General features: G+C 38.4%; 2 protein-coding genes and 1 long non-coding RNA gene across 7 annotated transcripts; 2 read left to right on the top strand and 1 right to left on the bottom strand.

Annotated features, from left to right (window-relative positions):
* The first annotated feature begins 11,536 nt into the window (after positions 1–11,536).
* Positions 11,537–69,345, top strand: USP47 (ubiquitin specific peptidase 47). Of its 4 annotated transcripts, none has more exons than XM_087744729.1 (29): positions 11,537–11,808; positions 26,474–26,533; positions 29,649–29,852; positions 30,825–30,941; positions 32,083–32,221; positions 33,875–33,971; positions 34,506–34,651; positions 35,505–35,584; positions 36,436–36,585; positions 42,767–42,862; positions 42,953–43,105; positions 44,523–44,690; positions 46,588–46,719; positions 47,415–47,491; positions 47,811–47,866; positions 51,066–51,178; positions 52,099–52,203; positions 53,213–53,420; positions 53,846–53,961; positions 54,988–55,107; positions 56,401–57,178; positions 58,977–59,152; positions 59,338–59,418; positions 60,689–60,804; positions 62,194–62,312; positions 64,449–64,579; positions 66,659–66,706; positions 66,799–66,929; positions 67,937–69,345. In XM_087744729.1, the coding sequence occupies exons 1-29, from the start codon at positions 11,770–11,772 to the stop codon at positions 68,109–68,111; spliced, it is 4,131 nt and encodes a 1,376-aa protein (XP_087600855.1). In that variant the 5' UTR covers positions 11,537–11,769; the 3' UTR covers positions 68,112–69,345. The 4 variants fall into 4 exon arrangements, with proteins under 4 accessions (XP_087600855.1, XP_087600832.1, XP_087600841.1 ...); XM_087744706.1 differs by having other exon boundaries at positions 11,634–11,808; positions 30,828–30,941; XM_087744715.1 differs by having other exon boundaries at positions 11,634–11,808; positions 44,526–44,690.
* A 2,943-nt stretch (positions 69,346–72,288) lies between these two features.
* Positions 72,289–99,994, bottom strand: DKK3 (dickkopf Wnt signaling pathway inhibitor 3). Its single transcript, XM_087744784.1, has 7 exons — positions 99,776–99,994; positions 97,577–97,714; positions 96,988–97,071; positions 79,742–79,834; positions 77,523–77,667; positions 74,860–75,016; positions 72,289–72,651 (listed from the first exon to the last, which is right to left on the bottom strand). The coding sequence occupies exons 1-7, from the start codon at positions 99,977–99,979 to the stop codon at positions 72,411–72,413; spliced, it is 1,062 nt and encodes a 353-aa protein (XP_087600910.1). The 5' UTR covers positions 99,980–99,994; the 3' UTR covers positions 72,289–72,410.
* On the top strand, positions 99,249–113,037 carry LOC148057064 (uncharacterized). Of its 2 annotated transcripts, none has more exons than XR_015701519.1 (4): positions 99,249–99,440; positions 100,389–100,783; positions 105,977–106,158; positions 110,370–113,037. It is a non-coding gene; the product is annotated as an uncharacterized LOC148057064 (long non-coding RNA). The 2 variants fall into 2 exon arrangements; XR_015701520.1 differs by having other exon boundaries at positions 99,249–99,677.
* The last annotated feature ends 313 nt before the right edge of the window (positions 113,038–113,350 follow it).

Here is a 113,350-nt window from a genome sequence, read left to right as displayed (position 1 = left end):
AGTTTTGTTTACAGAGCAATACTGGCAAAAACACCTCCCAGCTTTAAAAAGCTCTTGTCTATGATCAAAACTACTGCATATTGCTTCAGTTTTGAAAGTCATACAACAAGCTTTGTTATCCCTTAGGCTTCCTTCACTGAATTCAAGGCCTGAGCTTCAAGTTTTCATCTCCAGTGCTGCTAGACTGGCTGACAAAAGAGACACTGTACTGCCCATACAGCTGTTTATTCCAGTGGCATTGGCTCCTAGCAAGCAAGCAACACAGAGGTCCTTATGCAACTTCCCATTCTCCTCAAACCTCGCACTGATTCCGCCACCAAAACAGCTCACAGCAGAACCACAGGCCTCCTGTTTGCAAGGTGTCCGACACCTACAGCTGCCTCTGCGATTCAGTACATTAGGTTCAGTTTTCTCAGCAACAAAAGACTGTTGTGATAAAGAAAGGAGGCAGAGATGGGTTTTGCTCAATATAATGTTCTAGCATTTTTATGATATAGTAGATTTTCTTATCAAAAGCTTTCTTAATTATCACTATCTACTACAGTACCAGGAAGTAGCTTTGTTGCTTTTGCCTTCTTTCCTATAAAGGCCCAGGGAGAAGTGTTTTGGTTCTTCCCAGAATCTCTTTGGATACAGAAACAAACAAACAAAAAGGCAGCTGGACTGTGTCATGCTTGTTCTTTTAAAGATGTTTAATCCTTTTATGATCAGTGTCACAGCTATCCATGCATTCAGGTTCTCTTTTATTTTAGAGAGATTAAATTTTCTTTTCTCCTCCCTTTGTCTCCCATTATTTTCCAAACTTTTTGGATTTGCCTTTCACTTTCCATATCCTTTTCTGAAGGGCCCTCTATCATCAAGCTAAGCTTCAAATTTACACAAAATAAGCAAGTTTAGTTCCTTCTTACAGGTATAACAGAGAGCTTAGAAAAAGAGAAAAGTCTTGAAATTAATGTAAAAAACCCTAGGATATACAGTAACTTCCAAAGTTTTAAGTGTCATGAATTACATCATGCAGAGTGAAATCTAATGTTCACATGCAGCTATGTCATGCTGTTCCCATACCTGAAATTTCCATATTGTTTTCACATGCTTTCTGATGATATAATGTACACTAAACATAAGGAAGCACTGTTAATATGATGTTAAAGCATACTATTACAATAAAAATAGTCTCTCTGCATACCCAAAGAGATGTTAATCAACTCACATTGAGCTTCTTAAGATAGTGATAGAGGAAGGTCTAATTGTGCTTTCAAGAAAATCTTAAGTTGTTTGGTTTTTTTTTGTTTTGTTTTGTTTTTTAAATGAGATTAAGACATGTTATAAATTCAAAGAAACAAAAGGACATTGTGCTGCAGTTAACATTTCACAACAGGATTCTAACATCTAGCTTCTTTTAATGCATAGATACATCTAGTTTACAGTAGAAAAGATAGCCTGAGTTACTCTCAGTTTTAAAAACCAATGATTTCCTTCTCTGAGTTCAAAATAGCAGCCCTCAACCATACTTTAATTATCTCAGGATTGGCATACTTGATACAAACCTCTAAATTTAGATATTTCAGCTCTGACAGAATATGTTTGCTAACTAGTACTAGGTAACGTTAATAAATAAAAAGTAGCACATAATAAGTAAAAGCACTCCCCCCTTAAAAATGTAAGAAAATGCAAAATAGCTAATGAAACGTAAGTGGATAGTTCAAAACCATAAATCTCAGCTATTTCCAAGATTTAAGGCTGCAGCAACACTCAGATACATTAAACATCTTATGTATTTAACAGTAACAGCCACAGGCTCCTGAAACTTACATAAGCAAATAGTCATGGGAACAACATGACTAAACATAACCATGTATTCGAAGTCATACTTCTCACATCTCAAGACTTTGTACAGATGAAGTGAGTACTGCATAAGAAACACTGGCTTGTTTTTTACTTCATATCTAGCTCTTTAGTTCTGCCTGTGAATGTCCCACAGGTATTCGGGTTTTAACAAGATTTCTTCATACTGCATATTAGTACCAAACTAACTCTGTGGTTGAAACAACATCTTACCTATCTATGTTTTACAACATAACATTGCCTAGAAAAAAGTAATTAAGCAATCCAAGTGCATTGAGTGGCATCACTCTCAGTCACATGATGGATTTGAAATAGCGAGTGCAGCACAAGTGACTAGTAGTTACTCTGAGATTTCCCAAAATATTCACTTCCATTGGAGATTAAAAAAAAAATAGCCTGTCCACTTTAATTTTTACTGCTTTCACTTTTTCCCCTTCCTCAAATAAAAAAAAAATTATTTAGCTAGTTACTTCATCCTAAGGTAAAGCTATGGTTTAAGCAGACAAAGAACCAGAATTCAACTAGCAGTGAGGCTTTGAGAATTGTTTATTATGCCATGAATTTCTCATTTCCAAAAATTACATCACAAAAACATCTTCAAAACACCTTTTCATGAACATTATTTTATTCATTCTAACATAGGAATTCTTGGTGTGATTAACTGCTTACTAAAAGTTGTCCTTTCAATTTTCAAAAGAGGCACCATAAAATTGCTATTACTGCTGAGGAACATACAAAAGTACCCTAAAGATTCTGTTAAATCTAGTTTGGCTGTATAGAAATGTGGCAATCAAAAAGGATAATAGTCATTGTATGTGACTGCAGGCAATAACTACCATCCCAAGGCTGCCAAGAACATGAATGTTTTTATGAGGTAGTTAAAGCTTCATTAACCTCTTCATGCCTGAAACGTGTATAGTACATTAGTGCCATCCTGAATAAATTCAAAGACATGAAAATAAATAACATGGAACACAAAGAGCAGATTAACAAAAGGCCAGCATAGTTTCAGCCTGTCTTTGAAAAAATCTGGGACCAGCAAGAACAGAAAGAGGCTGAAGGAGTAGCAATAAAATAGGGAAGACCAGACTGAAGGATGGTCAGGGTATTAGCAAATATTTTGCAGTTAGAAAAGTATGTTATAGTCAAGCTTTTGTTTTTCCTGGAATTCAGTGGTCGGAACAGACAAAAAACCTAAAGACAAATACGACTGACTTTATCTTTGTTTATAACTTCGTGGGCAGTTTTGGTGATAACCCTCTGATGATCTGAGGCTTGCACTTTCCCCATTTCAGAAACCCTCCTAAGACTTATAAAAAAATCTGCAATATAACCCAGACCTTGGATGCAGAAAAGGATGGGGGCTTTACTGTGTATGCAAGTTTTGCTGTACATAGAAGTAAACCTAGAACACCAAAAAGTTCATGGATGCTTTTGGCTCACTCTTATCCTGGTAGACAGCATTCCCATCAGCGAGTCTGGAATTTAGTTTCCAGTATTTCCATTACTGGTGGTACCAAAAGCACAGTTTTATATGCCTGTTAGTATTTAAAATTGGTTTGGCCTGCTTGATGTAAATCTTTTGTTACCATAAGGAACGCAAAACCAGCATATATGCAAAGGCATAGGGCACGAAAGGCACACATTTCCTGTGCTAGGGAGGGCATACATTACTTCCATATGTAAAACACTGTGGTAAATACTACAGTACCCAGCCTATTATTATACCTATGAGCCTGGCATTTGGACCCTTCTAATTCATGCACCCCTGCATTCCATGGATGCACCCTACATCACTAACCAGCCAAACAAAAAACCCTCATGAGCCCTCTTCCTTTAACATCACCACATAAAAGAACCCTCTCCTGAAGAGCTAGATCTCATGAATGGATTTGAATCCAATCCAAACAATCTGGAATTTGTCTCTACCTCTCTGGGCATCTCTGCTAGACATGCTTACATTAACAGGCCCAATTAACAAGCCTGGTTTAAATCACAGGTGATAGGCAAATGGGTATGCATCTAACTTATAACAGCTGGCACAATTCATTGCAAAGAAGTAACAGTATGAAAATAAATTTACTTCCCCACACTAACAGCAAATAGGAGATTCAAATTAGCATAAAGGTGCACACATAAAGTTCTGCAGCTAAGCCTTCTAAACAAAATGTTGAGGAAACACACTTGCTCTCCAAAGGCATCTTCTCACAAAGGCGATGATGACAAACAAGGACAGTAGTTATGATTTTTTAAATTATTTTTCCCATGTTAATTCAGACCAACCAACAGATGTATTCCAAACATTTAAAAGAAAAAGTTAATTTAAAAAACATTAAAACTGACACACATGAACAAAGTGAGATTGTTTCTAGAAACTAAATTCTTTCTTAAGACTCTCACTAAGTAGCACTTTGCCTTAATCCTTCACCCAAAAGAGAGACTACCAGTTCTGCAGGATTACTTTATCAGCGTAGACCCCACACTCTGACAGGCTACTTACAGTCAGGTCTGACTACAAAACACAACAGTCAAAAGACAGCAGCATTTCCTTATGTATCACCCAAGCAACACAGGAGACAACTCGCTGGGAGATTTCAAAGGGCATTTTACCAACGTCAGGATACTCTGTACACAAGTCCCTGCCCAGCCTGACTCACGCTGTGTCCACACTGACATTCCCCGCATTTGCCCTGTGACAGCATTCCCCCTGCCAGCGCTCCAGTGCTGGCAGCTGCTCTAGACTGGCAGCTGACATTTTAAATGCTATGTAAGACCTCTGGCAGCTCCCTTTGCTGCTGCCAAAGGTAAAGCTACATTAATTCATGCAAGAAAGAGCTTAGTAACCCCCACAGTAGACTAGCCCTTAAAGCCCAAGAAAGCTGCAGATGTTCAGGCGACAGCCTATTGCAAAACGAGGACAAGGTTGAGCTTGGAGAACCACAAAGCCAGCAGCAGGTTTTAGACCAAGCCTCACAATTGCTATGCACATACTACCTAAAAGCTACTTTAGAGAGATCTCACTGCGGGACACTCTGAGCCCCTACCATTGTGGGGACACAGTGTTTGCTATGCAGACTGCATACGCATGAAGCTACTGGGCTGCAGACACATGGCCGTCCTGTGATTGACAGGAGGGAGCCCTGGCATGAGGAATGACCACAGAGATCCCCTCCCACCAGAGACCCTAAACAGTTATGAAATAACCCAGCCCACCCTAATACTCCTCAAAATACAAAATTCCTCCCATCACCAGTGGAAGAAAATTATTAGCGGGGCAGAGAGCAAAGCAGAAAGAGTGGTGTCAAGCACTGTCAGTAAGCAGCATTCATGGAGAAATGGGAAGAGAGGCGACAGCCCCCTCCTGATTTCTGCCCCCGCCCCAGTAGAGAAGGCTGGCAGGTCTCTATTCCCATGCAGTGCAGAGAGGTCAAAGGCAAACCACACCACAAGGCAGCCCAGGGCATAGATCCTGCTGCAGGTACTGCCCTTGCACTCAAAGCCATGAGACAGCACATTCAAAAAAAGCCAAGTGCTGCACTTCCTTCCCTCCCCTCAGTGAGGGGATGGGGCAAGACCCAGGCAGCTGCGAGCTACTGCTTTACACTGATAATCATGACACCTTACACAGAAAATGTGAGGAAAACATGTTTCATCTAGGGGAAGGCCACCTAGGATCTTACATCTAGGATGAAGGAATGTTCCCTATGTGCTAGGGCTTGCTGAGGATGGGAAACCACTTCCTGCTTGCCCGAAGAGCTGTAAGCAGTATAATTAGCACTTGCTCGTAATATTAAACGTCACCGGATTTAATCTGAAGGGTCGCTGGTAACCCCTAATGCAAACCTAAACTATTTAACTCCCCTGGACCCAAGGGCAGCTATAAATACTTTGAGTGTCCATACTGAGAGCAGTCCCATGTGAAGCTAAGCTGCTCTGTTATTTTTGCACATTACATAGTCTTATTTAGTGCTGCCTTTTCACTCTGATGATGACTCTCCAAGAGCAATCCTCGTGTGATAAGTGTTAATTCAATGTTTTTAAATATACTGGCTATGTCACTGTGAGCTTTTTTTGAACCTCTGAAATAACTGAACCACTTTGGTGACTGACATTACCATCACGGTATGCATTCAAGGCAACTCTCCTTTCTTCTTGCTTTCCCACACATAAGCCTTTGCTATGTTGCTGTACATAGAGATGCCTTCCCCCCTGCCACCCCCCAGCCTTAGAGGAGGTGGTTAGATAACATACTAGCCCATATTCCAGAAAGAATGTATGCAGTACACTCTACTAGTCTGCACATTTAAAAAAAACAGCAGATTTCCAAGCTAGTGCACACATTTTAGGTAGAAGAGTTACAGTCTGGCCGTGAGCCTAAGCCAGTAAACTCCGCGTGAGATTTGCTTGTATCTCACAAACTCTACATGATACCAGCCCACATCTGTTTCCAAACTCTCACCACACAAAGTGGAAGTTGGCCTGCTAGTGCATGCATTTTGCTCCCAATGACACCAGGAAGGTTTTGACAAGTGCATGAAGAGCTCAAACTGTGTTTTGTTTAGACTACTAATGCTGGAAACTGCTCTGTAATTTTAAGTGCACAACGTTGAAAATCTTAAGTCAAGCTGATACAAGAATTCAGTGTTAATAAAGGAATCCATCATCCTGCAAAATTCTCTGCAGGGTTTCTATTTCTCTTTACAACTGTAATTTCAGCTTCAAACCCATTTGGGAATTTATACATAAGATTAATGCTACCATGGAAAAGAAAACTAACTTCTTAAGCTAATATCTGAACACTCAGTGTCTTGAAACCAGAGTAAGAAGATAATCTTTAACAAAAATGTCAATGAATCTTGGCTGCTGATTAGAATTAATTAAAAGAATCTCCTACTCGTTTTGATTAAAAAGGTCTTGGCATGAATTGCAGTGTCAGAGGACAGAAAAGCACTTGCATGCTCATAAAGATTATAGCAGAAAACACTATTTAAGAACAGCAGAACACAGCGTTTAGCACTGAACTTAAAACTGAGGGTTTTTTTCTTAATATTATGAAGTTTAACTTCAGAGGGCTGCTTACCTACCTACTAGACCTACAAAACTATTTACTACAACGGTCTTTCTAAAGAGGAAGAATACTTCTTCCATAGTAAATCTCCCATTTAAAGCTTTAATTTCCCACAGCATTCTCAACTCTTAGAAACCGATTTTATTTCCTGAAATTCTGCATACACTTCTTTAGACATGGAAGACTATAATCTCTCTTTTTTTTTTTTTAAAAGATACAGATCATAGAAAATTATTTAATGATTCCTTATCTTTAATACTTTGATTCCAGCACTTAACACATTCAAGAAACAGTCCAAAATGCTAAAATATATAAGCCCCTTTCTAACAACAGTTACAGAAGAATTAAAAACAATCAGTGTTTCCTTTTCAAAGATCTTAATTTGCTCTTTAGCCTTTTATTGGCCTGCTTCCTATTTAGAGAGCTAAGATCAAAGAAATGGAAATCCAGCAAAAAGCACCTTTAAAGATGCAAAATTCTATAACTGTCCCTTCTTTACCTTGCACTAATTCTACTTGTTCTCCCTAATAATTCTCCCATTCTCCCCTCACCTTACCTTCACTCCACCCACATAAGGGCCAATTTTACTGGCATTTTTTTACCCCCTATTGCAAGGACTGGATGGTGCAGTCAGGCTGCAGATTTTCAGAGAAATGCTTCAAAACTTGCTGTGCAATTCTGGAAAAGTTATTGAGGCTCAAACAGCAAAGCAACCTGCTGTGCAACAAACTGCCGGATTGCGATATCCTGAACTTTCACACATCTCTCCTCCTATCAGTAGACATGGACTTGCCAAAGACTGAAAAGGGGAGAGGCCTTCAGCTGGTTTTCCTTAAAGTGCTGACAATGCAGAAGAGCTCTAAAAACACTGCATCAGCATTGGCTGCATTTCTACTGCTGGCAAATATGGAATGGCTATGTCATTTTGATATTCATTAGCAACTTGCCAAGGGTTGCAAACTTCAGGTGTGGAGGGTTTTTTGGGGTTTTGTTTTTGGTTGTGGTTTTGGGTTTTTTGTTTGTTTGGAGTTTTTTAACAGAACAATACAGAAGAAAACAAGCACCGCAATGCTGGCTCTACAAATAAGACCACCAACCACTGAAACAGGAAATGGATCTCCCACCAACAGCCTAACTGAAAAATCAAAACTGAAGTGTTTCAGAGAAGACATCCCAAATCAATGGTATTAGTCTACACAATCCTCTTTACATAGGCTTTCTATTTCAAACAGGTAGGATAATATTACTTTAGGGAAGACAACATCAGTTCGTATTCTGACATTTACCTGTTTTTCTAAAGATTTTGCACTCCTAAAATTCTTAGCATACAACTCTGCATACGAAAGAGCTACATGGCAGCCCTCCCTCCATTTAGTTTTTAAACTTTTTTCATTATTCATCAAATCTTGGATACGGGTGTTGGGACAGGAGTGGGTGAATTCTTACAGAGGAGGAGAAATGATTAAAGCATAAACTTTAAACAGGCTGTGGAGGGAAGGAGGTATCCCATTCCCACAGTCTAATTTAAAAGCTCATCATCTCTTATAATGAAGGCCTGCTATTTACTCTAGCATACCAATGTTGCACAACTACATTTCCATTAATACGATGCATACATTAGTGTGATACTGTATTGACTAAAACTAGCCAAGTGTCATTGACTGACTGACACACTTCAGCATTTTTGACACTCATTAACGCATCTCTGAGCAATAGTTTGATAATCAACAGCCTAAGAAATTTACCTGTAACTGCAAATCCAGCATAATTTTTAGTCTGAGATAGCAATTTTTCTTTTTCACACTAATAGAAAGTTAAACCTGTGGTATGTTAAATCAGTCTTTACATAAGGCTAGGATTCCCTTCATGAAACTTGAAATCTGAATATTCCTCTTTAAGAAGTCTCACATAAAGAGATTAAATACTGTAGCATCCACAAGTTAGCTCCTGGAGATTTAATTATTAACTAGAGATTACTACCCCATTAAAGATGTTTCACACACACATGCGACACTAGACATTTGCACAGTTTTAAAGGTTGACTGGAGGATCTAACAGAGTATTTCTTTAAAAAATAAACTCCTGATTCTTATCTAGTAGGCACATATTTGTGGTAGCTAGCTCTTTATCCCAATAGAACAATATATTTTAATTAAAGTCAGAGTCCCATAGCTTTGTCCCTTGTTAAGCACAAATGCAAAAAAAAAACCAAACAACTAACTTAAGAACATAACACTTTACAAAGTCAAAAGAACTTTCAAAAGTAACATCTCTGAAAGCTTCTTGCTCCTGAATTCTGGATTCCTTAAGAAACAGAGGAAGAATCCCCCAAGTTCCAGAGATTCTGGTTTGTGTGTCCCCAGAAAAAGAGGGGGTGAAAAACCAAAAAAGTAACACCAGGCCCATCAGTCACATACCACTGTTGGAGGCTCCCAGCCAGTGCTTTGATGATTGTATCACCTTCTCTTGCAAGCTTATGTCTCCGTTCTGGCTCTTCAACTCAAGTACTTGCTCTCTGACCTCATAGATCATTGGACACCACTGGACAACAGAAGATCACCAGGCAGCTGTGCTTCTTCAAATACCTACAAATGTTGATACCATTTTTCATTTCTGCAATTATACCTTTTTTCACATCAAGATGTTTACAAAAGTCCCCCTCAAAAAACCCTCAACTAAATCTCAAACCTTTTAATCAACAACACAGCTGATGAGCATTAATAAAAAAACCTCTTTTCTAAAAGACATGAGTTCATCAATTCCATACCGTCTTTCCATTAAAAAACCCCAACTATTCTATGTACTTTTCCCTGTTGTAGAGGGGTAGCTCTACACAACCCTGTGCTTAACAATCATTAAAAGCAAGGGACTCCCAGGTTCTTGCCTTGATGCTTGATTTCATCATATTAGAGCTCAAACATCTAAGGTGAGTGGCTTTCAGGTGCAACATATTTTACAACTAGAGGGCAAGAGCTCCTGTCTCAAAGATCCTCCTGACCTTTACTATATAAATAACTTGATCTCAAAGTTATGTAATGAAACAGGTCAGAAATATATTTAAAAACTGCTTTGAATAAGTTTTCAACAAGGTGATTTCTGTGCTTAGTTCAAGGAGCAGAACTGGAAAACAAACAAAAAAAACCCAAAAAACCTTAGCACCCACCATAGCACACTTGAAAGATGAAAATAAAACTACTGATGTTGTTATTCACAGAAATTACCGCTTTAAAGCCTTTTTTACTTATCTCACTTTTGAGAAAGCAGGGTGAGGGAAAGGAACCTGAAAAGTTACATACTTTAAACATGAAAAGGTAGTAGAGGCCATTTAATTTTACTAAATCTTCACAATAGATTTCCAATCAACTTCAGTACAATGGGTTTCAAAAACTACCCCAAAACACAAAGTTTCTTGGATACAAAACCAAAAAGTATCCTTAATTCTGCATTTTTCCACAAGAGGACACTAAAATAACAAGAAAAATAGTTGTACAAAAATGTACAACTAATATGTACCATTCTTCTTCATTAGCTAAGAAGATTTTTCACTTAAAAACTATTTTGCAGTCAAGTAGACATTAATGTGTAATTACTTTTCTTCTAATGTGCATTTTAGTCATTCTAGTGATTAGTATTTGGCTTTTACTGTGCCTCAGGTGACGTGAAAAAGAGATATATTTAAGCTTGTTGGAGACAAAAATCAACAATTAAGCAATGCCACAATCTTGTATTTCATTTGAAAATGCATTATTAACCCTAAATTTACAGGGAAGCAAGCACATGCTTAACTTCCCAGCATGACTTCAAAGAACAATTTCTGGGCACCAAGAAGAGCACCTGTGTGTTAGTGGGACCAGGCCACACTTACTCTTCCACCCCTTCCACTGGTCCCCTAACCCCACTGCCAAGCATCAGCAAGTTACATCCAGACGTGAGGAAAAAACATGAGTAAACCAAACCAAAATTGCCACCCACATCCCCCACGGCCCTTGGCTCTGGCAATGGCCCCTTACAGGGCAGCAAAGCTGCACAAAGGAAAGCAGACCTCCGTGGCGTGCGAGGTTGGCTCCCATGCCTTCCATCACCTCAGGACAGAGGCCCAGCACCTGAGCACACTAACAGCCCAGCTGGCGAGCCCTGCTCTTATGAGCGGGGAAGGCCTCCACGCCCACGGGAGGCCCTTATAAGCTCTCTCCCGCACCTGCAGGCCACGATCTCTGGACACGCTGCCTCCTCGCTTACCCAGTGCAACTCAAGTTTAATTACTTGCTACTCCCTCCCGCGCCCGCTGTAAGCCCGGGGGCCCCGCCCCGCCACGGACGGGGCGAGGACAGGACACAAAGGGGGCAACGGGGGCCTCCCCCGCGCCCAGCCCGCCCTGAGGCCCGACCCGGCCTCCCCGCGGACGGCATTTCCCGCCGCTGCTCTCAGGAGCAGGGTAACGTGAGGAGGGGCGGGTGGCGACAGCCAAGCGCCATTTACGGCCGCCGAGCGCCTGTCGGGAGGACAGGACGCGCGGCTCTGCCCCGGCCGCCTGCGGGGCTTATACGCCGCGTCTCCCACACCGCTCCTCGTAGTCGACAACCGCACCCCTCAGGCGCGGCCGCCGCGCACAGCCGGCAGCACTGCCGGGGCGAAGGCGAGCACGGCGGCAGGCGGGGCAGGCGCGGCTCTCGCGAGAGCGGCGCCGGCGGCCATTTTCCCCATTGAGCGGAGGGGCGGGGGCTGTGGCGCTGGCGCTGGCCTCGCCGGCTGGGGCGGCGGCGGAGGAGGATGAGCCGCTGGCGTCCCCCCGCCTCCCGCTGCTGACGACGACGCTCAGCTCAGCCTGCTGCGGGCCCAGCGCCGCGCCACCGGCCATGGTGCCCAGCGAGGAGAACCAGCTCGTCCCCAAAGAGGTGAGGCGGAGTGGGGTCGGGGCGGGAGAGCCTCGGGCCGGGCGCCGCAGGGGGAGGCGGTGGTGGTCCCTGCGGCGTGCGGGAGGCCCGGGGTGCCGAGGCCGGCCGACCGACCGAGGAGGGGGGCGGAGGAGGCCCGGCCTGGCTCGGCTGCGCTGTCTCGGTGCGAGGCCTGGCGGGAGGGAGGGCCCGTCTTTGTGAGGGGGCCGGGCAGCCCTTGGCCCGTGGGGGGCCGGGCCGGGGGTTCATGGTGCCGCGCGGGGGAAGGGGAGGCTTTTCCGTGTGGGCTGGCGTGGGGAGGAGGAGGCGGCCGGGGCCGAGCCTGGGCTGCGCAAGGCCCCGGCGGCGGCCGGAGAGCTGCACCTGTCTGTGTCGCGGCATGCGGGGAGGCCGGCCTGCGTGGCGGCCGGGCCGGCGGCGCCTGCGCTCGGCCGCGGCTCGGGCCGCTGCCCGTGTCAGAGGTCTGGTGCGGAGCCCCCCGGGAGGGCAGCCCGCCGCCGGGCGGGGGGGCAGCGGAGGCTCCGGGCGAGGGGCCTGAGCTGAGGGGGCAGAGGAGAGAGCAGGCCCCGGCGGCGAGGCGGGTCTCTGGGTGCCCGAGGGCGGCGTCGGTTGGGGGAAAGGGGCCGACGGGTGAAACAGCAGCCGGCGGGGCCACTGCCGGGTTTGTGGGGCGGCTCCGTGCCTCCCCGGCGCCGGTACGAAGCGCTGCAGAAAACGGGCGGTAGTGCCTGCGATGGGTGCCGGAGAAAACGTGGCCCGGCTCAGCAGTGCATTGAGTTTCCTTTACTGTGGGCCCCTCATCTCCTCTGTGCTGCAGGAGGAAGGGAGAAGGCTTGTTTTTGGCCAAAGGCTAAAGATAAGAGCCTGCGTGAAAGAGGAAGGCTAAGCCTCTGTCGTGTAGCGATAGGCAAATGACACGTGTCAAGTAAGAGCGAGACTGTTCAGGGAAAGGAGTCTTCGAGTGGTGGTGTGAAATGTTGGAAACAGCTATTTGTAGAGTAGTGTTAGCAGAAACTTTACTTCATGAGCAGGTACGCTTACATATTCAGCCAACGTTTGTGACAGTTTCACTATTCTGATAAATTATTCAAACCTTTCGTGTTGTTTTTCATCAAATGTTGGTGGTTTGTTACATCTGCCTGTTCCATCATGTATTCTTACAGGAAGCTTTGTGAGGCAAGGACTTAAGTTTTGTAGAGTTTAGCAAAAAGAGGTGATGATCCTTAAATGGTATCCTTGAGCAGAACTGTGAAACAAATACCAATACTGAATTTTAGAAACAAATTTTTGTGTGTACAATTGTACAGGTTAGTACAGGATGTATGTAGGACAGAGGTGAACTTTAGCTCTTGTTTGCTTTCTTAAAAACCTGAGGTTTAAAGGACTATGTGAAGTCTTTTTGCAGGAAAGAGAAATCTCCAGAAACTTTAAACAAGGGATGGAGTGTAGTAGCTAGTATGCATAAATATTTGCTTAAAAAAAAAAAAATCTCCAAAAACATAAGACCAGGGATAGAAGATAGTAGCTAGTATACGTAAATATTTCATTTTAAAAACAAACAAACATAGAGATAAAGGAGACTGGCAGGAGAAATCTTGTGGTGTTAGTTGTAGGTAACAGACAAGGTGATTAATAAAAGCAGCTCGCTGAGGCTGTTTCTTTAGTTATATGTATTAATAGTATCCTTGTTGGCTTTAAAGTTGTATTCGGAATATACGTATGATTCAGATGTGTATTTTTAACTGACTCATTGGACTAGGATTTTGAATGCACTTTTATCTGTGGGGAGGGGAAGTATGGGTAAAGGAAGATGAATGCATGTTATTATAGATATGGATATCTTAAACACACAGTGTGAAATCTATAAACTTTGTACATTGATAACCCTAGTGTGAGTTGCTTTTTCTCAGCAAGCTTTCTCAAGTTCTTTATTGTGCCTCCATGCATTTTGTAAGTAAAAGAAATGGAACCAGGGTATAAGAAAAATCAAATTGAGGAGGAAAACAGATTAACTATTTGTGTTAAGCCTATCTGGTTTTATATATATATATGCCATAATAGAAGTTTATCTTCAGCTTTTCTAGTGTTTTTAAGTATCTCTCCATTTTTATTTCCATGATAGGAAGTTTAACAAATCTTATGCTACAGCATTCACATTAAGTCCTTATGAGATTCATTAACAATCTCATTGCAGAGAACACTGAGTTCTGGGTAAACAAAATTCTCCAGTTTTCTGAGTTCTCAACAGCCTTCTCCTAAATATTCCTGTTATGCCATTATCAACATCTGGAGGCAAAGCAGATCGTTTGGAGTTTCAGTTCTGCCCTTTAGGGGTGGATAAAGGATTACAGTTCATGTTTTTTTGTCCCTTCCCAACAGGCTGGGTGGTATTGCTTGTGTAGTTTACTGTCTTGTGCTGTTTCAAAGATTAAACTGGGATGTGAACCAATGTCTGCTAAAGATGAGTACGCAACCATATTTTTCCTTTGCCTTCCAGCATAAAAGAGCAAGAAGAAATGTAATGTTGTTTGCTGTTTTAGGCTGATCTGGGGAATGACTAATCATCTAAAGGAGTGGATGGGAAAAGGATTTGGGTTCTTGTCTATAAGCTTATGTGATGCCATGGTAGATATGGTAGTAGGAGGTACCTATGACATTAACAGCCTCTGTTTTAAGGTAAAGGAAAGATAGGTATTAGGTTGTTTATAAGTCTTCAGTTTGTGTTTGTGTGTGTGTATATCTGTATATGCTAACAGGAGCTCAGATTGCTGTTTTTGAAGTATATTGCATGGATTTTTTTCATTAGCTTTTGTAAAGAGTAATGGCATGTTTTCATGGATACAAAATACTAGTAGTTCCAGTGCTGCACTTAGAATGTCTTTTATTAGTCTCTTATGAAAATTTTTCTTTTGGATGTTGCATAGGTTCCACTGCATCTCTAAAGTACAGGTAATTGGAGCCTTGTTATTTTCTCTTGCTTGTAACTTTGGCATAAAGTTCTTTTTCATTTGCAATGGATGTATTAAAGCAGTTTCTAGTAACCCAGTGTTGGGATTTTTTTTTATATTAAGATTTTTACCCAAGTTATACAGTCATTTAGTAAATTCATTCTTGTGTCCCTACCACTGCCTAACACTTTCACAGCTGTTCCTGTAATTGTGTGACCAGTAGTTCCTTATGGTGGGGGCAATGAGAATCCGTGTTCACTAGATCTGGGGTTCAGTGTGAACTGGTCCATGTTCCTTTTCCTTCCGATCCTCAATTCTTTCTCTTTTCGTCTGAAAGATAAGTCATTCAATTTAGTCTTCTTTTATATCCAATAAAACAGAAGGCATTGAGTAACATTGCTTTGCTATTAGGTGTCAATTTTTTCCCCGTTAGTCTAGTAAAACAGTAACCCTGGGGAGGGAGGGAGAACAGTATGAGTAAGATAATAATGGAAATAAGAAGAAAATGGTGCTATTAGAAGGGAAAACACTTCTATGGCTTCCAGTGTTTCTGAGAGGAAAAGTAGACCTGAAACTTCAGGCAAATCTGCCTCAAATAGAAAATAAGAAAATATTCTAATCAACACAGTTAATGAGAAAGTTAGATCCATGTGTTTCTTTACTGGTAATGTAAGTGAACTTCACTGACTTTTCTTGAAAATCAAGATGTATCAGAACTTAGTGAATATTGCCCAGAATTTGTCAGAATATAAAAAGAATCAGTCAGAATATAAGAAGTATGTTCTGCTATGAGGTTCTCGAAGTGTCTGTGCCGCTAATTAAATAAATGCTGTGCAGATACTTTCTCAACGTGTTCCAGCATGAACTATCCAAAGTACACCTGTCAGAATAAATTTATATATCTCCTTTGTACTTACTGCCATTAAATCAAAGAAGGTAGTGTGAGTTCTCTCTCAGCTAACTAACGTGAGTCTTTTCTCCCCTACACTAATGAATCCATTTTAATCTTCTGCATTGAACAAATAAAGTATGTTTCTTGATGGATATCGCTCTAACTTCCTCATTAGAAGAGCAGGAATCTGATTAAGATATTTTGCAACTTTGTTTAGTAAAGGGATTCTGTTCTTTTTAATGCTGATGACATCCTTGTTCTTTCATTCCTGCATATTAAGAGATTAAGTGGTTACAGCTTGTGTAATCTATCATTTTTCCTGCTTTCCTTCTTGTGTGCTTCCGTGTAAAACATAAGGGTGTAATTGTAACAAATAGAGAAACTGACTACTTCATTGACCGAGCAGATACTCTGGAAATCAAATTTGGGAAACAAACAAAAAATCCACACAAAATTCCACCAAGTCATTTATTCCTTGCAAACAGACGCTTTCTGAATGATACTCGGGTAGTAATTTAGTTTGGTGAATAAGGCATGAGAGTAGAATGCAAGATCTTTCCCTGCTCAGTTCAGCCACTGGGCTTCTCAGTCACAGTTTAGTTCCCCTTGCTGTATGCATCTGAGTATTTAATCTGTAGTATAAGAAAGATGATCAGGATAATTATCTAATAGCACCTCGATCATCTGATGAAAAGTTTTTGCATAACAGGTATCAACTACCTCTTAGGTAGTACTTGGTGCTGGAACCGCAGACTTTAAATGCTGCTAGCTAAAGTTATTACTCAGTAGAATAATCTGACAGCTAAATAACATATAACTTTTTTTTTTCTGCAGTGATACATTTTGAACATCACCACAAACAAGAAATGCAGTTTTCTCTAGTGTTTTGTGGGTCACTGGTGATTAAAGTTTCTAAATCAAACGAGTGCAGTAGTAGAAGTATAACGTGTAATTTTTTTGTGGTGCTAAACACTGTTTCTCAAACTAGTAATGAACCTTTTCCTCAACTATGAAGTAGTTCCTGGAGGCAGAGAATACTTTAAAGATCTGTCAGTTTTACATTCTGCACTGTCTTTCTTGAGCTCAGAATTTCAGTATACAACAAAGAAGTTTCTGGTGCTTTGTTTGTTGCCGTTTTTAAATAGGTAAAGTCCACTAATTCTATTTTCTGTTGTTTTTAAAACCTAAGTACCTGTGGATTTAGATCAATGTGGCCTTGTGTCATAGTTTTAAAATATGAATCATCCTACCACACAAATACGGATGAAAATAATTTTGTCCAACTTGCTTTTGCTGATAGAATGTATTGATATTAATACAAGATTTAAACATGTGGAGACTTACTGAAATAGGCCAGTACCTTGACTTTGTGTTACCTTTGAGTCGCATGTTTCAGTCCTGTCAGAATTAAACTTGGAGCTGGGGGGTGGGGTATTATTTTAAACCTTTTTCCCAGTACATTACAATTGATACAGTAATGTACTAAAATATGTACAGATGCTCATATATCCAGTCATAGCTCCACTCTTTCTGTTGTATTGGAAAATATATTGGGTTTTATGTAAGAAACCAAGTGTGAAGGTTATGTCTCTAGAAAATTGAGCGATTGAGTTACATATACATATTCAGCATTTTTATTCAATTTGAAAAAGTTTTTGATTCCTTTTGTGAACACTTAAAGCTGATATTTTACACTTCATGCCTTTGAGAATTAACATGGTATACCTTCAGGTGAGCTGCCTATTTAGTATTTTGTTGTTTTTTTTTTTTTGTCTTGAACAAAACATTCTCAAAACAATGCCACTAGTAACTAAAGAACTGATAATTGAAAAGACTAGTAAGTCTTTACATTTTTTTGTAAACTTTTGATAAAATGATAACCAACTTGATCACAGTTTCAGCCACTGTGAAGTGTGTAGTATTTTCTTTGTTTTTTGCAATGTTTGGCATGTAATCAGTTTGCACTGAACAAATAGTCTTGCACAGCATTGGCAGATGAAATAACTTCTGAAAAGGACATGTTGGCCGTGTTCTAAAAAATTAAGGGGTAAAATTGGTAAAAATCACTTGATTCAATTTAATCTTTGAGATTGTGACCACAAGGATACTTAGGTGCTTCTGAAAAATGACAACAGATTATTTTTAGATTGGCAGTTCTGTGGATGGCTTAGAACTGGTTATCGTGCTGCAGTTCAGGTATATCTTATCAATAATCAGATGTGATGAAAGCCTTTTAAGTAATGTACATTATGCATGAATTCCATAGGATTGCTGAATGCTCTAATTTTGAAGCTGTGTGAGAAATATACTTGACATACTATGAAAGGTTTCAATGTAAATAATGTCTGAAAACAGATGTAAATAACATTTTTTGAAGAAGTCTGGCAGAATACTGCAGGGGCTAAAGGAATGGAGGGTAGGTATGTTTACTGATTTATATAGGTGTTGTGTTGAGATCAGGAACAATGAAGGAAAAGAAAATACATTAACAACTTAAAGTAGTACCTTTTTTGTAAATAAAATACTTTCATCAGTTAATATATGGAAAAATCATTTAAGTCCTTCCTTATGTATACATTTTCATATCTGTACTTTGTATGGAGACATTGTGCTTCAGAGTTCCGTGTTCTCCCTGGAGCCCTTCGCGGTAGTGGTAGTAGATAGAGTTTATGCCCAGGCTTCATGGGTTCTTCACTGTTATCCTTCATTCTGTGCAATACTGCTAGAGAACTATGCAAAGAATCCCTGCTGATCCACCTTGCTATTCAGCTTCTCTTTATCCTTCCCCAGCAGCAGGTGGACAGTTTAAAATCAGAGAGTTATTAAAGAGTTAAAAATTACCCCTCTATTCACATCTTTTAATCTCTAAACTGTACAAAAAATTAATTCTTTAGCATATGTGTCTGTTGATGATGATGTAGTGAAGTAAACCAACATTTCAAAATTGCCCCAAAAGAGAAAACTCTTATTATTTTTGCTCAGACTCTAATTTGTTTTTATGCTAACATTGCATTTGGAACAATCCAGCAGAAAGTCCTTTAGAATATTAGCAGCATAGGAAAATGTTTCAATAAAGTTCATGGTAGTTCTGTACTTGAAGGAATGGAGGGCAAGTGTGAAAGCACATCCACTGCTTCTGTGACTCTCCATCACAAATGATGTGATTATAGGTTAATATATAAATATTAATATATGAAAGTGTAAAAAGTATCTCGTAACGTTCTTGCATCTCCTTTTTTCAGATTTTTTTTTTTAAGGAAAAACAAGGAGCATGATGATCAAGAAGGTGGAGACAAGATGCAAACAAAAGGAAGCCATATAAAGATGAGGCTGTTTCAGATCTGAATGTAAAGTTTGTACTGTAATGAATGTATAGAAGCTGGCAGATAGTTTGCAAATATATCGAACTTCATTTACATTTAATTCTCACAATTCTTTTAGTCTGGTTGCAAAACCTCTTGGAAATTAAACAATTCAGAGTTATAGGATGAAAGAAAATACCATCAGTTGAAGTTATAACCTTTAAGAATAAGAGAGTGAAATACTCAATGTACAGTGGTTAAGAGAAAACTATTTAGATTTTAAAACTCAATCTCTTACTACTATGGATGTATTCTTTGTTACCCTTTAATTTCCTTAATTTAATAACAGGAAACTTTGTTAGAGAACTTGTGTGATCTGTAAGCATGACCAGGAAATTTGTACTGCTTCGTTATTGACAGTCGCTATGTTTGATTATTTTTTTAAGGGAAGTAATTAACCTTGAATCACCTTAATTTACCATATTTAAAAGACCATTAGGAGATAAGCATAAGAAGACTGGTTCTTCAATACATTCTTAAGGCATATTTAAAGTCTTTTAAGATGCAGAACTTAGATGGAAAATAGCCTCTATAAAACTGAGAAGTAAATGTTTTGATCTCTACTTCAGCTGTCCCCAGACGTGCCCCTCTGACATATCCTTTTCTATAGTCTTTTGAACACCCTGGGTACATGTACTTATCTCTGGCCCCATACCAACTTTTTCTGGTTGTCATTTTTATTCTTTTGTAAATGCGTTATACAAATGACCCAGTAATCCACAACAGTAGGAACAAACTCTCAAAGGTAAATGCTAGCCTCATAACATACTCTATTTCTGAGGCATAGTGTTATTTTTGGGCGTGTTTAGAAAGTTGGAAGTATTAGACTTTGAAGAGTGTATGTATTATAAAAATAATTTGTCCATATGCATCTTACAAGAGTGACAGTTAACAGCTAGCATGCAACTCTGTTTCAGTGAGGTGGCAAACACTTTTGTTAATTTTTTTTAATTAAAATTTTGTTACTTGAGAAGCATTTCTGAGGAGGTGGTCTTTGAAAACAACAAATGAATCCATGATCTACATGAGGCAGAGAAGACAGTAAAACGTACCCCTTTTTCCAAAAGGAACAAGATCACATAAACCCTGCTACAGAATTTTATTTTGTACCTGTTCTCCTCCTTTCTGCATTGGGACATCCACCATAGGAAAGCATTCTTAGGGTTCCCTTAGCCAGGGCCATTAGTCTCAGTATGGCCCCAGCCTTTTTCCATGATCTCCAGCACTTATCCTCTATCTACAGCAGGCTGGAAAACAGGGTGAGCATGGGGGTGAAGGCAAAAGCAATCGGATTGCTGCAGTAATGACACTTTTTGCTCTTCTAGGCCATTCAGGATAGAAGGGGGAGTTACTCCTCTTGTTCTCTGAGCAGCACTGACATTTACAGAGACTCATATCTAAGGATGGAGGGTGTTTTAATTTTTCAGGATACCAAAGAAAATTGCAGTACATCCAGATGGTGTTGATATTTAGAAATTTAAGTACAACTACATATAATACATGCATTTAAAATATTACTACTATTCTGCTGGTACCATTATATCACTCGGTCCTTTTCTAGGAGAGTTGAGGATTCTGTTGAGAAGCTAGAGGTCTGACTCAGGTTAAAGCTAACCCACTGAAAAAAGAACCAGAAATGATTAATTTTAAGAAGGATTAGCTATCTGAGCCTGCTCAACATGTAGCTGCATGACCATTTGTACCACCACAAGGAAGGGGACAGTGTAGGGGTGGAAATAAGCAGGTGGGAGCAAGACTGCTGGTTCTGGTGGCAGTTGCAGCTATTCAAGCTTTAACTGCTTGTATAACTGAAGCATTGCTGTGTTCAAAGTTTTTAGGCTGCCGTGTATGTGTGAAGTGTTATTAGTGCACTGTAAATTCATCAGTCTTACATGTTGAGTTTCCAAAATAGATGGGTGTGTTCATATTATTGTATAAGGGTATTGTAATTATTTTTTAATTGCAGTGGTCTTAATGAGGTGTCTCATTCAGGCATCAATTTCATTCTTTTAAAGTATATCAAATACTATGAGAGGAAAGCATACCTAAATGCCATAGATTGAAGTAGAGAGAAACAGTATAACCAAGGACCTAATGCTGCAAATGTGGTTAAGTGAAGCAGTTTGTGTGAACTGAATTAGATGAGGATTCACAAGGTTGAAATTGGAGTTCAAGCTTTGTAATGGGGGATATAACTGGGCTAGCCTGTATGTGGGATTTTTTTTTTTAAGTCTCAAGATTTTTACTGACAATTTTCAAAAATATTTTGTCAATTTTTATTGACTCTCCTTTCCTTGCACTGTCTTTGAAGTCTCTCTAACTGTAATTGTGGGGATGGGAAAGCTGTTTGAAATCTTTGTGATCCAGCAGAGGTGAATGTGTATTAAAAATTGATAAGCAATGAGGATAAAACCACAAACAAAAAATAAAGCTGCATTTCAGTTATGCCAAATTAAAACAATAATGATATCACTTTCAAGATTATTTTTTAAAATCACCCTGTTGTGTCTTAGGCCTGGTAGACAGCTAAGGAACATCCAGCCACTCGGTCACTTCATGGAATTATAGAATACCAGGTTGGAAGGGACCTCAAGGATCATCTGGTCCAACCTTTCTAGGCAGGAACACAGTCTAGATGAGATGGCCCAGCACCCTGTCCAGCTGAGTCTTAAAAATGTCCTGTGTAGCGGAGTCAGCCAGTTCCCTGAGGAGATTATTCCAATGGTTGACTGTTCTCATTGTGAAAAATCTGGTGGAAAAAAAATGGGTAGACCAATACCCAGCCAATTCCCAAGCAAAGGTGGAGCCTAACTAAACCTGCTCTTTTCACTTTTGTTGCTGAGCATGGCATTATATGGCATGAAATATCTCTTTGGTTAGTTTGGGTCACCTGCCTGGTCGTGTCCCCTCCCAGCCTCTTGCACACTCCCCAATCTATTCACTGGGAGGGCAGAGTAAGAATTGGAGAAGGCCTTGATGCTGTGCGATCACTGTTCAGTGAGAGCTAAAACATTATTGGGTTATCAGCATTTTTTCAGTCACAAATCTAAACCACAAACCTTAGGGGCTTCTATGAAGAAAATTACCTTTACCCCAGCCTGGCCCAGTACATACCCTTTTGGTAGTTTTCCTTCCTATTTTCCACTCTTGTTCCTAGTCAAGAGGATAGACTGAAAGGGCTTCCCTAAGTCTTGTGAATCCTTGATATCCCATCCTGGGGAAAAAAAAAGGGAGGGGGCAAAGGTTCAATAATTATGAAAGCAGTCAGAGTGAAGATATATATTCTCGAATGTGGAAGGTATTTTAGGCTTGGTGTGACATATTTTTTTTCATCCCTAGTAGTGGGACAGAAAGCCTCTGTTTAGTTTCACTAGCTTCAAAGCACATTTGTTGGATTTTGCCTTAAGTCTCTTCAGGTATAGTGAAGAATTTGAAGTTGAGAATAAGGTATGTTATTCAAGTGCTCACAAATCTGATACCACAAAGTCAGTCAGTCAGATTCAAAATTAAATGTTTGTGTTTAAAGGTGGTTCAGAATTATTTTGCCTCAGGAAATGTTCCAACACAAGATATATCAAGTTAACAGCTAAAAATTATTCTGTTTATTGAGACCTCCTGGGATCAGTTTTTAAAAAAGCGTATTCAGTTTGCCACGAGTGTACTGTAAAATACTTCTTTGTAAGGTATGATAGCAATTTGTCATCGCTGAGAAAGAGTTGAAACAAACTTCTGTTCAGTTGAACTGTAATTAATGTCTGAATGTTTCTACGCAATGATAAGTACTTTTACTTTATAAGTAAAATGTGTAAGTACAGACTACTTTTTTGTGATTGAAATTACCAAATTTCACTTTATAGTTGTAATTGCGGGAAATGTGCACCCAATCAGTTACAGAGACTTGGAATGTACACCCCAAAGTTTGACTAGCAGTAATGTGATAGGCAGTAGTCACTTGTGTGCATTTCATATGGTAGTCTTAAGTTGCTGAAGCTACATGAAGTTTGAGAATCGCTATCCTAGGCTTAATCATCCAAGTCATTTTGTGAATGTAAGCATGATGTTTGCCATTGCCACTTGCTACTGATCTCTTTGTCTTTCCTCTGTATTGCAGTGATTTGTGAGAATTATTTATAGGGTGTGGACATGTAGAAACTTCTCTACTGGTGATCATTTTAAGTCTCAATAGGCCATTAACTTTACTTGGCAGTCAAACTTCACACATCTGCTATTTAAACTCTTGACCTGAAACTTGTGATTTTACTTACTGATTCATGCTGTCAGTATTTTTGCCTGTTGGAAATATTGGAATTTGGAAATGTTGAAGTTTGAGCTTAGCTTTAGGTTTCACTTTCAATCTCAGAATAATTTTATAAAAGAACTGAAGCAGGAGTTAAAATTTTGGGAGAATCTTCTGCCATTTGAAAAATAAAATCCATTTGTATTGGTTTGTCCTTATAAGGTTAGTAAAATGCTGCTGTAGAATTTTAATGAACTTAGTGGTTCAAAGCTGAAAAATAGCAAGCCACATCTAAATGCAGTGTTAAAATCACTACAGCTTAGCATTTGAATATTGTTTTGACAGATCTAGTAACGCTGCAATTTTTTTGTTCCTCTATTTTCAACAAATGCAGAACCTGTATGGTCAAAGCTAGTGTCTCAGTCTTGCAGATGGCACTAATAACAATGCTTCCTTTGTTAGTATATCGAGAATTACAGCTTGAATTACTTCAGGGCTACAATATGCTTTATGCTCTGCAACTTAGAGGCAGATCTTTCATGTAAAAAAGATGGAATATTTTTTAGAAAGGTACATGGAGTAAATGCTTATGTAGAATGGTGCTCTAGGATGTCCACCCATGTCAGACCTGTGTGTTGATTGCATGTTTATATTATAAAGAGTCTTTTGCAAGTCTGGTCTAATAGTCAGAAATTTTCTGCCTGCCTGTTTGGGAACATCATTGCCTTTCTAGAAATGGAAGAGTGTGAAAGATGGAATGACTTGGGATGAAAGTGTCAGTGTTCCAATATTTTTTTAAAGGTTAGCATTTGGAATTACAATTTCAAATATTTATTGACCAAAATATTAGCTTGACAACGCTTTTGTGGTAAAATAATCATAATACGGTTTCCTAAATTGTAGCCTTAAGTAATAGTCTGCGTTTGCCTTTTTAGATGCTTACACAGTTGAGGGTCTGCAACTTATTTTGCTAAGCTACTGGTGGTATGCGTACCATGTCACAGTATGGCAAAGTAGCAACATCTAGCTTTGAAAACTTTGCACAAGTACGGAATAGATGTGCTTGCTGCCTGAGTAGTTGCTCTTACCTCTTCTGAAGAAAAGGCGGTAGGATATTTTTGTATGTACCTGTGAATATCGTGTATGTTAGTTTGAAACCCTTGAACTATGTAGTTAATATTCTCATCTATTTTGTAAGGTGTAATAAATAATTGCTTTGGTGAATTCCAGAGTCATTTTTATCAGGGTAAAATTTAGGCAACTTTATGTATAGTACAATCTTTGTTCTCTTAATTGTACTTTAAAGCATAAATTTCCATGGTGAAAAGAGCTTTTCTGTAAAATGTAGAATTGAACTAGTGGTTATTATAAAGTGTATTCATAGAGTGGTGGAGTGAATGCTTTAATTGAGAAGTAGGGAATGCTGCATTTGGAAGATTGACACATCTGTGTGATTTTGTGATGTCTTGTCACAGCAGCTGAAGGCTCTTAGTTATCAAATTCCTGAACATCATATAAATAGTATAATTTGTAAATTTGATTTGTTTGATGTGTTATGTGGAATATTGAAAATGAACTTTTGCCGTTCAGAATTTTAGAGTGAAATAACTCTTGAAAATCTTCCAGCAGTCCTTTACTGAGAAATCAAGAACTGAGAACCCAGCATAAGAGCATTCTTATAAAAGAAGCAACCTGTAGATATTTCTGTCCAGTTCAAGTGATGCCTGGAGCCTGTCTTCCCCTTCTACCCTCCACTGCGTGCACCAAGTGAAATAGCACACTAGAAAATTACACGTGCTCCTGTGTATACTGGATTTAACTTACCTTTCTCTGGAGAGAAGGAACTCAGGCTAAAGTAAGGGCTCTTAGGAGACACTTGATTAGGAGGAAAATTGGAAGACAAATCTTTGGCACAGGGCAATATACTTCATGACTGTCATAATAGTATAAATCAGCACTTCCAAAACTATGATTCTGGGACTCTATTAGCCTTTAAGGCACCTCAGCAAAATGTATGTAACTTTCAGTTGAGAGCAGGTAAAACTAGTAAGGAACAAAACATTTAAATTGTGGTGGTGTTTGTTTTCTGTTTTTTGTTTTTGTTTTGTGGTTTCTTTTTTTTTTAATGTTAAAACCTCTGAGTCTGAAATTACAAACTGGTGTGTAAAGAAAACAGTTGCTAGATACAATTGCTAATCTTGGATCATTAAAACTTCAAAACTAGAACTTCAGTTCTCTGTATGCAAAGAAAGAAATCTTGCCGTATGTGTCATCCTGCTGAGAAGTTAAATGCAGTAGTCTAATTTGGGCTATTTTTGTAGGTCATTTGGTGGGGCAAATAGGGCACGTCAGTAAAGATTATGTCAGTTTTTATGTTTTGATAAACTTGACTGAGGGCGCAGTTGAAGAAATTTGGAAAAGAGCAGTGATGGTTTTAGCATCTTCATTCTCACTTCCTGTTTTTCCTTTCTGGAAAAATACAAAGTGCAATGCTTCAGATTCAGAAACTAGTTAATTGATGTTTGTCCGTAGTCTGAAACCAGTTTTGTACAGGTAATGTTTATTGTTGTGTTTTTGATGGTACAACAGAGATACTAAGGCAGGCTTTCTTTGAGTGTTAGGAATAAGAAAAATCAGTAACTTCATCTCTTTATTACCTTCAGCTGCATACTTCAAAATGGGTTCATATTAATAAAAAGTTTCCTACAGGAAAAAATTCAGGCATGAAGGAACAGTTTCATACAAAACTGGATAGCGTCATAATTTATAAATGCAATAATAAACTGAATTACAAGGTGATATGCTAATCTTGCACTTGAGCCATTTGAGGTAAAATGTTTACCTATGTCTGGAGGGCTTTTATAATATAATGAAGGAATTTGTTAGTATGAATTTATATCTTGAATTATTGTTTAAATTTTCTTATCTACTTGCTTCTTTTTTTACTTCATGAAATGTAGTCTGTTGGGTATTACAACTTAACTAACATTTTATGTAATACTGCTCCTATAGTTGAAGTGTTAAAATACTGTGTACTGAACTTCATGTTTATAGACATCTTCTTGTTACAATATTTGGAGGCTATTCCTTTTAAAATTATTCTATGAATGGTGGTTTGGAACTCAGGAATAATGTTTTACTTATACTGTAAAACTGACTATGCAAAAAAGTCAATTTACTATTTTAAAGGATTATGACTTACTAATTTTGTTTTTATATACTATAGGATATGTTTTGGAGTTGCAGACAAAGTATCTTTGCTGAAATGAAGAAGAAATTTTCACAGGTAGACAGATGAAATCAACTTTATAAAATGATAACCAAGATACATAGTAACAGCATGATGCTGTAGCTTTTATTTCTTAACGTGAGCATGAGCTATTGAATTTTTTGTGCATGTTCTTGAATACAAAGATTATGTACGTATTAAACGCAGTCTTCACAGTGTAGATGCTTCAAATTGAGTATGTGTTTATATGCTTTTACACTGGTGGGGGGGGGTTTGTCCCTCTGTAGCTTTTCATTAAAAAAAGGAATTGTGTAGCTGTCATAATGTATCAGATTATGTAATGATTGAAATTAAGTTTTGTGTTTACCTTGTGTACTCAGTTTGATAACAGCCTGTCAAAATAGTTTGGAGGCCTGTCACTGGCCAGTATTGCCTTTTACACTATTTTTATAGTAAAGTAGCCACAAACAAGATGTTTGCATCGTTGTCTGATAGTTCAGATGGTATATGTGAATGCTTGCGATGAATAGAGTTGGACTGAGGGTTTTTTTGCTTTATCTATTTACTATGAACAACTTGAGGCCGTGACAGCGCAAATGATGGCTTAATACCCTTTGCTATACTAACCCTGAGTTAAACCAGTTCGGTCTGTCAGAATTACATCTGTGAACAAGGAAGAGAGGATTTGTCTGACATGTAACATCCAACAACCTAACCAGCAAATCTTCTGTAATCTTCTATAATTTGTTTGGTTAATGTTATTTCCACCCCTCAGATACTGTGTCTCTAATTAATTTTCAGTAGCGACTCCAAGGTAGGTAACAACTGATTCACTACCAAAGGTAGTGGAGAAAGTGTGAGTAGGAGGAGTTGAATTTATAGGTATCTTCTGCAGGGAGGAGGGGAGTTCAGGTGTTGGTTATGTAAAGGCAGTAGGACAACAAGGAATTGAGTCTCCAGTGGAGAACTTCTATTCCTGACATGCTCATATACAGTAGCAGGTCAAGTTGTAGGGTCAGTGGGAATCATGAAATCTGGGTTAACTTACATTTTCCTAGATGAAGCTGTATGAATAGTAGCAAATGCCTCCTAACCTCTCTGCAGTATTCTAGAGAGGAGGGTGGGCTTCCACCCAGAGCAAGCCTCTACCACTGCTGGGGACTCTGGGTCATAAGTGTAGGTTGATCTTATGAGTTTGTTGGGTTTTAGCTGCTGCTCATCTTCTCCAGAAAAATCAAGAAAGACCACTGAACTGGGCCACAAGCTTCATCTTCTCTTTTGTAACCATACAATGAAAGTGACAAGTTGTGTGCTTGTTGTTTAGGGGAAAAAAAAAAAATTGAAGAATGAAGCTGTGCTGGGAAATTTAAAGGAAAGAACCCAGGAGAAGGAATCACTGGTGAAATTTAATTTTAGTCACCTCAAGTATCCTGTATGTCTCTGCGGGTGCTGTGGATGAAAGTGAGGATATAATACGTCAAAATTACTTTGACTTCTAAATTGTGTTTGCTTCTTAATGTGTGGTTAATGTTTCAGGAATAGTTTTGTCTGTCTTCTTGGAAAGTAGTTCATAAACCTAAAATTCTTCAGTAAAGACTAAATGTATGAAGATGAAGCATTGCAGATTTGCTGGAAATGGTGCCTTGCATCTTTTTGAGCATGCAGTTAATGAAGATTTCCACACAGAATATTACATTTGATAAGCTTGGAGTAATTGGATTTTAAAGTGTTAAAAATCACAGTCTAAAGCAAACTAATGTAATACAGATTGGGGGGGGGGGGGGCGGCAGCAGTGGCAGCATGATTTTATTTGCCCTTATCTGAGAACTTTTTTCTGATGATGATAGGAGTAGACTCTGCAGTCAGCTAACATTTTATTTTATAGTTGCGTGAAGACTGGCAGCTGATCTTGAAATTTTGTAAAATGAAGGGATGCAGCATCAGCTAAAATGTTTCTGCTCCTTTTAAAAAGGTTTGGTGATGTAAGAGCTCCCATAAGGGACTATACCACTTTGGTGGTGGTCACCTGTGTTGTGAGGCTGGCTGTGTAGAAATACAAGGGGTGCTGAAGTTTAGATCATCTTTGTAGTTCTTTGGTTTCTAGAAGATGCTTATGACATGGCTGAGTTTTAGCATGAACACAGTTCTTGCTATTTATTCATGTTTTTATCCACTGAAAATTGTGACAGCACTGCATGTATCTTTTTGCCTTTTTAGACAATGTGCCCTTCAGCCATGGACTGAGATTTGGGTGCTCTGACACGCCTTACTAATGCTTTCTGTGTGTTACAAGTTGAAAAGGCTGAGTCCTTGGGGACTGATTTTTTCCGTTTACTGACCTGATGCTTTCTTGTGTGCCCTGTATTTAAATATTAGTTATTCCTGATTGTTCTACAACTTTGGATAATTGAGAGAATTAATTGATTATACTTAGATCTTTGACTTCCTGGGTTTTCAGTGTTGGGAAAATGCCATTTTCTTGGCTTACCTGGGTCCATAAAATTTTATCACTATTACAATGCCATCCAAAGATTGTTACTTTTCCGATTTCAGATATATTGAGGTTGCTGTTTAAAATCTCTTTACTTTGTCTAGTAGCCATTTGGCAATATTAATTTTCTTACTCTGTTCAGGCAGAAGAATTTCTCCTGCGATGTGCGCAGCAGTGGATTTAGTAGAAGAAAGTTGGTGGCTTGATTATGAAACTTTTTGTGAAATGGTCAGCTTCAAGATTATTTGGAAGCTTGCAGATCTTCTGGGTTGCATTCCTAAAAATCACAAAAGGTGTACTTCTACCTCAGCAGGATTTATGATCATGTCAAAGCAAAATATGAGCTTGAACTGGTGATTTGAAAGTCTGTTCCTGATTTGAAGTCTGCTTACTGGCTGAAATTCTGTGCAGAACTTCAGCAGTTTATTTCTCTACACAGTGATCCTCCCATGCAGATTCCTTCTTGTTCTGTAAAAATTGAGCTTGTTTTTACATAGGTTTTCCAAAACTGGAAGGTTCTTAATTTTCTTATGCCTGCTTTCAAAAATAAAGTCCAGTTTTAGGATCCTTAGGTTGTAAAAGTATACCACATTTTACTGGTGAAGTCTTGATTTGATTTTTCAGTTAAACTCCAAAATGTTCTTAGCTTTACTCGTGAATTGTTGCCTGCTGTCATTTCAGGTGGAAAGTGCTGCTGAGGAGCCCAGGGTGCTGTGTATAATACAAGATACCACAAATTCCAAGACAGTAAATGAGCGTGTTACCTTGAACCTGCCAGCTTCCACGCCACTTAAAAGGCTGTTTGAAGATGTGGCTTCAAAAGTGGGCTACGTGAATGGAACTTTTGATCTAGTATGGGGAAATGGAGATAATATAACTGATACGGTATGGCAAAAGTGCTTTTTTTGCTTCCTCTTGATAGCAAACATTTAAATCTTCATGTTATAGAAAAATGCTGTCTGTATTGCATAGTGCTCATTTAATTCCTGTAAAAATGTGTTCTCATTTAATTCCTGTAAAAATTTGTAGTAGGTGCACCAGAGCAGACTGACACCACTGTTTTGATTTGGCTAAGTTTTATTTTGTATTATATATACATTTTAGTCTCAAAGTGTGCTCTTAATTGATATATGTATTTAATCATTAAACAAAAGGAACTAATATGATCATTAAGATTAAATGCTAGTTTTCATTATCAGTATATATTTTTAATAATAATACACATGATAATTAATCTCATCTGTTTCCTGTGGTCTTGTTTGAGAAATGTTTTTTTCTCACCAGAAGCATGCTGTGTAGTGACTTTCTATGTTTCTCATACCTATTTGAATTTATAATACAAAAAAATTATGATTAATATCACTTCTGTGCTTTATTGTAGATGAGTGTTGGTTTTAGTTAATACGATTTCTATAGACGCACCTAGAAAATGTCATAAGATTTGTTGAGAAATAGGTGTTAGTTTATTTCAGGTCATGTTTATGCTTGCTGAACTTCATTGTTTTGTTTTTTTTTTCTTTAAAAAAAAAGTGTATGCAAACTATATAGGACACTAGGTGGTTTGATGTTCTGCAAGAAACTTGTAGACCAGTGACTTGACTCCTGAATAGATTAACCAACTTCTAAGTATGAAACTGTACTGTAATACTTAATTTACACTGTTTCTTAAACTGTTCCCAAGTTCTTTCAGTATTAATGATGAGTATGTTTTGTTTATACTGGATAATTCTTTGTTTTCATTTCATCTTAGTGTATCAGAAGGTACTTTAAGCAACGTACTTGGATGGAATCTGTTAATTGTGTATAGATCTGTTTTTAAAAAAAAAAAGTGTTTTGTGTTTTTTGGGTTTTTTTTAGCAGACTCCAATAGATCAGAACAGTGACAAAACTATTCTTGATGCTGGTTTTGAGCCAGGGAAGAAGAACTTTCTGCATTTGACAGACAAAGATGGTGAGCAGCCTCATATAATGCCGGTAAGTAAAATCTTCGCTAAGCTACATAAGCTATAGTGTTGGGGGGACAGAGACGTATGTTCTGTGTATTGCTTTTTGTGAGATCAGAAAATGAAATAAAATTGGGCTGTATATTTCATTCAATAAGCTTCTTCAGGAACGTTCTCAACAGACTTCTAGACTACTATTTCACACTTCTAGGTTTCTCCTGAGTAGGACCAATTCCATCAGTAATGATTTGCTGTCACTTTTTATTCATGCTTGTCAAATACTTAGGTAATGGTTTGCTGTGAGTAATTTTCTAAGGTTATATAATTAATTAATCTTTGAATTTAGAGATAAGTCTTAACAATACATGTTTAATCATATACCTAATCCTTTTCCTCTGGGTGTTTGAAAGCAATATTGGGGCACTCTGACAGAATTCTCAGAAACAGCAGTCCTGTATCAACAGCAGTTACCTACTTCCAAATTAACCTTTAAGAAAAAAAAATTGTGTATATATAAAAGAAGAGTTGTCAGTGTTGCTAGAAGCAACTGTCTGCCCTAACAAAATACTTGAAATTTCCTATTTCTTAAATGTGTGATGTAATGAAAGATAAACACAGTTGCAGTTTATTTAAATCAGGGATTGGATAGGCTAGTGATATGTTAAGAATTATTACTTGGCTGTCATATCATGCTGGCCTACTTAGCCTTTGTTGTGGACTTAATTTTCTGAAAAGGGGAAAAGAACCACCATGTTTAAATAATTGTGCACAAGGTCAGAGTTTGAGGGTGATTCTGAAAGAATAGTGAATTGTAATTTTTATATCTGGGGAAAAAAAAAAAGAAATCTTATTCTCTGTTTCAGTGCAGAAAACTTGAGACATAGGAGATGCTAAATTGCAAGCTTGCTTGTTGTATGCATTATGGTATTTTATTTGATCATAGAGTATTCCAAAGTGCATTTGCTTCCACTAATGCACAGAACAATTTCTCAAGGGGTTGAGAATTTGGAGGGCAGCATTAAAGTTACTCAAGTTGCAATTTTGTAAAATTTGTGTGATACGCTAACAAAATTGATTTCTTAGCCACCAGAGAAAGAAGTAAAACTTGTAGGTGCTTCGGTAAAAATTTGTTGTCTAATTTTTGCATAAAATCAGTGTATTCGTGTTTTTAGGAGGAGTCGGGTACAACAGATGACAGTGCACAAGAGAGATTTATAGGCCCTCTTCCGAGAGAAGGCTCTGTTGGCTGTACCAATGACTATGTCAGTCAAAGCTACTCTTATTCTTCAGTCCTGAGCAAATCGGAGACAGGTATAGTGTTCTTTCTTGTAAAGGCAATGCTAATTTGTAATTATTTTAGCGTATTTTCAAATAGCAGCATGTCAAGATTTTTGAAATAAATTGCTATTTATTTTGAAAAAAACCACATCACTATTACATTTTCCATCATGTTTTCTACACTATTCTTGTATCACTTTGGGAACAGGAGAGCTGTATCCCATCCTTTTCTTACTTGTGACAGTGCAATTCAAACTGTCTGTCAGGGGCCCTCCTTTTCAGTATTAATCTGCTACTGTGTCCCTAATTGAGTACTCAGGGTTGTATTACCAGAAAGTATTCACCTCAAGCTGTGTGTTCACTCACAGCTTAATGAGTACTTGATACTCCGTTATAGAGGGGCTGTTGCCAAATCTCGGCACTCAGCCTGTTTAGTAAACGGTCTTCCTCCTGTAGCCCCTGGTTGCAGTTTTCTCTGCATGATTTCCCAAGAGGTTCATCCTCTGCTGCCTCGCTCCCACCAGCAAGCGGAGACTCCCTCTGGAAGGGAAGCGCAGCTCTGCCTCGCAGACAAGTGCCAGGGCAGATCCTGGGAGGCTGGCTGGGTGGCTTTGCTGCACAGGGGGCAGGAGGAGACAAGAAGTTATAGCTCAGTAATGAGACAAACTCCTGATACTAAATTGAGCAGACACGAAGAGGACATTCATATTACACTAATTCAAGATTTTCTGAGAGATAAGAAAGTTTATCTGCCACATACTGTTTTTTCATTTAATATAGCTATGAAAAGATGATCTGTATGGAGTAATAAATAAAATAGACATGTTCTAACTCAGTCTTTTCACAGAAAATGCCTGTGTTTTGCATGGAGTAGCTGCATTTTCATTAGTAGTAGAGAACTGAGTATTGTTTCTTTTTTAATACTTACTAAGAGCTTCACAGTATAAGTAGGCATATTTAATTTCTTTATTACACTATGCTTCAGTATGTACTGCTTATTTATCAACTGTTGTTAATATTGTATATTTTGGATAAAATCTTAAAATGACAGTAAGATGAATATAGAGCAAATAATTCCCTTTTCAGCTAATAAAAATGACACTGATTTTTAGTAGCTGTTTTCATTGGTTATTATGGGAGAAGGTTTTTAGAAGATACATGTGCATGGACGTTTTAGATTTATTTATTTATTTATTTATAGTTCTGAGATGATAGTACAAACCAGTGCAGATACAAATTATATTTACATTATAACTAGGATATTTTTAGTTGACATCAGGCAATAAGTAAGCTAGTACACAATTGTTTCTTAACAAATTCTAGATTCTTTTGTAAAAATATCTAAATCAACTATTAAAATATTTACGGTTACCTGTGTCCCCATTGGTGCAGTATTCAACATTAAATATTGGTTATTATTGTGAAACACAATTCATGATCACTAAGATAGCTTTGTGTCATTCAGGGAAATTATTCCTGTTGTGTAAACTATTACTCTATCGCTCTCAGAAGCGAGCAATTGTAATATGCCCTCAATTTTTATAGTGCAAATAACAATAAATGACAACAACTGGATGCAGTTCTTAAACATGATCACAGAATTGTTTTCTTGTCAAATGTTTTAACTCTTAAAGTGATTTCCCATCTTTTTGCGTTATTTCCATCTCATTCTTCTTGTATTTTTAGGTTATGTGGGTCTAGTAAATCAAGCGATGACTTGTTACTTGAATAGCCTGCTACAAACACTTTTCATGACTCCTGAATTTAGAAATGCTTTATATAAGTAAGTATATATAATCAAAACCTGTTCTTAAATTTGCCCTGGTATATATTGCTAGGAGACCCTTTCAAATTCCTCCTGTCAAAATGTCCACGTTTGGATACTGAAAAGCATACTGGAAGTCAAGCTAGGTAGACTATAATAAATTATATTTGCTTAAAAGCTTCAGATTTTTAGTAAAATACTAAGTTATGTTATTGGTTGTAGCACGTACAAGCTCTTTAAAGAATGTGCCCCATCTTGAAAACATCAAATTTGAAATTAAGTTTGGTACTAGATGCACTTCATGTCTGTATTTGTGCAATGAATGGCTTCAAAATTATTTCATTCATTTGTGTTAGGTTTGTACGTTTAAAGAATAGTATTGTCATTTACTGCAGAAATGGAAAGCAATTCCATTTGACTTTCCCAAGAAACAGAGCTTCAGTTAACCTCTGTAATCTGGCAGACTTCTTAAAAATGTAATAAACACGATATAAATGCCTTTTTGAGTAATGTTTTCAAAGCATTTTTAATTGTCAAATATCTTGTGAATAGATGGGAATTTGAAGAATCTGAAGAGGATCCTGTGACAAGTATCCCCTACCAGCTTCAAAGACTGTTTGTTTTACTGCAGACCAGCAAAAAAAGAGCAATTGAAACAACAGATGTTACGCGGAGTTTTGGATGGGATAGTAGTGAGGGTAATATGCAGCTATTAAGCTTGTGTGATTTGCTTCAGCAGCTGCCTGTTAGGAGCCTTAACTGCTGTCAATGGGGGGAAAAATGCTTGAATAAATAAAAATAATTATTAGAATCCACTTTGTTTCAATGGAAACAAAATAGCCTAAACAGATACTTTGTTGTGGTGTGTATTTGATTTTTAAAGAAATGAAGTCTGAGTTTTAGGCTGTTAAAGTAAAAAGCATTATATTTTTGTAATTAAGCTATCATTACAGTTGTTAATTGTTTCTAAAGAAGTAGCCCTTTATGAGAAACTTGCATCTGTTTTGAATCACAAATGTCAAATGCACACATTCCACTTAAATAGAAAATCATATGGATAATTCCGTAATATCAAACACTCTATTTGTCTTTTTGACACTTGTATGGTGTAATTTTGCCCCATAACCTGCTGATTTTTCCGTGGAGTAATCACATGATGATAAGGAGTTGGATTTCAGTCTCCTTATGCTTACAAGGAAAAAAAAATAAGAGTTTCAGAGAATCAGCGCAAAGTGGGAAATAAGTCAGAACCAGTTTATTTTATAACAGTGCATATTAGCATTTCTGTATTATTTACATATTCTTGCTTATGTGCGCAATTGTTGTTTATGTACAAGCATTCTGAGCAAGCTGGCTGCTTATTTTTCTAACTTAACTTGAGAAGCAGCTGCTTGTGGAATTGAACACTGGCCCAATAGTGAATAATATAGTAAATAATAGGTACAGACTTTAAACAAATTGGTAGCTTTTTAGGAGGTATTCTCAGGTGGCAGTTAGTATAAGGGCGAATAGCATCTCATTTTAATTAAGATTAATTTGAATTTCTAACAGCATGGCAGCAACATGATGTACAGGAGCTTTGTAGAGTCATGTTTGATGCTTTGGAGCAGAAATGGAAGCAAACGGAACAGGTAATTGTAGAGAAACTTTTTTCTGTTGTCAGTGGTGTAGTATTGTTGCGGGGTTTTGTTGTTTCTTTTAAGGATGATTGTGAAAAATTTTAACCGAGTTTTAAATACAAGGTTGTTGAAAGTCTGCAATAGTTGCCAGTTTTCTTGTTTGATACAATAGTTAAGCTACTATAATGTATGACTTTTGAGACTGTGTTGCCTATATTTTCCTCCCTCAATTAAAAGTGTAATATTCTGAACTCTGGATACTTAGTCTTTATTTGAAGCACAGAAAGTGATTGTGTAACTCCTTCTGTGATAGCTTCCTCACGGTCAGTTTACTAGGCTACGTTGCGGACTGTTGCAGCTCAAGCTCACTCCTAATGTACGAGAAAGATAGGAATAAATTGATAACACATGCTACATTCTGATAAGTGGCCAACTTGCTATAGGCCAATTTTCAGATTTGTAGATTGGCAAATACTTCCTCTATCCTTCTGCACCTACCTCTGGAGACACGGGGAAGGACTGTGGTATCGGTCTGTTAACAATGTCTGCAAGATCAGGCTTGTTTTTAAAACATGAACTTCAATTTTGGTAGTTTTGTAGTCACTCTTAAGATGTGACCATAAGGTATACTGTGAAGCGCTTATGTGGTTTGAGAAGCTCTTTTGAGATGTGTTTTGTGCAATGGCGGGGTAGGGGAAAACAAGAAATCAAGAGATGGATGTCCTGCTGGGGAATGGTATCCTAAATGGGTAGCTATACAGTTAAGATTTAATTTAAAAAAGGCATTGTCCTGTAAAGCTAAAGAACAGAAACATGTTCTGTTTCATTTGTTTAAATCTCTGTTGAATATCTGTTTGTTTCAGGCCGATCTGATAAATCAACTATACCAAGGCAAACTGAAGGACTATGTAAGATGTCTAGAATGTGGCTATGAAGGCTGGAGAATCGACACTTACCTGGATATTCCTTTGGTCATCCGGCCGTATGGCTCCAACCAGGCGTTTGCTAGCGTGGTGTGTACTATTATGCTGACTAATAGTGCATCCATACACACATAGAATACATAATGCGACAGTGGTATAATTTGTTACATGGTAAGTATCATCCTAGATACTCCATCTTGGGGTGTTCGTCTTTGTGCAGTGAACCAGCTAGCAAGTTCTAGAAGATTTTTTTTGGCTTTTTGGTTTATTTTTTGTTTTGTTTTTTCTTTTGCCCTTCAATGAGTCCTACTGGTGCATGTATAAGGGGAGGGGAAATGCAACTTTATTGCCTTAGGGCTGCAGTAATCAATTATTTTCTTCCTGATAAAATCTTCAGCATTTACCCGAGACATTTTTATGAGATCACTAAGTTTTATTTGGGTTGTTCTCTTTATTGACACATCTGCTAAATTTTCATAGCATTGTTTAAAACCTTAGTGAAAGAACAGAACGTGACTTAGAATTTTTAATTTAATTGCCATGTTGTTGCTGTGCTTTTTAAAGTTCACTTCTCAGATACTATATGCTTTTAACAAGCGATTTAATGATAATAAAAAATCATATCATACATCAGTGTTCTTGGTCACTTTTGCTCCAGCATTACTGATGTTGGCAAGCATATATATTGCTTAGTAAATCTGTGGAAGTTTTTTTGTTTTGTTTTTTCCACCTCCTGAAAAGAAGTGATTATGAACTGTGAAATTCCACTGTTGTGGCTTAAAATACCTGTACTATGGATGAAGTTGTGAGAAACAACAGGAATAAATCAAACAAGTCTTTCAGTAAAGGTTGTTCTAAACAAACGCTTGTTGTGTAATTAGCTTACCAGGATTATTTCTTATATATAAAGTATTTTTCCTTTTGTATTTGGTATGCTGGCAGTATTTTTTTTAAGCACTAATACTCTAATTCTTAACAGTAATTCTGTTAAGAATTGTTAGAATTAAACTGCAGTGTAGGTTCAAAGTACTTCATACTTTAAAACTTTAAATACCAATCTTGAGAAGTAGTAAAGATGAGGGACGATGATCTCACAAAAAGGATTCAAGTTACTAAAGTCCTTTGAATTCTTTTTAAGGTTGCATTAAAATTTTTTAGAACTATCCAGCTAATTGAAGCTGTATTTTGAGCTGCCATTCCATTGATACAGATTGTTGTTCTACAGATGGCTTCCCTTTTCACCTTTTAAAACTAATTTCTAGAAATACTCCCTAAACCAAAATTTTTTGTTGTAATTTTTATTCCATAATGAGATTTTTCTGATCTATTAAAGTAATGAAAATGATTCTAGTTCATGTAGTTGTATTCCGCATTTAACAATGCATTGTACATGTGTCTCAAATGGAAATTTTTTTCTTTAGTAGAATCTATAGCAGAATGCTAAAAAAAACCCCAAACCTGTGTATACTTCTAAAAACACAGAAAACTTGAACAATTAAGAACTTAAATATCAGATTACTTTTAGTAGTATTTGATACTTCTCCGGTAAATCAGCATCTACTGGGTTTATTACATTGAGGAAAATAGTTTTAAGATTTTTTATTACAGAGTTACATGGTTGCAGTTTGTACTGATGCTTCAATTTTTGAGCTTTTTTAATTCGTATTCTGATTATATTCAGTTGATTCTCCTCCCTGCATTTGTATTATCTATAGCAGATGTAATTTCTAGTTTTGTAGTCTTCAACAGTGGGGAGATATGGAGGATACTTGCTTTTGGAGAAGGGAAAAATCGCCTGTTTCTAAATGGAATTCTCTGAAGGTAGTATCCTCCATTGATCCATAGATGATGGTGATTTAGTAGGTGTAGGTAAAAGGGTATGAGTGAGTAAGAGATCAAAAACTTCACACATGCGCTAATAGGGCTTATAGAAGGGAATGTAAAACTTTTTAGACCTTGCTAGTCAGCTCCTGAGGGAACTTGCAGCAGGCGACACAACCCAAGATAGGGGATCTAAGGAGGATACTACCTTCAAAGAACTCTAGTTAGAGGTAAGTGATTTTCCATTACTTTCTAATAAGAGAGAATGGATGTATGAGCTTTAAGTAAGGTTAATCTGTAGAATGCCACATAAAGCGTATTATCCCACTGTTCGACATTGTGTACTACCAGAAAAATGTAGACACATGAAATGTTGCATTTATCTATAAATATATATGTGTTACTTCTTAAATACATGGGAACATTGAAAAACTGGGGAGGATAATGTTGTGCTTTCTCTATTTCCTAATGTGGAGTAATTCTGAAATTCTTCAGTATGTTTTTAAGGTTTGCATTTTGAATTTTTTTTCTGATTCCCCACTCCATCCCCCAAGTTCATGTAGTAAGACTACATGGCTACAAACTTACTAGGGCATCCCTGGGGCACTGAGATCTTGTCAGTATGTATCCCAGGATAGTTTCTGAAAAAATACTTACACTATGTGCATTGTTCAAGGGCATGGTTTAAAAAAACCTGAATCAGTCTTTTCTTGAGGTCAGTAGAAATATAGACATAAAAATATATAGCTTATTTCAGGGAGGCAAACTGGAGCAGCAATTCGCATACTGATTTTTGTAGTTACTAGTATGTTTTGTATAAGCCTGAATTTAACAGCATTAGACATAAACTAAAAAGATTTTTTTTTTGACTGCAAAACATAAACATTTTGCAAGATGAAGAACAGGTGAGAGAATAGTGGATGCAATGGGGAACTAGCTGGCATGCTTAAATTATGTGAAGACGACAGTGGAAATTGCTTTGTAATACCAGAAGACTAGTAATAATACAAGGATTCTGGAGATGTAGCAAGTACAGTTCTGTTTCGTTAAGTGTTGTTAGTTTTCACCATCTTTTGTATGTTAGCTTTTCTTTTGAGGGTGTAAGTATGCATACAAGTAGACCTTTTTGGGCAGAAATTAATTTGGTCTTCTGCATGAACTTTATGGTGTCATTGCCAAACTAAAACTGTTAAAGGCAGTTAGAATACGGATGATGTGGTATTTACTTTTTTTAAGCTAGATTGGTAACAGTAAGGTCTTGTATTTTCAGTTGAGCGTATTGTTTGGACACGGTAAAACTGGATGAGCTCCGAAAATCTGAGATGGCAATTAGTTACTAGGTTTTTTCCACGAACAGTTTTGCCTAATTGCTATTTATTGTGTAATTTTTCATAAAGGTCACTGCTCCTGTTCACAGATTTCATACAAATGCTTGCAGTAAGATACCTGTCAAACTACTTACTATATCATAATACATTTTTGTGGAGAAGAGTGTGTCCTAAGTGCATATCTTCAGCCAGGCAATAATTAGTTTGAACTGTTTGTTATGGCATTTTAGTATGCCAAGTGTTAAAATCTCATAATCAGAATATTAAAAAATGGATATACTCGGAACTTAGCTGGACAAGCCCCTGAGCAGTGTGCTTTTAAGTTGGACCTGCTTTGAGCAGGGAGTTAGGATCAGATGATCTCCGGAAGTCTGTTTCAGCCTATATTGTTCTTTTGATTCTGTGAACTATAAAAAAAGTTTAAATAGCCTTTGTTATACTAATCTATTGCTTGATCTTTTATGGTATGTTTTGAAGTGTGCGTGTGTTGGGAACGTTGGAAACGCTTAGTAGCTCTAAGACTACATAGTAGTTACCTCTGAAGATAAATTCAAAGGCAACATTTACTGTAAAAGTAGAGTTGCACAAAAAACAGGGGATGTCATGTGATAGGTTGTGCAGCGTAGAAGCTTTATTGCTGGTTTTGCTGAGTAAACTGTCAGAATATGGTGAACTGCATTAGAATGGGAATTGTATTAAGAAGCATCCTAATCAGCAGAACTAATTTTGTGAAGATTAGATAGGAGAAAATTGGAGGAAACATAAATGAGCAAACCTGAGGAACAATGATGTTCCTTATACAAGGATTGAAAAATACATGGATATTCATATGGCTCAAAAATAATGGAATTCTCAACAGTTTTAATCAGGTTTTTCAAAGCACAGCTCGCTGTGTGTGGTGAGCAGTGAAACTGCAGGAGTAATGTGATAATACTTCATTCAGTTTTTGGGGGTCTGAATGATCATTACTTTTTTCCATACATAAAAATTTATAGTATCTTTCCTTGTTAAATTGCACATCACATGAGTCTACGTAAGCATTACAGAATCATTTATGTTCTATCATTCGTATATTCCCATTCATTCATATTCATGTTGATGCATGAATTGCAACTTTTTTCTTACACTCAAAATATATTTTTATTGTTTTAACTGGCATTTGATTCATAAGATAGTTCTGTGGTCATTATGTGATGTCTTCTATGTTTCATGTTTTCTGTGTTTATTAGCTTTTTTGTTTTCATTTAAATAGTTTTGAATATTAATTCCTTAACTAGTTCACAGAATAGTCAAAATGCAGTAATTAATTTCTTCCCCTTCTTTTAAGCAGGGTTATAACTTGCTTAGACTTCTTTCTTACATTTTAGAATGAGGTTCCTTACGTTTCAGTGCCTAATCTTGCTAAACATTAGCTATTTGTTGCCTGTGAGTAAAAAGCAACTCACCCTCTGTAGTGTTTAGGAAGTAAATATGTAGACAGTAGTTCAATTCGGACTCTAAAATGTTTTCACATGTCTAGAGAGTCTCTTTGCCTAAGAGCTGTGATTTCAGGGCTGTTGAAAGGCTTTTCTGGTGGGATCCAAAAATGGTGAAGTGAGATGACTGCCTTCAATGTAGAGTCATCTTACTGAGTTTGGCACATTTTTCATTTGTGAGTAGTTGTCACCTGGAATACAGCCCTTCTTTTTAAAAAGAAGTCCTTTCTCGTAGAACAGCAGCGGAGCTTTTGTAAAACATTGGTTTTATTATTGTTCTTGCTGCTTCCCTGAGTTCTCAGAAAGAAGGGAGAAGGGAAAAACTGGAGGCTTTTTCAAGAACTTGGCATATCCTTGATTTCCTCCCAAAGTGTGACTTATCAAACAACATGATTTGGATAGTAATCTGAAGTTCTGTGCCAGCCACGTTACAATTGGTGAGTTTAGTCTGCCCAGTTAAGCGCCCTCTTACTTATTCAGACTTCAGGGAACAGCTACGCTCCTTCATAAGAGATTATAATTTTTAAAGCATGGTTTCTGTTCATCTTTGCTTTAAACTGAACATCTAAATATGTAAGTGGTATTTATTTTCACCTCCATAGGTGAACAGAAAACTGGGTTCCACTTGGAGTTCAGAGACCCAAAGCCTATTGGCTTGCAAGGTGACTGGGTTAAAGGTTTTAACTTTTAAAATCTCTGGGTAAAATTCTTCACCGAAGCCATCTCAATATTCTTAGTGAATTTTGTTTGAACAAGTTTGTTCTCAAGTGTATACAACTTATGTGCAGTATCATTGTTGCAAATTATGTTAGGGGGAGGACTAATGATCAGTTTGGTTGTATTTTGAATATTGTTTGCTGTAGAGAGGAGCAAAGTAGAAATCATTAAATTTCTGGATTTAAGCATTAGTGTCAGAACTTTCAGGCAGCTGTCAGAGGACAAAATTCCAGTTATTGGTCAGTTGCCTTATAAGGTTTACGCTAGGAAGCTAGTTGTGTCTTTATAGGAGATGGCCATATCTGATTCTCACTCCTTCGGGAGTGAAGCTCGAGTACTCTCCCTCCATCCTTTCTCCACCTTTCACTTGAAAGTAGTATCTTCAAATGTAGTTTTCTAAGTCTCTTTGTAGAATGGGACTAGGGCTGTCTTCAGGCAGGGCACTGAGGAACTGAGTAACATTTTTTTTCCTGCTGCTGCAGCTCCCCCCCACCCCATAATAATGCAGAAGAACCATCTCAAAATTCTGGGAGAACAGGGCCAAAGCAGGGTTAAAAAATGAGCTCATTTTCACAGCAGTTGACTGAACAGACATGACTAAATGTGATGTGCAAGATAACAGGAGTAAATATCATTTTATATTGTATGTTTATTAAAACAAGACAGTTTGGATTCATCAAATACTGAATGAAATATAGTTAGCAGTAATTGTGGTTTGACTGTTTAACCTTGGGCTGGATAGAAAGGTTGGTTTCTCTTCATATTTTCCTGACTTTGTGTCTGTATCAAAGTTTGTCAATCAAATTTTGGTTGTAGATTTAATTGAAGTAATTTGTATGTGTTTGCAATCTCACTGTAAATTCATCATTCTGATTTATACCTACATAATAAACATTCTTTAAAAATCAGGTAACATCTTTTTATTATTAGGAAGAAGCACTGCATGCTTTCATTCAGCCCGAGATTCTTGATGGCCCCAATCAGTATTTTTGTGAACGATGTAAGAAGAAATGTGATGCAAGGAAGGTAAAGACTGTCCAGATAATTTGCAAAAATTGCTTTTGGTAAACACCAATCCTAACAATGTTAGCATAATCTTGTCTTGGCTTCATTTAGGGTCTGCGGTTCTTGCATTTTCCGTACCTGCTGACATTACAGCTGAAGAGATTTGACTTCGATTACACCACTATGCACAGAATTAAACTCAATGATCGTATGACTTTTCCTGAGGAGTTAGACATGAGTGTCTTCATTGATGTTGAAGATGAGGTAAAGTGTTTGGATTCAGAGAAAAGTCTTTAACTTTCTTGAAGTTTCTCATTAAGAAAATTAAAATGTTAGTCTAATAAACCATTTTAACAACGTTATTCATCTACATAAAATGTTCTTTAGCCATGGTAATGTTTTAATTTGAAGTTTTTAAATCTGTCCATGTGGATTTTTGTTATATTGAAAAGGAAGCATGTTCTCTAATCACTACAGGGTTTCCATGCTTCCGTAAAGAAGCTGTTTCTGATTTCTTATATCTTTACATGAGTGATTTAAAAGCACAAGTCTCAGGGCTTCTACATATACTGCAAATCCAGAATGAAACTTATATCTTAAATTTGTGTCTGAAACTGCTTTCGTCACAAGAGGTGATGTAAAGTTTTGAAACTCTGAATGCTGAGGTTAGTCCAGAAAACATTAATGATTAATTCCCTCCCTCTGACTCACAATGTTGTGCATGCTGTAGAAATGAGATTTGTAAAATTTTGTTTTTCCTTTGGATCTTTTTCTGGCTTTTAACACATCTGGTTTTAGCCAAAATTCATGTTATGCACTTGCATTCACCAAAAAGCATTAATGTGCCTTCTGCATTAAAGACTAAATTTATTCCTCTAATTCCATTCCTGAAAACGTTATGTCACTTTGCTAGCCTGTAGTGGTGTAAGAGAAATACTGTGTTGATATGCATATGGAGAGGCACTTCTGACTCTATACAAATGTTTGGTGTATGAAGTATGCCGTTTAAACAATTTTAAACCTCTCGAAGTGTTACTGGGGGGGCTAAATGAGAATGAAGATTGATCTGGGAGAATAGAACTTGAGACAAAATTAACAACTGTCAGAAAATCTAAAGAATTATCCAGAGAAAAGAAGATAAGGTAAGAGATGGATATACTGACTTGTACTAAATGAACTGCATTCATAGTGGTGTTGACATCGTGCTTTTAAGCAAATAGAACACTAATCAGTCTTACTGTAATACCTTGACTCTGTCCAATGAGTTGAAATGGAAGAAAATCTTTGTGGATGAAAATATTTCCAGTCAAATCAGTTCTGATTAACAGGGCCATGTTACAGTAGGATTTGTTATCTGATATTAGACTTCCAGGTATTTAATTGAATTAACTAGCAAGTGGAATAGGCTAGTAACAGATATAATCTTGTCACGTATGAAACCAGGTAATTACCATTCAGTTGCACACAAGACCAGAAAATATTGATCTAAGAGGTGGACTGAAGACAGTTACTGACAGAAACAAGCCTGTTCTTGATGCTGAATTGCAGAGGTCTCTAGGTTTTTGAGGAGTTTCATTGTTCTGCAGATTGGAATTTTTTCATTTCACAAACGTATTGTTATTTCTTGTTCCGTGTAACTTTAAATGTTGTATAATATTACTATGTATGTCTTATTTTTAAGAAGTCTCCTCAGACTGAGAGTTGCACAGATAGTGGAGCTGAAAATGAAGGCAGTTGTCACAGTGATCAGATGAGCAATGATTTTTCTAATGATGATGGAGTTGATGAAGGAATCTGCCTTGAAAGCAATAGTGCAGCAGAAAGAATTTCTAAAGCTAGCAGTGAAAAGGTATGTTTAAAAAAAAATGTTGTGCTGGGTCTGATTGGGATGGAGTTAACTTTCTTCATAGCAGCCTGTATGGCGCGCTCTTTTTTGGATTCGTGACTAAAACAGTGTTGATAGCATACCAGTGTGTTAACTCTTGCTGAACAGTGTTGCACAGCACCAAGGCTTTCTCTGTTTCTCATGAGTCCTCTAATGAGTAGGGCTAGGGGTGGCTAAGAGGCTGGGAGGGGAACATAGTTGGGATGGCTGACCTGAGTTGACCAGAGGGATATCCCATGCCATATTCCCTGCCGTGTAATGTCATGCTCAGCAGTAAAAACTGGGGGCTTTCCAAAGTAGCTGTTGCTCAGAGACTGGCTGGGCATTGGTCTGCTGGTGGGAGGTGGTGAATAATGCCTTTGCATCATTGCATCTTTTTTCTTTTCTTACCCCTTCCTTCACTTATTAAACTGTCATTATCTCCAACCACAAGTTTTCTCACTTTTGCTCTTCCGATTCTCTCCATCATCCCACTCGAGGGGAATAGTGAGTGACTGACTAGGTGGGTGCTTAGTTGCTGGCTAGAGTCAACCCACCACAAATGTAAATGATAAATATATAAATAATTCTGATATTGGGGGTGGGAGTGTGTGTTTTTGTTCACATTCAAAAAATTGCCACTACAGCAAAAGGACAGCATGTAACTGATTTGGAGGTCACTTGAGAGTAAAGATCTTCCCAGCTTGTCAGACTGAGAATTTCAAGATAACTTATTTTGGCAGCAGACCCTCAAATTGAAGACTGTTTTATCTTGTGAGCAGTGTTTTTTCTTTGTGTTCACCTCATCTGTGGTCGTATAGACGAGGCCATGGGTCTGAAGGTTAAATATTCATTTAATCATCTTGAGTTAATGTAAGGAATTGAGCAGCAGTTCAGTCTAGGATAGCAGTCATCCTTCTGTGGGACATAAAGATTAGCAGAGATCTTCAAGAAACCTGATTGAGTTTTCTTGCCAATACAAAATTCACCAAAAATCTTGAGTTTTATAGTAATGTCTACAATGTGTACTTCATGGGTCATTATTCAGTGAACTCATCTGAAACTTGGCCCATAGGTTTTATTAAGACTTGTTAGGAAGCTGTTTGGCTGTAACTGTTGATTTCATAAATATTTAAAGACTGACTTGCATTTTAATCTGCACATCTGTCCCTGTTTACATTTACCTTAAACCATTTCAGAGGGTTGTGTGAGTCAATATTGCTCACTTTTACCTTTTAATGTATACACAACACTTGAAGGCGTGTCCTCAGTACCCTTTATTTCTACCCTTCCATCTATGAAAAGAAAGGTTTATGACAGCAAACTCAGAGTGTGGTGAGAGAAATTAATTCAGAGTGTAGATAAGCGTGGAATGGTGTGTTGCTGGTTTGCAATATACATTAAGGGGCAAAAAACAATCTTCAAGAACGCAGAGAAGGGTGATGACAAATAAGCCTACAGGCAAGTTGGTCATTACTTTGTTTCCTGTGTGGAGATATGTTTAATAGATAATCTAGCATAAGAATTCACAAATGCAGAGCTCGTACAGAAAAGAAGTAACAGTAATGCATTAAGCCAGTTCAAAAATGTTTCCATGTTGGTTTTTTTTCTTCTTAAGTTGTGGTCTTTCCTCTCTCTTTTTCCACCAGCGAAAGGGGAAATTCCTCTTCCATTATTACATACTCTTGTATAATGTCTAGCATATCAGAGCTCTGATTTTGTTCAGTGTCTATTGCAGTAATGCATTTCGGTTATACAGATCTGTTTTGTAATGTACAACTATTTATATATTTGGGTTCGTGTAATTGTTTTAAAACTTTTTAATATGATAATTTGATTACCTTTACTTAATATGTATCACACCTTTCTCTTCTCTCCCCAGAGTTCTTTACTGTATGAGCTCTTTTCTGTTATGGTTCATTCTGGAAGTGCTGCTGGTGGCCATTATTATGCCTGTATAAAATCTTTTAGTGATGACCAGTGGTACAGCTTTAATGATCAGCATGTTAGCAAGGTAAAAATAGCATTTTTAGTTATCTTCTGTACTCATAGATGAACCAATAAGTTTATATTTTGCATGCAATTTTTCACCTGCATATAATGAAGCTGGTTTTATGTGCAGGTATTTCAAGCATTTACTTTGTTTCATCTTCTCATCATAATGTCCTGCCATATACGTATGTTTCACTTATTAGTTTAACTGATTTCTAGGAGGTTCTTTGTGCATTGGGGAAGAGGAGTGTTTCTTCGTGATGGTGAAGCGGGGGTGGTTCATAAAGAAGCATTTATTCATATACAGACCAGGCTGGATTTAGAATTTCGCCTCCTATACATGTGAAAAATACTTCTTGCTTAGAGAAGTGTATTTGTAGATCTATTACAACCCAGATTGTGCTGTTAAACCTGTCCTGCTGATGCATTTCAGATGTTACACGTATCCATAAGTGATATTGCAATCAAGAACCTGTGTAATGTTTTTCTAAGATGTTCCTACTTTAAAAAAAAAATGTTTACATTCATTGTAAAATGAAGAGGCAGATCACTTTGAAACACATTTTTTTGCAGTCAGCAAATAAGCAGAAATATTTTAAAAAATTAGAATGATTAATACTGTGTGTTAATTATGTAATGCCATTTTTCCTAATGAGAATAAATGTATCTCGACTACTGTGAGTTTCTCAAATAATCATTAAATTGATCTTCTGTTAGATAACTCAGGAAGATATTAAGAAAACGTATGGTGGATCTTCCGGAAGCAGAGGCTATTATTCCAGTGCTTTCGCCAGGTTAGTAGTACTGTAAGACTACTTTTCTTTCTAGTGGTGTTTTAGTGTAACCAAATGAATGGCCAAGATGCATGTGCTTAACATGTTAGCTGAAAATTAATAGTAGATGCTTCAAATAGTTGCAAAAAACTATCCTGACTGCTGTTTTAGATCATTAAAATAATGTGATACTTATTTTTGAAAATCCTTTTTGGTTAGTGTATTGCTAAGATATGTATGCTGTAGCTCCTTACTGAAAAAAAAAAAAAGGCAACAACTTTTGAAGTCAATATTGTCTTCCTGTCGGATAAATTCAGATAACTATTCGTTTCTCCACCAGCTCCACAAATGCATACATGCTGATATATAGATTGAAGGATTCAACGAGAAATGCAAGTAAGTATGTTTTGTTAAGTAGTAAGACTCTGTTGTGGAATAAGGAGATGTTTTACATGTAACAAGTCCTAATTTTTGTGAAGATGGGTGGTAATGGTATTTTTAGCGCAAGCTAATGTAACTTTCCTGTAGGAAGCCTTTTTTTATAGCTTTTTCATTACTCTTCTAATAGTAAACCTTTATGGATCATTAGGAGGTCATCGCAAAATAAATTTTCTAATTTTTTAGTATTTTGGATATCATGGAAATGAACAGATATACTGAGTGACACTGAATAAACTATAATGTAATGCTCTATTAGTGTCATGACTGTTAGTGGAATAAAAAAATTACTTCGGTTAAAAATGAGTATGTAAGAACTTCATAATGATGAAGTTTTACACTTTATAACCAGCCCTTACTGTTTTGTGTTTCAGTTAGGAGGTGAGGCAATATACTCTTAAGTTATATGGTCAGAAACAAATCTTGTTAGTTTCTTATTCCCCTCATCTCTGATTTAGTTCACCAAGGCTTAGAGGATGCCTGGCCCCATGTAATAGCTGACAGGTTAATTAATCTTTGAAATATGTCACAGTGGAAAATGAAGATTCTACTTGGATTCAAACCAGGAATGTCTGGTTGGAGGCTTCATTCAAGTATTGGCTAATTTCATAGGGTCTTAGACTCTTCAAATTACTAATAACTGTAAACTTCCAGGATTTATCTTGTAGATTTTTTAATAATACTGCATTATTTGCTTGAAAACGCTAATGCTTCTTATTTAAAATCTGAGCACACCTAAATGATGCAGTACTAAATGGAAGTTTAATAGAATAGAACTTTTTTTAACTAACATCAAAATAGAAGGAAGCATGTTAGTTTGCTGTTTTCCCCTTGTTGTTAATCCAGTGTTAGAAGCACAGCTGTTGAAAGGAAACCAGAAGAGCAGTGGCTAGCCACACTTGCTCTTGTCAGTGGTGTGCCTGTAAGAATCAACTATTTTGTTAATATTCTAACTGGTTGAACTGAGCCAAAGATTAATTTGCTTGCAGTATCAAACCTGTATTTATTTTTCTTAAAGAAAAAATTCAGTAGTCTGCCCTTACAAAGGGAAATTTGTCTGTTTGTAGCCTGGTTGAAGTTAGGCTGATAAATAACGTAGACTGTTCTAAGTTTTCAAGGTGTATATAGTTCAATTGCTAGAACTTTGATGCCCTAAAGTGCACAAAAAAACCCTGTCGGTGAATAATTTTTCCTAATAGCTTGAGCAGATAAGAAGCCAGATAAACTTTAAAAGGCAGATAAAAAAACATCTGATACTTCTGCGTTCCTTCTCCTCCCTCTCTTTTCCCATTGAATGCTCAAGAGGTCAGGTATCCCAAAGAATAAATTCAAGTTCTCAGTGTTAAAATCATCCTTCGTAGATAGAATATTTTGATAGCTGGATTATTCTTAATCGGTAAACTGACATTACACATTACTTAATAGGGGAGAATCTCACAACTGAAACCTTTGGCACCTCACATTGTGTAGCTCCTTTTGGGGCAGTGTTTTTGAAGAGCACACCAGTGTAGAAAATACTTGTATACTTGAGAGAATTTGTAACACACCAGCTTGTAATGTGTCCAGTGGAGGAGGGAATAAAAGACGTCTGAAAATAACATTTTGTTTATCTTATTCTACTGCTGTAAATATTTTAGGAGGGAGCTGAATGGTTATCTGCTTACTTTAACTGCTTCTTTTGGGGTAAAATTTTGAATTCTACCATGAGAAACTGAGGATGGCTATTAGCAAGAATAAGGAAAGAAATTGGCAGTGCAAGGATGAGTAAAACAAGCTTTAGTGTTTTTTGGAATCCAAACTTAAAAAAAACTAAGCTTATACTAAATTTTATTTAAAAAAAACCCTAAAATTAATACAAGTAGACTTGCAACTACTTCTATATCAGTATATTCTAAAAAGCGTTTTATGATACTTGGAGCAAATTTGTCATCTCATTTCAACATCCTAATAAACACAAACCACATTTATTTTTAGCAGCGATCTATTTCATCATACACAGAGTACTTTCAGATGTTATTATTTTCTACTTTTCTGTATTTTTTTGTTTTCTACTATTTTCTCCGTGAAGTTGAACAATGGCATTTTCTTTGAGGAAATAGGGAGGGGAAAACCTAAGTATCTCACAAAATCAATTTTGCTGGCTTCTGTTTGTTTCGGAGAATTCATGATACAGGGGACGGTGCAGTTATAAAAATATATTATTTGGTTTTAAAGTAACAGTATCTGAAGTAGATGCTTTATATAGTTTTGAAGTGGATTCAACACAGGAAAGATACTGTTAAAACAAAGCATTTTATCAACAAATTGATACAGTAGTAAGTCTTAAGAGCAACAAAAAATAATATTGTTTCAATATTTGAATCATTGAAACAACATTATTCCTTCTGAACAATAAGTGATTGTAAATTGTATGAAGTTTAAAAATAAACAGCAGCCATAAAGAAAGTCTTTGGGTCAAGAGCTGTCTTTGGAAATACATTTTCCTGTAAGTGCTATGATTGTTAATTCCTCAACAAGCAAATAAAGAAACTGAATCTGCTGTTTCTTGAACATGCCAAACCTATTTTTAAATCTGAAAAATTATTTGCCCAATTCCTTGTGATAGGGGTGGCACCAGAATTGCAAGACAACTGTATTTCCAGAAGTTGATGTTTTAAAAACTTGATGAAGTATTGCATGTTCTGGTTTTGTTTCTCTTTATGAAACAAAATCTCATGAAGTACACTAATCTGTATTAAATGCCATATTTTGTTTTATCACAATATAGACAATATCTTCTGACTTTTATTATCAGTTCATTCACTTTCTAGAACAGAATTTACCTTTATTGTAAAAACAGGCTCCAGTGCAGTCATCAGTCTCAGTGTTATTTCTTTACAACAGCAAAGCTTCCCTTACATATACCAGAATATTAATTTTGTGCTCATAGCATTTTTTTGTGTTGCTGATGTATAATTAGGGGGAATAAAAGGCTGACTTTGGTTTCATTTAAATCATGAAAAAGAGAACAGGACATGGTATAGTGGGAAATTTGGGTGGAGAAGAAAGAGGGAAGAAGGCAAGAAAGATAACTATTAAATATACCCGTAATTCCTAAGATGTTGCCCACTGTGGAAAAATTTATTTTTTAAAACTATTGCTTTGTTTTCACTGGTAGAGTTTCTTGAGGCACATGAGTATCCAGAGCATATTAAACAACTGGTACAGAAAGAGAGAGAATTGGAAGAACAAGAAAAGAGGCAACGTGAAATTGAGCGCAACACTTGCAAGGTTAGAATTTCTGCTGAATAAAGTAACAATACGTTTCTAGTAAGAAACATTTCTATGGTAAATAGTCATTTTTTTACTACAATAAAAGGACTCTTTTGTGATAAGTGTATTTGTATTAATAACTCTTTAAAATAAATTGTACACCTGTTGGAAGCCTGTACACAGTGGAGGAATCTGTTAAAGGTATTCACCAGAGATTGTTGAGTTCATCTTCCATGTGAATTTGAATTGATACTAAAACCAAAACAAAGCTACAGTTAATCTGACATCACTTGATTTCAGCAAGATATAAATTCCAAAGAGCATGTAATGCTGTGTGTTAGGTATTTCTTGCTATTAAATCTTTTTGTATTGTGACCCTTTGCTTTGTGAAATGATGTTTCTTAAACCAATTTAAAATAATTATTTGGCAGAAGGAGCAGAATCTTTTTCCAGCCATAGATTCAATAGTAACAAACAAAATATAACATCTGTGATGTACAAGCATGACATTCAGCTGGTCTACCTATGCATTGAGTGATTGCTTTATTAGAAGGTTCTCTATGGTTGTGAAATATGTAACTCTGTATATGAAAAAGGATTTTTACATTCATTGCTCCTATGTTTTTGCAGCCAGTTTGTTTTGGAGGCTTTGCATGCTGCCTACAGTTTAAAGATGTTCTGGCTATAGACGTTATACCCTAGCTTGCAAAAAGATATATACATATATACCCACTAGTGTTATCTACTGTGTGTTTGATGTTTTCTGTCTGCAATTGTGTAACCAGTTGAAAGGAAACTGTCCTATAGCTGAAGTAGAGCTAAAGATGTATTTTATATTAGATTGTTTGAATATAGGGTTGTAAATTTAAATGTACTGTAACATGAAGGGTATTTGCAAATACATTCATGGTAATTTTTCTTCCTTTTGTATTTCATAGATTAAATTGTTCTGCATGCATCCTACAAAACAAATAATGATGGAGAACAAATTAGAGGTTCACAAGGACAGGACACTGAAGGAAGCTGTGGAAATAGCTTACAAGGTATGCTATGCATAACAGAATAGTTTAATTGTTAGATGTAATTTTTTCTGCTGCTGTATATCTTCAGGTTTGAAATTTCTAATGCTGTGGGAGTGTTTGCAGGGGTTTGGCTGTGTGGTTTTTTTTTTTTGTGGGTTGTTTTTTGGGGATTGGTTTTGGGGGTTTTTTTGTTTTTTAAGAGGTGTTCTAGTTCGGGATTATTGACTGAGTTTTCTGTTAGTAGCTGTCAGATGATTTCTGATCAGAATGATATAGCCTGCCCTTTTAAAAGGCAGTATGATTTTACATATCCTCACTTTAAAATCAGACACTGAGAGCTGCTGTTAAACTCACCATAGCCTCAGTAAGTTGAAAGAATTCTGAATGCTTATATTTGTATTGCAGTAAAAATGTTGTATTAGTTAGGTAAAAAGAGAATTCTTTCAAGAAGCTTCCTGCATAACTAATACAATAACATCAGTGGGGGCAGCCAAGTATCTGTTCATCTTTGCCTTCTACAAACAGGTAGAAGTTGGAGACATCTATTCTTGCTTACTTACTTGAACTCTGGTTCTTGCCATATGCGCCTTTGGCTGGGAGAGTACCAGCAAGGCAGTTACAGATTTGGAATGTGTTAACATCTTGAGATGCAAGGAAGATAATTAGTGCATATGACTTCCTCAGGCCTCTAAGATGCCATTTGGTATAACTGATAGGCAGTGTATTCCTCTGAATATACTTCCATGACCTGTCTTCCTGTGCTTATATACATACTTTTCAAACTTCCCTCTTCTCTGCAGTTTGCAGGCTTCTCTTTTTGATTTTGAAAACGTATCTATATTGCACGTGTGTGTATATAATATATATGATGTATGTGTATGTTTTTTCTAAAACCAAATTGAAATTTGTGAATTCAAAGGATTACTGGATGTACATGTACTGAGGTATTTCTAGCTTACAAGGGAAAAATTAAGCTCACAAATAAATCATTATTAAACATTTTGGGGTTTCTGTTGTGTGTGTGATTTAGCTAATGGATTTAGAAGAGGCTGTTCCTTTGGATTGCTGTCGTCTTGTCAAATACGATGAGTTTCATGACTACTTGGAACGATCTTATGAAGGAGAAGAGGATACACCAATGGGTTTATTACTTGGAGGTGTCAAATCAACATACATGTTTGACTTACTGTTGGAAACAAGACGACCTGACCAAATTTTCCAGTGCTATAAACCTGGTGGTAAGACATGTAATTACATATATCAAAGGTAGACTAACATCGTATATTGCGTGATGGCATGAAAATAAAATTTGTAAAACATAGAACTTTCATTATGATGTGTGAAAGAAGAAAAAGTTTGTTGTACTAAATTTTACAAAGTCAGTACTCAGAACTACTTACTGTGCTGTGTTGCCAACTTGTTTCTAATTGAAGTAGTTCTAAAGTATACTAAAATTTGTCAAACTGGAAGATATTTGCCTCTTGCATCAAAATTGATCTGAAAATGAAATTCTGAATTTGCACTGCTTCTCAAATTCATTACTGTTTGTATGTCTTTAATGCAACTCTAATCAGTACGTCAGACAAGCATATGTGTGGTTTCTTTGCCTGTTGAATACTCTTATGTATATGTGGTTTTGTTTTCTTTTTCCTCTTCCCTACAGAGGTCATGGTAAAGGTTCACGTAGTTGACCTGAAGACTGAATCTGTTGCTCCTCCAATAAGCGTACGAGCTTATTTGAATCAAACAGTTTCAGAGTTTAAACAGCTAATTTCAAAGGTAATTTACAATTGTTAAGGATTTGTATTACAGAATTTTCATTCATTCTGACTGTGAAAATGTGTCTAATTTCAATATCTAAAATGAGAGCCTGCACCTTTCGCAGTTCATACTGTGTGTCGTGTCTGATAGGGTTAGGTTAGTTGTTACAGTTGAGCTTTTCTATCTGCTCACTGCTGCTAGAAGCAGCAATCTGCTTCTTGCTTCCATCCAGAGATCTACCCTGGCTTTTGCACAACCTTAGCCACTGTCTGGCCATATTGCTTACTAGCTTACCAGTTAGTAAGTTTTTTGGGGAAGCTGAAGAGTCAGGGTCATGGTCTTTCGGGTTAGTAACTTGAACCGCCTCACTGAGTATCCGGTCAGTGGCAGAATTAGTGAACCAACGTGAAGCCCCATTGGCTTCAGTAATTGAAATTAGCATCCAAAGCTGTCCACATTCTCCCTACAAACCCTCCTTTTCATTCCAGCAGCCACTTGTTATTAAGATGCAGATTGATTTTTACATGGTCTTAAACCATGGAATGTTACTGCTTCCATTGAATTGGAAGACAGACATTTTAGTCAGTTCTGTGTAAAATAGTTCAGTGGTTGGTATAACTTCATAATATTTGTTATGAAACATGATTTCAGTAATTTGAATTCAGTCTAAGAATTAAGTGAACAGTGTGCAAAACCTGATGCTCGAGAATATTTTCTGTTTTCACTTGGTTCATACCCTAAATAAGACAGATTCCTTATATTACTGCTCATAGACAATTTGCCAGTTTTCTGCAAAGCCAAGCCATTTTAGTCTACTGACCTTTTGGAAAAACTAACATTTGCTACATATCAAAGGATGGAAGAAAGGAACTGGGACTGAACAGCTTTGGGAGGTTTTCCCAAACATTGTCTTTTGCAATTTATAAGTCAGGAAACAAACCTTCTCCTTTCCCTGTGAATAATCTTAAAAAATGAAATACTCGTTCCGGTATTTGAAATGACATATAATGCGCACATTACCTTACTGTCAATGTCTTCTTTTAGGCTACACACCTGCCCGCTGAAACAATGCGGGTAGTATTAGAACGTTGCTACAATGACTTGCGTCTTCTGAACGTTTCCAGCAAAACACTGAAAGCTGAAGGCTTTTTTAGAAGCAACAAGGTACATGCCCTGGTTTTTAAATTGTTCATTTCATATATTTGCAGACTTCACTGTTGTGCTGTAAAAGGTATGGAATTCTGTGTAGAATTTATAGTGGATAACTGTCACGTATTTCACTGTGTACTGTGTGGGGCTTTTTTAACTAGCAAATATTGTGCTGCTGATGAATACTATAGGCTATTATATATGAAATCAAGTGTACATAACAAGGTAGAGCAGATTCAGAATCAGACATCCGATTGATACTCAGTGGTTCAAATGATGGTGAGGCTAACAACCTTACAATGAAGATTTTTAAAAGTCAACCCTTCTTAGGGCACAAAGGTTGCATGTTACTATGAAACCTGCCTAATGTGTTTTCTAAACTTTTTGAACAGCTGTGGCTGCTCTCAGTATTAAAGATCTTAAGAAACAAATGTCAAAACTAAGAGCAAGTTTTTGGTGGGTTTTTGTCTTAAATTCAGTAATCTTACTCTGCAAATTCCCCCTAGCCAAATTTATGTTTTTTCCAAAAAGACCTATAATAAATGTTTCTAATAATAGTTGTGTAATGCATTCAGAAAAAGTGTTACTTAGTACTTAAATAACATCTGTAGCATTGCTCTTTTTACTACAGTAGTAATAGTGTATCTTTTAGCACAGTTTGCACATCCTCTGTGTCTGAAATTTAAGCTCAAGAACACACTATCCTCGATGAAAAAAGATTAGCAAAGGCTTTGATGGGTTACAGCTGAGCAAAGCAATGACATTGACTTGTTATTCAGTTACTTCAAGCCCTTTGCATTCACATTGTCACTACAACACAGTGGTCTTCGACAAAGGGAAATGAGAAATTTGTTCCCTTGTGTTCTAATTTGTGCTATTGCTTACCCACGTGCACATTTAAAGGTTTCTTATTTATGATGCTATACTAGAAAATAAAGACAGACTGCCAACTGCAGTTGTGGGGCTCATTGCTACCATAACTAGGGTTAGTGTACAGGTGAAGGGTGCACGTGAAGTGATATATAAATATGCTTCTGAACGTAAGTGTTTACTGCAGCTGGTCAGTCTGATTACCGTTCACTACAATCTTAACATGATTATAAAAATAAGGAAAAGTGAAATTGTTGTTAAACTACAGACTCCTTAGCCTATCTTTTCCTAAACATGTATTTTAATTTTTTTATAAAAGGTGATGTTTCTTAGTGACATAATTTCTAATGTGTGCTCAATCCTATCTGTTTGCTATTGTAGCTTTGACTTTTGTTTAAAGTAACACTCCATGATAAAACACTGTTATTTTATGTCTAGGTATTTATTGAAAGCTCAGAGTCTTTAGATCGTCATGTGGCATATACAGATTCTCATTTATGGAAACTTTTGGATCGTCATGCAAATACAATCAGACTATATGTTTCATTACCAGAGCAATCACCTGGATCTCAGTTTAGACGAGCAGTTTATCAGAAGTCTAGTGGAGATTCAGGCAACTTGGATGAAGCCTGTGAAAGAGTAAAAGGACCTGTAGGAAATATGAAATCTGTAGAGGCAATTCTGGAAGAAAGCACTGAAAAGCTTAAAAGCTTGTCCCTGCAGCAGCAGCAGGAGGGAGATAATGGAGACAGCAGCAAAAGCACAGAAGCCAGTGATTTTGAAAACATTGAATCACCTTTAAATGAAATAGACTCTTCAGCATCAGCAGAAAACAGAGAACTTGAAAACCAAATTCAGATTTCCGATCCAGAAAATCTCCAATCCGAGGAACGGTCAGATTCAGATGTAAATAATGACAGGAGTACAAGTTCTGTGGACAGTGACATCCTCAGCTCCAGTCATAGCAGTGATACTTTATGCAATGTGGACAATGCCCCACTGCCCTTGGCTAATGGGCTTGATTCTCATAGTATCACAAGTAGTAGGCGATCAAAAGCAAATCAAGGGAAGAAGGAAACCTGGGACACAGCAGAAGAAGATTCTGGAACAGATAGTGAATACGATGAAAGTGGCAAGAGCAGAGGAGAAGCACAATACATGTACTTTAAGTCAGAACCCTACACTGCAGATGAAGGTTCGGGAGAAGGGCAAAAATGTATGTATTCTTTTTTAAGTGCCTTAAAATAATTCAGCTTTTATTACTGTTTAATTCATATGCTGTGTTAAAGTCTATTTGACAGTATTGAAAAACTTGATTATATGCCAAATTAAAGCTAATGAAAGTACAAAGATGGGATGTGGTGTCATGTTCAGCAAAAATCTAGCCTAGTTTTGATCTTGTAATAAGTGATTACATATTTGAACAGTATCTTTTTTAAGAAAGTGAAAAGCTACCTCTATGATAAATCTACTTCCTTATATTGAAAGCATTTTCTAGAGAGCAAGCTGAGTTGTCTTCCAGTGAAAGGAAGATAGTTGCACCTGATGATGATGATGCACCTGTTTGAGAACGCAGTTATTTACTGTGGTTCACAGAGCAGTAATGCTGCTAACATTTAGGTTAACAAACCTGAAAACTCCTAGTCATTTGACTGTAAAGAAAATTCAAATATACTTGATCACTTAATTCAGTAGACTGTTGCTTTTCATTGACTGAAGGTACAAGTGTATGGCTAACATGAAGATGTCTGAACAAGTTCAGTGTAAGAGCCTAAGTAGTATATTAATTGTCATAAAGATAAATAATTTAAACAATGCTCAGTATCTGCGTATGTTTTATAACTAACAAAAGAATAATTAAAGAATAGCAAGGTGTAAGATAAATATTTTGAAAGGAAAAGGTTTTCCTGTCAATCCAGAAATCCTGATTTTAATAATAATAATAATAGATAAAGAATAATATCTTTTTTGCATTTTTTTTTTTCTGTGAACAAACATTTTAATTTTTAAAACCACAGAGAAGTTTAATTGCCACTACTAAGGTTTTAATAAAATTACTCCTTTAGCCTGGAAGGATCTTTCTTTGGGGCTAATCTTGAACTACTTTAATTCCCTCCCCCCCCCCCCCCCGCTTTTTTTTTTTTATAAGACCAATTGGATGCAGGAATTATTTGTTTACAGTAATTTTGACGCTTTCATAGTACGCTGTATAAATTATTATCCTGAGGGGAAAGCTTTTATGTATTTTTAATATGACAACATGAACGAATTTATAATTGAAATAATTTATTTGTTGAGTTAAATATTCTCAAGAGCAATTTTTTAATTCTAGTGAGTCATGACACCATATAATCATAGTGTAGTTTATAGTGTAGTCCAAATTGCATATATTAAGAAACACAGTTTATAAACTATTCACTTTACTTTCCAGAATTTCATATTACTACAGTGGCTTTTCCTTAGTTATAAAATTATTCCATGAAAAAGTCCCTTAATCTAGACTTGAGCTTGCCTTGGGATGTCCTGTGGCCTTCCAGAACAGAGTTAACAGAACTTTTTAATCCTGAAAGCCAGGAGTCAAAAAAAAAAAAAGATTTGGTGGCATATGCCTGGCCAGCCCCAACTCAAAGCACTTCTGTCTCTCCCTTGAGGCAGGGGAAGCCTGTAGGGGGATTATCTGCAAACACTCCATCTGATTCTCTCTATTTTTTGTCTTACTGAATGGAGAAGATACTACTTTGCTCCATGACTTCACTGATTGCAAAATAGGGCAGTTTGGAACTGCTATGTCTTCCATGAGTATCTACCCATAAACACTTAAAATACAGCAAAGCTCTTAAAGGTTACAGTAACACCCTCAGCTAAAATGTAAATGTGTCCATTAACTACAATTCTGACTTTTCAGTACTGTTTTGCTGCAAGTGATAACTGTGAATATATGGAAATAATACACTAGAGTGTTTTTTTTTGGTAGTGTGGTGTTTCATGCCATTTTTATCTTTATTTTTGCTTAGGGCTGATGGTGCATGTTGATAAAAGAATTACACTGTCTGCCTTCAAGCAACACTTGGAGCCTTTTGTTGGAGTTCCATCTTCTCACTTCAAAGTCTTTAGAGTCTATGCCAGCAATCAAGAGTTTGAGAGTGTTCGGCTGAATGAGACACTTTCATCATTTTCTGATGACAATAAGGTTATTCAGAAGTTATTTTGAATTGTTAGAAATATATTGGTTCAATATAGACAAACTTAAGAACATAATTTACAATTTTTTGTTAACTTGCCAGGTGAAATCATTACATTGGTCTTGGTAGTGTGTTACAAAATGTAATTTTGATTTTGATATCAGTTCTAACAGATACTTCTTTTGCCTTCTAGATAACTATTAGACTTGGAAGAGCCCTTAAGAAAGGTGAATACAGAGTCAAAGTCTATCAACTTTTGGTAAATGAGCCAGAGGTAAGGTGTTGAATATTTTAAGACCGATTCATGAAAGTATTAATATGTGCCTTGACCAAGGTTTTTCTCTGAAACCTTGGAAAAAAAGGAAGTCCCTCTTTTCTCTGCATTTTCCTTCAGGTTTTCATGGATTTACAAAGGGAGGTTGAGATTATTTCTGTTTATGCTCTTCTAAGTATACAATTAGAATGTGATCTACAGTATTTCTCTTAAGTGTCTCTTTCTTCACCCAAAGGGTAGTCAGGCACTGGACCAGGCTGCCCAGGGGAAGTGGTTGAGTCCCCATCCCTGGAGGTATTTAGATGATGTGTAGATGTAATGCTTAGGGACATGGTTTAGTGGTGGACTTGGCAGTGCTGGGTTAATGGCTAGACTTGATGATCTTAAAGGTCTTTTCCAACCTAAATGATTCTGTGATTCTATTTCTGCAGCGTAAATAGAGGACAAATGAAAATAATTGTTTCTTTGCTTTCCTTAAAAAAAAAAAAAAGTCATGTAGAATTCTTTCCCAGTAAGAAACTGGTTTTGCTCAAGGTTGCAGTTTTCAGTAATATTGTACTGATATAATTTGTCGCATTCATGCACTGTAGACGGCACTTATCAGAATGGTTAGCTGGATAACAGTCCTCTCTGCATAAGACAAACCTGAAACAAAAATGCCTCTCTTGCAATAACACAGCTCACTTGCTTGTTACATCTTTTGAGACACGGAAAGTATAAAAGTGATTTCACTATATAGATTGCAGTCTTTAAAAGTTGACTTTATATGCACCTTAATTTCTGATTTTATTTTTTGGACCAAACTGCAGAATACATATTAATAATGGATAAGCATGAGAGACTGAAGCTGAACTGATAAAGCAGGGAATAAGATAAATTTAAAAGTAACTTCCAGTCATGGAGTTCTGGTCTGTCTGATCAATGAAAGCCAAGAAAGTGGCATTTTTATTATCATGGACTTATTTAATTTAAAAGCTCCTTTCAAATTGTTTAGAATGTTAATATAATGGTAGCAATTAGTAATACAGACACAAGACACTATTACTGCAGTGGCATGCGTTCAGAATGTTTGAATGACAAAGGGCTGCTGCTACACAAAGTAGTTAAACCTAATTTTCATCAATTAATGCCTACCTTGTTTATGAAAAGCATTCTAATGGTCATTTTGCTAGGTGGATGGGACTGGTCACAAAGCATGAACAGGAGGCAAATCTACTTTTTTTCTGTTCAAAAACATTTGTCTTTAATCACTTTCTGTTTATGTTCACAGCCATGCAAGTTTCTTCTAGATGCAGTTTTTGCTAAAGGAATGACTGTCCGACAGTCAAAAGAGGAACTGCTTCCTCAGCTTCGAGAACAATGTGGCCTAGACTTGACAATTGACAGGTAAAGAGACTGCAATCTGTTGAAGTTACATGATTAAATATTACTTTAAAATGTGGGGGTTTTTTTTCTCTTGTGAAGAAAGGAAGTTATGAAAGGAGCAGAAATAAGTTACTGTGGTCTTTGAATCAGATTGTGAATACAAACATTAATTTAGCAATTCTTGGCTTTCATCTCATGTAGAATGATATAGGGAATAATATTTATGTAGAATTGCCTGCATGCAGCATGTCTACAGGTTTAGATCTGAGAATTTTTATTCTCTCTAAGGATGATTTTCTTCAGAAAGGAGACCATTAAGTAAATCAGTTCACAAAAAAGCCACCTTCTCTCTAGATGCTGGCTTAGCTTAGATTACTGCAGCAAACTGCCTCGTGCGTTATCACCGGGTGTGCGTACAGCAGTGATCCAGCACAGTCTTCCCTATACCTGTAATTGGTTATCTTATCAAGGCTGAACTCGCTTTGGGGTCTTGATTCCACGTACCCTCTACTGTCAGTTACAAGCGATGTGGCATGTACTGGAATAGCTGACACTGTATTCACTGGAATGAATTAAAACCTGTAAGATGTGGTAAGCAACTTGGTGGGGCCTTGACGTATGCCTAAAATCATGCTGGAGCAAAAATTGGAAGACAAGTGTTGGCCCTTTCCTGTTGAGGAAAGGAATAGAAACCTAGATTTGGACCAGGTTTTTCTCCTTTCCTCACCATGACTGGGCCAAAGGATTTTTGACTGCTCTGCTTGGGTTATGTTCTCTAGTGCCCTATAATTATGAGGCACCTCACAAAATTTATGTCTGCTTTGGTATGTGGAGAAACCATTACAATTAAAGTTTTGTACTTGTGTTTAATCTCATTTTAGTTGTTTATACCTTTATTTACCTCCATATCTAAATCAAAGCTTATCCTTTTATATTGTCACTGGATTGATGCAGTAGAACTAAGTACATAAATCAGACACTAATCCTCTTCTAATATTCCACCTCTCCCCTTCCCCATTTCCCCCTCCAAGAAAAAAGAAAGGAGAAAAAAAAAAAAGAGCAGTAAAATTGTCAGGAGTGCTTGGTTATATTCTGTGTTCTTATCCTAAATAGGAAACTCTTTTCTTCCTCTATATCCCTACACATTTCTCGCACTGAACAAGCACAACACAGGCTTGTTTTCCTTGTGCTTATGAATGATGCAGTACTAAGAGCCAGTAGTGATACCTTGCTGCCAGGACTGTTTCAGAATGTTAAACTCATTCCTGATAAACCTAGCCAAACCTCACATAAATGAGTTGTATTTCAGTTTTGTCAGAAAATATTCAGCTTTGATCTCTGGCAGTGGTAAGTAATGAGTGTTTATGAGCAGATAAAAACTCAAGTGTTTTCTTTGTGATGTATTTACAGGTTTCGCCTACGAAAGAAAACCTGGAAGAACCCAGGCACTGTGTTTCTAGATTATCATATCTATGAAGAAGACATCAATATTTCAAGCAACTGGGAGGTCTTCTTAGAAATACTTGATGGTAATAATGATATAGTGTCAACATAAGTAAAGATAATGTTAGAGATTTTTTTTCTTTAGAGAACATTGGAAAATGTACTTTCCATTTTTCCTTTTTTTAAAGACTATTACTAACATTTTAATAGCATTTTATTAGGAAAAAAATAGAAGCAAAAATAATTAAAAACTATAAAAGCTTTGCATGAAGCTGGGGGGGAGGATTGTGTAAGGGCAGGTTTCCTGTGGATGTGATGTGCTAAAGGTCTAATAGCAGTACTGTTCTGTAGGTTTATTGGCAACTTTCAGACATACTGTAGTACTGTAGGCGGTTTTTTGCATGTGTATGTTTTCATTGTACATAAAAACTGTAGGAATGCCTATACATTAGGCTTTTATTTGCATTTAGCTTTTGGACTAGTATTGGTCAAGTTTGTAGTTAGCTGAAATATGTGTGTCTATACATATATACATAATACATATATAATTTGTTCTTAAAATCAGCACAGCTGTTCAGTCATTTAGTATTTTTCAGACAGGAGTGAAAAACCAATCATCTTCTGTCATGAAGTGCTAACTTTTTGAACAGACCTTGGTCATCAAAACAGCTTTGGATCAAATGTTAAGAGAGCAGATTGTTTCTTAAATTCTGCTTAAATATCATTAAAAATATGGCATTTCCGAAGCTATCCTTTGTGTATACACTTAAAATTTGGCTTCTGAATTGAAAAGCATAACTTACAGGGGGGAAAAAAGTAGGCCATGCTGTTTTTCCTCTAGATAAACAGATATTTCCGTTAATGGCTAGATGAAGAATGTGAATTCCATTCATTTGGGAACTTTCTTCACAAGCATACCTGGCTTAAGAAGTCTCATTTAGCTATTACTCCAGTATTTTGGCAGCTGTGTTCAATCCTGGTATTTTTAATTTTTAACAAAATTGTGCCAATGCAAGTACCAAAATTTGAAATGAACCTGGGAGGTTCAGGAGGCCTGCAGATTCCTACAGACATATGTATCAGCTCATGTACCTGCTGCTACCACAGAGGTGGTTGGAAGAGTGAAAAGGCAACTGCTTTAAGTCAGGGTTTGTAAGGCCTTCCACCATCACCATTGCTTTCATCTTGTTCTTCAGCTAAACACTGAAGATATTAGGTAAATAAGGCAACTTAGAATAATTTACAGTTAAGTTTCTTGGCATAGCTGCTTTGCATCACGCTGTTGCAGACGTATTTAAATTAGTTATTCTCTGGCTCTGAAGAAAAGTTATGTAATTGCCTCAGACTTGAAATAAATGCCAAGAAGCACTAGGTGGCTGTATTTTCATTTTGGACAATAGGTTAGTGTTGAAAGGTGGCACAAATGTAGTTGTAGGCAAGATTGTAGAAGGTATTTAGGGAGAAGCTTAAACAGTGGTCATGGTTTCATGTAAAATAAGCATGTAAGGGTAGACATAAATGTTTAAGCCACAAGTTCTGCATGCTTAGTTACAAAATTATAGACTGATTGAAAATAAAAATAAAATCAGCTCTTTGTTATCACTTCTGCTTATCTGATTGTAACATTAACAGTATTACCCTGTCAACCAGAGAAAGCTGTCACCTGAAACTGATATAAAAAGGCTGGAGGCAGTACGTACTAAAACTCTTCAAGGTGGTATGTGTAAAGTAGGCTTTAATAACAAGTGTATATTTAGTGTGTGAAATCTAGATGTCAAACGTGGAAAGATTATTTTAGTAAAGAAAGTGAAGCACATGAATAAATATCAGATTGCTGAGGAAGGTCTCATGCAAATGCAAGATCTGGAGGTCAGCCTCTGGTTAGGTGGATAGGTATTGTATGTATAACCGAGCTCAGTGTGATGGAAAAATGTGCTCTTAAGAGGAATAAATTGCATGGCTCCTAAGAGATGCCGCCTATGAAAAGTTCCTTGAAAGGAGTTGATAACAAAGAAAAGTTCAGCTAAATCCTAGCCTTTTCCCCCCTGGATTGGGTGGGGTTTTTTTTGGTTGGCCTACTTGCAGCACGCTTACTGGGTTACTTAGTTTGTGTGTGTATATGTAGTGCACTCTTTCATATTTAAATGTGCTTATGCTATGGAAAACTCCTAGTTTTAAATAAGATATTTTGTGTTAATATTAAAAAATTCTTTCTTTCCTAGGAATAGAAAAGATGAAATCCATGTCACAACTTGCTGTTTTATCAAGACGATGGAGGCCATCAGAGATGAAACTAGATTCTTTCCAGGAAGTAGTGCTAGAAAGCAGCAGTGTTGAAGAATTAAAAGAGAAGGTAAAATGTGTAACATGATGCAAGTTTCTCGTGGTTTCCAAGAGCCTTATTGATGTCCTCTGTTGGGAAGCATAGAGATGTCACAGCTACAAAAAAATCTTGTTGCACAGTGATTATTTTTTTTTTCCCTGGAACTGAGAACCTGTCCCATCCTATTACCAAAGCCATATGAATTGTCAGCTTTAGTTCTTAGTTTCATATAATGTTCTGGTATCAAAGTATTCAGGTGAATGCATGCAAAAAAAAAAAAAAAAAGTCATATCTTGACGTTTAAGCAGCATGATATTACCTGTGTATCTTATCCTTAAAAAACACATGTGAAAGAAAAGCTAAACTATTGTCACTTTGTTTTTTCAAGCCAGTATTTTGGTGTTCCAAAATACCAAGCCTCTCAGCCTCTTCATATTTGAATTTGACAGCTGTTTAGGGACAGTGTAACCATACCAAGTAGATTGAACTACATTTTGATTGGAAAGAAATATGGCTTTGGTATGGTTTTTTTCCTTAAGGCCAGAACCTTCTAACAGGTAGGCAGACATCCTAGCAGAAATCTAGAGGAGTAGTGTGTCTCGTATTGAGACTATTTTATTAATCCAGTATATCACAGGGTTCCACTCTTAGAGAAATGGTTATTTGTATTTGGCAATACCTAGATGTAAGAAGGCCACCTTGGATGTTGAGGTCAGCAAAAATCCTAGTATCAGTGATGTCTGCCAAAGTCTTAGCTTACTAAAACACTCAGCATTTGTAAGTTAGGTGTTAGTTCACGGGTTGGAAAGAGGAACGTTGTTCATCTACCATAGAATGCAACAGCCTTGGATTTGTGAATGTACGCAGATTAAGCTATGGACTGATTTCTTGCATTCTTCAGGTAGAAATGAAGTTGTGACTACAGGTTCTTGCATGCAGTTTTTGAGATTTTCTCTTCACTTGTATCTGAAGAAAGAGTTGGCTCTTCTTGTTATCTTGTCTTAAGAATTGATGTGCAAGCGAGCAATTTTAGCAGCATTCTCGCCGAGAGATCTTGATCTTTTTATTCCCACCAGTAATAAGAGAAATTTGAATTTGACACGGCTGTAGTAACAGATGTCTTCAGCCAGCTCTTCTCTTTCAGACAAACTTTATTAGCAGAGCGTAGGACTAATATGCTTCAGAGTTTGTCTGGCTTTTGTCAGTATTGTTTGTTTATCCTCGTTTTCTAAGGAAATGAGAGTTAGAAAATTATCCTGGCTGTTAGTGTGTTCTCACCATCAGTTTAATTTGAACACATCTTTTTTAACAGTGGATTTGAAGGAGGCGAGAGTCTTAGAGAGGAAATCTCAAGTTTTGGGAAAATAAGCAGCCAGAGATAAACACAAATCTAAGTTAGTGTCTGCGTTGCCATGGAGACAAGACTGCAGCCTGCACTTGAGTGAAGGGCGAGGCAGTGATGAGCCTGTGCGCACCATGAGACGGCTCCGTGGAGGGAGGGCTCTACCGAGGCCGTGCCAGGCTAGGTAGGGCTGGGCAGCAGCAGCAGGGGTCAGGCGGTCATGCACTCTGTGCACCGAGGAGGTGCACGGCAGGGGCGGTTGCAAGGGGGAAGAGCAGCCAGTGGTGCTGGGGTTGGGGGGCAATTGTGGGGTTGTTATGGTAGGAAGTGCAGGTGTGTGGAGATGGGTTCGTCCTGTATTTTACAGCTTTGCCTGCTCCCAGGTTGACTTGATGATAATAGCTTTCATTTCATACAGGGAAACTGCTGAGGGCTAACTGGTGGACATGAAGGTTTAACATGAGGCAGCTGGTCTCTCTGTATCTTGGAACTTGGATAACTAGTTGTTTCTATTAACTTTTTTCTGTCACCCCTTCAGTGTTCAGAGAAGTGTGATCACAGCAAGTGTCACTTGTGACAGTAGTAACTTCAGAGGTGTAAAAAATTTGTACCTTGTCACTAATTTTGTACAAATACTTTGGATCATTGGAGGACTTTTGAATATTTCAATTGACTTCTAGATTTGGCAGGTCTATTGACTTTATGTAGACACTGCGTAATGTTGTTGTGGAATAGTATTAAATCCACCATTTTTCTTCACTTTACAGCTGAGCGAAATAAGTGGAATACCCTTAGAAAACATAGAATTTGCAAAGGTAAGCAAGATTTTGTCTATTTTTACCTTTTAATGGCATGGATGTGTGATTATGAATTTTGTTTTATTCACTAAGTAATTGCTTCCTCTCAGGGTAGAGGAACGTTTCCATGCGACATTTCCATACTAGAGATTCACCAAGACTTGGACTGGAATCCTAAAGTATCTACATTGAATGTCTGGCCTCTGTACATTTGTGATGATGGTGCAGTAATATTTTATAGGTATGTATTTTATTACAGTATAGTAAACCATGCAAAAAATCTGTGTATAAGAGTTGAGGGGTGATGTAATCAACAGCAGTGTAAAAATACTCTTTTGTTGTCTTAAAGGAAAGAGGGTTTAAAATATTGAGCTGAAATGTTTGTGCTCCTCAGCTTCCTAAAAACCTGAATATTAATTATGTTTATTTTTTAAGAAAACAAACACTACACCCTTTTACTCAATCCTCCCTCCCAAATCACTGACAATAAAGCTGAATGCAAAACTAGTTGCTATGCTTGAGTGTATGGCTGGATTTAATCTCTTAAAATAGAACCGTAACCCTTGTGGAGTCTGTGAGAGTCTTGCCATAGGTTTTAGAGAGCAAAGATTTTATTTTTGGACTTTATTTCTTTGAGAAGTTGGTATGGCATCTTCGAAAAAAAGAATGTTACGATAAAAATTTTGGTAACCTGAAAAATGTTCATCAACTGGCAGCAATAGGCCAAAGGCGCTATTTGAGGACTAAAAGCTTAAATGTTGTCAGTTCTGCTAAACTTGGTGGGTGAGGCAACCTCATGAACACATTGCTGCTACGGTATTTTTTATAATTACACGTGAGTTTGGGGGAAACAGCTGATTGATAATGTGCTGGCCTTGAAGAAAATGATTTGGGAGAGCAGCTGGTAGTTTCTAGGAGGGGCTGGCTGACATGCTGCTTCCAGCTGTTGGCACTGTGACTGAATAAAGAGTGGAGTCGTAGTTGTCTATAAAGAATAGGAGTTCCCAGGTAGATGGAGTATAGGCTTGTTTCTGCGGCTTTCCCTTGGGTCTGCTGTCAATTAGGATACTGAACATCTCTGTTAGAAAAGCAGGTTTAGACAGATTGTTAGTTTCTAGAGAAGAAAATCTGTAAGGAGTATTATGCTTAGTTGTGTTTTTTACTAAAGTTGCTCCAAGTGAAAAAATTACAGAAGTCAAATTATGGTCATTGTACTAATCTAAATTTTAACACCTGTTTTCACTTTAGGGATAAAACTGAAGAATTAATGGAATTAACAGATGAGCAGAGAAATGAACTGATGAAAAAAGAAAGCAGCAGACTCCAGAAAACTGGACACCGGGTAACCTACTCTCCTCGTAAAGAAAAAGCACTAAAAATTTATCTGGATGGAGCACCAAATAAAGATTTGACTCAAGACTGATACTCGCTATAGCATTTTCCCTGGGGAATTTTTTTGTTTAAAATAAAAGGTTCACTACTACTGTGTAGTGCCGTTACGGCAGGACACTCATTAGGTGTAAAGCGCTGACACCAGCACTGATTGGGCAGTGTTACCAATCAGAAGCGCAGTGCCCTGTTGGGCCACTGTTTGACTTGGAATCATGTTGTGCACTATAGTCAAATGTACTGTAAAGCTAAAAGGGATGTGCAAATAAAAGATTAGAACTAAAAAGCGGGCGGGGAGGGAAACGAGTGGAAATTTTTGAGGACGGTGTGCACATAGTAGCTAGTGAAACTAGCCTCAAACAGGATACTCATAGCTTAATAATAAAAGCTGTGCAAAGGCCATGAAAGAATCCTTTTTTCTGTTTGTTTCACTGATACACGCATTACCTCATCAGAGAGTCTGAAGTAAATGTTAACACATTGGTTCCAGAAAAGCAGCAGAAAAGGGTCGAAGATGAAACGAAGTGCTGCAAGCGCAAGGTTTAGAATATTCTTCCATAAAAGAGGTGGGCTGAGAGGTGTCTGCAGAAAGCTGCCAGCAGGTGTTGGTTCCTTTTGCAGAAGTGCTGTTGTAAGGTAAACTGGTTTGTAATGGGTTACGGAAGCCGATGAGCAGCTCTATTGCATTGCGTTCAATGTGTAAATAAAATTTGCCCTATCCATTCAACAAAACTGCAGTTCAGCTATTTACCCTGGTATTTCTTTTCACATATCGACATTCGTTGTGTACATTTGGAAGTATAGTTGCCTATTTAAATTTGTACTCATTTTATGTTTGACGATGCTGGGTACTTTAGGGTTGTATTTCCCCTTGTTAATGAAGTTTTTGTTTTGTTCTGCTACTTTTTGTACATTTTGGTTTTGAGACTATTACAAGTTTGCATCTTCTCCACCCACTGGAAGTCATTTTATTTTTGCCAGATTCCTTAGCTATATGTAGTCAAATATTGGGGCGACCTCTAACACCTCAACATATATAAACTTGGTAGTTCAGGTTGTGGTGCAAAGACTGATGCAGTCAACATGATTTCATTGCAAAGCCTAGGAACAGCAATTTTTTGCTTTGGTCCATAAAGATCAATAGAGAACAATTCTCCGTAGTTTTTGGAAAACCACCTAATTTATAACAATCAAAAGATTTTGGTAAACTTTTTCATGCCAGATGCTGTTTACAACGATGAACATGCCAATAAAACATTTGTTCATTCTGTTGTGTTATTTTAATCATTAAATGCTGTGGTTTTTATTTGAAAAATTGCAGAATTATTTCATGGAAATAGACTTTTCAAGGCAATGCCAGACTTGTAAGGCTGTGTGTATGTATGTGTGTATACGCACGCACACCCCCAACGCATGTGCACAGTATTGCAGGACGTGTTTTGTAGCCTCTCTGCTGCTCCTCTTTACCTATATTCACACCAAATTTTTCTGCAACTGTAAGTCTCCTTTTCCAGAATTGGATTCCTCAGCAGTGAAACTTCTAAGCTCCAGATATGATTGGCAGCTAAGTTCTGCTCCAGAGCGGAAAAAGGATTTTGAATAACTGAACATTCGGTTCTTCCTTGCATGCTGACCCACAGCAACCTGAAAATCCTGAGGAATCTGGCAGCTTGAGAACCAGGCGCTGCGCAGAGGAATTCCCTCGTTCTTCCTCTTCTGTTTGACCTGTGCCACCTCTTGTCCAACATAGATGTGGTGGAAGCAGGAGCAAAGGAAGCATAGAGTGAGTCCCACCCAGCAGGTAGAGTACTTCATTAAGCTACCGTTTACGTGTGTCTCTAGACTGCTGAAGGATCCTTGGAGGTTTTGGAAGAGAGAAAAAAATTAACTATCAAATGGGTCATGAATTTTCTTCAAACTCAGACATTCAGAGAGGCAGAAATCCACAGATGGAATAAAGCAGAGTTAAGAAAAGAATTCCAAAAGCTGCTTGCTTCATCTCTAGCCCTATTTGGGAAACTTCTGTTGAGAACTACTTTGAAGAAGTTAATTTTAAACCTGTAAGTCTTCACAGAAATCTGGAGAGAGGACTGAGGGGCACCCTTACCCCGTGATTTCCTGTCCAGTGGTGCACTTCCTTCTGCAGAAGCGTACTGGAATCCGTTCTCGGGTGTTCTGGGAGACGCTTTCCAGCACCTGCTTTACATTCTGATCATTTCAAACATTTTTGAGTTTGACCACGGGCATTTTAAAGAAACAAAAAGCCTTGAGTTTCTAATAGGCTTAGTTCAGCAGAGATCTTACTGAACTTCTGATGAATACTAACTCTTTATCTTTCAGGGATTGAGGCATCGAGAAACTTGAAGGGAGAATAATGTTATCCTTAAGTAGGGAAGTAGTATGGACAATTATTGCTCTCATCAAGTATTTTTTTAACAGGAAAATTGCAATGATATTTAATTCCTTCTCTTTGCACGGATGGGCTGTCTCTAAAGCACAATAATTTTATTAGGGATAGAAAGGAAAAGTAAATTCAGTGAACTCTGAGAGCATGCGTATGTGCGCATGTGTTGCTGTGAGAATTGGTGGTAGAAATGAATCTTTCAACTAAAAGTCAGACTTTTCTGATGAAATATTCTTCCTGTTCATAATGATAATGGCTAACATTAATTCTGGTACCCAAGGAATTTGTTGAAAAGCTTTCAGTGACCAGAAGTGCTGACAGACTTGCTAGTAGCACAGTCTTGTAGCTGCCCTTAAGTTATTGGTGCTCTACTGTTCCAAATTAGACATAGCAGTAGGGATTATTTGGGAAGAAGCTCCAGGAAAAGTTACTTGGCTGGAGCCTCATGGCATCTTTTACCACGTGCAATAACAGATGGTGAAATCTATACCCCAAAAAACCAGTAATAGTAGAAAAGCCATTGTAGCAAACGGTTTGTTGAGACAGCTGGGAGCTGGGGAGTTTGGATTGGATTTTACTCTTAGCTTGCTATTGATTTTTTTAAATCAATGACCTGTTGAGATGGTAATGATAATCACGTTTTGTAACGTGCACAGATTTATGCCTGTGAAGTGTATTAAAAGCACAAACCATTTCTGAAAGAATTTTCTGTGGATGTAATAGAATCAAGTAGGAGAAGCACAAGTCTCTAAATGCAAGAAGGTATTTAGGTTGTCTTACTGCTGAACTGAAGTAATGAATTTATGTTCACTGCCTCTGTCTCAGAAAGGGTAGGTGATGATGGAGTATAGTCAACACATCCTTTAACTGACGTTACCCAAGAAGGTACGTTCATGTAGTGCAGAATGCTGCAATATATGTGGCACTCTATTTAGCTCTGGCTTAAGCGTAGCCTTGTAACTGCAGCTGCACTATCCTCCTATGTATTCATACTTATGTATTCAGTGTACGACAGAGGATCTATATTCTTTGTATTCAGCCCATATAGCTGTTTGTTCTGCAATTTTAAATAGTATATTTTGCCCTTGAGAGATGGAGCCCTGAACAGTGAAGTTGAAAGTTCCTATACCAACGTGTTGTATAGATACGAGTGTGTACACGCTATTTGTTATTGATGTGGAAAATGTTGTAGGCTTTTTTTTGATAGTATGCCACTTACGTAGTGGGGGAGGCTAATGACCATCGTATGCGGAAGTATAAAACTCGAGGGATGCTCTGGCTGTGGAACACCAGCTCTTAAGTTACCCTGAAGGCTACTGCAGGACAGATGGCATCCATTGTACACAGCTGAAAAGCAGCTCTGGGTATATTCCATCTAGAAGGGGAAGCATCCGTTACCTTTTCCATCCTTCCACAATGTGTGTGTGGGGGGGGGACATGACACCCAGAATCTGTATGTTGCAGCTTCACTGATTATGGTTTCTAAAGCAAAAATTAAAAATTGCTTAAAATCAATGACTAAAACAGTCCAAAGTAGATCTTCCTTACCCTAGAAAAAGAAACAATTCTAAACATACATACTCAAAAATCACTTCTACAGTCACTAATAACTTAAGATTATTTATGCTTATGTGTATTTTTTAATGAATACAAGTACTGATAAGTTTACTTCTAATGTACAAGGGGAAAGTACTAATCCAGAAGAAACACTGCTATATTTCTCGTTGTCTTTGACAGAAGGTTTGGTCCGAGGATTGAATGAATTCAGCAACAATGTGAACATGCAGGTTTGGTGCACAGAAAAGGATGCTCATTGAAAACCTTGTTTATTGCACTTCTATCCAGCAGTATGTGTTTAGGGTTTATATAAGCGAGACACTAGACACACATTTCTAGAAATAACTAACTAAACTGTCTGGTGTTTGGACTTTAAATTTCATCTCCCAAAAACAGGTCTTGAGCTGAGTCAGGCTCAGGCTTGAAACCTGCTTGGTCCTCCAGACTTTCTAATTCTTTACGCACTTCCTGAATGACGCTGCTTTCTTCATAATCAGAAAGAATATCTCTGGGTATCAAGCTGAGCAACGGCATCTCATCCATGATTAAGGGATCTTTTTCGTTATTCCTGGTTTCATTGGCGGACAGTTCGCACACAGATGTAGCGCTGTGGCTGTAGGAAAAAGAGAGACATCTGGTCATATAGTAGATCTTTTCATGTTCTTTTGCTAGCTCCTTAATAAAATGCTGTCAGATCTACCATTGCTGGCTTTGTAAACACCTGATTTTTATATGCTTGACAGCTGGAGAGTTAAAGATGAGATTTCCACATACAGAGCTAGAACAAAGATCCTAATAGCAAAGAATGTTTGATACTGGGACACAAGATGGCAGTGGACCTCAGCACAATCTGGCCCTTCTACCTACAAGCAATCATGGTGACTAGTCCTTCTCTTCGTGTCATAATGCCAAGTTAAGAAACATGATACTCCAGCTTAAAAGGAAAGCAGAAAAAATGTTGTTTGCTATCAAGCTGTAGACATGAGAAAGCTGTAAGCATTATATATTTGGTTCTAAGTAGGATAGCAGCTGTATTTGCTGCTGTCCTTGTTTTGAAAAGTGACTTCAGGTGCCGGCAAACAAACATCCCACATTTGTTGTAGGAACTTTAAAAGGGAACACGAATGATTTCTATTTGTTGACGGGAGGCAGGGGAATAGAGCTTGATCACGGTGCATCCACTGTCTCTTTGCACTGCGTGGGACAGGACAGGGCTACAGGTCCTTGTGACAGTGCAAGGGGGCCACTGCTTGGGCCAGGCACCCCTCAACAGCTGCTTAAAGCTGCAGCCTCTTCCACTGGAAACACTGGGTAAATGAACTAAAGATGCTCCTGAAGCTTGTGTACGGTCTGAATTCTTGTATGTTTTGCTTTCCAGGAGTTCCAAGACTCCCATTTGTGGGCAGACTATCCCTGTATTCTCCAGGATGCAGTCTGATAGTTTCGGCGTTCATCACTCACTAGTAATATTTAGCCAAGGGCACTTCAAGCAGAGATGGGCTGTTTCCTTGAACAAAAAATGTTATCTGAATCTTCAGGCTCACCATGTAAATTCACAGAAGCAGCTTTATCTTACTGTCTGCGCAAGTCATGGGCAGGTGGTATGCACAGTGTTAGTGTATTTGTGATAACCCTAAACCAATAATTCCGGTGACTATAGCTGGACAGGTAAGTTCTGTTCACACCCTAATTCATTTCTGTGTTTCTATATCCTCATCTGAAATGTTTTCCCTCCTACTAGACGTGACGTTTGCTGACTTGCCTTCCCTGAGGTTAACGGTGCTTGCACATTAACTAAAATTTTGGTGCTGAAAGGACGGGATCAACTCTGCTTGCTTCCTTAGATCACGTTTATGAAAGAAAATGCTATCCAATTACTTTTCATGCATGAAAAAAATGTAGAAACAGTTGGACCCAGAAGAAGAGAGAAATCTTAATCTACATCTCTATTGCAACTATGCTGTTTTGTTGAAAGTTAATATAATGAAAATGGTAGTGTGGGAACAAACTTGGAGAGCTTATTTCACAGGTAACGTGTAGGTTTTCTGAAAACGCTTTTAGTGCAAACCTGAAATGATCTCGCTTTCTCCCATTGAAATTGCTGATAATGCAAATAACTGTCCTTAAAAAGAATGATTAAAGGCATGATATATTAAAAGTTTTAGCTTCTAGCTGAAAATATGGAGTCAGCCTCCTTCCTATTCCGTGAAACTCAATACTGAAGAAGTCTGCACAGTGTGAAGTGTTTCAGGTCTGAACAGCAGACCGTAAGTCAGCTGTAGGGAAACCGGCTTCTCAGGTTAGTTTGAAACTGAAGGAAAGTGCAAGCAAAGATTATCTTTTTTTTTTTTTTTTTCTCCTTGCAACAGAAGTGACTTTTTGTAAAGCTGATCAATAGTACAGGAACGTGCCTGTTTATACTTACTACAGGTATTAAAATGTCTTTGTCTTAGGTATGAAAGCAAGCAAAATGTCTAACAGAAGCCCAATTTAACACAAAAGTTGGTGGACAAGAGCTGAATGTAGAGAATTAAATTGCAATGATCCATCTCAACAGCTGTTAGTACTCTGATTGATTAAAAAGCAGGAGCAGCCTGATACACAAACTTAATTCACGCAGGATTAAGGAGTTGTCAAACTCAATTAGGCACATCTGTGTGAGACAAAGCAGTAAGTTTGAGAAAGTTTCAATGCTACTGATGAGAAAAGCTGTCAAAACACTTTCTAGTGTGGAACAATCTGTAAGTTGTGCACCTATTTACCACAGAAAGAGACCCCTCAAAAATTTCAAGCAGCTTGCTTGCCCAGTTTTGATCTTTACCTCTGAGGTTGGCAGATCAAGCCGCTGGCACATGGGCATCGCTCAAGTACTCCATCGGGTTCCAGTTCCCAGGTGATCAGGTTGAGAAGTCTGTTGGAAGGATCATGGCAGGGTTCACCTTCTTCAGGCAATGGAGTGCACACAGGAAACAGCAGTTCTGCGTGCCAGAGTAAATTAATTTTATGAGAAGTCGTTAACTGTCTGCTAAACTGAGATGACCGAATCTTTAAGTCTACATGCGAGATATAAAAAGACAGACTTGACCTCTTTCTAAGTCCCCTTATGTATTAGGGAGCCGTAACTTACATGTTCCTACCACTAGGTGGGAGTAAGATGCTTGATGTTTATGCTTAACGAGCAAGATGAACTCCTGCTCCTTCACAAAGAGACTACTGTCAATACGGTAGTACTGCACAACTCCATCCCTTGGAGATCTGAAAGACTGTTCTAAAACCAAGAAAACTAATATGACAGTGAATCCTTTTCAATGCATAGCATTAATGGTTTAAAATCTGAATAGAGAAATATCTCTATTTTAGAACACTTATTTTTCCTATTTATTCTATTTCTTTGCAGAGGTTACAAATACAGAGCAATTGTTTAGAGACTACATAACGAGGTTACAAGAACTACTCCTCAGCCATTTATTTTGTTATAGTAATTCTACAATAGGCAAAGCTGTCTGATGGCATTTGGGGCTTGGCACCCTTGTTTCTGCACAGGGGTGAATTTCAGCCTGTGTAAGAAACTGGTTAGAAGGATATGTCACTTGGGTTTCCTGATGCTGGCAACTTATAGCGTCAGTCTTGAATTCAGCTCTTCCAGATATTCCTATCAAACCTCCCTTCCTCCTCTTGTCTTCATTCACATCATTTTTTGTGGTATGGCAGAATAAAATATGTGAAGAATTCAGAATTTAAGTTTTTAAAACAGGCTTGTCAAAATATATATGTGTGTGTGTGTTTATACACAGACATACACATATGTTTTCAGGTATACAACTTCTTAGTTCCTAATTCCAAAACAGATTGTATCTTAAGCAGTGAATGCTCCAGTTTACTGCAGTTTTATATAAAAAATATACAGGTAAAGACAGTCCAGTCTTTATTAGGACAACCTTTTGCAATACTCTAGTGACGGAGAAAGGCCTTGAGGTTAGGCCTAACCTGAAAAACCCTAAAGCACTGCTAAAGCAGACAACTGTAGAGAATAAAAATCCATTGCTATTAATCAATAGCTCTGTTTAAAGTTTTAATAATGGTATTCCGTCAATATTCTTATCTATTGTATTGTTCCTTCCTGAGTTACAGGTTTGTACTAAATTCCATTTCAAGCCAAGCACTAACTTACATTAGTGTGAACGTCTTATGCAGCTGAAATAACCATAATGAAGACAACAGCTTGTTTGGATCCCGCAGGAAATCAGGACTACAGAAGCGGTGTTACCCTCACAGGAGACTAGCCTAGTGCTACAAACACCACGGGATGTAAATTACTGATTTACTCATCTCTGCAGTGTGAGCAGAGATTCAAAGTCCTGCATGGCGGAAGTAATGGGCATTTATTAAAAGTACTCTTTCTGTCTCATTTCAGAATCGGCGTACAAAGGAATCTCTGATAGAGCTTGGCAAAACCTGTAAATGTTTTAGGCAGAAATGTGACGAAGGAGAGAATAAAACTGTTCTAACCAAAACTTGCTGAAATCAAACTTACTTAACATCGAAGGTCCACCATGTAATGCTCAAAATTAACAAGGAAAAGCTGAGCAGACCCAATTGCCTTTAAATGGTGCTTGAGCTTTCTCCTTTGTTTTCCTGAAATGCCCTAGTCGCCTGATCCACCAGCAGGCTGAAGGCGGGACAGGCAGCCCCAACTATCAGTGAAGGTACAAGGTCAACTGTTGCTCGTAGCAAGGGAAGTATCGACCTGGTGTAGAAAGACGGTTGGAATTGTATCCTGTCACTACAAAATTAAGGTGAAGTCTGAGAAAAGCAGTGAGGAACTAGTGGGTATAAAACAGCAGAAGCTGGGGCCTGACCAGGCAGGATTTAGGACTGATTTCAGGCCTGATATCTTCTCCTCCTCTCCTTCCTTCTGTAAATCAAGTTTCACGTTCCCATGTGGACTGACCACGTAACCTGGAACATCATTCCGCTATGTGTCTTGGCTGTCCAGTCAGTATTGCATAGCGTGGTGCCCTGGAAGGCTCATATAAAGAGTATGAAATGTATCTGTGGTCTGATTCTGATGGCCTGCTTGCTGATATGAAGGAAAAGGCACGTTTGGTAATATCATTAATTTATTTTGTACATTTTTAATTCTCTTATTTTTGCTCTATTGGGTAAAAATTTAACACACAGCTCTGCTGCTTTTAAATGACTGAGACTCTCCTTTAGAAAGAGTAGGTCTTTGTGCTTCTCATGCTGTTCTCATCTCTAGCGTGCAATAGGCTTTTCTTTCACCATTGTGCACCCCATCAGGCTGTTTCTCACTCCTAATTCTATTAAAGTTTTATAACGAAGTTAACATGATGCGCTCCGCAGGCCAAGGGAGAATGACCTATTGATTCTGTAGAGATGTAAGCACTTCACCTGGGCAAGAGAGCTAAATGTTAACACTCTTGTATTATAAAATGAGTAGGATAAAAAGCAAAACCTCTGTACCTTTCTGAAAAGCACAGCACATTCCAGGGTTGCAGTCATGTTGGTTCTCACAAATGGTGCCGTTCTCTCCTTTGGAAGTGGATTTCTTGCACTCGCCCCAAACGCAAAGCTGGTCTCCACAGCATTCAACATCCCGTGAGCAATGCTTGCAAAGGGAAAAAGCGCATGATAAAGCTGTCGCTCTAGCACTAATTGCACATATCAACGGACAGCGAAACATAGAATTAGACCCTGGTCCTGAAGACAACTGTGTGGGTGTGCTTTAAATATGTGCATGTCATATTCCCACTGTTTAAACAGAACTGCTTAGGTTCTCAACTTCGAGCGTACACAGAACTATTTGCCAGACAGGAGCCTCCGCAGCAGAGTAACAGCATTCTTCCTATACTATTATACTTTCAATCTTGCAAAACCTAAACTCTTATTTTAGCATTTACACGAAAAGTGATCAGCAGCCAGACATCCTACAGTGTAACATGGATTTCAGGACAGCCTTTTGCAATCAAGGAAAACAAAAATTAATAAAAGAAACATTATCAATGGAAAATATTACTGATTTTTTTCCATTGTTAAATGCACTCGGGAATTTACAATTTGCTCAGAAGGATTGCTTTCAAAGAGCAATGCAAAAAAATCTTACTAAAATCCCATTTTTACTTGTAATAAGAACCAGACCTCATTTGTAACTGAGAATTTTTGAAAAAAATTTTTCTTTGAAAATCAGAAATGCAAATCTCTAGCTAAAGACAGCCTTCTATGACAGTTGTGCCAGTGTTTCAACTATACACACCTAATAAATCAACCTAATAAAAGCGGTGTGTCACTTTGTTTCTTTTTTTAGGTAGTTTGATTAACCTCTTAAAGATTCCTAGTAGGTCAGCGCTTTAACAGCTTTCTTCTGTCTGTGTAAAGCCCTGTCTGGGCAGCCATACAAAATCAGAATTTCTTTTCCAGTGGATCCCCCAGGCAGTGCTTAACACAGGGCAAGAAGCAGGACTACGCTAACGCTATTAAGACCTGCTAATTACAGAATATTTTTCTTTTTAATTGTGGGGGTTCTAGGTCAGGAAATTGATCCCGACATCTTCAGTCTGAGCTCACTTTACAACAGGAGTCGTAGCTAGGACCCAATTTTTACTTGCTTTATCCTACCAATGTTCTCCTGAAGACTGCAAAGAAAAGGGGCAGGGGCGTGTTAGGTCATTATCATCTTGATTTTTAATTATTCCATGTTAACGTGAAAAATTGTCAGTTTAACATTTTCTAAAATATGAAGAATAAGCTTTCTTAATGACACTTGAGCATATATTCAGGACTTGTGTTTAAGCAAGCGTTCAGTCCACTGAAGTCAATAGAGCTCCCTGAAGTTATCAAGGTAAGTAAGGATTTAAATCATTTCGGGAACAGCCTGTTGTTTTTAGATTATAATAATCCTATTGATACCATGACTTTACAGCAAGGTTTGCTTGCTTGTAGACTTAACTGTCTGCAAATGCTTTGAGGAATGAATTTGTTTCACAAGAGGCTGTCAGCAGAACTTAGATGAAAAGGGACAGTCAGATAAAAGGCCGTTTTCGACAGACTGCTCTTAAACTGGCTTTTCACCACAGAAAAAGCCTGAACTTCTCAGGGATCTGTCACCTGCAGAAGATAATCTAACCATAGCTACTACCAAGAACATTTATCTTTTAGCTCAAAAGACAGGAATTTGTGTTTCCTGAGGTTCACAGATTCAAAGAATGTAAATGATCCACATAAGAGGATCATTTACAGTAACAATTGCACTACAGCATTGTACAAGTTGTCCGTGAAGGCAAGAGCGCAGGCTGCTGCGATTCTCCTTGTGAGTCAGGAGCTGGAAATGACCAGCTGTCGGCTGAGCCTTCGGAGCTGGCGCGGCATTTCCTCTGCCCATTCCTCTGGCAACCTAGAGTGTGTCAGTTTACGCTGTCCTTAGGCCACGTAACAAGTCAAGCTTGAGTCGGGAGGAGCGGAGGGCAGGTTTTAAGGTATATGAGAACAGAAACCTTAAAACTTAGTTGTGTTAACAGGCAGGAAAAAAAACCAACCCAAAACACTCTACCCATCCATTTCTGAACCTCATGTAGAAAGCTTTGCTTCTTGTTTTCTATCAATTTTGGCTTGCTGACATTAGCAACAATAATTTACATATTGAGTTTCTAAAGACCACATAAAATCACATCTCATTCGGGACTTACTGTATGCTGTGTTTTACAGAGCTGACACTTGTATTCAAAGGTGGAGAATTGGCAATATTTCCCTGTTTCACAGTCTTCGTCAATGATACACTCCTGAAGAAAAGGATAAAATAATTTGCGACTGTGCGACAGAAATCCATAACTCTTCTTGAAATACCAGAACGTCTTGATTGATTATATTTCTTATTTGGGAACCAAGAAAAGAAGCTTGCTTCAGTTCTTCATACAACCTCAGTTCTGTAAGAGAACAATGCTATCTCCCTGGCATACCTAAATACTGTGGCCTCGAAGCATTAGCTGGCTTCACTTCTTTTATAAATATTAATACAAGCAACCTCAAGAAAATAAATTATCCTGTTCTGCAGGCTTTTTGGTTTGTTTTTTCTTCTTTGGGGGGCGGGGCTGAAGACATTTGTATTACATCTATTCTACTTGTATTAGAGTACGATTGTGATTCATTAGTTGTTGGCTGTTTTTTCAGATATGGGGCAAGACCAAAGGAAAGAGGCCACACTACAACAGTGGCAGCAGCCAAGAGTATCTTTATGCTCTGTGGGAGACCATTCTGCAACAGCTTTCTTGATCCCAGGCCAAGCAGCTTTATGCTGTCTTCCTGCCTCTTCCCCAGCTACACGAGTTCCGACCTCAGAAACTCCGCAGCATGGTTAGCTTCCCTAAGCCAGCAAGGGTAGCCCTAAGGGAGAAGGGAAATGTGTTTCCTTTGCCTTTTAACTGCTCCTCTGCTCCCCTTTGCAAGGGGCAGACAAATTCTTCTTGGGCAATCTTTGCAGTGCCTGAGCATTTTTGTTGGCAACGGTTTCTACGTTTAAAAACACAGTGCTGCTTTCCACAGGACTGGTAACGTTAAATGTTCCTGGGACTTCGTGGTAACAGCAGCACTACCTTACAGCCAGTACTTCTGGGAAGCAGCGGATGTCATACACCATTTGATTTCCTTTTCTTGGTTGATAGCATGCCTCTCATGTACCTATCACCATAGCCCATCACCTGCAAGCTCACAGCTGCAAATGTCTAAATACCTACACATGTAAATTTTAAATCCTTACTTTAATTTAATTTGAATATTGCAAAATATGCAGGAGCAGATTCTCAGCTGACATCATTCCTCTGGCATCTCCCTGCTGTCAATGGAGCTAATTTAGATTTAGTAACACTCTAGCCTGTCGAAGAACATGACTTCCCCATCACATGCTTTTGAAACGCACGTAACAAACTCCCTGCCTCGTTTGCTGCACGTAAGTATTCAGCAGACAGGTTTGAACACTAATTTAAGATTGACAAGTACTGAAGAGCCACATACATCCTAGGGAAAAAAAAGCCTGACGGTTCCCTCGTGCATCAGCCTTTGCTACCCAGCTGAGACACGAGAGTAGGCCTCAAGCTAGCAGGGTGCTTGAGCACGTTTAGCTTTTCAAACCTGGAATCATTTCATGGCCTTAACAAAACTGTTCATGTGAGGACACCTGAGTTCCCATCTGAATCACAGACTCAGACTCAAGTTTCTTCACCCAGAGGTCCCACAAGCACTGTCGTAGGGATGGCTCACCTTCCGTTTGTGCTGCACAGGGTGAACGTTACAAACTGGTCAGAAATTCTTCCCAGAATGCAACTCTGCAGTTATGGCAGTGAGGATAATACAGAGAGTAAGTGTGCCTGTTTGTGCACCCCTGAAGCGCCTGGGGCACGGGGAGGGGGTGTTTCCTCTTCCCATCTAATGTTTGCCTCTTAAAAATCATGTGATCAACCCTGTTCTCTAAAATGTGTTTTCTCCAGGCTGGAAACAGAAGAATAACTCATAGCACCGTTCTGTGTCGCTTGTACTCCATCATTGGTTTGTATCATCATAAAGTTGATGCTATCTTTTTGCTATTAGTCAATTAAAAAAAAAAAAAGACAGAAAAAGGAGTTATACAAAAATCCCTGAATTCTCTGAAGAAACTACTTGACTGCTCTTTGGCAGATGTTAATCTCACTTGCTGGAGCAGATCAACTGTCATCTGCGCAACCTTTACTGAAAGTTTCCACTACGCTTTTAATTTTCAGTTTCTACTTTTTCAGATCACTTCTCCCCAAACTGCTGACTTCTTCCACCCCATCCCAGCTGGGTTTTGTATTTCAGCTGGGCTGAAAATTAGCTCACCAAGAAGCTTGAGTGAAGCTCTGAAATTACTATAATCACTGAAAGAGGAAAAGACTACATTGTGAAACAGCTATACTGCCTTCAGATCTTCTCCAGATTAAACCTTATGGAAGCTTCTTGCCCTGTGGGAGACAAGGCTGCTCTGCATGAAGAGCAATGCCTCATCTAAGTTACCCATTTTGGCCATCTGAGACGTTTTCAAACAGTTTGATTACCCAGAACGTAGAACAGAAGCCAAACACAGTCTGGGGCCTGATTCTTCTCAAGTCAATGACGTGACGTTCAGGTTATACGTTTATAACAAAGAAACAGTCATTTCAGCTATTTTGAGACATTACTATCACTGAGTCGAGGCTGCTGTATGTTATCATAATGTTTTTGCAGCGTCATTATTCCAGTACAGTGTGTGCTCTGCTTGTTTGCTTTTGTGTTGCTACATAATCAGGTGGGTCCAAATCCAACTGTTATACACTATGTTTGAGGTTTTGTGGTTCCAAGTTAGCAGTTAGCCACTTCTTTTCAGCAGCCACACTCTTTCTGGCCAATCTTCTGTCTGTAGCTTTGTCAGCTTCTTTTATGAATCCCTCTGTATAAACCATACTCAGAATAAACTATACTGTTTCATTCCTGTTCCATCCACTTTCAGGCAAACAGCCAGGTCTCGGTGTAGTCAGTTTTTCCAATTGTCCCTCTCCACAGAGGAGAAATCTTGCCATAATCGTATTTAAGCTCATGGAATAACTCACTCTAGCTCTAAAATCACCTAACACCAAAGCTGCAATTCTCCAGTCACTGCTTTCTCCTGCACTAATGAGTTCCCCGCCAAAAAACTTCTTTTTCCCCTCTTACTGAATTGTGTCCCACCAGCTCAGACTTCCAGTTTTATGAAGGTTTTCAGTTGAGGAAAAAAATCCCTTCACGGTTTTCTCTCCTGGCATGGAAAAAGCTTGCTTTTATATGCTTTCTGTGAAATTTTGTGCCACACTCCAACTTCCTTCAGCCAGGTATTATAATCTATATTCAATGCAGAACTCAGTAACGCTTACACATGCAAATATGTAACCATTTATCTCTTTTTTCTCTCTTTTTTTTTTTTTTAATTTATTTAATCAGGCTACCGACCTTTTCTAATCAGGCTACCTTGAGACACAACGGTTACTGGACAAGGAGTAAACCTAAACAACTTCTTCAGCTGCAGTAGATTCTGAACAATCCATTTTTTTCTGGAATTCTGCAAACTAAGTTATTTCTCAGAATATTTTGTCTTTGCAGGAGCAACTGTGTAAACTGAGGAGAGCGGGTGCCAGCTTCTGACATGCAGCGGAGCATACAAGTTGAGCAGATAGCTTAAAGACAGAATTAGCTACACCTATAATGGTGTACGATGTTATACCCATTAATTTAATGTAGCAGCAAAGGAATATGCTGTTTGAGAAGCGTGAAAGAATAATGCAGAGTGAAAGCAGGATTGCCTGTTTATTAATGGGTATACTAGGACCCATAAAGAGCAGAAGCCAGGATGGAGAAGAACATGCTATGTACCTGTAAGTACATACTCAGCATCCTGTGGGCTCTTATTATAATATTGTACTCTGCAGTGAATATCCTGCAACACCTGAAAGCAATTTGGTGGTTAGGATCTGTTCCAAAACCAACAGGAAAAAAAAAATCAACAAAACACTGGAACTCATGTAAAAGTTTCCCTGTACTTTAAGACCCTAAAACAACTGCTGCTGAAAGAAACTTCAGTTTTCTTGTCTTTGGCAGATTATGCCAAGCTATTGTTTGCTTTCCTAAAGAATGGTTAGTCTCCACACTTGAGAATAAAAAAATTAAAAAGTGACCGACTGATGTTAGTGATAGTGAAGTATGGTAGTATCAGAACTACCAGAAAAGTGAAACAGATGCCTGAGTGCGAGATGGCGCAGGAGCGTACACGTCCGAACTGGTGTAACAGGTTTTGACAGGAGTACTTTCCTTCTGGCTGAATGTTTACATATACATGGAAAAGCACAGAAGAAAAAAGTTTTCTTTCATTGTGATACCACAGTCTTCACACTCCACCCGACAGCGTGGAGCTATGGTCAGCTTCTTTGACCTAGAGGGCACTGTGGACTCTTTTGGCAGACTGTGCTTGTCTGGTGGAGCGTAGCCAACTGTGGTGGGGACCACACTATCCTCTGCCCATATAACACACTACGGAGAAAGAGGGAGAAGCAAAGAATTTCTCTGTTCAAGTTATGAAAGCAGAACTACAAGGCCAGAGGTAACCTACTTTCACACAGAAACCCACTTTTGTTTGCAGCATTCATGTGGTTTCTGTACCTCACTATGGTAATACTTTTAATACTCTGGATTGCTGGGGATATAATATGTACTGAAATCATGCTCATTTTGCTTTGCTCTTTTTCCCCTTAATTCCTAATTAACACCCTAAGTGTAGACTAAAAAATACGCTCAAGTCTATTCTGATACTGACTTGACTTTCAAAATGGAATCATTGATTTTAAATTCAAAATTGACATTTGATTTGTCTGTTCCCTCTCCCCACTCACACTCACCCCACTTCCCACATTTTCAAAAAGTCCTTCTTCAAACATAACTTTAAACAAAACCCTCTCTTCACTAGTCATATCTTCAGGCAATATTTGTCAGGGACAGGCAAATGACTGTCCAGAGTGAGCTTTCCTTTCCTTCTGGGCTCTTTACGCTTCAGCTTAGAACCCAAGCAAGCAGAGGAAGGCGCTCTTGATGACTTTACATACAACTTTTCAAAGTTGTTTTTTTTTTCTCTAGCGAAACCACTTATTGACGTTGAAACTGACATTTATTAGCAATTAGCACTTCTAAGAGCTAATATTTACTTCTGTATTTACATATCCCCTTCTAGGTTTTGTTTTAATTTCTACAAGTCATTTCAGGTGGGGCTGGTCTCCATTACTGCAGCGCATGGCAAAAGCTGCTGAGTAGTAAGGAAAAAAAAAAGCATAAAAACTGGTTTATATCCTACATGTACTACATGTATTAGAAAAATGGCAGAATTACATAGAATGGAATATTGTTTTATGGAAACTACTACCATAGTTTGAATTGCAGTAGCGTTCCAGTTCCTAATCTCTTAGTTGTCTAGACAGGGCACAGAATGCATTTGTCCTTAATGAGATATGAATTAATTTGCCTTGAAATACCTCAAAACCGCTGTAATGCTTTCCAGCAGAGCAAACCTCTTACTGCTGTCCTGCCAAGTACATAGCACTCATAAAAATAAGGACTACTGTTAAAAAAAGACATACTAAAAAGAGCAGACATGTGAGTTGCAAACTACGGTATTAGTCACATCCCAGTGCTGTGTGGGAAAGTCAGCTATTTGTGTGGCTGTTCAACAGGAATGTGACTTCTGAGCTCAAAACTAATAAATAAGAAAATACAAGTGACTCCCTTAGCTTTGTCTTGAACTTCTCCAGAGAACTAATCTCATCCATTTCCTTTTCCCCTGTCCAGAAAACAAACATTTTAATTGGAAAAACTTCATTTTTGGCTCTCCACACGATGCAGTATGAATGAATGCAAAATATGTCTACATGACGTTACTGAAGATGTCCCAAAGGCACTTGAGCTTGGCTTTAGGTACCAAAAGCAACATAGCTATGTTAGCCTTACCATGCTGTCAAAAAGCCTAGGGAATTAATTGGGGCAAGTTATAGTCACCCAATAAACTGCCCGCCACCAAAGCTAGTGTAAGAAGTCCAGCCCTTTCTACACCATCTGCTTATTCTCACCACGAATACAGCGATCCTGTCACTGATCAGACTCTTAGGCAGTTAATGTTCCAGGTCAAAAAAAGAAATAAACAAAATGTCATATCATCAACAGCTTCAAGGAACTGAGACTTCAATGAAAGAAGAAACTACACAGAAAAGCAAAAAAATAAAAGATTCCTGGCAAATGCCTCAGGACAATGAGAAAAATGATGGCTAGGTGCTCTATCAGATCATGTTCTGTTCACGCATGGTCAAAATCTCTGTATGTCACGTAATAATTTCATGGCAGGTCACTCTGCAGAAGCAGTCACTTTATTTTCTTCCCTCACCCCCTCTTTTTCTCAGGAAGCAATGTAATAATCTGATCCTGGCAAGACTACAGCCTCTGCAAAGGCTCCTGAGTAGGAAACACAGTGCAAAGTACTTGTTTCAATCTGTTCTGCAATGGTATCAGAGGAGGCACACTAGAACTGTTCAAATTTGGTAGATAAAAATCCACAAATTATAATCTGACAGGTAATTAACTTAGTCTGAAAACTAAGAGCTATCCAGCTAAGAAAGGAGCAAAGATCTGTGTATATGTATATATACATATAAATATATGTATACAGCGCATATATATATATAGGGCTACATACTGCAGTGGCTGTCTGCAATAGCAGAAGTCTCATCTCATCCCACACATTTGCTCTAGAGCAGGCAGGACAGGTTATAACATGAAATTTCTCTTCTTTTCTCCTGTTTGTCAGGCGTACCATAGGCAGAGCAGGATGGTAGAAATTCTGACAACAAAATCTTCCCTTAGGCCATCTGGAAACTTGGTGCCATGCTATACACTCAGTCCATTTTTTTTAAATACACAGAGACTCGATAATCTTCTTTATCCATAATAAGACAGAGAAGGAATATTCTGTAGTTGGGCAATCTCAGATCCAAAACCAAGAGCCATGTGCTCCATGTTAAGAAAAGCTATTTCACATAGTATGAGATCATCAAATGAGGTCAAAATACTGATGCATGTTTATAAACAAAGTCTTCCTAATGATTTTGCAATTAATTGTCTTAATAGAGAAATGCATCTACCTGTGGATCTATTAATTGGAGAACAACAATTCTTTGATAACCAGAAGATGTGTCTAAAACATTGTGGTCTAAAAGATCTTGGGTTTTATTCTAAATGTCTTGAGACACAACAACAGTTATGGAAACACTGTAAAACTGTGCTACAAAGCTCTGAAGTGCCATTATTTCTAAGTAGTAATCATATAAAGAGACAGCTTTCCTGTAATGGTGTGCCCGGGGGCTGAATTTTAATGCAGGCGTCTCTTCTTTCTACAATTGGCAGCGACAAAGTTTCCATGATTCACTACCAAACTATGTAAATTTTGAAAATTTACAAAAGCAAAACAACCCAGAGTAGTTGTACACAGCAAGGATGTGAAACAGCTGTGCAAAAACAGTTGAAAACAAGATTTCTGTACTTAATAGCTCCTCACTAATCTTAATCACTGAATTAAAAGTAGCACACTGAGAGTAAGATGCCAACCTGTGCCCAATCCCTCACAGAACTTATTTCAAACCCTGAATCCTATGTGCTTTGTTCTTATATAATACACTTTTTTGGTAGCTTACAGTTTCAACAGACTTATTTACAGTATTTAAGGTGTCAGCCAAAGATAATAATACTAGAACAGAAATACATGGGTAAGAATTCATCTACAATGGATTTTGCCTACAGCAGAGCTGACAGTGTGGGAGACTGCTGTTACTGGAGAGGAAAGAGAATAATTTATTTTCCATGAGTTGTAGATGGAAGAAGGGGCTTAAATTACAGCAATAGAGACTGTAGAGTGAGCACAGAAAAGCATTGGAATAAATCATCTCCAGCACCTGAGGATTTTGAGAACACGAGATGAACGTCTGCCTAAGGATGGAGTAGGCATCCGGGTGGCAGGTGCTGACTTTTTGAGGCTTCTTCCAGACCTCCTCTTTGGGGCATTTGTTGGGATTACGATAGAGCCTTTTTTTTTTCCTTAATTTAATTCTCTGTCTGAAACCATGTGTCCAGAGGATATCAACAACACAAGATGATGACTATTCATGAATATTCATTCCATTTTCTAAACAAACTCCAATGAAGAAGAAATGAAAAAGGGTCTTCAGCATACTCTTTATGTCTTTCCCAAAAGGACATAAGAATGTGAATGTATTACAGATTTTTACCACGTATGAAGTCCAAGACAAACACCTACCAAGGCACCAAAACCTTCCCTTGTTGATGGCTATGAAATATCTTGGACACGGGAAGACCACTAAGGTTCCCCTTTGCCTGACACCATGATGTCAGCCTCTCTACATGCCATAAGATGCTTCTTCCTCCCCCTGGGATGAGCGGACTTTCTAAGGGAACAAGTCTGAGGGATTCCGCGTGTGATGTAAATTCACAGAACAGGCTCTGAGTCATTTCCAGACAGAATAAGAAGTAAACAAATCCAAAACTCCTACCCCACCCTGTATATCTTTTTACCAATTATGCTATATAATGATATATTGCTAATTGGAAAGGAGAAGTGGACTGTTTATTAAGGTAAGAATCAGGACAGGTAGAAAAGCTGGAGGGAGGTTCTCTCTATAAGCTGCAGTGGTGAACAACCACAATGTGACAGCTAATGCATTCACTGGTGTGGTATTCCTCAGTGCTAACTATCAAGGTGACTCAGTCCCTCAAAAGGTCAGGCAGACACTCGCCTCAAAGGATGCCAAAACGCTGTTTTTGAATCAGATGGAGGAAGGACAAAGTGAGACTTACTTAGCTGACACAGAAATGCATTTCTCAAGGGAATACATTTGAAGCCGCTATTCTACAGTGCTTTTTTTCTCACGTTTATCAAATCTTTGATGAAACAGAACTAAACACAGAGTTCAATTCACCACTTTTCTTCAATTTCCATGGTTTACCTTAGTAAATCGTAATACCAAACACCACCAAGCTGGATTAGTAGCAACTCACACATCTTCCTGACTGTAAACAACTGCACAGAAGGCCAAGCAATCACAGATCTCCTCCCACTCACTGGAGTAAAACCAGTATAATTCTACTGATTTTGATGAATCTACCCTTCCTACAGTCCATGAAAATGCTAGAGAAGACTTAGGCTCATCATATATGGAACTATGTGTTACTGGACCAACCTCCCAGCCATGGAGAACTGGTACCATTCTGCCACCTTACATATGACAACACAGATGTAAACCAGCTGCAGGTTTAGTTCATTCATCTGTATCCTTTGTACCTCAATCATTCTAAGGTTGTAACAGACGTAAATAAAAAATAAAAAGACAAAACATTTATGCTTTACATCCAGTACCATAGCCTGTGTTTCCTAAAGCCTTTGCTACATGTTGTTACCCTACCAGCTAAAGCTTACTGCTTAATTAGATAGCATGGTTTCAGCTAAAATCTCACATAAGTACCTGCTGGAGCCAATGGATTAAACCATGTAACCAAAACCAGTGGAAAAAAATTCTCTTTTGCCTTAAAGCTTTTCCTATCATGTGATTAATTTTGCCACATGGGTCTGACCAGAGGAAACATTGCTGATGAACTTTCACTGCTGTCTGAAGACAGTCCATAGACTGAAGACAGTCTCTTAACATACGTCAGCAGATCACAGACTTGTCACCAGCCTGCATATAAGATTCACTCTCCTGACTGTATCTGTTACCTTACAGAGAAGATAAAAAAACATTTAATTTCTCTTAGGATAAATAGGTAGATCTAGTAGAGGCAGAAAGTAAAAGCATTCGTGGTGATTTGTTTTTATATCTCCCTACAACTTGGACATGATCTGTAAAAAACATTCGGACAGCCTTGGTTCCCTAAATTCAGCATGTTATGTGTGAGAAGACTGAACTAAACCCAGGGAAAAGGTAAACAACCGCTCTTTGATTTATATTACTCCCTTACCACGGCTTGTTTGCAGAAGTTGTACCAACCAATATGCAAACAAGGAAGAAGCAGATAACTGAACATGATGCATACCTCCCCACAGATTAAAAGCTTCAGAATTTATTTCCACAATTAACATGAATGCTGTAAGCTTTAGAAGTGGTGCATGGCTCTCAGATGGACATTGATGAAGCAGTGGGTGGGCACTGACGCTCTGAGAGAAAGTCTGTTTTGTAGCCTTCTGGAGACAGACTTACTGGTTTACTGTTGTGTTTTTACTAACACAATCACCTAGAACATGAATCAATTCTAGGCACTGTGACTGTGTTACAGGAATAGCTTATTTTTGGAGCGGAGAAATTTATTCCAAGAAAATCTTTCTGCCTTCAATATTTAGCTACTCAAAGGGTAAACAGTCCAGGTAGACAGATAAAAATGGTGAGGCAGTTCTTCAGCCAACTTGATTTTGCATAAAAATAGTCTTTTTCTTTGGAGTTTAACTGGAATAGAGATACCACATTATAGCACATGAGGATCTGGCAAATTTTAAAATAATTCTAAACAGAGGCATAGACCTGAATTACTAGTGAAGAATGGTACTTTCAGAATATCAATTAGTACTACACTGGTTTGTTTGCCTAATTTGATAAAAAAAAAAAAAACGTTACACTAAGCTAGACCAATAGGAAACATGAAAGATATCCTAGTCATTCTTTTAAATTTTTTTTCATTACTAGCAAAGTAAATTTACTAAAGTTATCTGAATTACTTCAGACTCCCACTGATAAAAACGAGAGCAGGATTTCACACCTTTAATTTTTGCTATTGCATCAGTTCTTTGCCTGTAAATCCAAGCCACTATTTAAGACAAAAAAAATGTGATAATGATCTGTGTTCACTGACCTTTGGTTGTTGTGTTTTCAGCTGAAACACCTGCCTGGTTTGCCTCACCTCTCAGCAAAAGGCACCTTGCTTCTCGTCACTCTGATAAGGTCTAGCAGCTGTTTACACCTGCTTGTTTGTTCAGGGTCACCAAGCGTGATATCTGAGTCCATGGAAACTGCAGTCTCACTTTTCCCCACATCATGGCCATTGCAGCACTATAGTATTACAAAATCATCTTATGTTTGTACACACTATCCATTCCTGATTCTCTGTGTGGATCCATAACTTTCTACACAGCATTCTCTCTGCAAAAACAAGCCAACTCAGAATGGAGTAAGTTCAGTAAATAAAGATGTGGACACTGAGCTGTATGACACACACCTCAGCTGGCAATTACAGAGATTTCCCACCTTCTTCCTCGGAGAGTTTTCTTCATGCAGGATCAGAGGCAACACATGTTTTTCAAACTCCTTATGTCAGGTCTTTCTGTTCATTGAGGCTAACATTCAGATTTTTTTGGCTATAGTCCAGCAAACATCAGATGACCAGTAAAAACTTTGGTCTTAGAAATACACTGTGACTGACAATAAGGCCATCCTATCATCCATGAGCTAAATTAAATCTCTTAATAGCTTCTGCATCACTAAGAAGCATTTGCTGCTTATGGAGTTAGATATGAACACTCAGGGGTAGGTGCACACTCCATCATACCTTTCATACAAGAAGGATATGTCCCTTGCTCTGCAACAAGATTCAAAGCCTAAATGTATTCCAGATTAATAAGAGCCATTCAAAATATTAATTGCAAAGTTCTTCTCATCTTCGGCCACATCCTCTTTCCCTTTGCACCCTTCTCCACATCGTTTTCTACTCTAAACACAAGCTACTTGTCCTCACGTGCTATTTGTACGTTCCCCTCAGCTTCATATTCTACATTGCCAGGACTGAAACTGAAAAGAAAAGGGACAAAAAAAAAAAGGGGTTTCAGTAAAATATTCAGAATGTCTACACCCTGCCTGGCTGAAGAGCCCTGGCTCTCTAAAACAAGCCAGGGATGGATTTCCTTGTTTCAAAACAAGACACAGGTATTCAGGCCTCTCAGGATCACTATCAGAATGCTCTTTTACTAACTGGGCTCAAAAACCTCAACACCTAGCTTCAGTTTGCATGGCTACTTCATATCTTTTCCAGTGGAGTTAAGTGCAGACTAGCAGATTGCTAGCATCGGACAGGTTAGCAAACTTAAAACATCAGAAGGGCGAAACACACATCACACTGCCTTGCTTGTGCAAGAGACTGAAAGAACTGAGGGTAGTTTTGCTAGTGAAAAGCAATAGTTTTTCATGCACTGTAAGATTAAAAAAAAGTGTATTAGTTTTCCTGCAGGAATTTAGGTGGATTGGGACTGGATGGGAACTTAGCCTACAAGAAGTGTTTTGTTCTAAAATGTAAGCTATGACTTGCGAACACTTGAGATGTACTACTTAAAAAGTATCAACTGAATGTCACAAAAAAGAGTGCAAAGCATGCAGGTATTCTGCTTACAAAAGGCTAATGAAACTATCATTCACTTTTTTAACTAATTGCCATTGTAAGCAATTGGCTAGACAGAGACCAGGATTTCAACCCAGGAATGCACTTAGTGTGTCTATTGATAGTTTAAGGTTGTTGAGTGCAAGTCACCAGGGACTAGAAGTTCTGTGAAAAATTTAACTAAAAAATTAGACCCAAACGTAGGACTGGGATGCCCAAAACAAGTGTCTTCCCTGAGACCCTAGCATGCCAAAGGGAGCAGAAGTCAACACCAAGATGCTGCATGTTCAAATTTCTGCCATAAGCAGCTCTCCTGCAGTGCTGCTGATAGAAAAATTGCGATTTCCATTCCATCAATGCTTCCTTCTCAATTTTCAAAGCTCCTTTTCAGCACTTACTAACCAGCTGCTGTATTTGCAGAAGGTGGGTACCAAATACGTGCGTGCATACAGGCACACACCCACCTTTGCAGAGAAAGAGCAAGCACCTTGCACAGAATCACACTGGAGGCATCTCTCCTTACTCCCCCACAAAGAAACTTTGACCTGTACTGTGTAACTAATGAGAAGATGCAGTCATGTCCTCAAGACCCTCTACCATCAAGTACAGGTAAAAGAAAGGAATGTTTTTTATAGTGCCAAAGCCAAATGAGAAATGCATGATACTCTTCCAGTTCCCTGGTACACCCTCCCTAGATATAAGCATCTTTAAAAATCTCTTTCAAGAAAGAGAATTGAAAAAAAACCAGACATACTTCTATTAAAGTTTGGGGAAAAAAAAAAAAAAAACCAAACCAAAACTTGCTAAAGAGAAGCTGTTGCTATTTTTATTTATCAAATTAATCCAGACAAGAAAGAAAACCTTAGGTACACTAGCTCTGAATTAGAAGAGAGAGCTTACATAAAATACTACTCTGAACGCAACTGAGAAGAAACGCAACTCATCTTTGTGCAGCAAATCTTACCAGTACCAATTTTGTTTCCTTTTATTTATCATGTTTGCTTTTCATTGGTAGGCTAACGTGTCACAACTGAAATAGGACTAGTCAACAAGCCAGAACACATTTTGATTTTCATATGGTAACAAAGAGTGCTGTTACTTTATCTGTGTTTTATACTTGACCTTACTACTGGAATTACTCGATTAATTTGCAAGCTAACTAATGCTCCCCAGAGAGGTAAATTATAGAATATTTGAGCCTTAAACCCAGGAGCAAGTGGATGTAAAACCCTGCACGGGCATAATAACATGCACATCCAGCTGCCTCTTGCCTGTATTTGGCCTCTTTAAAGACACAAGACTGTTGGATCAAAGCCTGACATCTATGCTGGTGACTGTCAGTCCTCACTGATATCCGAGAAAGTGAATGTTAGTCTGGGAATGTAAATGGCGCCTCCAAATAATGCAGCACCTCTGAAGAACTGGATTGCATTGCCAGAAATGGCAAGCAGCCCAGTTCCTCTTCTGGAGACTTAAAATACTGATAGTCTTCTGGACATCAAAATACGGTCAAGCGAGTCATTCAGTAACAAAGAACGCAGTCTAAAGAGAATACTTTTGTGATGCAAAGCCAAGAAGAAATACTGTGTGGGAGGGAAAAGGGGGGGGGGGGGGGAGATTATGCCTTATGTTCCTGTAATAGTGTATCTGCACTATACGTATGTGTATATACTTGTATATATGTACTATATATATGTGTATTTGTACCTGTTTGCAGGAGGACATAGGGGTAGCACAGGCATTGTGATTTAAAAAGCAGACACAACCTATTTTCCATGAAGCTGCCTCTCCAGTGCCGAATTTCATTCCAGCCAGTATGTGGATTTATTACTGCAACATAGACCCATCGCAAGACACATCTTTATCTACCTGTGAGGCTTTTGCATCAGGTCTCAAAGCCCAAAAATGGAAAAAACTTTCAGTGATTTCAGCGGCTTTTAACTCGGCTCAGAGAATAAACGTGAACCGAGGGCTGTAAAGGTTCCAGCTATTATGAATTACTGCAGTAATAAATTAGAGTTTACGTTTCAGAGCAGGTGGCTTGCTGAGGTGTTTGATGAATTCTTCTATTTACCACCCAATTTTGTACCTAAAGTGCAGGAGCTGTGGGAATCATTAACTTTCATAAGCTAAGCCTATAAACTGAACCTATGAAAAAGCTTTAGTTTTCAGCATTCAGTTTCCCTACAAGGATAAAAGTTGAGCTTGTGTGATAGCATGTGCCCGTTTCTTTTACTTGGCAGATTGAAAATAAAAACAAAAGTGCTGTTCTAAAGAGGCACCAATCTGAAGGCTATGGGAGTAACATCAGAACAGAGGTCCTGTTCCCAGTGGCTGGCTCCCTACAGCCTCTGCTACCAAATTCTCCATCCACAGACCAAAATGTCAGTATCACCCTTTTCAAACGCATGTCAATACTTATAGCTACAATTATACAAACCTCTTGTTGCGTTATACTACACAGCAGGATGAATCACTGATGGGTATTAAGGATGTGTATTACAGAACAGCATATAGTGGCTGTAGTTAGAGATCCACTAAGATAATCTCCAAACATATTTCAAAAGGTTTCCATTTTTAACTGCCTGGAGAATAGAAAATCTACACACGTGTTGCTTTGCTGCTAACATTTAAAGTAAGCAGCAAAAAGCAGAATTACTCTTTTACCATCCAGTGGTCTGTGAAGCCTGGAAAAGTGACTGGGACATCCCACAATGTCACATGACACTTCAAGTATGAAAATTTATGTATATAAAAAAGACCTAAGGGGCCAGTGCAAGGTTTTCTGCAACTCATTTTCCCAATACTTTTGTCTTAAGTTTACAGATCTAAGCAATAGTGCTTTTTAATTTGGACAAAATTTTTCTTCCCCTTGGTAGTCCTCCCCCTGGCAGCTCGTTTTTCTTGCTGTAAACCAAATTTTCCAATTCTCAATCTCATGCCATTACTCCTACAGTAGTTGTTCACCTAAGTAATTCATATTCCTCCTTAATGTTTAAAGTTTTCAAGTATTTTCAGATTTACTTCTGTTAGGTGTCTTTTAGTCAAATTAATATATGCATGTTTGCCTGCTCTCCTTAAATAACAACCAAATACGTCTGTAGGTTGCTTTTCCCATTTAGCTTTTTCTCTACTTGGCAACCTCTGAATAAGGTGTTTGTACCATGGGCATGCTGAAAGTTCAAAATGAGTGTGAGAGGGGAAATAAACATTAACAAATGTAGTTTTGTTTCAGCAGCTGCTGCAGTAAGGATGTTGATGACCCCAAGATTTAAATGATTAGGAGTTAATGTGATCAGTCCTGATTATGCTTACTTCATAACTGAATAAAGACTGCCACCACAAAGTTTGACAAAAACTTGTATTCAGCCCTCAAATTCTTTAGCTGGAAGACTAACAACGGTATTGGTTCTGGAGTATTCATAAGTGAGGCAACCTTCCCATAAGGAAAATGCAGATAATGTCACTTGACATATGAAGCTTATAAGGAACTTTGTAGCATCGTTGGAGAAAGCTAACAGAAATATTTTTTACAGCTGTGAAGAATGATTAGACACCACAAGTAAGCCAAATACATTATGAAACAATACCAGTGTTGTGTCCCAGTGCTAAGAAGGTTGAAAAGTTGGCCTTTGTACATTGGGTTTGAAGATGATGACCATATTTGCTCAAAAAAAACATTTGGATTGCCTTCATTACACATATCTCATTATTAAAAAGCATTGTGGACTATTTTAACACTGTGTATAAAACCAAGCTGTAGCTTAGAATAGTTGCAATTTATTTTGTACTTTGACTTACCACTTAATCTACAAGCTTTGCAAAATAGTAAAAAAAGTAGTAGAAGAAGTATAAGCATACAAGAAGTATAGCATACAGAAGCAACTTTATTTTGCTACTTGCCATTCTCAAACTTTAATAGCAGTACAAAAATATGAGTTGAAAGAGGGAAAACTTAGTTAGAGGATAATAGCAGAAAAGATGCACTAATTTCAGGTTTTATGCCCATTAAAAACAGGAACTACCACCATAATTTTTTCTTTTTTTTAATGTTTTATAAAATAGTTAAAGAGCTACTTCTGTGAAAGAACTGGAAGAAAGTTACTCTAAAAAAAGCCAGGGCATGTTAAACTAAATTAAACCACGAACTATTAGTCAGATGAAGCCAGCTATCAGCTATTAACACTGGCAAGTCCTGTCTTAGTAAGAGTATAAAAAAAATTCCATTTTGGTAAGACTATAACTGAAGAAAACCTAACAGTTGTTCTAAGTAGTGCTACACGCCGAATTTCTCATGGGACTACAGATGTGTAGCAAATGTGCCTGTGTTTGCAAGACTCGGATAAGGAATATTCTTGATCTTTTAAACTTCTTTGAGAATCCTTAAACAACTGTATTTCCAGGGGGGAAGGGGATTTATTGTCCCACCTCTTTCCCCCTCCCCAAAGTGACATTTCACAACCAGTTGTCCATCACTAGGTTAGGCTGAAAAGCAAAAAGAGCCATATATTTTTCCACAGATTCCTCATGATAGACAATTTGGGGTTTATTTTCTAGTGTTAAAGCAATTTTTTTATGAAACCCAAAAGCACTGAGAGGACATACATGAAGCACTGTTACACTAAGGGTTTATTCACACTCACCAGAAAGGGCTGTGTAACTGTCTTTCTTTGCTATTTGAGTACAACATTTACATTTGACAGACAAATTGAATATTCAGATCAAGAACCTCCATTAACCACAACACTGAAACTCTGCTTCCGATTCATAATATAATATTCCTAAATTAAATTAATTAAAAAACAAAAACAAAACCATTTTTGACTGCTTACCCCTAATGCTTTTGCGTGTTCTAAAGCATTCAGAAATTTCTCTAGGTGAACTATATCACCTTCTTCTGAATGATGGACCCAAAGTATTCCTTTAATTTTCCAAAGGAAAAAATGTGTTCACTTACATGATTTCTTTTGTTTTCTCCATCATTTATAGATGTAATAACTGTCTCAGAAAAAAATGTTGATCCAGTTTTGTTATCTGTAACCTGATATGGCAAAAGAACAAAATCTCAAATTACATTTTTTATTAGTCTTTTGCTACTCTCAGTCCTACATTCTGCAATAATTAACCCACCCCACCCTCTCCTTTTTTTCCCATTTTGCTGTCACTCATATAAAATCCTAATCTGGGGGGAAAAAGTAGATGACAAGGCTATCTCCTTATCTATTTAAAACGTCACTATAATGAAGCTAACTGAGCAAGAGATGGTCATTCTTTTATGACCCAGGTAATAGCTGTACCTGTGTTCTATTTTTAGCAGGCACTTTTTTCAAAATAAATTATTATTTCACATTAACCTTTTATGACATATGCCCCTACACAGTCATTAGGCAAGCAAATAAGATACAATAACGCCCCAAAGTAATTATCATCAGGAAAGTTTATGCTCCAAATTATGTTATTTCTCCCCAAAACATGCAAAATTTTTTATATTTTTGAAGAAAAGGTTGTGTAAGAACCAGCAGCTTGCTATATATGTTTTCTCATACCTTATCAATTTCTTGATGAGTCTGAACAGTTTTATTACCAATTCTGGTTTCTGTGTTGGACTCATTATGGTAGTTGGGAGGTAAGTTTTCAAAGTTTACTTCTGACAGTTTTTTTGCCCCTTCCTCTTCAGCTTCCATCTGCCAAATTTACATAAAACAACAATTAAATAAAGCAACGATTAAACAAAAGAGAACAAGCAACTCTTCATGTGCAGCCCTCTGTAACGCCCTGTTTAATTATGTGGTGCTGCTAGTACAGATCCCCCTGTATGGCAACACTTACTCAGCTGTTTCAGACAGTGATCACAGCAGCTCTTTTAATGGACTAGAAAAACAGTGGAGAGCTAAACCCTTTAGCTAAACCCTTTAGCTCTGGACTGTTTAAGCCAAAGTCAGTCCGTGTGAGGAAAAAGTGTGCGAAGACTAGTGACAATTTGCTATCTGCACAGGCTGATGCCGGTCAAGAGTCCAGCTTTCTATTTTTCCCAGAAAAACACTAAACACTTAAGACAGACTTTTCCATCTGACAAAGAAGAGAAAATGTTCTGGCAGGACAGAGAGACATAGCCAAAGCCCCTTGAAGTCAACAGAAGCGGTCTTACAGAGCAGGGTGCACACATCCAGAATTTCATTCTCTTATTTCAGCTCCCACTTGTCTTTGTTTGCCAGATGAAGACTCAACACAGGAGTCCTCTCTGAACCAGAAAACAGAGTAAGCTCAGCAAAAGGGCATGGGTCTTGCAAACAACACAAACTCTGAATTTGTGTCACTTCATTGTTTGCAACTGCTCTAACAGAGCTAGGAGGCCACAAGTTCAGCCAGGCTGAACAACAGAATTTTTCCCAAGACAAAATTTCTCTTTCTGGTGTGTCTGCTTATTTTAAATGACAGCTGCAAACCTTTTTAAGTGTAAAGCGTTTATCTGCTAAGACGCAGCTCAGACAATCCACGTTTTGTGCTGTATACAGACCATTCCTCAAATCCAGAACTGACTACAGGAAGAGTAAAACAGGCAGAAATTTTGACTACATCCTTATTTCTAACTAAGCATATTTTTGGCATTGTAAAGAATACTTTAAAAAAATGGTTTGTCTCAATGGGTTTGCAGACTAAATGAAGTGGATGACAGAGGTAGATTTCAGCAGCTGCCCAGGTGACAGTAAAGGTTCAGAAATCACCTAGCTATAGCAAAGAAAGGCCTGTTTCCCCAGTGGGTTGTCAGTAAAAGGTTTTTTCAGACCATGTCTTTTTGAATGAGAGGAAAAGAGAACTTGGGAGGAAGATTTATAACATGAAGGAGAAAAAAGCGCAGAAGTAAGGGGAGTGCAGGAGCAAGGTCTTTCGATAGCGACACGAGGCAACGGCTCAGGGTCCAGGCTCAGTTCAGGCTTTGAAACAGGTCCTGGGCGACTCTGGGCGAGGAATTCGAGATCAAGACATGGAATTACACCAAAAATAAGCCACTTCTCCACACGTGTTTTCAGGACTGTCTCATACCTTTGAATCCTGCTTTGGGATAACCTCTTGTATCTTAGTTCCTGCTGCACTAAGACAATAAAATAACTCTTCACTCCTCCCCTTGCCACGCACTGTTATTTTCTCACTTCAGGATTCAGACGGACTACCTGCCTGCATTTTTGCCTCTCTATCTGCCTGCAAGAGGGTGGCTTTCCCATGCAGCGCCCGGCGCCGCAATCCAGACGCCCCCCCCGCGGCGCAGCCCGAGCCGCAGGGACGCGCGGCAGCCGAGGGCAGCGAGGCGGCGTGGGCGATGTGAGCGGCGGGGCGGGACAGCCGGCCAGCGCGAAGGAACCGCGCCAGAAGCAGAGGGGAGACCCTCGGTCGCAGCAGGCGGCCGCGCCGGTACCTCACCCGCCTCCCGCCTCCCCGCCGGAGGAGGGCGGCAGCGCCGGGCGGGCTTAGGGCGGTGGACACCCAGCTGAAAGGATTTTCGCGCTCCCCCGGCCGAGACGCGCGCAGGTCGCCGCCTCGGGCAGCGGCTCCTCGCGGCGGGGCGCGGGCAGGGCCGGCCGCCGGCGCTCTTTGTCGCACGCATCGGCCCGGTCCCGCGCAGGCGGCCGCTGACAGGAATCCCCGCAGGTGCGGTGCAGTGCGGCCCGGCCCGGCCCGGCGGGGTGACGGGGGAAGGGGCCTCCCACGCCGCGGGGTCCCCTCGGACCCACCCGCCGCCCCCTCACCTCCTGCACCGCGTTGCGCAGCTTGTGTTGCGTGTCTTCCATAAGCGCCTCCACCTCCCGCAGCATCTCGCCCAGGCTGGCCGCCCGCCGCCGGCCGCCGCCCCCCGCCGCGGCCGCCGCGGCGCCGCACAGGGCCCCCAGCAGGGCCGCCAGCAGCAGCCATCGCCGCCCCGGCCCCGCTCCCGGTCCCGCTCCGCGCCGCATCCCGGTGGCGCCGCTCCCGCCGCTGCCCCTCAACGGTGCGGGCTGGCGGCGCGGAGGTGGGGCGGGGTGGAGCGGAGCGGAGCGGGCGGCTCCGCAGCGCCGGCCCGGCCCCGCAGCCTCCCGCCGGCCCCGCAGCGCCGGCCCACACTGGCCTGGCCCGGCCCCCGCAGCCCCCCGCCGGCTCCGCAGCGCCGGCCCGGCCCCCGCAGCCCCCCGCTGGAGCCCGCAGCCCTGGGCTTGAGAGAGGCAGGGCAGAGCGCGGCCCCGGGCAGAAAGCTTCGCCCCGGGGGGAGCGGGAAGGACAGAGGGACAGTGTGAGGGAGGTGGGGTGAGAGATGCTGAGGGAAAGGAGCGGTGTGAGCTTCCCGTTCAGACCCGAGACCTTCCTTCTGTTGATTTTTTTGAACAGGTTTAATGGGAAGAGGATGGTGGGAGCTGCCTGACATCGCCATTATGTGTTTTGCTTTCCAGTCTTCAGTGACGCTTTTCAAAAGATGTTTTCGGCTCCGAGGATCAGCTAGGTCTCTGAGAGGTGACACGTCCTGCATCTGGCTGGCCAGCACCCCGCTCTCCCTGATTGTTTCCTTTCAAACTTTTTTCTCAAAAATTTCAGACAACATCATCATTTCGTATCTGCGTGCACCTTCCCCAGTTTCCACATTATTTTTCCTCTTCATGCTGCACCCAAGAATTTCATGGGCAGTTTTTGCTGCAGTTGGCTTGCTGCTCTGGGGCAACGTTGTTGTGCCAAGAGAGAACTGACTGACCAGTATGTCTCATTTTATTTTGGAGCCTGAGTGAGAGGTAATAGTGAGTAAAGTATTTCTGCAGAAACTACTTAAGTCCTGAAAATTTCCTGCAAGTGCATTATTACAATAATCACCACTATAAAATCCAGTGTTATTGGCAGCCTAAGGCAGCTTCAGTCAGCTCTGAATGCTAGCAGAATGCAGTAGAGAGCAGCGGAGATGGGAAGGCCCCTGTATCCCCAGAGGGAAACCCTTCCCTCAGTCTCCCAGCCACAGCACGTCATACTTCTGTTAGTGCCACAGAAGGTTTCATTCTGTAAATCTTAGGTTATTGGTACAATAGTTTGATTTTTTTACATGTAAACCTCTTGGACTACACAATTTAAATGATAAAGACTGTTAGGAATTATCTGGAATGAATTAATAAGTTAACTATGTTCCATCGCCTTGCAGGAAATGTGGCATATGAAACAATCCTGTACCAGCAGAGAAATGTTTAGAAAACATACTCTTCTTTCTACCTCTGTCTTTATGGCTAGGTTTCCAGTTCATCCACTGCCTCAAATAAGCTTAATAATATTGCCATTGACAATGTACAGGTGACACGTAACATTTAGAATTTTAATTTTCTTAGCTTTGAGGAGGAACTGAAGATTAGATTAGACACAATGAAAACATTTTTTGAAAAGACCTGAGGCCCAAATTCCCAAAGGTATTTAGTCATTGAACTCCCAAGGAAGCCAGATACTTCTTTGTAATACCTTTGCAAATTTGGGCCTCAAATCAGTTTTCCAAACAATCTAAACATATGTAAGTGTTAAATACTTTAGAAGAGGTGTGTCTAAAGAGCTAAAGTCTCCCTCTCTTGCAGTGGGATGAGGGCCACAGTCCCAAGCCCTGGCTTGCAGGCAAGACCCTTCCACGCTGCCTTCGATGAATGTGGTTTAAAAAAAAACAACCCTGACATTGACAGGGCTGACAGGATATAAAGTCATGCATTGTTCGACCAATTAACAAGATGCTGCAGCATACACTTTATTCAGTATTGTTGCAGTGAATTAAGACTACATATATCTTTTAATATGGAGAAGTACTGTGGAGTAAGCTTATAATGTAATCCCAGTTACTCTGACTGTTTTCATGGACTTGAACTCAGTTTTCCTAGCTCCTTCAAGTGAGCTTTCTTTGGATGGGGATTGAGCTGAGTGGTGAGGGTGCACTTGTATCCCAGAATGGAAGATCTGATCTGCACCTGAAGTCAGTGCAGAACAGCTCTTCTGGTTTTCCACTGTCACCTTGGTTTACTTCATAATAACGTCATCGTGCTCAGAAGGCTTTACACTCACTATGATTATAGCCGGTTGAGCCAAATTATGTCTTCTAAGTTCAACCTGCAGCACTCTAGAGCACCTGCTTAGATTCACACTTCGCCCTGGAGCTGCTGAAGTCCCCTGCACCCATAACAGTGTGTCTGTAAAGAAAGCCATGGGCACGGGGGTGGTGTGCCTTGCTCACGTGTTGAGCCGGCAAGACACAAACCAGGTCTAGTTCACAGTGACCCCATGTCGTGCCTGAGCTCATTAGCCTTACTGAAAGGCAGGTATATACATCAGGGCACAGTGCTATGGTAGCAGCCTGACGTGATTGCCAGCATGATTAGGTTCTTCCCTGCATTTGGAGCTAGGTGCTTTTCCCCTCAGTATCACTTGACCTGCTGGGTATAGGGACATTGCAAACTAAGTGGGCAAAATTGTCATAGATGGTAGTGCCCCTAAAACTAAGTATTTGTAATGATTAATCTTTATCTTCCTTCTTGGCTCAGGCTGGAATGCCTATGCAAAAGGATTTATCTACATGGAAAATTTTGGGGGTGCACATTTGTTCTAATATGGTTCCACTACTATAAACCCCCAAGTCTGTACTTCTATTCTAGTACTGGATACTTTTTTGGTTTTCAGTTAAGTCATAGCAAAGCATGCAGCTAACATAAGAGCTGTTACTGGTTTATTTTTCTTTGAGCAGAATTTGAATGCCTGTGTAGGAAATTGTACCTTTATAGCTATGTGTATGATAATACAGAAAATAGCTACACTTGTATAGTTATATTGACATACAACCTAGATAAAGGCCTCAGGTACTTTAATTACTTACACTGAAAATGTTAAACCTAGATTATCTCCCGCTGAGGTTAGTGGAAAAATTCCCCTAAGTTTCAGTGGGACTTATACTCTGTCTTTAAACAGAATTGCTGAGGATCAGAAGGAGCTTGTAGTATTGATCACCGCTTCTGGTCATTTGTTCTACCATTTTTATCTTGTATGATTAAAGCAACAGTGAGAACCACAAAAAATCAAAAAAGATAAAAATTCATCTGTGTTTAATGTAACAGAAGCCTGTAATCAGGTTACCTCTATTTCATTTTTACAGCAGGAAGAAAGCCACGTCTGTATTGAAAATACTGCTTCCGTTTTAAAGTGTGCTTCTGAGGACATAGGATTAACTATGAATAGTATGTTCTTATGTTGGACTGGTGCAAAGTCTTGTTTAAAATTATGTTAGGTAAAAGATGTCAGAGAATATGTTTTGGACTATAACAAATTTTCATAGCTAATTTGCAGCCCAAAGGGCTGATATTTTTCTAAGACAAACTAACACAGCTAAAAAGCATCTCTTCCTGAACACATATGTTACACAAAAAACCTACATTACACAAAAACACATATGATGTTTTTGTCAAGATTTAATTTATTCTTAGACATCAATTTACTAATTTACAAAGGACATAATAAGCTGGAATAATTTTAGCTGTAAACAGTTAGGAAAAGCATATCCCAGAGATATTACATAAAAAGAATTTGTAAGACTCAGGTCAGCCTCAATACAAGACCCTTAAGGTGGACTTGAGGCAAAAATGGCCCCCTGTCATGGTGAATGCACTCTTGTCAAAGGCAGACATCGTCTGAATCAGTGACTCTGGAGAATAGAAACCACCTTCTGGTTGAATGGGTTTTGAGACAAAAGACCGTGTTCCTAAAAGTAGCAAGGTAGGGAGTTGTGCATGTTTGATTTATTTTTTCCCACACATTATTTATTCATTTAAAGGCAGTATATTATATTCTGTTTTCTGTGTTTCAAACATCTGTTATTTTGCATGTTCATTTACCAATTAATTAATAGCGTTCTTTTCCCTTTCCAACAATTGTACTGCAAAAAATCAATCAATCAATTAGTTAGCTGCAGAAAAAAAGAATAGCAAGATGTCTGGCTAATGTATAACCTATAATATGAAAAGAAAAGGCAGCCTTCCGAAGTATGTAAGTATAAACAACATCAAAGATCTCTACAACAAAGACAAAATCTGTCCCAGCAGGCAAAAATTCCAGAAACTGAAAGCCTAAATTCCCTGCTGAAGGGGAAAGGAGAGCATGAGAGAGGGAGAGCAGTTAAGAGAGGGAATTAACACCAGTGAAGTTTGCAGTTTCTACCATTTTAAGCCATACATGCCTCAGCTGTTTGTGGAATTTCTTTGCAGAGGCTGTACCGTATGGCTGGAGTCAGGCCGGGAAGGCTGCTGAGGCTGATATTGCCAAGGGGTCACCCTGCTGCTGGGCTGACCCTGTCACCTACAGAGTGAATTCTCCTTGCTCCCTGCAGTGCTCCTTTCCCTTACTCCCCAAGTATGCAGGACACCTACACTAAAGTGCCCGTTTGTGGCTTTTTGCCATGATGATTTTGATATGAGGCTCACGGGAAAGCTGGCCAGTTCAGTGATGGGTGGAAGATCATAGTTGGTGTCCTGAGGGAGACTGTGTTGTGCCAATGAGTCCCTGCTGACAGCAGCTTGAAAGGCCAGGTGTGACAGCAGCCAAGGGCAAATCAAACCCAGTGCAGCTAACTGACGAAGCAGAATAACAACAAATGACAAACTGTATGTTTATGGCCTACATTGAATTTATATATCCATACTACAGTCTTCAGAAATATTGTTTAGCATGTCAGCAGTAAGTTTTAATTCCTCAGTGAAACTGATTGCTTTATTAGTACAGTACCAGTTAGGGGTTTTCCATGGGAGAGACACTATTGAGACAGATCAAGATGTGATAACAGTATTAATTGTCTACTCTTTTTACTGGTCATTTGTTTTGTCAGGTTGCTTGGACTTACAAAGCTCTGAGTTGTAGTAAAAATATTTTTCTACTCACATGAGGTTTTACAGTATGGAAACTTGTAAATGTCATGACTGAATAAATGTAAGTACAAAAAACCACAGAGTGATTTGCTGGGTCAGCTCAGTGTTTAACTTTCCGACCATTTTTATACATTAAACATAAAAAAAATTTTAAGCTCTATCTGAGATCTAGGAGCTTTAGGAAAGATTTAGAAAAGAATTAGGAATTTCAAAGCAATTAGAGCAGAATCATTTAACGATCGAAGTTTTCTCAGGTCTTGCTCAAGTAAATAGGTGTTAAGGACACTGAAATGCTAACGTATGTTTGGGAGAAACCTGCCTGCAATGAGAGGAATAGCAACAGACAGGGTTCTCCTGGAATTACGGGTCCTGAAAAGTTCCTAATTTAATACTTTTGGGGAATAAGTGTGCCTCATTGTAGTTTAATTTAATTTGCTCTGTAAGTTGATTAAATCACAAAGTAGTAAGACCTTGTTTAAAAAATGTGAGAGTATCACACATAGATTTGATTATGAACAGTTATTGTATTTAACTTCATGCCTTGTCAGAACCAGAGTAACTTTCAGGTGTAGATGAACACATTGTGGGCCTTTATTTAATAGATTGAAGAGATTTGTGGTTTGCTTAATTTTATTTTCTTAAAGAAGAAGTGGACTTGTATTAGTTTTATCTTCACAGCTGCAGAGTTTAGAGTAGAGCTCTGTTGTCTCCTTCTGGCCCTCTCATGGATGATCATAAAATTTTCTAGAAGTTAGATTATCATATGCCAAGGACTTATGACATATTAACCTATCAGCACACAGTAAATCCTTGACAGTCTTTTCAAACAGAGTCATCATGTGGCAGCTGTACTTTACTCAAGAAAAACAGAATTATGCAAATACAAATATTGTTCGGTTTTAATGGCACATCATTTAACAAGATAGCAGCTATGCATTTGAAAAATGAATATGCTTTGATCTCATTTTTATTGCTTTGTGGACTGTCTTTTCCTTTTGAGGTACTCTACGTTTTAACTGGTGAAGACCTACCTAATCAACAATGCCTATTTTTTTTTAGTGTGCCTTGTATCATCTCAGTTACTCATGACCAGAACGGATGGAACAGTGAGTCACCTGCCAGACGTTATTAGAGCTGTGACAACAAGAAACCAGATGAAACCTCTAAACTGTATCTGCTTTCTAGACCACAGGAATACAGCATATTGAATTTGCTTTGACTTAGGCAAACTGCAAAGCCTGGTAAGGACTCTCTTCTACAATCACAAGTGCAAATTAAGTGCATAGGCAAATGGCTGTATTCTAGCACACGTCCCACACACTTTAATTGCCACTCCAAGCCATTGCCTCCATTTAAAAATAATGACCTGTGGCAATAAGGTTCTGAAAGTTATAAGAAAGGTTTTTTTTTTCTATTTGTAATGCATAAGTCCATGGCAGTGGATGGAAATCTTTTTGCTGCTCAAATATATTGTCCATGTGCATTCATACAATCAAATTACACTTTAAAACTTCTAACTATCCAGGAAGTACAATATTGTCTGATAAATGAAAATGTAAATTCTTTTTACAGAAGTGTGCACATATGTTTTTGTTGGGGAGGGAGGAGAGTGTCAACTGACAGTCCATAGCTACAAACACTCTCATGAGGACTGTCATCGTATTTCATATTTTTAAGACTTCATGGTTAAGAAAACTGGGAGTGAAAGACAGCACCTCTATCTCGTGATCTTTTTTAGAGTATATTTCAGATCACTAAGTAATGGTTGAAAGTTTTTAGTGATTCATATGAAATGAATCAATGTCTCCACTCACTTTGTAGTAGATAGATAGTTAATAGCTTTGTTGATACCAGTTCCCAAAAGCAAGAGGGTTGGGTGTCAACAAATATTAAGCCGTTGTCTTATTATCAGAGGGGATCCTTCCAGGCCATTGTTGAGCCATATTGCCTGGATAGCATAGGGAAGCAGGTCCCCTTTTGATTAGAGGTGATATGTGTAGAGAGAAGCCATCCTGGAGTCAAATTTTTTACTCTATTCCATAGAATTACTTGGTGACCAGTCCTGTTAGCTTCAGCACTTCATAACATGAAGTTAGGTATGAACTAAGTCTTGGTACAGATCTCATGTCCTAGCTCCAGTTCCCCTATTCTGCTTCTTGAAATTGTACTACAGGCAAACGTAACGTGTATATGGAGCTGGGACAAAAGAATCAAGAAATGGGCAAAGAGCTGCTATGAAATCAGGCCAACGGTAACTCATAAAGTTGCCTGCAAGAGAAGGAACCAAATATAGTAAGAGATTAAATGGGTTGAAGTAAGGTAGACAGGAACTCATACAAGGAGAACTGAAAAGATAACCCCTAGAGCAGTAGGGAGGTTTTTTTTAAGTGATAGTGAGAAGACTGGCGTGCGACATGGGAAGAGAGAAGCGGTGTGAGGGAAGAGCTGCAGAGAAAAAGTACATGGGAGTGACTGTATGAAAGAAAGTCACATGGAAAAAGCAGTGAAGCTTTAGCAGGGAGACAAAAAAGCTAGTTCAGAAAAGCAAATGGCTGGGGGAAGGGAAACCTGAAGCTAGTTTAAAGGAGAATGAAAATAGAAAATGTGCTTGCATGGAATAAAGGACATAGGAGAAGAAAGAACCAAATGCACAGTGAGAAATGGAGAACTTTTATCACAGATGTAATACACAAAACGAGACATTTAATTTGAGGAAAAAAATTGCTTGCCTCTTTTTTTAACAAAACATAGGGAATCTAAAGTGTAATAGAGCTTTGGTTGTGTATAAGGATAAAAATTTTTTCATCTCTTGGCCAAGAATGTATGTCATATGTTGTCCAGTTTTCTCCTCTTTTAAGCTATAAATTTGCACTTGCTGCTGCCAAAAACCCCAAAGATAATAGTTGTGTTAGGAAAACATTATAGATCATGTATCAGCCATCCACTTCGATCTTTGCAGATTGTAGGCATTCAAGAAATCCCCCAAAGGTCACACAACCATTTATTCTCAAAATGATAAGCAAGTAAGCAATGACAAAATATACATGAAGTATTTCATAGCTGACTCACTAGCCAGCAGGCTGTCTAAGGATTTGCCTGATCATACAAGCAATCCAACCTTCCCTCTTGTAGATTTAGTGAAGCTATGTCAATGTTATGCTAGACGGTGTTTAGCCACTTATCTTCAGCATCTATGAAGTCAGGAGAAATACAAAACTGTATATTAAAACATCATCAAAAACATCAGGTATAATTGATTAAGACCTAACAAGGTAATTTGTCTTCTGTAAGGTATATATCCTTTCTCTAGCAAATTTCCACTCTCTCTAAATAGGACATTATAAGTAAGCATCATTATTCAATTTTTCTGGTTTAGTATGTAGTCAAAACTTAATTTAATGTCATTGTCATTTCAAAATAAAGAAAAATGCAAACAATGTGATAAAACTTTCTAAGAAATTCAGTCATTCCTATATTCTGATTTTCCACTTCCTGTTCTAAATATATCTTATGAACATATTTCCCCTGTGCCTGTGTAGCTAACATCACAGGGCATTATGATTTATTTATTTCACAAAAGACAGAACAGAATTTAAGCTAAAATTGGGCATTGTACTTTACTTTCACAAATTTTAGCAGATTTGTCATTGTTTATATCCATCTAAGAGGAACAGCTCCAATATTTCTGGTTTTAAAATTGCCTGCCATTCTGAACTATGGTGTTTTGTACATCTTTCCATTATGGAAGTGAAGTTTGCTTGAATTAGTATTCCTGCAAGGATGGGTACTGCTGCCTTTTTTTTTTTTTTTACTGTTTCGTGCCACACAGTTTTTAGTGGTTGTTATGGTGAGTAAGTTTGTGTATTAAATAGAAGAGAACAGAAATCCCACAATAAAGGTTAGCCATTCACGGCTGGCTGCTTCCCTAAGGCTACAAAAACATATGAATCCTTCATTTGGAAAGATCTGACTTTTAAAATTCATAAATTAAAGATGCTCTAATCCATTTACTCAAACTAGGGCTAGCCAGTATTCTCAGCTGACTGTGTATCTTCCAAGTTGCTAGTGCAAGTACAAAGTCATTGATACACTGGTATTTAACTTGCATATGGTCCTTGTTAAAGTACACAAGAAAAAGCCATTGGATGATTCAGAACAAAGAAATGTATTTCATTAAGAAAAAATAGGTGCTCCTTCCATCTTCCCTTACTTGAGTTTGTGAATCATTATATGATCCATTTTTTTCATGGATATGTTTTTATACTTTAGCACACTATTTCCCCACATCATCTGCTTTTCAAGGTGGTTGTTGAAGCCAACAGAACAAGGATTCCTCTGTGGAAACCAGTTCACTCAATTTCTCTTGCAATTTTCCTTTTCTGATGAGAAACGATCACCAGTGACTCGAGTTCTCACTTATATTTGAGGACACAGGAAAGACATAGGGAAAGAAAAAGGTAGTGGACCCTGGTAGCCCCCTCACAGACCATTAAGATTTGGGAGACACCCACCCTCTGTCCCTCCCTGCATCTTCTACGCACCCTCCACTTCCCTGCTGCCCTGGAGAGATCTGCCTCTCTCCTGCAGCATTTCAGTTGCTGCTCATCCCCAAGCATGGGAAACATCAGAGTGAGATTCCACTAAAAAGTGGCATTTGGGAGAAGCCATCAGTGCTGGCATTACTGGCTCCAACCCCCTTGCAAAAACAGCAACAAATAATTGCAAGAGCTGGCAACACTCATAAATATTCTGAGATGTACTTTGTGAGATAAGATAAAAGAACTCAAAGCAGCATGCTGTCTTGAATGTGTATTCAGCTGCTATTTTCTAGCTTTTTTTCTAGTATTCTTCTGCCAAGACGCTTACTTGAATTCTTATTGAAATATGAAGGGCAAAGTTGATAATCCATATGGAATATCGTTTGAAAAAAACATTACTGAATATCCCTCTGTAAATTCCCATTATCTGCAATCTATTGGGACTGTTACGATTAATGAGCTTTAATGCAAAATTATTGTGCACACAAAAATATTTTTAAACAGTTTTCTTTTAAATTCAGGATATTTTAAAATTTAAAGTAATGGACTGTGATATCTCTTGCAGATTTTGAAACTAAATTTTTATTGTTTACATAATAAAACATAAACCTACTAAAGTAACAGAATTGGGATTGGGTCACCTACATGGAAAGGTTTTAATAAGCATCTTGATTTTAAAAAAATCAAATACTTTTGTGTACTTCAGTACGAGAGAGGATTCCACTTTTGATGGAGGCTTGAATCCTATGCTATTTAAGAATCAGAAAGAATCTGGGAGCAGAGGCAATGACCAAACTATGAAAATTACAGCAAGTATTTTGTTTTGCAAGTTATTTTCAAGTACTTAACATGCGAGTGGGCCAGAGTGGTACTGTGCTGTGGAGTGCAAATAAATTTTTGTGGTCACATTTTAGGAACAGGAGCCATCAGCCCTGTACAAAATAAAATCTAGGTGACATTAACATCACAAGTGACCCAAAGGAGAGGTAAAATGTGCTAGAAGAGTGGCATATGGATAGCAATGGCAACAAGAATTGCTGCGTTGCTACAAGAACTTTGAAAATAAACAGCAGGTGGTGCCATGAAAGCAATCGGGACAAGACCTCCCAGAACATGAAGGTGTCATTGTCCATAAAATGCTGTTGAAACTGGTCATCAGAAACTACAAATAAGCACTAAAAGGAGATGCTTCACAAACACCAAACCGTGCAGCACTGCAGCTGGAAAGAGTGGCAGTGGTGACGCCAAAGCAGTTCGAATGGAGAAGGAGTGATTTGCCATTGTTCCCCGGTGCCATAAATGTTATCAGTAGAGGTGTGGTTGCACAGCAACAGTTGAAGAGGGTCACCGACTGTTAAAAAGCATTACTGACAAGCATTTAGCTTTTGCACTTAATCTGAAAGCTACAAAAATATGACTTGCCAGGAAGCTGCCAGCCCTAAAGATGTATTCCTGTTGCTGATATTACACTGTGCAAAGATAGGAAAAGGAAGACTAGTTGGAAGAAGTTTACATTGTATCATCAAATTTATCATTTAGAAACAGGCTATCAGAAGGAATTAATAAAGATGGATGATGTGACTAAGCTTTAAACAAAGAAAAAACAATAAAATCACGATGCCTGCAGAAAAGCAACATGTTCATTAGCCATAGGGGACAACTGGAATTAAAAGTGCAAGTTGTGGGAAGAGAGCAATTATTGAAAGAAGAGAATATACTGATTTCAACTATAATCCATCAAGAACTTCTCAAAAGCATTAACAATGGCCACTTTAATACGGTCTTAGGCAAGAGAGGAAGGAACACCCATAATTTGCCCAAAATGAATGAATGGATAAAAGAAATGACCATTTGTGCAAAGTAACAAAGACAGAATCTGGGGGAACTGAGGGAACATTAATGATATGTCTGACAGAGCCAGGCAATCAATGACTCATTCGAAAACAGACATACAACTATCAGTCATATTTTAAAATAAACTAATGACTCAACATGGTTGTCAGCCTGCAGCAAAACAAGTCATGGTGGTTTTCTAGATCATGCTCTAATGAGATGAGATAACGGGTGCAGAGTAGATGCGAGACAACTACAGAGACAGTGCAATGAAGGGCTCATCTGCATTGTGGGTTTGCCCAGGATGAGTGAATTATTTACTGGGCCAGTGACTCAAATCACATTCTTTTCACCTATGAAGACCTTCAATTTTTGAATAATATGACTTCTCTGGCTTTCGGAAGCGTGTTAGTCTTCCAAGAGCATACTTTTTATTTCAGCACCTTTGAACGTCTTTCTGCAAATAGGCTACAGGTTATATCCTTGTCCCTTATGGAGAATATCAGTTGCTGAGGATCTTTGATTTGTGTGCCCTAGTTTGCGGTTAGGAGACAACCCTTGTACTGAAAGCGTTGTTGAAAGCCTTTTTAGGACAATGCCGTGCAATCTGGTAGAGGCCAGATTTCACATGATTTCTGGATTCTTCTGGGTCACACCCTTCTCCCTGTGGTCAGACGGACTGCCTAGCACCTAGGATCCAGGCTGGGTAAGGCACCAGCCATCATCTTCTTTCAAACCTTTCTTTGTTGTGCCCGCCCTAATACCCCTGTGCAAGTCTCTGCTTTTATTCCCTCGGCATCATGTTATGGCTGCCCCCAGGGAAGACCTCTGCTGACATTCATCAGCAGGTCCAGAGTTGGCCTTTTGTTTCAGACTTGCCTAAAAATCAGCTTGCAGTTTCCCTCCTTCCTGCTCCCTGGGGATTTGAGATCAGACTTTGAAGACATATTTTCCTGCTATATTTCAATTTTAATAACTTTTATTTTAACAAAATGTGTTCCTGCTTCTGTTTTGTTTAGGTAATATCATTCTCTTCAGCTCTAATACCATTTCATAATGGAAATGACACTCATGTCTAAAGCTTGCAGGTATTTTAAGGTATTTAAGTGTAATTTTTTCAACTAATCAATCTGTAGGCTGTATTTTTCAACTGATTTTAGTATGCTGCCCCCTGTGATTGCTAATTTAACATGACTTGTTGTGCTCTTGACTGAAAAACAAGGAACATAAAGGATTATTTTAAAACTCTTACATAACTTTCTTCTTACCTAGCAAGGATTGCTGGACACCGAGGAATATAGAACTGTAAATTCTTGGGGTGAAGGAGTAGATATACATATATGTATGTATGTATGTATCTGTGTTTGTGGGTATGTATATGCTGAGAGCACATTAGGAATTTTTAATGTATTTAAAGCATGAATGATTAGTCCTTCAATAAAATGAATATAACAGTAGTAAATTTCCTAAGCATTCTTTATGTGTCTTACGATAAATAATGAATTAAAGTAACTAACTGCTTTGTTCTCTTTACATCTCTACTTCTTTTGGTGTGCCATTTCATATGTGAACTATGTTGGATGTTCCTGTTGTGAACAGTGGCTCCTAATGGCACCTGTCAATGGCACTGAGGGACGTTGAAAGGGCATGTGTTACAGAACCTCTTCGCTATTACACTCCAGCATATTAAAAGGTGATTTCTGTTTTAATGCAGCTTCATCTGATAATAGAACAGTTCCCTATACTTAACTTGAACTTTTTCATTTACTACAACGTGGTTTTGCTAGCTACAGTGAATGCTTCAGGTTTTAATTGCCCTTCTGATTGCAGTGTAGACTAATGACTGTGCAGAGCCTGTCCTGGGACAACAAGGAGTTTGGCATCTTCAAAGGGGGCTGAGAGCTCCACAGATCCCTATAAGCTGACTGACCTGTAAGGTAGCAATGGCAGAAAACAATTCCTGCAGTGCAGGAATAAACAGTGAGGGCACCACCCTGTAGTAACTTGGGTTAATTCTGTTCTGTGTTGAGAACTTTTTTTGCTGGAACGAAATTGTGGAAGG

This window comes from Nipponia nippon, unplaced genomic scaffold (assembly GCF_047370975.1).
Source record: "Nipponia nippon isolate SJK-2023a ecotype South Korea unplaced genomic scaffold, ASM4737097v1 scaffold_10, whole genome shotgun sequence".
In the NCBI taxonomy this organism is placed as follows: Eukaryota; Metazoa; Chordata; class Aves; order Pelecaniformes; family Threskiornithidae; genus Nipponia; species Nipponia nippon.
The sequence above is the reverse complement of the archived record's forward strand: the minus strand, read 5'-3'. Positions and strand labels throughout refer to the sequence as shown.

Bases quoted from the DNA above. Each gene is read 5' to 3' on its own strand.
- USP47 (XM_087744729.1), top strand. From the start codon at position 11,770: ATGGTGCCCAGCGAGGAGAACCAGCTCGTCCCCAAAGAG. The intron at 47,867-51,065 runs GTAAGTATGTTT...TTTCACTGGTAG, and splicing joins GGATTCAACGAGAAATGCAA to AGTTTCTTGAGGCACATGAG. The intron at 66,707-66,798 runs GTAAGCAAGATT...GCTTCCTCTCAG, and splicing joins AAAACATAGAATTTGCAAAG to GGTAGAGGAACGTTTCCATG.
- DKK3 (XM_087744784.1), bottom strand. From the start codon at position 99,979: ATGCGGCGCGGAGCGGGACCGGGAGCGGGGCCGGGGCGGCGATGGCTG. The intron at 97,072-97,576 runs GTATGAGAAAAC...TTGCCATATCAG, and splicing joins CTCATCAAGAAATTGATAAG to GTTACAGATAACAAAACTGG. The intron at 79,835-96,987 runs GTAAGTGAACAC...CCTTTTCTTCAG, and splicing joins GAGAAAACAAAAGAAATCAT to GAGTGTATCATTGACGAAGA.